Below are 137,775 nucleotides of genomic sequence, written 5' to 3' on the forward strand. Positions count from 1 at the left end.
CACTTTGGTCCAAACTGAAATATCAATTTATTATATTAATATAATTTTTTATGAACTATTTGATGGATTGACATCATGGTCCCCAGAGGAGGAATGACCTGTGGCCATTTCCTCTAGCGCCACCAGCTGGTCAAAGTTGGTCACTTATCTTCCCCTCATCAGCTAACATGCAAAGATGGAGAACATTGTTAACGTTATACCCAACATGGTTGATCTCTCCCTCTCTCTCTCTGTGTCTGTCTCTCTGTGTCTGTCTCTCTCTCCGTCTGTCTCTCTGTCTCTCCCCGTCTCCCTCTCCCCGTCTCTCCCTCTCTCTGTCTGTCTGTCTGTCTCTCAGTACTCGGCCTACATCATGGACGAGCGTTTCCCCTGCATGCCCATGCTCAAGTGGGATCACATGATGCAGTCCCCACCCATGTTTTGTCATGTTGTTTGTGACTCCGCCTCCTCTGGCTCAGCAGTGGGCGGGGCTAGGACCACTAAGGTCCTGCTGGGCTCCCAAAAGTCTCAGGAAATCACTTTGCTGCAGTACTCAGGTCAGTCGATTAGACAAGTTAGTGTTAAATGGATGTTTCAGTGTGCTGGTCCCTTTGTAACCTCAAGAGTGGTGTGTGTGTGTGTGTGTGTGTGTGTGTGTGTGTGTGTGTGTGTGTGTGTGTGTGTGTGTGTGTGTGTGTGTGTGTGTGTGTGTGTGTGTGTGTGTGTGTGTGTGTGTGTGTGTGTGTGTGTGTGTGTGTGTGTGTTCAGGAGGCAGAGCGGAGGCCACTTCCAGTCGAGGTCCTCCTCAGGCGCTGCTTAGACCCAGAGACAGTCTGAAACATCTTCCTGTCCAGATCCCTCACCGCCTGGACCTCGCTACCAGGAGGTTGTCCTCACCTGCTGCAGGTACGGATAGACGACAGGGCAAGACGTGTGTATGAAGTTTTTGTTGTGTGTGAGGCTACATCCACACTACCACGTTTCCATTTTAAAACTACTCCGGAGTTACGCCGTTTCAGTTTGAGAACTCTGGGTTGAGTCGTAGTGAGGAAGGGCAGAAACGGGGACCTTTGAAAACGATGTCGCATTTGCTACTTGAGTCTTGACGTGTCCTTCTCTGATTCGTCACGCCGCCAGAAGAAAACAAACAACAGCAGCCTTGATTACCGATCCTGCAGCCTTGTAACTAAGTTTAAAAATAGCTTGGGTTATCTTTTCCCCACTAAATTAGTCTGTTTGAGTGCGTGTGTAGGAAATATAGAGGAAGATCTTCATTTCAAAAACCTACATTTTGAGAAGGATCCTTAAAGGAATACTTCACACACAAAAATGACCATTTGTACATCAACTACTCACCCCGTTTATGGTTATCCATTTACAAACTCAAACTTGTAATCCAAGTCTGATTTATCCAGTCGTATGCTCACTACTTCCCCAAACACATGCCTTTCTGCTAAAGCCTTGCTATTTCTAACACTATTGCATAGTCAGTCTCACGCTAATAATATTCTTAACTTTTTGTATATCATATATGTTGTGGCTGAACTTTGTTTGTGTCATCAGGTCTGACTTGTATCCAGAAGAGAGGAGGAACAGAGTCCGGTGGCGAGGAGTGCATCTGTATCCTACAGCTGACGGAGGCGGGGGACATTTTCTACCAGACCCTCGAGCCAGAGCTGCCGGACGCCTCTAGACCTCCGGCAGCTGAGGACGAGCCGCCGCCACAACCGCCTCTAAAAGAAGCCACAGGTTCAGGGGGGCAAACGGCCCAACGGCTCCGACCGCCAGATCCTCGGCTGGTCATATCGGACACGTCGAGCGACGAGGGCGTTATCGGACCGACCCAGGGCCCGGCTGTGCCGAGATTTGTGGCTGAAACACCAGAGAGGGAGCAGCGAGCGCCGGACGTGCACTCTGACTCTTCCTCTGAGGATTCAGAGCCCCGAGGGCGAGGTCGTCGCCTGAAGCATTTGGGGCTGCAGGTCGTCGTCAACGACGATCCAGAGCTGGATCGAGTGAGCGGATTGGACGCGGGTGAGAAAGACGGAGAGGAACCCGGCAGCGTGGAGGAAACCGGAGGCTCCAGCAGCTCGGGTCGCGCTGAGCGGCCAACGCCAGTCGAGCTCAGCGACGGCGCTCTTGTCACGTGGAAACGTTGGCTCCAGAAGTTGGTGCAGAAGAGTCGCAAGAAGACGCCCCATCCACGCTGCCCGCAGCACCTCACAGTCAAAACCGAAGACCTGCTCCTACCGGGCGGCGAGGCGAGAGATCCGGCAGACGAGGAGCGAGCGCAGAGCCTGAGGCGCGACCTGAGAGCGTGCATGTCCGAGCGCTCGCTGCTGGTCCACGACGCCGTGTCCGCCCCCTTCCGGGCCCCAGGCGCGGTAGCGGTGCCGGACGCGGTGGACACAGAAGCCTGGAAGGACGAGATCAGCCACCGCCTGACCCTCTCCTGGCAGGGCGAGGGGGCATGGCGGCTGTGGTGGGAGGAGCGGCTGGGGCTGAACAAGGAGGAGAAGGTGAACGCTCTGAGGAGGAAGAGGAGGGCGGCGAAGGAGGCGAAGAGAGCCGCGGGCCGAAGCCTGGACCTGTCCGGGAGCTTCACCTCGTCCGTCGGCTACCAGTCGAGGCTGAGCGACTTCTCCGACTCGACGGGCTGGTCCTCCGCAGTGAGCCAGAGGGCGTGGTCAGACACCAATGTCCATCTGTACCAGCCGAAGGGCTTTTTGGAGGGCAGGGCGGCGAGAGCCACGTCGCCCACCACACTGTCCGCCACGCAGACTCGCACTCCAGTCGCCATGCCGCCCACCACACCATCCGCCACGCGGACTCTCACTCCAGTCGCCACACCGCCCACCACACCATCCGCCACGCAGACTCGCACTCCAGTCGCCACACCGCCCACCACACCATCCGCCACGCAGACTCGCACTCTAGTCACCACGCCTCACAGCGTTCGGTACAAACAAGGTGACCAGCAGACTCCCAGCAGCACCCCCGCCCCATCCCAGACACCAAAACGGGAATCCACGCCGGCCAATCAGAGGAGACCCAAACGTCCAGCAAACGACTACCTCAGCTCTCTGTCTGCACCACAGGTAAGAAGACGGTGTTCAGTGTCATGTCGGTCTGCCGCTAACGATTCCAACGGCAAATCTGTCCGGTGGACGCAGAGCAGGAACAAGACATATTGTGTTAATTCCACCTGTACAGCTGTGTTGATCCAATCTGTGCTGGTTACCTACACGTTGTTGTGAGTTAAATCAATATATATTAACCCTCCCCCCCGGTCTGTTTCTAGGATGAGCCCTCGCAACGTGACAGTTATTTCCTGGATGGGGAGAGCACCATGGACCCTCCAGCTCCAGCTCCACCTCCACCCGTGGCCCCGTCCTCCTCCCAGAGGCACCTCCGGACGGATCTGTCGCAGACCGCCACCCTCTGGTCGGGTCTCTCTCCGTCTCTGCCGTTCTCCCAGAGCTCACAGGGTCGACCGGGGCCGTCGCAGCTCAAGAAGAAGAAGTCTCGGATGGGATTCTGATCTTCACACGGAGGGGGGGGACTGTGTTCTTAAACAAGAGGCTGGACTGATCAGACTCTAACAGAAAGGAATGCTTTTTTTCTCTTCAGCTGCCTCAGGATTTGTGAAGTGGATTTACATTCATGTTAATCCAGTGGGATTGTACGCACAACAAAACAAACTGGATCTAATGGGGGAAGATAAATGGACTCCATGGTGGAGTGATCCCCAAGGATGTCTGCACACTGGCTCAAGAAGACTGACTGCAGACCAGTTTGGTAGGACTGAATGAAACTTATTTTCGTGTGTGTGCGTGCGTGCGATGTAATGAGGCGTTCACACTGCATGTGATGTTTCACTGTGTCACTGGTTCATGTCTTGACTCTGTCATAGAGAGTTAACATGGTGGGTTGATTGATGAATAACTGACTGGAGGCTGCTGCTCTCTGGACAGTTGGAACTTTTGTAACTTTACAGTCTGAGATAAAATGTGAAGTTTAAAGTAGCGACATTAAACAATGAGAATGGTTAGAACAAAAGGAAACTGCTCTTATTTGGTGGAAATTAAATTAATCATGTTGTTTAGACCTTTTTAGGAATATTAAACATCCTGGGACTTGCTGATTGTGTGTTTTGTTAAAAGTGAAATCTTATTTTTTACAGAGTCTGGGTTTCTCACTCAGCTGTATTGTTACTTCAGTAAATGAGAGTAGATAAATGTCTGCTTCTCTAAACCCACCGTGTCTCTGAACAACAGGACATTATAAAGCTCTACAGCTGGTATTTATCAACAATAAACTTTTGTGGATTTTTCCCCACATTGTGACTTTAATTTTTGAAGTCTGTTTGCTAAAATACAAAATATTATCGGGGCCATTTCACTTCGTTTCATGTGAGAATTTTGTGACAAGAATATTGGTTAAATAGATCTATATATCAAATGATCTTGTCATGCATTGATGGGTATTTAAATTCACTGACACAGACCGGTCATCTGTCAACCATTTATTGTGGACACAGTGAATAAATTGATTAATTTATAGACTTTTTTATTTTTTTTTCTTTAACAACAAAACGTAGTTTTCATATATCAACAATTTTCTTAGTTTAATTTCGAGATCTTATATTTTTTCCCTAAATATCTGCTGGAGGATCTAAAGTAAATCAGTGATGTTCACTTATCTGCATCATCGAGCTCAGTGTGAAGAACATGGAACAAAGCAGCTTGTTGTTGTTGGAATTAAAAAGACAGACAACAGATTCAAAAATAAGATTTTTTTTATAAGATTTTAGACTTTTTCAGTACAGGTGACAAAAAGGGAATAAATAACTTAATATCTACAAAGAACTATTAACATTTTTTTTTGTACATCATTTACAGTTTTACATGTTTTTGTATTAACATTTTTTTTCTTTTTTTACACAGACACCATTCCTTAGTTCCATACAGCATTCTCAGTTTCAAAACAGCAAATGTCTTTAAGCTACATCCTAAAGGGATCTACTTTAAACTGGAACCAGGGTCATACGTGCACGCACACACACACACACACACACTCCTTACACGTTCATCCGGAACAGCCTGTGGTGTCGGCGAGGTCCGAATCTGAACCTCCGCTCCCTTTGAGCAAGGCACGAGTTCTGAACACTCGGTGAACAGTTTGACACAAACTCAGGCCTCCGGTCAATACTTCACATGAGATAAAAGAAAAGTGTGAAAATGAAAGTGAACTACAGAAGAGGAGAGCAGACGTGCTCACTAACTGTTTTTACTTTCTGTTATCCAGAAGATGTGGAGGGTTCATAACTTCAACGTTTATACCCCCATCACTGACCACAGCCGCGCTCAGCTTCTGAACAGCAGTAAAAGCCCTCATTAAAAGCATTCTTACATGAATAACAGTCAAAAAGAATCCACCTTTCTTCTATTAAATAAATACAACATTTTGGCAAATTATCTTGACAACGTGAACTGTTTCTGGTCTGAGGTTGAGCAGTTTCTAAATGGGACCCCAGCGGAGGTCCGCCCGACTTTAAAATGTTTGCGTCCTGGAATGTGACATCTCTACAAACTAAAATTCTACCAGGAGGAGATCGGACTGCTCCCCCCTCAGCACCAGAGCTTATTAAACAATAAATTAAAGACTTCGGGGTAAAGCAGTTAGAGGGAAAGGGGGAGACTGGGAGGCGGAGGCATGTCGGTGGGAGGCGTCAGGCGTGGAGGTGTTGGCGGTGTTTTTGGCGGCGGAGGTGCAGAGGGAAGAAGGGCCCTTCAGCGTCGCTGCCCAGAGAGCTGCTAAGAGACTCCTCACCCGAACTCATCACGTCCTCACAGGAGTCCTCACTGCAGAGACACACAGGGGGGGTACTGTTGGTTAATGTGATCACATGACGAGGTTCACACACACACATACACGAGAAGGTCAAGTCAGAGGTTTCCTGATGTTTCACATGCAAACAGAAAACTGTTTTGATAATCTAATCATTTTAGTCATCAGTCGAGTCAAAGTTGTTCTTGTTCAAGTCAATAAAAGCACATGGCATTTTCTTGTTATAGATTTTTGTTTTGTCAAGTAACCACAAGTTAAAGTAAATACAATTTTAAAAAGTGTTTTTCTCAGACAGAAAAAAAGAAACTATGAATAAAGAAATACAAACTGACTGAGGAACAGATGAACTAGTGAAAACAAGCATCACTTTGCCCCTGAATGACTAATGATTCCAGAGCGTGTTAACATTTATGTATGCGTGACAAACTAGTGCAGCAGACTGCTGCAATCTGTCATCAGCTGATCTCATGTTGGGACTCGGCAGTTTAAAGAGCTGAAAGTTCAGATGTGAATCAAACGTCATAAAAAAAGATTCAAACAAACATTTGACAGTCAGCAGCTTTCGGTTTGAGCTGTTAATGATCAGTGTCTTCAGGAGTCAGCTGGGGAAAATCTCCCCGTTTCACTTCCTCCTGTGTTTGTTTTTTTCCACACACACACAAAAAGTTCCATGTTACATAAAGGCGAGCCCTTTGGTGACGTCATGGAAACGTCTGTCAGTGGGACACGACCAGAGACTCGTACACATCCCATCATGCAGTGCCAGGAGATATGAGAGGCTCTGACTAGCTGTGTGTGTGTGTGTGTGTGAGAGAGACGTGTTCTTACAACACATCAGAAACTTGTGTGTTGCCCCAGGAGTGTTACGACACACACAGCACACTGTAAAGAATGCTCCATTTAATCTGTGACTCTCAGCAGAGAGAGTCCTTGTTTTAAATAAAAAGTTTAACATTTCTCTTCCAGCTGATCCAAATCGAAACTGAACATAAATAACAAGTTGACATGATCCACCACGACACTTTTACTAATGTGTGCAGTTGGAAAATGAAGTGCCTTCAGTTTTTTTTTTTTTCATTTCTGGTTTAACTTGAGACTACAGACTACTGGATGGACTTCTTACAGTGTGCTTATCAGCATGCTCTGCTGTACAAACAAACATTTGGTGTGTGTGTGACACACAAGGTGCGTCTGGCATCTTTTAAATTGGAACGCCTCTGTTATTGTCTTCAGGATTGTTTGGTATTTAACGTCACATATCAGGCCGACACCTGCGTCACAAAGAAACGCAGTTTACTTTGAAGCACTGTGCTGAATACGTGGTCAGATTCTCAGTCCTTCCAACTGACTCCTATTTACATCACATATTGTTCTGATTGTTGTTCTTGGCTCTCAGTGTTGGTGTGTTGTTCAGGTGTGTGTGAGGCTCTCACAGTGTTGGTGTGTTGTTCAGGTGTGTGTGAGGCTCTCACAGTGTTGGTGTGTTGTTCAGGTGTGTGTGAGGCTCTCACAGTGTTGGTGTGTTGTTCAGGTGTGTGTGGGACTCTGACCTCTCGCTCTCATCCCAGCAGCCCTCTGGGATGGTGGGCAGCTCTGGGACGGTTCGGTAGCTGTGCAGGTTCTGGGCGGTCCGCCGCGACACGATCCACTGCAGCTTCCTGTGGTTGGGCTTGCTGCATTCAGGCGAGGCGTAGTCCGACAGACACGGAGCCACTCGCTCACTCCACAGCAGCAGCTCGCCGTCCGTAATCTGAAACCAAACCACGCAGCTCAGTTTAGGTGCTCGGCCCTCTGCCCTGTTCACTCACGGAAATCGGTGCATTTGAAATAATCTTGTTACTTAACGGTATGTTCCTAAACGGTAACCTGGTTTCTTTTTTCAGGTCAGGAGGGTAAGAGAAACCAGCTTAAAACAGCGACTGACCAGCTGAAACCTGATCAGCTGGTCGTGCAACACTTTAAAGCGATTGGATGTGGGATCACAGTATCACTGTGTCAGCAACATAGCAGGACCTAAGATAACCCCTAGACACAATTTACGATGAAATGCTGTAACATAACATTTAAAGTTAGGCAACAATTTACAATATAATCTGAAGATTTTACATCTTCCTTCAGGTAATCAGGTAGAGCGTGTCTACAAGCCTTAAAAAGCCTCATTGCCTTCGACGTGTTGAGTCGAGCCGTCACAACACAAGACACCAGGTTACATAACCACAGCCGGCGAGAAAAAAAATGATGTGGACCAGAGCCAAGCCAAGAATAAATACCCCCCCGCTTCTGTAGAATATGATTACACACAATTCTACGTTGTGTTCACTTCCCTTTAAATAAAACCAGAAATGTCCCCACCACGTAATAAGCCTGCAGGCTGCGCTGCTGGTAAACACGGTTTGCTGTCATGTTCATGTTAGTGGAGTTACAATAAGGTTTCCTGTTTGTAACTGATCCAAGAAATGTTGAGCAGTGGAAAAAGAAATAGAAACCCTTTAAACTCTCATTTGCTCTCAAATGAATGAGCTGCGAGCTGCTGTTGTGGAAAAGAACGTTCCGTTACTGGAGCTTTCCACAGGTGTTGCTCTCCCTCCCTGCAGCTGTTGTGTAATAACGTGGTGTTTACCTTTAGGTGTCTCTGGATGTGATGAGCTATCTCCAACATGTCCTCCGACTGGGCGGCTTTGATCTCCTGCCTCAGGAGGGACAAGGCGAGGACGGACGGCTGGAGGGACAAACAAAAGAGACAGGAAGCATTTGAGTTTCAGTGTCGTCAAACTAACGGCGACGTTTAAAAAAAAACTAATTTCTCAGCTAGACTGCTGAGCTGCTGTGATCCTGTGTTCCTACCTTTGCTTTAGAGAAGGAGATCCGGCACAGACAGGCTTTGAGTTGAGCTTCCAGCTTCTCCAGGCTCAGAGTCTCCTTCCTGTTCAGACAAACACACACACACAGTCAGGTTTAGGGTGTGTTTTCAGGTCAGCGATGTTAACGATCCATAAACAGAATGAACTTTCATTAACTCTGAATCATCGCATCATGAGATTTGTAAGCCCTTTACAGACTGCCCAAACTGAAAACGTAAAAAACAAACTTGATTTGAGTTTATGTTGAGTTTTGAACCACAGCATATTGTAAACACCAGGTCAGGGTTATGCACGGGTGAGGTGTCGGTGCCAGACAGCGAATCTTATCAGTGCACTTCAGACAATGATAGTTGACTGCTGCCCTACATCAGCTGGAATAGCTGTTACAAACAAGCAGCGGTGTGGAGAAGCTCAGCCAATCAAATCATGGGAAAAATCTTTGCATTCGCACGCCGATCTGAACATTTTAGGTCGACATCCAGAGAAGTGAAGTAAATCCTGAATGCGCCCCCAAACATGATTGTGTTTTCATAGAAATTAAACTAAATGTGAAAGCGGTGGTCTCACCTGTCGGCGGAGTGCGATAGTGCGATCTGGTGGTACAAGTGCAGAAAGGTTAAGGCGGTGACGGCGTTGGACTTGAAGCCGAGCTTCTCACGGACGATCTTCTCCATGCGGCAGAGGTCTGACGCGGTGAAGCGGCACTGTCCGATGCGGATGAGCTCGTCGGCGGGCACCAGGTCGCACTCCTCCTCCGTCACTTTGGCCGCCATGTGGAGGCAGCTGACGCTGACGCAGGACAGGTGCTTGGGCTGGACCTGGGGGGGGGACAGACGTGGTTAAGAGACTGGTTGAAAAAACGGCTGGTTGAGTACAAGATTTACATCATTGAGCTGGACCTGGTTACTTCAAACCAACTATTTATGTATTTATTTATTACGATCAAGGAAACAATTAGACTCGCTGAATTTGATTCATTATTTAGGGTCAGTAACAAACTGATTAAGCAAGTAGGAGGTAATTGACGTAATAAAGACAATTTACAAACGAGATATTGTTTTTTATAGATCCTGTACTCCGGCTTTTAAAAACTGCATAAACTGCCAAAATGTGTCACCAGGTCCCGTTAAAAACAAGAGCTAAAGTGTCCCATGTCCGGTCCTATCGGGTGTCAGCTGCTCGTACCCGGATCATGGCCAGGAATCTGTCCAGCAGGTTAACGGCCAGGACGAAGGTCTGCGTGCTGTAACCGAAGAAGCTGGTCAGACTCCACAGGTCCTCCACTTTGGCGTTTCTGCACTTGGCCGAGATCCGGCTGTCATCCTGGAAAACAAAGACGTGTTGTTGATTAACCTGCTTGTTCTGCCACACGCTCTGATGCTTCCCCATGTTTTGGCAGAACAGTCTTGAAGAGGATTAGTCGCACTAAAAAGCAGATCAGGCTTGTTTTTGTTGGGTTCTTTTTTTATAGTTTTACAAATAGATAAACAGGGTCGATCGAAAACTTTCAAATGTGTTTAATGTTCAGAAGAGGATTTCCCATGTACGGACTACTGTGGATTAATGATCAATTCCCCCCAAATGTGCTCACCTCTTCAGTGGACTCGATGAGCCTCAGCCCCGTCTCTTTGGGACGATAATAAGCCTCCTGCTCATAATTCACCCGCAGCTCCTTCATCAGCTTGTAGGCGTCCATGTCTGGGCTTGCACTGGAGGAAGTGATCTCTTGTTTTTTTTACCACAGTATCTTCACTGCAAGAAAAGGAAAAACACCAGGGTTCACCAAGTATTCATGTCAAGTTCTCTGACCAGTCCAAAATACAATCCACACAACTGTAATCCAGAATAGTGAATCAGAAGAAAGGCCTGCACTACCACAACTAACCACAAACAAATGGGTTTTTCTCGGAAAAAAACATGTTCTGGGTAATATATCTTTGTTGCTTTACTACTGTGCTGTTTATTGTTGGCCTACGTGCTCTCCGCTCTAAGGGGGTCACAGCTCAGAGCCCCGCCCACAGCCCTCAGCTGAGCTCCGGTGTCAGATTTCCTCCAGTAGACGCCTTCTCGGTCCTCTGACCGAAGAAAACAACAACAGCAGCTTTTCCCCGAGGTTCTGTCTGTTACTTAATAACAACCTAAAACACACAATAGACACCAGTCTCTCGGCCGGAGACCCTCTTTTTATCGTTTTAGTTGATGATCATAACCGAGGAGGCTAACGGTCACCGCAGCTAGCTAACGTCTTTATTAAATCCTCTCTGAAGGGAGCGGGGGGAGGGGCTGTGTGTTTTAGTATTCCTGATTCCGTAAATCTGTATCAAACTGCACTGTTCGACACCATTATTAATAAAAGAAAAGAATGTGTTCTGCTCAGAGTATGCTTGTGGTGGTTTGTATGTGAGAATATAGAGTTAATAGCGTTGAAAAGCTGTGCTGTGTACAGCGGACGGATCGGAGGACACCAACCAGCAGAACAACATATAGCTGCAGGAAGCAAATCCTCGGTGTAAACATAGTTCTTTTTAATCTTAAAGCGTTTAAACGCGCTTGAAATAAACTTAATCAGTCACTATAAATGATACAATTTCTTTACAGATATTGCAAAAGGAAAATACCCATTTCAAACGTTCTGGTCGAGTTCTGTCCAAATTGTGCATTGGGTGATATATTTATTTGCAGAAGAAGAAAAAAGACACGTTTATTCATTTTGAACGATGATTAGCTTTTGTTAGTTTATAATATAGCTAAACGGAGGTCGCATTATCGACCGTTGCATTTCGTCCGCTTTCTTCCTTCTCTCTTTCGAGTTAACGTCAGGGAGAAGAGACACATGTAACGCTAGTTCGCGTTTTCTGTTTACTGAGTATAATTTCAACAAAGAGTGTTTTAGAGGTTTATTCTACCTGTTATTGTAGGTTAAATCCACATATCTGTTGTCTTCCGCTGTGCCGTACAGTCCTTCTCGTCTCCTCTCTTCTTTCTCCTTTCTCTTGTTCTCTCTTTTGTTGATGTTCATAACGCTCACGCCCACTTACCGGCGTCACACGGCACCCACCAATCAAAAGGCTTCTGCTCAATAATAGTAACCAGCTCCTTTCGGACTTAACGGCATAAATAAAGCATAAACATAATGTTTTGGGATCGTTTTGACTTGATTTATTTAATTTCCATCCTGCGGCTTGCACTTGAGATCGACAGACAATCTTTTATTCGCCGATAAACGCCACTGGAATCGAAACACAACCTATCTGTTACACGATCCGATCTCCTGCTTCCGATTGATGTTTCCCATAGCCAATCAGCGTGCAGTACTTTAGTACGTTCAAATTGTCCGCCCAAAATAGGATACTGTGATTGGCTCATGCCTGCACGGACCCTGATGCAATCACAGCAATACGTAGTTAGTTAGTTGACAGTGTTTTTACAATTGTCTTCAACCAACTATATGATAATTGTCAGACATAACGTCTTTGAATGTTGAAAATGGAGATCTGTCACAACTGTGTCCACTTTCATAAGGATAACTGAAGACTAATATACATTTCCTAATGAACTCTTTGGAGTTTAAAAGTGATGTCACCGAAAATATTTTGAGGTAAAGTAGGCTCACTATAAACTCACAATTGAGCACCATTGAAAGTATTATAGATACTTAATAATAGTGGAAATATTCCACAGAGGTAGCTTCGTTTTGGCCCCCCGGTCTGCCCGTATGTGGGCGGAGCCTGGCTGAGTCCTCTTCCCCCGAGGCCCCTCCCCCTGAGTCCCCTCCTCGGAAGTAGACGCATCAGTCTATTCCGTTCTTTTATTTTTATATATTTTTTACATCAACCCCTTTTCCCTAACACGAACCACCATGGACAACAGGATGGATGATTAAACTGAAGAACGGGTCCCCGATTTCACCCCCATATTTATCCTCGGACTGAGTGGACCGGATGAAATCCAACTGTGGTGTTCTCCGCTTCGCAGGGGAGGTAAGGCTTTGGGCTCTGTCTACTTGCTGGGTTGGAGTCAGCCATTTAAATGCCCCTATTGTATAGTTACGCGGTCGTCGCCCTAACTCATTTTAAATGCTACCATCCGAGGGCAACGTTACTGACGAACGTTCTTCAACATTTATTTTTTAGTCACGAACGAATTTGTGCGCGACGTCCCACCAGCTAGCGACGCTAGCCTTTCAACTTAGCTCCGCTCCGGGGAGTAGTCGTATTCAGGGTAATACTGGAATACTGGAAGGGTATGCTCGGTAATGCACCTGCTTCAGGAGGCCCGGTGGTTCCCAAAGAAGTGGGAACTCCCGGAGGAGATTCAAGGTAGTTCCCGAGTGAGAGATGGGAAGTTGCCCAATTCACTCTGTCACTCTTTAGACGGTTACTGATTTGATTGACGTTCCAGTCAAATCTTACAGTCAATCTAGAATCAAAGCCATCCATATAGTTATAGGTTTGCCAGTTGGCTTTAATGTAACGTTGACTTTATGCTAACACAAAGTGTGTACTTGTGGGTGACGTTAACGTTACTACGGTTTGATACTCGGTGCCCTAAATATAACAACATGACCTCAACCTTTCCTCTGAGGGTCCTCACTCACCTTTGTTCCTATAACGTCCTGACGTCATCATGAAGCTGAAAAAACAACTGATTCGTCACAAAATTATAGATGTTTCATACTTTGCAGTTGGCATTTGAGATGTTGACACATTTCCTATATCCTAGTATACCATATGTAACTTTGTATCCCAGTATCAATATATATCTTGACAAATTAAACATCTGACTTATCTCAGACCTTCATCACACTGGCGCAAAAATCATAGTTACTCTCTGGTTAGCTGGGCAACACTTGTTAGCATAATATGCAACTGTGACGAGGGGACGCAGATAGATATTGCCTAATTTTTAAGGGTCTGGAGCCCCAGATGTATGTAGTGTGTGTGTGTGATGATGTGCTGTGTCCCTGTGCAGGTAGCTGTGTCCAGTGGGGAGGTAGGCTCAACCAGGGGGAAGAATGAAGTTCTTGGAACCCTGGGGACGCCAGAGGCTGTCTTTTCTTCTGGAAAAGGCCGCCTCTAGGGAAGCCCAGATGTGGAAGATCTACGTGCCGAAGAAGCCCTCCCCACAGGTGAGGATGTACCTCTGGATCCACTAACACAATACATTCTCAACACTGACCAAAAAATGATTCTGCCTTTGAAAAGGTGCATCTATGCTGTTTGACTCAAGCAGCACTGTCATAGAAAGTTTTTCCAAGATACTTTAAAACTCCATAACTGATTGGTGTTATTAGTTTTGTGCATGTTTCTGTCTATGAAGCGATGTCACAGCCAGATGTTTCCAGCAGCTCAAATAGAGTATGACATCAGAAACGGGTTCAGTGATCAAACACAACAGACTTCAACATTTTATGGAACACCAGCGTGAACCCGATGAAGACTCCTGTTTCCTTGTGATCTTAATTATATGTTTTTTGAAATTCTGGTGCAAAATGTATTTATCAGAATTCTGATGGTCATACTGAAACAGAAACTATGAGTTTACAACAGTTTCATAACCAATAAATATCATAAAGTAACCTTTACTCAGGTCACACCTCTCTTTCTGGGTTAAGGTTGAAGAGTTAGAATACAGCACCATTAACAATGGAAGGGTGGGGACCTGGAAGGGTTAATCAACTCGTCATTTGAGTGGTGAATTCTTTTAATTCTTTGCAGTAAGTAGTCTGATCCCAGCCCCGGTGCGTCACAGCCACAACAGTAAGGTTGTTACCATGAAGCAGCAGTGAGTCACCAGACTCAGCTGGTCTCACCCAGCATCCTCGTGTGATCTCACAAGCGTCTCGTGTCATCACACCCTCAGCGGCTCTCCACCTGGCTCACCGGCCCCGCCCTCACAGGGTTTCACATACCTGTTCATTTCCTATTCTTCATTCCACTAATCCAAATTGGTTTCACCCTCGGTATTATTTACAGCTATCAGTTTATTTAGAGTTATGGTGGACATCCAGGTGAAGATGGTGGCCAACTTTACGACAGCTTATTAACATGAACGATAGCCCAATAACAACTAACGCTGCATCCTGACCAATCAGGAGCATGCAACGTGTGGTTCCACAGATCCTTAAATGAGACTTTGTGTTTAAGAAGTCTTTAGCATTATCGTTGGACATTACTCCATAGTTCCTACTTTCAAACGTTTTTTTTGTTTAGAAAAGGTCAACAAATGTGTTTTGTCATAATTTTGTTGACAAACACATTTAAAACACTGATGACCTTATCGGTACATTCTTCAGAAGTCATTTCACCGCCATCTTGCTTTAGTCGCATCTGCAGTCGTACTCGATGAGGAACTGGTCCTCCATTGTGTGGCCTCTACTCTGCATTAGTACTGAAGTCTTTTCCTGGAACTCGTTACAGCCGCTCTCCCAACGTCACATGAAGTCACGATTGTAGCCTCATCTCATCAAGCTAATCATGCTAACTGAGCTAATGGGATCCACTTTGGGGTCACTAATCTGTGCATGAGCAACCTAACCAGTCACACCAATGGAACTACAGTACAGCACAGAATATAATATATATATATTTTGGAGTTTTTTTTGCTGAACCCTTTGGCCTTTCATTTACTATCTTTGCTCTTGTTGTTCTAACTCCTCAGACATCTGCGTGTGTTTTATTATGAGCTTTTTGTTTTTCCCTGTTCTGTTTCTGGGCGTGACGCTATTGTTGCCACCTGCACTTTTGTTTCCATGCTCCCAGCTGATCTCAAGGTGTAGCTATTCAAGTAAAACAGAATTAGCAGATAATCTGTGGCTCTTAATCCAGGTCTGCTGCTGAGTCACTGCAGCACCTTCAGTTTAATCTGGCCAACGCAACACAATCCACCCCCTGTCGTCTGCTGTTAGATCCCAGAGTGCAGCCGGGGTGGCTGAGAAAGGAAACCTCTGTTCTCCACCAAAGTTTTACCTTCTGTTGTTTTTCTAGTTCGTCAATTCACTGATAACCTCAACAAAGTCCAAGGTGATCTCATACCAACCTAATATTCACACTGATATGACATCAAACTGAGCATTTGGTGTGTTGATTTTGTGTTGGTGAGAAATGCCTGGTTGTTTACTAGATTAGCAAGAACCTCTGAGTACAAGACGCGAGCTCAATGGACACACTCAACCGGCCCAAAATGCATTGCGTCTCAGCGAACGGTTCTGGTGCCAGCCAGCAACAGAGAGCGTTTTAAAAGAGAAAATAGTGACAAATGTGAAGAGGCCGGTAAAAGGCAGTAGAGGACGTCACTCACACAGTTCTATGGTGGAGAAACACACACGCTCAGGCTCGTTGGTATTTCTTTCAACCAATCACAATCGTCTTGGGCGGCGCTAACCACAGGATGCTGCAATGGTGTGCTTTTGTGGAGGCAGCTGAACAACCTGCTCACTCCAGCTGTGAAGGAGGCCGGTGCCAACCACAGCTCAGGGACCGCACTGATGAGGCAACGGCTTTCTTTGATGCCTTACTTTTAGGAAGTGTTTTTCTACAAAATGCCACAAACAAAGTCCTCAAATATTAAACGCTACACGTCCCCTCCGGCCTGTGAGTGCCTGAGGTTCACCCCCAAAACGAGCTGAAGGAAGGGGCTGTGTGGCCTGCGGGGCCGGGGGAGGCGGTACAAATAGATGTGTGCCAGTTTGACAGATCCAGTCCTTTTGGTCCAGCAGTGGGAACGGGCTGGAAGGAGGCCCGTTGTTTTAGGTTTGGACAGCTGAGAGGCTGAACAGTGTCAAGCTGCACATGAGATGGCTAACAGGTTGCCTTCTGACCTTTGACCCCCTGCTGCCAGTACAGACATTCCACTCAATGAACCAGTCATTCCATCTCTGAGACTAATCAGGTATACGTTAATAAAGGATTGCTTTGAATGTTGTATTTCTGGCATCTTTTTTTAAGAAATATCCAATATGATCTCATTTATGGGGCTTTAAAATGACCACTGGTTTCCAAAGATCAGGTTTTAGATGATATCATTTGTACATGTTTACAAAAGCAAAGCATGTAAAACCTTTCGTCTTGGTTCAACATGGTCCTGCTGGGGATGACATGCTCGACTCCTGAAGCTCCGCCCCCCCCTGCAGCACAGCGCACTATCGCTTGTTTATTCAAAGCTTATTGATATTGCACCAATATCAACACTGCGCGCTATTAGATCGCCTAGAATACACCAGCTAGGTGGGAAGTAGATCTGATGAAAGGTTCTCAGATATACAGACGGACAAAGGTGAATAGATTAGAGCTGAGGTGGCGAGTCGATCGACAGTAAAACAATCTGCAACTATTTTCATAATTGTTTGAATGTTCAAGTTATTTTCTGAGCAAAAATAGTGGGAAAAAAAATAATAATCAAATAATAGTATTTGCTGCTTTTCTTTCTCATATATCATAGTCGGCTGAATATCGTTTGATTTTGTGCTTTTGGTCAAACAAAACCTTTAATCTGGATGTTTCGTAGAAAAAAGTGTAACTTCCCTCTTGATGGAATTGCTGATGGAATGAGATGATTTAGTCTCATCATCATAAACTTACTTTGTTGTCTTGAGAAAACCAAACATTTAGTTTCATTATTTGCATGTCCTCAGTAAACGAATACATATATTATACATTTTACGCTAGTACGCTACTTCACTGTTTTCTTTTGAATTGCTGCCTTTTAATAAGATAAAAACGAATAGAATAGAGCAGAGCAGAGGTTGGTTTGGTGGCGGTAGCTAAAAGCTCTTCAGGCTCAACATCCAAAGAGAAACTAATAACTACTCTCCAGTCCAAACTGTTTTCTTGTCAAAGCGGAATATAAACCCATGTCCACAGGAAAACAAAGCTTAACATGTTGATCTCAGCTAGACTGTGATCATCAAACGCAGCTCATCTCTAACTGACACCTTTCACACATGCAAGCATTCACACACACATTCAGCGTGTAGGAAATGTGCTCCGGTGTAGTTCCAGTGGAAACGGGGGCGATGTCAGAGGCTTCTCTCTTCCTCATTCTTTACGTGCGGGGAGGATGAATGAGCACGGTGACATATTTCGTGGTCCTCACAAGGACACGTGGACAGGAGCGAGTGTGTCAGTGGCCTAGCTTGTTGTTCAGCTGTCTGTTTGTGTGTGTTGTAGGATACAGACGTCTCCCCCGCCCAGCGGGACGAGGCGGTGCGCTGGCTGACGGAGCTCCACAGCAGACTGCAGCTGTACCCAGAGACGCTGGTGTTAGCTGTTAGCATGCTGGACCGCTTCCTCGCTTCCATCAAGGTAAAGAAGCGCCTCCTGAGATACTGATGCTGCTGTGAGCGTTACGCCTGGTGAACCTGGTGAATAAGATTAGAAGAAGCTAGACCTTTAATTGAATGAGTGGAGTTGATTGGTTGTAGATAAAAGTTCTTCAAGCTTAACATCTGAAGAGAAACAAAAGGAGAACAGAACCCCTCAGACTAGACCTGATGATGTCCTAGGATCAGGATCAGTGGTTCTTGGTAGATTTGGCTTCCATTCAAGGTTTTCGGTCACAGCTGACAGTCTGCGTGTGAATGTCGGGTCAGGACAAATGTCCCACACCAAGGACAGGAATAAAATGTTCCAGGATTATCAGAAGCTGGACTCGATAAGATGTGTGTGTGTGTGTGTGTGTGTGTGTGTTACCTCCTCTCCTTTTGGTGAGCTCAGCTACCTCATCGGTACATACCGCTCTGCTACTGTTGAGCAGACTGCTGCCTCATGGTTTCTGCCCTCAGTCTAACACAAAAATGCTGATTCGTGTTTTTAAAAAGTTGCATTGTTGGCATTATTATTAAACAGTGGTGTTGGTGTTGATATCGTGTCAGCGCTGCTGGCTTTAGTTGAGCCATCTTGTGAAATCTTGATGTACTGTACTGAAGGTTCTTGTTCTGTGAGCGATGAGCCCGTTGTGATTTGGGATTGTTTGTCTTCAGGCCCGTCCAAAGTACCTGCGCTGCATCGCCATCACCTGCTTCTTCCTGGCTGCTAAGACCTGTGAGGAGGATGAGGTGAACACGCACACACACACACACGATACACTTATAGAAACACACACACGATACACGGGCAATACACACTGAGATCCTTATACATGTGTTAGAATCCAATAAACAATGTGTTCACTGCATCAGGACAGTTCCGGTAACTCTGTGTGTGTGTGTGTGTGTGTGTGTGTGTGTGTGTGTGTGTGTGTGTGTGTGTGTGTGTGTGTGTGTGTGTGTGTGTGTGTGTGTGTGTGTGTGTGTGTGTGTGTGTGTGTGTGTGTGTGTGTGTGTGTGTGTGTGTGTGTGTGTGTGTGTGTGCATGGGCGTGGCTCAGCGTGTGCCCTCTCTGAAAGACATGGCTGCCTCCAGCAGCTGTGGCTGTTCCCCATCAGAGATCCTGAGGATGGAGAGGATCATCCTGGACAAGCTGAACTGGGATCTGCACACCGCCACCGCGCTGGACTTCCTGCACATCGTACGTCTGTCGCACCCTCACTGTGTCTGACATGATCAGAGCTTAGGGATGATTCTGATGATTATTGATGTGTGGTTGTATGAGGTGCTTCTCCATAGTCGGTGTGTTACTACAGTAGATGTAGTTTAGAGAAGCAGCACGGGAGCAAAGCGACATACTGCTGTAAATGTATTAGACGCCTAATAGAATCTATATCAGTTTATGTGAACGCTATATTTAGAATATTTCCACCTCTTCACCTTGCCTTCACACAGTCCTTTCTGACAGGGAAGTGAAGCCTTTATCTGTGCTCTCTTTAAAGACACAGGACTCCTTTGATCTGTCCAGCCCAGTAGCCTGTTTGTATTGTTATGAATGTTAGTGACACCGGGTGGCAAAAACACGGTACAGTCTGCCTGCTGGGTAATGTTTGTTTTCTGTGCTTCACGTCCTTTAGTTTATTATACTTTAATAAGTTCCTCCATATGATAATGTTTCAATACATTCATTCACATCAGTTGTGTTCTTACAATCTTTAGATCTTACAGATCTTACAGCTCTATTCAATTGAATATATAGAGAGAGAGAGGAAACTCCAAAGTGAGTCTCATGCGGGCGGCAATTGTCCACCTTGTACTTGATGTTTTCCATATAATCATTGACTGAACCCCACGTAGAGCAACCTTAATAGAGTGTATTCAATATCTCGCCCACACCTACGGGGATGTGTACTGACGTAAAGTTTCTAATCTGGGTTGAAATTGTATAACTAATGGGACAAAACTTGTATTGCTTTTAAAATGTACTTGATTTTCATAACCTTACATTCTTTACCAGCCAACAGAGGTAATGCTGGTTATTTCCTCCTCTCCCATAGTTCCATGCGATGGTGTTGTCGTGCCGTTCGGGGTTTTTGGACTCCATGTTGGGACTGAACCGCTCTCAGCACCTCACCCTGCTCACACGGCGACTCTACCACTGTCTGGCCGACCACACGCTCACACAGGTTCACACACACGTACTCTTTATATTTAACACCATTGATTATCTCTGGTCTGGCATGTTCTGTCTTTGAACATAACACAGAGGACAGGTTTTCGTACATCTGGACCTGTTACCTGCCCGAACACTGAACAAGTTTGTCCCTCATGTGTTCCTGTAGCTCAGAGGATCCATGCTGGCCTTGGCCCTCGTCACCCTGGAGCTGGAGACCTGCTGTCCTGACTGGCTGGCTCTTACCATAGACCTGCTGAGGAAGGCACAGGTACCAGACTGACTCTCTTTCATCATTACGGTCAACATGAGGTCAATCAGAAGGATCATGTGACCAAAACAAATAAGCAGCCGGAAGCTTGAGCTTCTGTGAAAGAGGAGAAAGCTCCTGTAAGTTTAATTTAGTTACTTACGGATCAACATGAGTAGATACTTTGTCTACTGTTTCCTGGTTAAGATCCCCCCCCCCCTCTCTGTTTACCCTCACAGCAGGCAGTACGTTGTGCTGACATGTTTTGTCTGAAGCGGTCTTTTATATAAGGCAGTGAGCGTGTTTCCCCTCAGGGTGGCGCTGCTGTGAAGCAGATCTTGTGTTTTAACCACAAAAGTTTAATATGCAGTTATCAGTATCACAGACTGCATGTAAACATGTCATATAAAACAGTTTAATAGTATTAAACACAAAGAGTTTTGTTCCTGTAATGAGCACTACATCCTCTAGAGGAGGACACGTCTTTCTTACCCCTCTCCTCCTCTTCCCCCTCTCTCCTCCTCCTCCTCTTCCCCCTCTCTCCTCCTCCTCCTCTTCCTCTTCCCCCTCTCTCCTCCTCCTCCTCTTCCCCCTCTCTCTCCTCCTCCCCCTCTCTCTCCTCTTCCCCCTCTCCTCCTCCTCTTCCCCCCTCTCTCCTCTTCCCCCTCTCTCCTCCTCCTCCTCTTCCCCCTCTCTCCTCCTCCTCCTCTTCCTCTTCCCCCTCTCTCCTCCTCCTCCTCTTCCCCCTCTCTCTCCTCTTCCCCCTCTCTCTCCTCCTCCCCCTCTCTCTCCTCTTCCCCCTCTCTCTCCTCTTCCCCCTCTCCTCCTCCTCTTCCCCCTCTCTCTCCTCCTCCTCCTCTTCCCCCTCTCCTCCTCCTCTTCCCCCTCTCTCTCCTCCTCCTCCTCTTCCCCCTCTTCCTCCTCTTCCCCCTCTCTCTCCTCCTCCTCCTCTTCCCCCTCTCTCCTCCTCCTCCCCCTCTCTCTCCTCCTCTTCCCCGTCTCTCTCTCTCCTCTTTCTCTCTCTCCCTCCCTCTTCCTCTCTTCTTTCTTTCTCTCTCTCTTTCCTCCTCTTCCCTCTCTCTTAGATCGACAGCTCCGAGTTGATTCGGAGTCGAGAGCTGGTGGCTCGTAGTCTGTCCACACTGAGGGCTTCCCTGCCTCCAAACACTGTCTACATCTACCAACCCTTTCAGAGCCGGACCACCCTGCAGCCTCCGGCTCAGGACCCCGCTCTCCCCTGCTGCACACTGGGTAAGTTTTACCCATCTTACAGGTGTTGCGGAGTCCATCTGCATATGTGGGGGAAAAACAAGTTGTATAAACCCTTTAGTGTCTCCAGAGGGAGCTGTGTGAAGTCTGATAAATGTCCTCACATTAGCCACAACTAGTTGCATGGTGGGTAATGTAGGCACCGGGTTTTGAGAAGGAAAAATGTCGACATCTCTGGTTCTGCTGCATCATTTGTTTATTTGAATCAAACGGCACAAAAAGTATTTCTGCATATTTTTTCCTTCCAGGGATCATCACCTCCACCACTGAGTCTTCCAGGGACCATGCCCTCGCCACCGCCACCCCTGCCCAGCTAAAGAGCACTGCTGGTGGGGAGGAGAGGAGCCTGCAGCCCTGGATCTCCATCTCCTCCTCCACCAACAAGAGCAGCATCCCAATTCTAGTCCCTCCACCCAAACACCTCTGCCCCCTTAAGGTCACACTGCGCTGCAAGGCGTCCGCCAAGCGCAAGGTACGATAACCAAACCTTGAGAAAAACTTTGTCGACTGTTAACGTTCGTCATTATCGTGATTTGGGAGGAAAAAAACGTAACGTGATGAAACATGCAGCCCCCCCGTGTTCTGGTTCAGTTCACGCGGTCACTCATGAGTGGAGCTGGGTCTGGATAAAGGTGGAGGTCTAAACAGACCTGAAGGGAGAGCAGTACAGCTGGTTTTACTGCCTTTCTTGTTTTTATTCCTTTTATTTTATCTGTGTTCCATGACTAAAACTTTTGAAAATTAGATCTCGTTCCATTTTCCTTGTTTACGTTCATTATGATGGGGTTAGATCGTGCTGTTCGCTACTTTCACTGAGAAGAGTTAACAACACTTGGCTGGGTCATTTTTTAAATCCAGCGTATTCTAACTAGTTTCTCAAGATTCTTTGGTTTTTCTAAGTAAAACAGACGAAGCCTCACCGATTCCTGCTTCTCAAATGTAAATGTTTGCTGGTCGTCTTATCGTTTGGGTAAACTACTGTCACCATTAACTGATTAGTCATGAGTTCAGGAGAGTGACTGCTAATGAAAAGCTGTAGAGCCGAGTCATAACGTAGGTCTCTCTGTGTGTTCAGGTGGAGGAGATGGAGGTGGACGACTTCTACGATTGCATCAAACGGCTCTACAACGAAGATATCACCACCGCCGCCGTCCACGAGGGGGCAACACTTTCGAAGGGAGCGATAGGAGGAGGAGGAGGAGGTCTGGGTGTCTGCAGTGTCCTGTTGACCCGACAGGAAGGCAGCTCTACCCCCTGCCCGCCTCTGCAGCCAGTCAGTGCCTCCTAGAGTCCAAACAGAAGCCTGTTAACCAAAACCACCTTCACACTGACATCCTCCGTCACTTTCAGAGGAAACTCCTCAATCAGAGACGGGCAACTCTCTCAGCAATGGGCAACGTTGATTAAGAGAGATTTTAATGTTTCTATTTGCATTAATTTAAAAAAGCAGTTCAACGGCAGCTCCTGAGGAGACGTTGGCGGGTAAAATGAACCTTTACGTCGCTGCTGTTGAACTGCAGTAGAACTCGTTGATCTTATAATAAACATAAAGCAGCGATAACGGATGATTTCAGAGGATAAGGTGGTTTTGGTTTCAGTGCAAATGACCCCAGCGTGACCCCGAGCTGTTCAGCTGTCCTGAGGTCAGTTCCCATCAGCCCCTGCAGCAGGAAAACAGAGCCCAAAAAAAGTTAAACATTCAAAAAATAAAAAAGTGCTGCTACTATCGTATTAATTCTATTTGTTCAAATACACTATAACAAAAGGTAAAAAAAAAATACATAAATAGAAAAGTTACCTTAAAAAAAAAAAAAGAACTAGAATGGATTCCCCCCCCCCCTCGTGTCTCTCTGTCCTGTTTCCAAAGGTCATCGTTCGTCAACTTATTTTTGTTGTTCACATCTTAAACTTTCATGTCATATATTTTTGTTTTTCATTCTATGTCCCTCCCTGTCCTTCATCCCTCTGCATGCGTTCATAGAGTCTGATCTAAATGTGTTCTCTGTATCACGCAGCCGGATAGAAAAAAACTTTTTTTGTTGTTTTTCTTTTAGTGAAGTGCAATTTGATTGTCAATAAGATGCTAATATCGATATCCCTCCTATGAATCTGTTCCCCTGCCTCAGCTTGTTGTGACGGCTTGACTGAATGAACGTTTCTCAGGTTGTTTTATTGCCCCGCAAACTAAACGTGTCTTTGAAGCTGCCGCTTGAATCTGGCTTCAGTGCTTGTGCAGCGACACCGAGAGATGTTGATCATTTCCTAATAACGCACAGCTAAAAACCCCAAAAGTCGTTTTCTAACGAAAACATCCAGATATTCTGAACTTTGTTGTCCTCGTACCAACAACAGGTCCCTGGTAACAATCTGACTGCACGTGGTCTCTATTGAAGCACCAAGAGGGAATTATTGTTCATATATTCATATGTAATAAAGCAACCGTGTGTTATTTAAAGCATTTGATATTAAGCTAAGAGAAACATGTGGTTGTTGAGTTGGTGTCTGAGCTTCAGGAGGATAAAGTGGACACCTTGATGTTTCAAAAAGAAAAGAAAAAAAACACGCTAAAACAAGACGCTCTGTTGTTATTGAAGTTCTGTTTAATATATTTGTATTCCTGCAAAAAGCTCCGTTTCCTGCTGTGGGAGCTGCTGGTGGCTGCTCTGGGTCCCTGAATGCACCACGGCACCAATAAATGAAGAGATAACAGTACAGAAAACTGAGTGAGCTCTTTGTCTTCATTTTATCACACAAATACATTGAAGTTCTACAACTGAACACCAACACACTACCGGGGGTGATGATGTGATGATGTTGCACTGTGTCTGCTGCATGTGGAAGTCCCAGCTGTTGGCTAACATGTTACAACTTTAGAAGTTCTGTTATTCTTATGCCTTAAGTTTAAACTTTAAAGGGTCGGTCTATTTCAAATAACAAGAACAATATTTTAGCCGTCTATCGCTGGAGATAGTTTTGGTTTCATTTTTGCAGGCTTTGAGATTTGACAGCATAAAAATTACATAAGAAATCTCTTTACAGAGAAATATCAGTTGACCCAGACCTCGCAACTTATTAATAAATCACTGTTTCCATCAATATAGAAATCTCTGCCTAATAGAACCATTTAGTAACTATTAACTCGCTGCTCTGTGAGGCGGTGCTGCTGTTAAACATACGTGCCGTGTCAGCATGCTAGTTTAGTGTGTCAGCATGCTAACATTTGCTAAGTAGCACCGAACACAACTGAGGCTCATGGGAATCTTATTTGTTTTGCAGGCATTGAGTCGCTAACCAAATAGTGGACAAAATAAAATTGTGACCTGATAATGGTGCTGAATGAAATCATTATTATTAAAATTTATCCTGAGGGACACACACGTAAAGACAATAAGTCCAATAGACTTAAAACCACAAATGTGAACCTGCTGGTGAATCATCCTCTGGGAACACTGAATGTCTGCACATGATGTAGTGCCAATCCATTCGGTGGATGTTGAGCTGTTTCACAGAATAAAGGAAAACTTTGACTTCCTGGTGGCCTAAGAAGAGAGGGTCAGGGTCACCAAAGTCAGTAGGGTTCATCCTCTGGGGACCACACATTTCTGGACACAATTTCCTTGCAATCCATCTAATAATTGTTCAAATATTTCAGTCCGACCCAAAGTGGTGGCCAAAAGAATCCTGCTGATTGCTTTGTCAACAGAATGACGGATGAATGGCCATCGATGGAACAGACTCTCACTGCAGCAGAGCGAGTCATCTGTTCAGCTGAAGGTCTTCTACCAGCAGACACACTCAACAGAACACAGAGAAGCACTACTCATCGCTTCACTGAAGGTTTCAGCTCCCAAATACATTTCTGGCCAGTTTCAACGTTGAAACTTCATTCAAACGTCAAAATGTTCAGCTCCCCGAGGACATGATCATATATTTTAGTGTTTGTATCTTTCATACTTTCCCAAATCTCTTAACGTTTTCTGTGTTCCAGAGTTAGAGTGGTTCAGTATTCTGTCGAACAATGAACATTGTAATGGAAGAACAATGTAATAGAACGCCACAACAGAACAATGTAACGGAACAACGAAAAAATGTAATGAAACAACGGAACAAATACGACTACTACGTTATATGAAGCGACAATTGCGAAATTTTCTAGTTTCTCATGTCGTTCTCCAAAACGAGAAAAGTGGTCAGAGAGACCAGATCATTTAAGAACAGACTCTTATATGTTAATTCTTCCGAAATGAAGTCACAGATAATAAACAATCTAAGAGCCCAATATGATCAGAATCATAACACTGCCCAACAATGATGTGAACAGAGGAATAGAGCTGAAACAAGAGGTTTAATAACCACAGACAAGTCCCTGCACACATTTTTCTCTTTTTAGAAGATGAAAAAAATACATCAGTTTTTTTGGGTGACATCACTTCACACCTGAAAAAAAGTGAAATACATTTTTCTTAAAAACATTTTTAAAAAGCTTTGTCGTGTATTTATTTATTTTTAATCCAGTCCTTATTTTACTTGAAATGATCGAAGAAACTATATTTATTATTAGAGTATTCATTTTTATAATTCATCCAGTTCACTTTGAAATCTGACAATAAATATTGTTGAGATATTATTCTATTGAACTTTCTATATATGAAATGACAGTCAGTTGTTGACCACATACAGACGTTAATACAACGGTTGGCTACTTCAATATACATGGGACTAAATCAGAGCACAAGTGAGACATTAGTGTGATGTTCTGGACCTTTGCAGGAGGAAATTCTCTCTAAACGGACCTTGTTGAATTTTAATTGAATACCCCTGATCTAGCATAACGAAAAATACCATAGTATTTGTCGGAAATAGCCGTTGTATAGTATGTTGTAAAAAGTCATAGTATGGTATCTCAAAAAAAACAAAAAACGTCACAGTATAGTATGTCAAGACAAGTCATAGTATACAGTAGTATGTCGAAAAGTCATAAAAACGTCATACTGTACTATGTAGAAATGCGATTCCATAGTATGTAATATTGATAAACATCATTGTATAGTATGTCAAAAATACAAAATATTCTAAAAAAGGTCATAGCATAGCATGATGGAGCAAGAGTGATAGTATAGTGAAGACTGTCTCTGTGGATTCTTCCTGAGATATTCACAAAGCCTTTACAGATCAACAGCTCTGAATGACAGAGTACTAGTGTGACTAAATAATGTTAATTCAAGGTCCACTTACATCCCAAAAGTCTTCATCAGACTTCCCTGGTGTACCGAGAGATGTTTCTCAGTCCAAATATTCAGTAACATGAATAGAACACTGTAGAAAAATAGAAAATCTTTGCATTTGAGAAGCAGACACCAGAGAATATTTGGCTTTTTGGCTTGAAAGGTTACTGAAGCGATCACTGAAGCTGCACTCATTTCCCACAGATCAACTAATAAACCCAAGAGACCAGTCCAACGAAGAAAACCTCGGTACTGACAGACGATTCAGCTGCACAGCTAGAGAGACCAAGTCATTACATCAGTAAATAATACCGTTTGTTAAACAATGAATAAATGAAATGCATAACTTTATATTTTCTCTGTAATCTCCAATCCGTTCATAGAAAAGATGAAAAATGAAGAGAAGCTCCAGAATGATGTGAAAACCTAAAAAAACAAAAACAAAACAACCACTGCATTTAAAGATGTCAAAAATAAATAAACACCTCCAACTGTGTAACATATTTAATACTGTACAAAGAACACCCAATTACAGTAAACTTCAGACCACAATCATTTACAAAGCAAAACACAGCAGGTTTATCCCGGAGGCCAGTGGTAAAGGACAATACTCGTGTTTTCACATGTTTTAAAAACACATCCTGATCGTGATGGGCTCACACAGTTAAGCATCACTGCAGCGTATTACTACTCGCCTTCCATTCTTGTAGCTCACTTTGTGGTTACACACAGCGCTGCATGCTGGTCTGGTGACTGTTCGTCTCACCTGGAGGTTTGTTTACAGCCCGTCTGATCGTCTCTCTCCTCTCTGTCCTCCACCTGTCACACCTCTCAGTGATGTCAAGGCATTCCCAAATCTCAGCTGGTGAGTACAGCAGTGTTACTGACGGACAAAACTACCAAAGTAACACCCACCTTATCATAAGCCAGAATTACCTTTTTTTTGTAATAAAAATAATAATAAATCACCCTACCTATTTAAAACCCATGTGATTGAGAGCCAGCAAGATAGTGAAGCTTCACAAAAAGTAGTGCCGTACTGCAGAGCGATTTCATTGTACAGGTGTTCATGGATCTTTGTGTGCCCTGTATCCACTAAAGGCTGCATGGAAGTGGATGGATGATTTGAAAACAGTTTAAAGAATACACAGTAACAAAGATCAGACGTGGGCAACGAGTGTTGAAAAGCTGCTTTCTTTGACTCTCGTGAGTGAATCACAGCTTCAGACTGAAACTGGAGCTCACGCTGCCCCGTGGCTCAGAAACATCAACCTTCCGCTGTGTGTTTTTTCTTTGTCCTTTCACAACGACATCAGACGATCGCGCCGAAAACCGATCCGCTGGCCGATCAGCAAGTATTTGGCGAATCACCTCAAACAATGTTTTGTTTGGCACTCGTATCCGGTGAAACCGAATGCAGAAACCAGTGCTCCCTGTTGTTGCAGGTATTTGGACTGAGCTCAAGGCTTTTGGGCTGAAAGGGGTGGATCCCTTTTCTTTTTTTTACATAAATCTTTGGACAATGTGTAGGCTCAGTTAATCCACCACAAGAACAAGCATAGACCCAAACCGAGGCTGACAAAGTACCAAGAACAAAAGGTTCCTATGACAAATGTGCTAAAACGTTCGGAGAAACTCGATCTTTTTAAACTCGGGACTGTGGGTTAGAGTTCAGGAAACGTGCTGAAACAGATCAGAGAGGAGAAACTTGAAAATCCACAGCGAAGTAAACACAGCTTTAAAGATCATGAGCAAATCCTGCTGATCTGGTTCCAGGTGTTCACTTTCATTGACATTGAGGTTGCAAAGTGGTAAATGGTTATGTCAATATTTAAGTAGCCTGCTGATTCTTAATGGAATGTGTTACTGTTGATCTACTGCCATATGGCACCGGTAAACTGCATGTCAATCCCGTTCCACTGTCAGATGGGACGTTTTTAAACTGAGGAGTCAGACTGGTGTCCATGGAACCGCTGCAGCGTTTTGTGTTTGAGGAACGCGGCGATCGATGTCGACCTCTTGACCCTCGTCGTGCCCGTCATGGTCGGCGGCCTCTGTCCCGGGGAAGCGAAGGAGAGGTGATGGCGCCGCCGCCGGCGGGGCTGCTGCCGCTGCTCAAGGACAGGGACCTCTCCCCCGCCTCCCCCCTCCCCTCCGCTGGCAGGCCGCGACGGAGCTCCCAGCATTTGAAAGACATCCGGCGGCACGGTGCGGCTCAGGTACTGCCAGGGCTTCTTTCCCGCCGTGTCCCTCAGCTTCACGTCCGCGCTGAACTTGTTCACCAGCAACCGCAGTACGTTGCTGTGGCCGTGGATGGCGGCGATATGGAGAGGCGTGTGGCCGCACGTTGACTTGGCGTTCATGTCGAACATCAAACCAGCCTTTTGAACTCCGTACCTGAAACCCGAGCCAGAGAAAGCAGTGAGCAGTGGCTGGTCACACAGAGTACATTCACTTACTTTACTAGAAATGTAATAGATATTCTTCAAGTGCATTTTGGTGTTCGTCAGCTTTTTACGGAACAATTAAAATACTTAGCAATAAAAACTAGAATACAAAGAACTTTTGACAGCAATTCAAGTGGTCTTGGTTCTGTTTTTAGCTAAGTGTTGTTCTGTTAATGAAATATCTGACCAGCCACTGGCTGGATTGACATGACATTAGGCACAGACAGTCGTAGTCGTGGTCCCCAGAGGATGAATCTGGGAGTCTTTACCTCTAGCACAACAGCAGGACAACGCAGGCGAGTCCAAAGCAGAGCCGGGATCACACTTTGAGAGCTGTACCAGTAGTGGAGCTAAACCCGTTTGTCCTAAAGCTGCCATTAACATCTACACGGTTCATCCTCTGGGGGTCTTGAATGTGATCAGGTTTAGGATAACCCCCATTTGATTTAAGATATTTCTTGAGTACAAGTGGAAATCTTGGATCTAATAGTGACGCTAGAGGAAATGGAGGTCAGAAACATCTTTAGGGATCATGCTCTGGGGGCCATGATTATCCATGCAATATGTCGTGAAATTTTGTACAAATGTGCAGAAAAACATCAGAGAACCATCAGAAGCATAACAATCCATGTGACTAGTTCAGATATCACTAATAACGGCCCTCAAAGCTCTGTAATGTTCAAGTGTCGGATCTCTAAGTGAACCAGACCTTCCTGTTTTACAGAATGTGAATCGAACAGAGCTAACCGCTAGCTGCGTACCATAAGGTGTTGAGGACTCTGTGGTCGCCGTGTTTTGCAATCCAGTGCAGCACGGTGAAGCCGGAGATGAAGTCTCGCCTGTTGAGCAGAGACGAGTCCTCTCTGAACAGCGTGTAGATGTCGGGCCAGGCCCCCGCGGCCCCCTTCACCAGCCAGGCGTGCTCCCTGGGCTCCAGAGGAACCAGGGACTGATGACAGGGGGGGCAAACATCAACTTCATCAATGTGAGAGTCATCGTATAGTATCCGGTAGACGATGTGAGGGAAAGACGCCACCCCCTTGTTAAACTGCCCCCCCCCCACCACCAATTAAGATGAATTCATGTAGGCGGTTATTGATGTAAAGAGGAGAGTCAAGAGTCACATGCACATTTAAAGAGGTTAAATCCCCAAACAGAAGAGGATGGAAATCATGCCTACATGTGTAACACTCACTGACTCACAGTTGGTTCCATCATTTCAAAGGGACGTTTAAAGAGAAACAGTGTGCTGTCTAGAAGTGTCACCTGCCGACTGGAGCCTTCATGTTGAGCGATGGGGGAGGAGGCTGCGGCGGGAGAGCTCCTCCTCGCCGCCCTCCCTTCCATCCCCTCGCCCAGGTCGGCGAGGCTGTGGCAGCGCCGCGGCGTGGAGCAGGACGACAGCGAGGACGACGACAGGTCGTAGCGCAGGCTGAGCGACGAGGAGATCAGGTGGAGGCGGTTCAGCCGGGCCGCCTCGCTTCCTCCCCCCGCCCTCGCCTCCTCCTGGAGGATCTGGTCGAGGTCGGCCCCCAGGCTGCGGCACATCCGGCTCCTCAACTGGCTGCTGAGCCGCCTGGCGGCGGACGGGCGCGGCCGCAGCAGCGTCGGCGAAGAAGTGGAGCCCTCGCTCGACTCCGCCTCCTCTCGGTCGTCGTAGAGATCACCTGCCGGGGGTTTGGAGTTCAGGGTGCTTTAAATAAGCTGGGTGCTGCGACACTACATCAGAAAAGATCATTAAAAACCCAAAAATGTGTTCTGACCTGTGGAGAGGTGCCACTGCATCACGCGGTCGTCATGGAGATGGTCCAAGGAGCGGTGGAATGGTGACAAGTGAGCTGTGGCCTCCTGGTCTCCATGGAGATGGCCTGTGGAGTGATGCCATGGCGCCGTTGTTTTACTGGTGAGATGCGGCACGGACTCCAACTTCTTCCCTTGGGCTCGGTGGATCGCTTCCAGGATTTGAGACCCACCCACAGTCACACCTGTTGACAGTTAAAGAGACAGATTTATTATTCTAATGTCTGTTTTCTGCTCTCAGCAGGGATCTGCCTTAGAGCCTTTCCATCTTCAGGCTGTTTACTTATTCTTTGATCAGATAGTTTGTGGAGAAAAAAATGTGAATTTAGTATCGTTTAGTTTAGTTCTTGTATGGTTGCTTGTGTTTACACAACATTTAGTATTTGAGATGTTTTGGCTTCTAAACACACTTCCATGGACACTGTAGAATTATAGCAAACATGACTCAAACTGGTGGAAATAGAAAGAGACTATTTTGTGCAGCGGATTAATCCACATTTGGTGCTCTGCTGAGTATTTGTGGCAGCGGGTTGGCGTATGTGGGTTTGAGTCAAAATAAACTACAGTGTGTGTGTGTGTGTGCTCCAGGTAATGAAGGAACATGTCACCAAGTGACCCAGTGTGGTTTACTGATGTGGTTTTGGACAACGATGGAGCTCTATGGAACAGATATATCATGATACTGGTTAGTAAAATAATTTCGCAATCGGTTTCAGTCTTTTTAAAGAGATTTGCTGATAATGTAGAACATCACCAGACTCATCCTTTAAGGTTAACGTACAGAGTGCTGCCGTACCTGCTCTGGCCTGTGGGTCTTCATAGCTGCTGTTCCACCCCGGTCCTCTGGGGGAGCCAGACTGCGGCCGCTCGCTGCTGGACAGACCTGCGTCCGATGAGGGGTAGAAGGTGCTGCTGTGGCTAGATGAGAGCCACTCCTCCCCCTGGCTGTGATTCGGCCCCTGCCTGGGCTCCAGCTGGACACCTCCGGGATGAGAGTACCGGCGGTCTGCGTGGACGTCGCCGTGAGGCACCGCCGACTGAATGTGGCGCTCTGCCTCTAAAGGCAGGCTGCGTCTGGTGGACTCCCATGGAACTGACCCGGGTTCCAGTCCTCTCTGCTCCACCCCTGACTGCAAGCTCCAGCCTGGCCCACCAGGGGGCATCGTTTCCGAATCCTGGACGAAAATCTTCGGGATCTGCCTTTCTGATGAAGAGGAGGAGACGACAGAGGGAGGAGCATGCGGATCTACGATGCACTGAGAGGAGGCGGAGATGGCCGACCCCATGTCTCCGAGAGGATTGCTCGGGGGCCACGCTCCTCCTGCTGAACCCCGCCTCAGCTGGACCTCCTCCTTATCCTCCTCGTCTTCATCGTCATCATAAGAGACGGCAGATTTGTAGCTCGGCCTGTGCCTGAAGCGACGTGGGGCATCCTGCGGCTGAAGACCGACGTGATGAAGAGGAGGCCCCTGATGAAGTCCTCCCTCAGGCTGCGGACAGGCCTCCCTCCCTCTGAGGGCTCCGGGGACCGGGACCTGCTGTCTGGTTTCTTCATGACTTCTGACTGCTGCGACTACAGGTGTGATCCCAGGAGGCGGGCCAAAACCCACCCTGAGCTGTCCCACTTGAGTGCACTGATCTGGTGCAGGGGGCTCAGACGGACTGGGGGTCTCAGGTTTCTCTAAGATCTCACTGACCACCTGAGCCGATGCTGCTGGTCTACCAGGAAGTCCAGATGTACTGATTACCTGTCGCTGCTTCAGGTTCAAATTTGTTGCCACATTGTTGTTGTTGTTGTTGAGTAGGATCCCAGCCGAGGGTAGGATTGTTTTCCCGGCTGTTACTCCCAGCGGGGCGGGTGTCGTCACCTCCCTCACCCGCGGTTTCTGCAGAGGTTCCGCTGCGCTCCCGGCGGGGCTCGGTACGGCGTTCTCCGGGGAGGGCTCGGCGTTCTTCCCGGCGGGAAGTCGACTCGGACGCGGCTCGGAAGATCCCCGTTCGCCGCCGCCGCCGCCGCCGGGGACGTGTCCTTTGAACTTCTTCCTGAGAAAGACGTAAGAGACGCCGTCGACCTGTCTGACGACGGCGACGGAGTTGACGAACCTTTTGAAGAGCTCCCGGTTGCGGTTCCGGTCCGCATGGTCCCTGATGAAGTTTCTGAAGTGCAGAATCAGATCAGAGTTCTTCACCGAGCCTCCTTGGCTCTGGAGGAAGTGCAGCAGCGTGTCCTGAGTGAAATCTGTGGCCATTCTGGCGTTTACGTGACTTCACGCGCCTACCGTCTCTCTCTTCCGCTCTGCTGGTCTCAAAGGTCGGCCAGTGGTTTCTGTCAGGGGGAGCGAAGCTCCGCCCTCCTCAGGTATTTATCCCCACACTACCTGCGGCATTCCTGCAGGTTACCTGGATGTTTAAATGGCGCTATCTGTAGAACGTACAATTGTGTCGCTCCTGTGATATTGTGAGACAGGAACTAAATGTACCTGCAACACCTGTCCAATAATGGCATATGCAGGCTATGATCAATGTGAATACAATATTTTTACAATTATAATAATAATAATAAAGTATTGAATCGCTTCACAGACACCTGCAAAAGTTGTTGTGAGTGTAAAACATGTATAAGTATATAAGTATTAAAAGACACAAACATTCATAAACAGTACTTTATATTTCAGCTGGCAGATCAAATCAAAGTAGCTGATTCAAATATTTGATTTAGTTATTTAAAAAAATATTTCAACATTTCAACCTCAGACCACCGAGAGCCACATGACCCCATCATCTCTATTCATTTATAGGTTAACTGTAAATGTTCACCCTCAAAGATAAAAATCACCCTAAACATCACATCTCAGGTCCATGTATTTTTTCATATTCTGGAAGAGAATTGGTCCAACATATTGTCAATGCAGCTACAATGTGTTTTGTTCAGTGTGCAAACACTCTATTGTGTGTGTGTGTGTGTGTGTGTGTGTGTGTGTGTGTGTGTGTACACTGACCTGCATTCAAACTCTTACTTTAGTAAAAGTATTAGCATCAAAATAGATTTATGCTTGCATAATAAGAAGTACTTATTATGCAAGCAGAATGGCCCATTTTACAATCATATACATATTATTATGGCTGGATTATAATGAATAAGTATAAGTACTTATATACTCAAGTACAGTCAAAGTACCTCAAAGATATGACGGTTTCTTTCTAGAGTCTCTATTTTACACAGAACAATCCTCCGGCCACGCGGTCCGACTCTCCTGAGGAGAAATGTTTCAGTTTTTCACTCGTGGTCAAAACCAACCTCACGAGAATATTACACATGATTTGTTTTTAACAATCCCTGCAGCTACATTAAGATTAATTTAAGTAATATTTTCTATGAGCAATAAAAAATAAATAAATGTAATCCATCTTCTTCCGTGTTTCGTGTTTCATCTGAATGCCGAGTTTGGAAATCTTTTACAATATGATACAAATAATTGATTTAGAGTGTTTTGTTATCTGACAATGCTTTTTTTTGCTATAATTGTCACTTCACACTGCACAGAGGGAGCAGATGAAACCAGCTGTAAACACAACACTGGTGTATTAGCACCATTTCATTTGATATGTTGACCGTGATGAATCAGAGTCCAACATGTCCGTCATCTTCTCCTCGTCTCTGTCTGCCGTTTACTGATGAGCAGGTGGTGTGCAGTTGGTCATTTGAGCTTTTTCCACTGAAAACAGAATGCAGCCAGAAACATGGCTATGAGAGCAGTGAGAGTGAAGCAGAACAGTGAAGGTGCAGGTCCAGAAAATCCAAACCGTGAGCAGAAAGACACTTTAAACTCACCACGAGCGACCGCTTTCACATGACAGAATGCCATTTGAGACATTATCAATATTAGAATATTGATTATAGCTTCTTTGCTATAGTTCAGACTGCACAATATTCAACACTTGCATGTTTAATCCCATGAATGGAGTCATAGTAGACATATTAATCAAATTCTGTGTGTGTGTGTGTGCAACACAACTTGAAGGAGACACGAAGTTAATTTACAAAATACATTTATTTTTGCAAAAAACCATGGAGCTGTTTCCTATTTAAATGTCCCTCTTTCATAAAGCGAACATTGAATTTCATTCAACGATAAAATGTCTTGAGATATTGTGTTGTGCCTCTGAGTGACAAGAACGAACCATAATGGACTGCATGACGTGGGTTATGGATGAGGACATGAAGCGCACTGTGTGCTGTCGTGTTCAGAGAGTATGGCACACGGAGAATATTCAAAAGGTGCTCTAGAGACTAAAACAGTGAAAAGAAACGTGTACTGTCGGTGTAGAATGAAACGGGTCAGTACTTAAACCCTCTGTGTATTTTAGATTCCACACACTGATGCTGCTGTTAAACAATAAATATTGATGCTCCCCGGATTAACTGAACAGAAGGGAAGCCAAATGGCACCTGCTACATAGCATAAACTGGCTCCAGTGTGTACCTGATCATCACTGGCAGACGGAGGAGTGGGACAATGTGTTCTGAGAAAAACTACGGGAGCCCAGAGAGGACAGTGTTCTCACAATTGAAGGTAAACAATGCAAAGCAATCTGACTTCAAAACAACTTGAACATAATTATTGTGATGAGCGATAGAACATTATCCTTTGCATACATACATCACCTGGTCTCAGTACAAATTTGCAACATTTATGATTTTGGGTTCACCAGCAAAACTATTTCTTAGTTATTTCTAACTTTTCAGGACCACAGTAAAAAATATGTTCTGATTCCAGCAATTAATAATCCACTAAGTGGAAAGTTTAATAAGATTAAAGGGGCAATCAACTAATTTTACACCTAAAGATTATCTTACTCGTCATGAGCCTGTGGAAACCGGTGCATAATATCTACTGTGGAGACGGAGCTCTGGAGGAGAAGTCTGGGAATATAACCATGTCAATGATGTCATCAGGGTCATCACTGATTGGCTTTGAAATGTAGAACAGAAAGCCTGTGTCATGAAACTTTCCACCTCCGCTGCTTCGATTTGAATCATTGTTATTCTAAAGCCCCCCCCCCCCCCAGCTTTATGGAAGTGCAGTACAATGACTTCCTCAGAAGACTAAAGAACCAACCACTGTTTTATCTGACAGAGGAGGACGAATGAAATCAAATTAAAATGTGATCAGAAAAAGGTGTGAGACAGCTTGTTACTGGGAAGCTGTATGTTTATTGGAACCTGGAAAACTTGATCTGAATCCCAAACTGTGCGGGGCGTTTAACCATAATGACATAACTAGTCAGTTTAATGAACCCAGACAGCACATTCATCAGCAACGTCAACGATTGCTTAGTTGTCTTCATTTTCTTTCTGTGTTTCATGTCATAATAAATTAAATATCTGTTGGTACAGTATATCGGGGTGTTTGCTATTCACTTTTTTGGAGGTAATATCTGCCTGCTAACCCAAAACTAACTGAGGGATTATTCGTAGGTGAAGGTAATGGTTGCAGTTGTAAAATAAACTTGAAATAAAGGGAAGAAAGAATAATTGATTTTTGGAACAAACAAAACCTCAAATTCAAAATCAAAACCAAGTTGATGTCTGCAAACGATTCATCCTGTGAAAAAAATCTTTGGAATCTAAACTTCTCCATTGTTTTTTTGACATCCCATCACATGTTGATCCTTCAGTGTAAATTCTGCAGCAAACAGAAGTCAAGCTGCTACAGTAAAAACAAAAGTGCTACAAGCTGCAGACAGACAGTAGTGACAGTAGTAGTGTTACAGTATCATGTGACTTATTCAGGATCTATCGCTCACGTTCTGAGAGTTTTGATTATTTTTGTAGTCGTAAATTAGAAACGGCGTCCCTGCAATTTTGGTGCTGATTTATTACGTTTTTAACATGGTCTAGTGAAAATCTCTAAAGAGTTTGACAAGATAATATCTTATTCTAAAGAGGACGTAGTGTTTTGTCTTTGGGAGGTTTAATACACCTGCTCCCTTCGTCTTGTCATGAGAAATAAAGAGTTTCTGGAAGAACGTCTGAATGTTAGAGGTTCCTGAAGGCACCGTCGGGGTTGCTAAAGGACAACTCCAGAGTGATCGGGAAAAGAAAAGTCTATCCTTTGACTTTTAATTGGAGCTGCTGTCTAACCTGTCTGCACCAGGATTGTGCTCAGTATTATTAAACTCCTCCGGAGCTGAGAACATCGAGGTCCTCTGGCTTTCCCATCTATTTGGAAAATGGAGCACAAATTAAAGCTGAAATTTACATTTACAGCTTTAAATCGCCGCTTTTGTCTTTACTGAGAGGGATATTTAAATATTGAGAGCAAACAAAAATTAAGTATAAGGTGGAAAACTGCAGAAAAGTATCCATAACACTGGAATTGTCTTTTTGTAGTATTCGACGATGAACTTACGACCTGAAAACCACCGATGGCCCTTAAAAATCACCATTCAGAGCAGAAGGTCATTAGAAATGTTGGCAGCAGTCGGTTTAGTCCACTCAGCGCAGGTTCAAATGAGGTGTAACGTACAGTACACGTGTGAATAGAATGAGGCACATTGTGTGAAGTCTGCATAGTTGTTTCAGTGTGAACGGAGCCGGTTTCAGGCTCCTCCACGTAAAGCTCCTTCAGTTTAGAGCATCACTCGAGCTTTTAGGGAGCCAATTGTCTTGTCTTTCCCGTCCTTCGCTGCCACTCGAAATCGCAACCTGTCCGTGACATCACATTGACGTCACAGTGGTGGACTTGACAAAGTGGGCGGGGCCTGGAATCACAGAGGGCGGAAGAAGCGAAGGGCACTGGGCGGGGCTCGATGAGGAGAACGGACAGCCTCTCGACCAACCGCGGGCCTCCGCCAGCTCCTGTGGCAGGCTCTCGGCCAGACGCGCTAGCTGCTCCTCCGCCTGCCGTATGAAGTCGTCGACGCGCCGCTGGCGGATCAACAGGGAGGGTTTGGTGCTAACGAAGCGCCGGTAGTCCAGGAGCTGCGGCTCGGCGAGGTAGCCGGACAGGATGGTGTGGACCACGCGCTGTCGCCGGTCCAGGTTCTCCTTCAGCTCCCGGGCGTCTTCGGTTTGTCCGAGGAGCAGAGAACGTTTGTGAAGGAGGGACTCCTGAGCGGGAGGAGAAGACAAAATGCGTGTCAGCTTCAAAACAATCTTGTTTATCACTTCACTGATTTAAGCTGTGCATGTCAACATCTAAATGGAGCACAAACGGAAAATTCAAACATCGCAGTGTGGATCTAAATTTCTGAATGGAAGTCACCTTGGTCCACTTACTGGATGGATTTGCACTAAACAGGCGTTTACTGTGGACATTTTGACATGCACAGTTGGAAAAGTAGTGAACATAGTCGATGTGACATCATTGGTTTTGTTTGGTTTTTTTGGCCATCGCCATCTTGGATATTTGCAATCAGTGAATGGAAGTGACCATATTTGGACTGTAGAGGAGTGACATAGAGACTCATATACCGTCAATCACAAGGTAGCCCCGCCCTAAAGCATACCCTGTTTTTGACTTTAAATGGACCATCATTTACTAATTGTGTGACAATCATAGACTGTATATAAGAAGAGGACGTAGTCGTCAGGACGTCACCCATTGATTTGTGATCTGCTGTTTTTGAAGCCTCGAGTTCGGCATTTTGACCGTCGCCATCTTCTTTTTTTGCAACCAGTGAATGGAAATGACCATATTTGGACTGCGGAGGAATGACATATATGTCTCTGGTAGCTGTAGCGACTTGTCAATCAGAAGTTAGACACGGCCTAAAGCATACTCTTTATGGTCTGTTTGACTCTAAATGGACCATCATTTACTAAATGAACATCATGCTGTATTGAAGAAGACTTGAAACTAGAGATTGAGACCATAAACTCATGTTTACAATGTTTACTGAGGTAATAAATCAAGAGAGAAGTAGAGTCATTTTCTCATAGACTTCTATACAATAAGACTTCTATTTGCAACCAGAGGAGTCGCCCCCTGCTGGTCAGTAGAGAGAATTCAAGTTTGAGGCACTTCCGCATTGGCTTCATTTTTCAGAATGTGAGGTTGCCACCTGGCACAGGTAAATGAATGATGGTTAAATTCCAATTAGCTGCTTCAGTTTCAGGGTCCTGATGCTGTGCATGTTGGCTCAATATGTGCTGGGAAAAATGCACAGACATGTTCCTCAGAGGATGAACCCCAATGACGAAATTCCTGAGCTGAATGCCGACAGCAGGATAACATGTCAACAAACTTAATCTTAACATATTACACTAAGATGACTAATGTTAGTATGTAACCACATACACATGGAAAGATGCTAAAAGGAACATGTTGATTGTTAGCATGTTGACATAGAAAGAATGAATTGATCATGTCAGTTTGAGAGTGACACATAAATAAAGAGTTAACATTACAGAGACAGTAAGACTCATCTCATCTTGTCATTGATTTAACATTGTTCTATCTGTGTCGTCCTCCATGTTACAGGAGTATCTAGCTAAACCTCTAAAATGCTCTCGGAGCTCCAAATCATAACATGGGAGTCATATACGTGACTAAACCAAGACCTCTATATTTAGTGAACCCTTATTGGGACTTTGTGGTGAGTATTTATAATACCTAGAATATTTTATATTTTACAGACATGGCAGATTTGCATGGGGTCACAGGGGACCTTAAACCCAGCTACAGCTGGATGGGCAGGTAAACAGGCCCATGGGTAACAGGGAAACCTGTCTCACCCTCTCGCCTGCTGTGTCCTCCTGCATCAGCTCCCCTCTCTCCAGAGCCAGCAGGGATCTGTCGATCCTCGACAGCCGGCTGCAGAGCGACAGCAGCAGGTTCACGATCCTCTCCAGGTCTCCTGCAAACACAAGCAGGTCAACGTCTCAGTTTCTGTCTATGCTGCAGCAACATCATCCAAAGCCCCATGGGAGCCATGGCCTCTGAGTACGAATGAACGTCGTACCGATGAACACGCTGTACTTGTCCCTCTCGCTGGTCTTCAGGCGTTCCTGCACCAGTGTTTCGATGCTGGCCCCCAGCGCCTGGTGACATCGCTGCTCCTCGCACAGCGCCTCCTTCTCCTGCCGCAGAGCCGCCACGCTGCGCCTCAGAGCCTCACACAGCTCCACCTGGCAAACAGGGTGAGAAGGGGGATTTTTTAAGGTTTACGTTACAACTAAGTTATTATTATTATGAATAATATAATAATAATGATAGAAAGACTTTAATAAGGAATCCCTTTTTTACCTTCCTGGTGCTGAGGTCTTTCTCTTCCTCATGCAGATCCGTCGCTGTGCTCTGACCAGGATCACAGACGCCATCTTGGATCCTTGGAAGGGAACAACATGATTTAAAACCCTACAGATTTCTGATGGCATTTCCTCACGATCTGTCATTCTTGTGTTTCAGAAGAAGGGTGAGATAACTGGCACAATGAAAACAGAAAAAAGTAAATTACAGTGAGAAACACAAACAAATTCACAGAAAAGGAGCAACAGAATCCAAGCAAAAGGGAGAAAAAGAAATGCTCAAAATGTAATGAAATGACTACGATAGAAATAAGGTATGTTGCTATTTTTTCCTGTCATTTTATGTGTGACACATTGACAGTGTTTTACGCGATTTACTGTTAAATATTGTTTAGAGTTTGACTACTTTCATACAATGAGTTCACAGGTTCAGTACATCCTGTTATACCAACTCTGGTAGCTAGATGTCAGCATTGTTTAGCTGTTTAGCCTGCAGGAAGCCATATCTCCACCTGTCACACTGATATGTATCGGGTCAGTGTGGAATTGAGAGAAAGAACAAACAGTCATACGCTATTGTAAGACATCTGTCCTCTGTACAGAGACGTCAGCCTTTTTTAATCACGTAGACGTTTAAAGCCTTTAACCAGTGGGCCTTACATTACATTACAGTCAGTCATTTTAGCAGACGCTTTTTTTTATCACCACTAAGACCAGTGCTGTTTTTTTATGAATCCACAGTTCTACTCTGATTCATTCGTCACTGTGGTTGGACAATCTCTCCCCACTCTTCTGTTGAGAAACATCGATCAGGTTTGTCTGGTCTCTCCTGTCCTGGCCGACAACGCCAACACAGTCTAACCTCAACACTCAGTCAACAGGAAATCATATTTTGACATGATCACTCTAGACTGGTTCCAGACTGCCAGCACTTCAAACACATCAGGTGGTCTGTTCATTGACGACTGTTCCCTTGGTTGGTTAAGAATGGGGACATCGCCTTCCTTCAGCCAACGTTAAACTTAACGTATCACCTCATGTGATTTGTGGCTAAATATATTTTGCTTTGTCATCTCCATGTCTGATTATATTTTCTGAACCAAAAGCATAATGTGATTGATTTTAGTTTCTGGAAATACACTGAGCGTGACACTCGTCTTCAGACAACAGTAACAAAAGAAAAAATTTGTTCCAACTGCATCCAACTCGCACACGGAGGCAACAATACAAAAAGCCGTACTGCAGAATGTGTTTAACCAAGGTCAAGGGTCAAAGCAAAAACAACCGACTGGACGGCACCATATATAACAGAGAAATGATGCCACTAAATTGATGATCGCACGCCTTTGTGACATTCCTTCTCTGAACATCATGTTCACCAACACACCAAAACACATTCAAGATGTTGCTGACTTCAAAGGCCACAATGTGCAGGGACAGCAGAGGTTTGTGATGTTTCTTCTCTGTGTCAGCAGCAGATAGGAGAAGGAGACTGTCAGCAAACACAACAAGAATGACAAATGTTGGTTTACAGGAAGTCTTTTTCCCCAACCATTTATCTTATCCTTCGGTCACTTTCTGCAATTTTGGTCTTGGGGATAAACACACTCAACATGAAGGTCTTTATCCTTGTGTTACATAAAACACTTCAGGAAATCCAGTGTGATCCTCCTACAGCGTTCAGTCTGTGATGTGCATTCTCTTGTTGTAATTCATCATCTGTAAATCCACTATCCTGCATTCCCCTGTTGTTTTTACTAATTAGGGGAAGGGAATGACTGCAGTAGTAATCTTCAGAGATTTTGAGTGAAGTTGGGAAATTCGTCTTTACGTCCACATCACAAACAAACCAGCACTGTTAAACCAGGAGCGCAAAGAGTATTTCATTGAAAATAACTCCTTATTTGACGTCAAATAAATTAGAATATATATATACAAAAGAGGAGTGTTTTGTTTATTCTAAATCTCAGTATCTTAGCATATTTAAAATATTACTGAAAATGTTTAAGAATATTCAGAGATGAAACATGACAGAATTACCTGTAATCAAATCGGCTACTGCCCCTACGTTGCCATGGTGGTTGTCCAACCAATCTGCTGTTTGGAAAGATCTCCTCCATAAGCTCGACAGTGGATTTACTCCCCCAGGTTTCCAGTAGGGGCACCAGAGAACTGTCCTGCAACAGCTGGATACAATGAAAAAGGAAGAATCAAAGTATGTTTGACAACAAAGTAGGAGTCAGATCTGGTTACAACAAAGGTATAGTTGAAATTGGGTTAAACGACAAAGGTAGAGTCAGAACCAGGTACAACGACAAAGGTAGTGTTAAGACTAGCTACAATGACAAAGTCAGAGTCAATACTAGGTACAGTAACAAAGCTGGGAGTCAGGACTATGTACAACGACAAAGGTACTGTTAAGACTATGTACAACGACAAAGGTAGAGTCAAGACTAGGTTCAGTGACAAATGTAGAATCAGAACTAGGTACAAGAAAATTAAAGTTAGAACAAAGTGTGATGAAAGAGTCAGAATTAGAACAAAAAAGTCAGAACTTGGAACAACAACTAAGACATAGTGTAAACTCTGTACAAAGACAAAAATAGTCTCAGAAGAAAGTACCAAGGCAAAGGAAGCGTAATAACTAAGTACACTGATCAAGGTAGAGTCAGAACTAGGCACAACGACAAATGTATAATTAGAACTAGGTACAGCAACCTTTTTTCAAATCAACGACTGACACAAGGTACCCACCAGCTGCCGAGCCAGTGCCTCCACTCGTAACTCTTCAGATGTCTTTTCCCTCTTGGGTAGGGGCTGGTACTCAAGGCCTAGGGTGTCATCGGTTGTGGTAGATGTGGTGATGGAGGCTATGGTGGAGAGCTGTGACTTCATGGAAGGAAGGAGGACGGGCACAGGCGAAGGATAGACATAGGAGGAAGGAGACATTGGAGGGGAGTGGAGGGATGACGTCCTGTTGGGAATGGTGGAGGTGTTTGACACCTCCATGCTAGGACTGAATACAGCAAAGAGAACAGAGAAATGGAAAAAGAGAAAGAGCCAGTAGAAAAATCAGAAAAGGTCCAAAATGTTAATATTCCAATTTTAAAAATGAAAAAGGTGTAAAACAAACCTTCCCACAGCAGCTTCCTGCTCCATTTCAAGGGGAGGAGGAGAAGGAGGAGGAGGGAAGTCCTCCAATATGTTTGTCTCTTTGATTGGCGGAGGAGTTGACGGAGGATTATGGAGGAAGACCTCGTCATAGTCCTCCTGCGATATTCCTATGGAGGATTCTAGCGGGTGCTGCTGGTCAATGAAACTCGACTCGGAGATCCGAAGAGACGCCAGGTGCTGGGGAATGGACGGATGGGAGGATGGGAGAGGAGACGACGCGATGCACCTGCTGTCCTTCCTGTTTGGTGGGGATGCACGCTGAAAATGTGCTGGCGTCGCTGGCAAAACCTGTTTGCCGTTTTCCGCAGAATACCCTCCTATCATCTCTAAACTGAAGGCTCTCCCTTGATACGTGTCCTTTGCGGTGTCTTCTAATATGCTGCCGTCACTCAAACTGTGTCTTGTCTGTCTATCCGCCACCAGAGTTTCATTGTGGCCAGTAATGTTAGTGTTATCACCATCACCTGTGCCGGGTTGCGGGGTGCCTGGGAAGGTGATGGCATCCAGGTTGGCCTGGCTCAGCCTCTCGGTAGCATGCCACCCAGCGCTGCCTCTGTCCTGGGTCCCAGGTGGGGAGAGGGGGCAGGGCAGGCCAACGGAGGCCGCCAAGGTGGAAGTGCTGTGGGTCCGCGGGCGCTCGCTGTTCCTCTGTCGCTCCCTACGAGTGACAGGTGTGTGGGAGGGGCCTGGGTCTAGGATCAGAACACAAGGAAGGGTCAGAGAGGAGTTAAAGAACCAAAGTAGGATTCCATGGGTCCCAGAAAATGTAAACTAGGCCAAGTGACCTGAGACCAATCCCAGATAATGACAGTGTGATGCCACACTAAACATCAAACTGTATTTCCTTTGTGTATGGCCTAATGCGATTATTAAACAATTGTGTTGTAAATCTACTCCGTTTTTCACTTTGGAACTGTTAAATAATACCAAACATTGACGATAGATCAAATGAAAAAGCCAGATAAGGAAAACAATCTTGGCTGAAGTGAACTAGTCTGCACATGCTTTCCTTTCAACGAAGAGGAGACTACAATTTTTAAATTTTGCTCACCTTGTGAAGGTCCTGCAGGCTGGACAGTGTTCCGACTGTTTTGGGAGTATTGAGGACAGAAGAGGCCACCTGATAGCTCGACTTCTGCAGGTCTGAGAGACAGACAGATGAAGAAAGGATTAAAGAAAGGAAGGAACACGTCAGACAGACATAAATTATGGCTGTGTCAGAGAGAAGTACATTTAATTGAATTAGTACTACTTAAATTACGACAAGTTTAGACAAAAACAGCAACATCTAACAATATTATGAAATCCAAAACAATAATGCCACAGAAAAAGATATTTGAGGAAAACTAATAATGCCAATAGTATTGCTTTTAATCTTTGTGGATTATGGAGGAGGAGGCAATTCTGGGAAAAGATGATCCTTTAGATTTTGACACAAGCAAGACTTTACACTGCCTGCATAGAAGGGGGAAAAAATTAAAAACTGATGGATGATTTGGACAATTAACAACAAAAATATAAAGTACATGTAATTTGTAGTTAAAACACTGTTTAATGGGCCTTCCTATATGTTCTGTTTTAGATTGTACATATACTTGTTTTACAGTCTCAGATCATTCAGAGATCAAATGATTGTTACAGGTCAGTGCTCAGGAACCAGTAGTGGTGCATTCATGTTCCTGGTTATAATTTCAGACACCAGAGAGATCTGTGTAAACATGCACACAGAATTCCTGAAGCGACATCTGACCTTCACATTTTGAGAGCAAACAGTTTTGAGAGTTTTAAGTGAATAAATCCAGTGCCAGTGACTTCTCTCTGCTTCCTGAAATTCCTCAGTTCCTCCCTTCTTTGACTCCTCAACCTCACTCCTGCCTTTCTCTCCTCCTCCCACTGAACTCTTTCACTCCTCTGAATGCCTTCTCTCCTTCTTTCTTTAATAACATCTGAACCCCTGACTCCTTTGCCTCCTTTCTTACCTTCCTCCCTCCTCTCCTCTTCCTATCTTCTTCTCCTTTCATACCAAAAGATCCCTCCTTCCTCCTTCTGTTGCAAAGCTGCCTGGAATTCAATTTCAGACTTTCTCTCTCTTCACCCAATCCTTACGTTCCCTCTGTGATCCCATATTTTCGTTCCCTCTCCCATGTATTTCTCCTTCTTTAACTTCCTGCCTCATTTCCTTTCCTCTTCTCCTCCCTTCCTCTCCCTACACTCCCTCTTCTCACCTCCTCCCCTTCCATTTTTTTACCCCTTCAGTCCGTCTTCTTCCCTACTCCACCTCCCGTCATCTATCCTTCCCTAAATTCCATCCTTCCCCTTCTCTTTTACCTCCTCCTGTTCATCCCCTTCTTTCCATCTCATTCCTTGTTCTCTTTCCTTACTTACTTACTCTCTCTCTCTCTGAGGTGCCAGCAGCAGGGCACATGGACTCATAAGGCCACATTTGGTTTAAAAATGGCAAAGAGCCTAAAGCGCACACACACACTGGCTGACTATTAGCAGCCTATTATGGAAGAAAGCTATAAAAGATATCGGCATGTGAATTCCCATGATCCCTCAGTTCTTCAGCGGGAAACAAACATTTTGCTCTAATTATTTGCATTTCATTTTATAAAACGAAACGACACAAACGAATCATCAGACTGACATCTGTGAGAAACGATGATGCCCCTCTACTGAAGAGGCGTTTAGTCTTGGTGTCTTTTGTTCTAACATCTACCTACATTTTCCACTTGTCATATATATGCAAATTTAAGTTTTCTGACCTGAACTGAGAAACATGATAAATGAGACGACTGATGGGACAGATGAATGACTGTGAGAACCCACGGGGAAAAAAACCTGCTCTGGGATTTGAACCGACAGCCGTTTTCGACACACGATCACGTGAGTCTGAACGGAGATGTGACGTACCTGTCCTCGGCCAGAGAGCGGCGACCAGGGTCAGAGACAAAGGCCCCAAACATCCCGACGTCACCTGGAGGGAAGTCCTGCAACACACGCACAGACAAAGTTTAGTCTTTTAGGAAGAGAGCTCCACTGCTGCTGTTTATCCTCATGCTGTATCAGTTTGAGCTAATCTTATTTCATCGTGACCAGGCGGAAACCTCCGGTTCGGGAACATGAAGCCAATGTGGAAGTGCCTTAAACTTGCATTCTCTCTAATTGCCAGCAGGGGGCGAGTCCTCCCGTTGCAAAAAGAAGTCTGGTTGTATAGAAGTCTATGAGAAAATGACTCTACTTCTCTCTTGATTTATTACCTCAGTAAACATTGTAAACATGAGTTTATGGTCTCAATCTCTAGTTTCAAGTCTTCTTCAATACAGCATGATGTTCATTTAGTAAATGATGGTCCATTTAGAGTCAAATAGACCATAAAGAAGAGTATGCTTTAGGCCGTGTCTAACTTCTGATTGACAAGTCGCTACAGCTACCAGAGACATATATGTCATTCCTCCGCAGTCCAAATATGGTCATTTCCATTCACTGGTTGCAAAAAAACAAGATGGCGACGGTCAAAATGCCGAACTCGAGGCTTCAAAAACAGCAGATCACAAATCAATGGGTGACGTCCTGACGACTACGTCCTCTTCTTATATACAGTCTATGATTGTCACACAATCCTACAAGTTCAGTCTGACCTACATCTGTCCCGGTGTACTGAGATGTACAGTGTGCTTTTTAAAGCATTTTACACAACTATTTGTCTCAATGAGATGAAGATGAATTTGACTTTTTATCACGTCAATTTGAATACTTCAACAACTTTAACGGCATTGATATTGAGATAACAATGTGATAGTTATCATGAAAGTAATTTAGTGCACCTGAGACACACAAATCAACAATATCATCTGTCCTTATTTACTCCCCTGTAAGCTATAATAATATGGGTATCATGGTAATGCTTTATTAATGGGAGGGATCATTTCTAAATAATGACAACAAATATGCTTTGGAGTTACGGGCTGGAACTACTAGTTGGCCGGGCGCGGTAACTTCCTGGAGTCTATGCTAGAAAGTCAGCTCAATTGGCTTCAACCAAAACGCATGTAGAGTGGTATCAAGAATGTCAAAGTTGTATAAAGTTGTGAGCAGTTGACTTCCAGGGGAATTTCCTTTGCGGAATTGCTTGAATCTTACCAACAGGTAAAGCTAAGAGACATCCATGTAAACATGGGATATTCTTTGGAGAATTTTGTCATTATTTGAAAGTAACAGTAGAGATACAGACAGGAAATGCAGTGAGAAGTAGGGGGATAACATGGACTGAAGGTCCCTGGCTGGAGTCGAACAGGGGATGTTGCAGTCATATGGGATGAGTCTTAAGCATCAGGGAACCAGATGCCCCAATATTCATTTATTGTTGGAAACTTTACTATCTATAATTTGTAGAATTGCACAGTAACCAGTTTACATTGTTATTAACATTATCTCCGTGGGGAGATCATGTGTTCAACCGATTGTGTGTTTGTGTGTATGTGTGCATGTATCTGTCTGTCCGCAGCTAATCTCGCATACTACTAGAACAATCAGCCTGACATGTTTTGTGCTCATTGATGACTGTATGCTCATGGACCTCTCGTGGTTGCAGTAGATCTAGACCGCGGCATCATCACAAGTCTGTCCAGAGACCTTATCACAAGTCTGCTGCTTCACCACTGAAGTGAGTTAGAGCTGTTTCAGCTCTCCACCACAAACTTGAACATGTCTGTGTAATGAAATATAGTTCAACATTTCCTATTAAAAAGGAACTCAACTTCACACTGCCCCTCTCCATCACAGAATACACACAGTATTACATCAACCAAGTGTGCTAAAATACAGCAAAAGAGCTTTTTTTAATTTAACGCAGTTCAAATTCTCTTCCAGCTGCTCAACTTAAAAATATCAGTGCTGTGAAAGCAGGACTGTAGGACCCTGTGGTGAAATCTACTGTTTAAAGTAAAATGACAGACTGTCTGTTTGTCTGACTGAAGTGTAATGATGTTTATGTGACACCGCCTGCTCTGATCACTGACGGAGATAAAAGGCAAATTCATCCTTTACCGCACTCCTTTAAGGACTGTGTAGATGTATGTATGTGTGTGTTATCTTTGCTATCGTGCGCATCGGACGGCGCCCAGCAGCCGTCCCCGGCTCCCTGGCTCCTCACAGGAAACTTTGAGGACTCTGGGTATTTCCTGTGTGACTCAGGGCCAAATGTCCCTCAACGGCAAAATGCCATCAAACTAAATGGTAATCAGAGAGAACCGTGAATGTCTGTTTAAAATGTTATGTCTAATATAATTTCTTACATTGGCGTTATGAGAAGTAAAGAGGATTTTTTTTTGTCTTTGATTGTCTATCTTTTAAAATAATATACATATATACACATATATACAATATATATATCCTGCAGGTTAAAGTCACCATCTTGGGTTATTACATGTTTTTATCCAGGTTCTAGGTTACTGTCTGCACAAACTACCAGGTACCACCTAAAACAGGAACTATCACCAACCACTCACATTAACCAACTCATTTCAAATTCTGATCATTTAATTTCTTGATTATATAATCTATTTTGTTCCTCCTCACTTGCAACAACAACAATAACACTAAATAAAGCAAACTGTGTCATAAAATCCAAAGTAAATTCAGTCATTTTGGGCTACAACAATATCAATTAAAATGTGAGCTCCTTGCAGGAGTGCAGTGTTACCTGTCTCAGTCTCTCTACTGTGGGGGAGGAGCGGGAGCGGTGGTGTTGAGGAGTCATTTGTCTCTCCTTGGATCTCTCCAGGAGATCCTCAGTGGAAGCCGACATCCGAGCTGACCCGGCCCTCTGCAGAGCCCCGTTGAGCTGCATGGACAGTCCCAGGTTGAGTTGAGGCCCCGAGGCCAGCTGTAGGGGGTCCAGGCCCAGGTCTCTGCTGGAGGACTGACTCTCTCTGCTGAGCCCTGCTTCACGGTTGATATCCTGGAGGATCTGGGCCTTGGGCTCAGGAGATGGAGCACTGGAAGTAGAAACAAGGAAAGAGTTATTGAATTGTAATAATGTAATAATTCAACTTCATATTCAAATATAAATGTAAGGTATTAAAATTCATCTTGAGGGGAGCGTGAATTTCTGTGCCAAATTTCATGACAATCCATCGAATAGTCACTAAATGTTGAGTTTTGTCACTGGATAACTGCAAACTTTACTGCTGGTGACCAAAGTCACCATTAGGTTTCATCCTCTGGGGACAATGAATGCTTGTACAAATTTGAATGGCAAACCGTATATTTATATATATATATATATATTGGTCTGGACAAAAGTGCTGGAGCGACCGACTGACAGACCAAAATTGCCATCCCTAAAGCCACACAAAAATCTGTGTTAGATGCAGCTGTAGTCTGGTTTTGGTTACCCAGGAGGCTGGTGAGCCGGAGCCCTTGGAATGGTCACCGTGCCCGGGTAGAAGAGGTTGGACTGGAGGCTCCGCTGGTCAGCTCCAGGAGGGATGGTGGAGCAGAGACGCCTCTCGCCGAAGGAGAAGATTCGATCTGCACCGGAGTCCTGGAGGGAGAGCAGGCTGGAGCTGGAGGATAGGCTGAGTGTGTCTGAGTGACAGGAGGAGACTGGAGAGAAGAGAAGGAAAGAGAGAAGGAAGGAGAGGAGGGGAAAGAGAAAGAGAGAGACGAAGGGGATAAACAGAAAAAGGAAGAGAGAAGAAAAAAGGAAGGACGTGATTAATCTATTTATTTCACTTTGTTTATCACTTAAATATTCTATTTACCTATATACCCATTTATCCAACATCCACCCATCAAATGGTCACCCCTCATCCCTTTTCTTCCCTTCTTCCACCCACCTGTATAGTTGCTGTCTTCTGGCTGTAGATATGCACTACGGGGCCTCAGTCCACTCCTCTGCCCTCCCTTGTCTCTTTTCACGCTTCTCTTCCTCTCCATGTATTCAGCCAGAGCATCGTGCTGAAGCTGACGCAAGTCGGGCCTTGACGTAGAGCTTTGCAGAGCCCCGCCCCCGAAACGACTTGCCACAAGCTCAAACATCTTCCGCCGGTCTGCCACGCTGGTCTCTGATAGACAGGGAGATCAGGGTCAAAGCCCTTGGTCAGCCACACACAGACTCTAGATGTTTGTGATGTGCCATAACAGATACCCAACGGTCACAATATTGTCATTCCACAACGTGGAAGAGGAAAAAGCTTCCAGTCAAATATATTAAAAAAGCATTGGTTCTCCTTAAGGCTGGGATGTCTTTGCAACAGTTCCAATACCGTTGCCAGAAGTAAACCCCAGATTCAAAGTATGGGGAGATTAAAGAAAATATTTCTTAGAATGTGATGCTAGCTTTGCTACTTAACATTTTTTAATACTTCAGCCTTATTCTCCCAAAACTTAGCTGTAGTGAGCATAAAGCTACCGCTACAGCTAGCATGCTGCTGATATCAACTCTGGAGCAAAGTCAGCCTTTCAAAGTAATTTCTGTAAACAAATTAAATGATTCACTGTCATCCAGTAATTACTTCTTAACCAGCAAAGTTTGCTCCGCTTGTATTTTGCTAAATTCATTCTATAAGGCATATTCTGCTCAACATTAGCAGCAAGCTAGCTGGAGTCCTTTTCAGGCTAAAAACCTGTCAAACTCGTTAAGATGTTTTTTTGGGACTAGCTGCCCCTTTTCACTTTCATTTAGATAAACTGAATTGAAATGGGGTAATGCCATTAAACTAAGATGTGAAACAAGACAACAGCTAGCTAAGTGGCTAACAGAACAACAGATGTATCTCTATGCCTGTCTACACATTTATCCCACATAATTAATGAGCTGGGTTTTAGGTTAGTTAGCCATTTTCCACAAAATAATTCAGTTATTATTACATGTCAAGACTAATTAGATTGTTTTATTTAGTTGTGTCTTCGAAATGTGCCATACGACCCAAGTACTTTTGATTCGTGCTTCATTGTGACATTTGCAATATTGACTTGCAAGGTGAGGTGTCTCGGGCTACAGGTGTATTTAGAACGGCATTGTCTAAAGTGTATTTACCTCCTCCACGCCTGAAGAGGGCAGCAGTCTCTGCATCTGTAACTCCGACCTCGTTCATGTTCTCTGGCTCTGAGTATGATCGCTTCTTCTGGTCGCCTGTCAGACGCTTGCGGCCACAGATCCGCATCAGAGCAGCAGGTCCAACTGGTGGGACAGTAGGGAGGGCTGGTGGGCTCGGGCCTCGAGTCTCCGGGCTGACCACGTGACGCTCCTTCGGGGTGTGTTGGGAAGTGACCGGTGGCGGCGACTGTGGCGTGATAACAATGCCCTGTGGTTTGGGCATGGTTTTTGGGCCTTTTTTCTCCAAGGACTGGTGCTTGGCCGTGACAGGTGGAGTATGGGGGCTGCTGGAGGAGGAGAAGGGAGAAGGAGCTGCAGGAGGCGAAGGGCTGATTGAGGAGCTGAGATCTCTCCTTCTGAAGGAGGTGGACCGCAGGACCTTGGACTGGGCGTCTTTCAAAGAGTCCCTGTAAGATCTGGTAAGAGACAAGTTTCCATTGTCAAGGTGGCTCAGAGAAACTCAAGACACTGAGGCCATGTCCACATTATTATGTTTCCATTTTAAAACGCATATCTTTTTCTACGTTTACACTGAGCATTCACACTAGGCCGGAGTTTTAGAGCACCGAAAACGGATACGTTTACAAATGCTCCCGAAGACGGATAAGTTTGAAAACTCCAGGTTTACCACTTAGTGTGGACAGCATAACCACATAAGCTTTAAAACGATGACGTAGACACCCGCGTTCGCTACTTGATTGGGTCTTAGCAGTCACGTCCTTTCCTGATTCGTCATGCCCCTATCACGTGACCCATTTCTGAAGAAAAAAAAAAACAGCTGTGAATAACGATCGACTACCAGTGGTTAATTCAACATTCTTATTAATGCTTATTTTGTTCTGCACAACTATTGTGAAGTCTACACAGAAATTGTAAACAAACAAAAGCATAAATGCTCTCCAGTATGACAGGGACTTCAGCCACCAGCAGAGTTACGAGTGTGACAGACAACAACGAAACCGAGGAAACGAGTGAGAGACGTGTGTCCACCAAATTTATTGACCCATAATCTAGTAAACTTTGATTTGAAAGTGTTCAATTTTAAGCTAATTTGATGTGTGTGTGAGAGAAAGATCTGCAGCGCTGTAACTAAGTTTAAAAAATAAAACTTCTGAAACTTTCCACGAAATTTGTCTTAATAGAAGAAGATTATAGAGGAAGATCTTAAGTATCAAGCACTACCTTCCATTATTAAAGACTACGATAATACTCTGTCGTATTTTCTGTAACGAAGCAACCAATCTACTTCCTGTTTACACCGGCACCCGCATGCCCAGTGTACGTGAATAGTCATGTGAGATTCGTTTTCAGGCTTGCTAGTATAGACGGAAATCATTTTGGAAACAATGCTGAAACGCCTGTGTGGACGGAGATCGTTTTTGTTTTAAAACCCCGGTTTTAAACGGAAACGTATTAGCGTGGATGTAGCCTAACCTGTTGAAAGACTCTGATCTGTTGGAGGACGCTGATCTGTCGAAGGACTCTGACCTGTTGAACGACTCTGACTTGTTGGAGGAATCTGACCTGTTAGAAGACTCTGACCTGCTAAATAACTTCTACCTGCTGAAGAACTGTGACCTCGTACTTTGACCTGTGGAAGGAATGTGACCTGGAGGACTCTGACTTGTTTGAAGACTATGACCTGTGAAAGGGCCCTGAGCTAGGGGAGTCTGGGCTGTTTAAACACTCCGACCTGTGGAAGTACTCTGGCCTGCTGAAGAACTCTGACCTGCTTAAGAACTGTGACTTGTTGGACCTGGAGGACTCTGACCGGTTTGAAGACTCTGACCTGTGGAGGGACTCTAACCTGTTGGAGGACTCTGACCTGTTGGAGGACTCTGACATGCTGAAGTACTCTGACCTGGAGTAATGGGACCTGTTTGGAGACCTATGCAAGGATTCCGACCTGTTGGTGGACTGTGAACTGCAGAACTCGGACCTATTTGATGACTCGGACCGGTTAAAAGAATCTGACCTGTTGATGACTCTGACCTGTGGAAGGGCCCAGACCTGTTGCAGGACACTGACCTGTTTGAGGATGCTGACTTGCAGAAGGACTCTGATCTATGGGAAGACTGACCTGTTGAGGGACGTGTCCTGCATGGAGCCCAACATCTCTTGGATGTCCTGTATCTGGGGAAAGTCATTCCTGCTTTCACCCTCCCTGGATTCGTCCAGATTGAAGGTGCTACGGCTCCTCTGGAGAGCAGAACTGGGATCTGCTGGGGTCCTAAACACCACACAGAAATTTAACTGCCTTTTGACAAGGAGTTTAGTCCAGTTAACGTGACCCAATCTGACTATAGCTAATCTGAAAGGACTTCAGACACAAAATGTTGCAAAACACAAGATAAATATTTAATGCATGTTTTTGCTGCTGTAAAACAATTTGGAACACAAAAAAGGTGGATACAAATAAAATGTGGCCATATAGGCTGGAATTGTGATAAATACAGTTTGTATCATACCAACATTTCTGGAGAAATTAAAGTTTTATCAATTACCCACAACCCTTCTACCTGTATTTCATGTGTTCCCGGCTGCCTCCTCTGTAGCTCATGGTCCTGTGGGCTTTGGTCCTGCTATTGCTTCTCTCCAGCATGTTTCTGAGGTCATCTGCTCCACAGGGGGAGCTGTGGCCTTTCTCAGTCATCTGATTCAAAATCAGAAAAAATAAAGCAGTGAAGTGGGATCACAGCCAACAAGGTTCAAGACTTTCAAATTTAGGAGGCAAATTTGGGATGAGGCAAATCTTGTGTAGTGAGTCAAAAAATCCATACAAACTCATTTTCCTTTTGAGTGGTGCTTATTACGCACAATACAAATTGCTGACAGTTTATTATTTGCTTCTCAGTTGAATCATCAAAAAAACATGGTGACCCCAAACAAAGTTTGGTTTCAGTTACCCTCACTTTGTCTGGTGCCTTGATAGTGGTGTGACTGCGCTGCTTTCCGGTGCGCTCCCGACGCTCGAAACAACTGACCTTCTCCAGGACAGAGAGGGTGCGGACAGGTCCCTGGCTGCCATCGCCAAAGCTGCTGTTGCCATGGCTACTGGTAGAGATGACACTGTTGGGGCTCGCGCATCGCTGAACCTCAGCAAGGGCGATCTCCAGACGGGTCAGTGGGTGTTCTCTGTCTTTGTCCCGCTCTCTGTGGTCCCAGTGCTGGTACTGCAGAGCTGCTGAGTCACTGAGGTGACGGGGATGAGGCTGGGAGGCGGAGGAATACAGAGCCTGAGGCTGAGGGTGAACGGGTAACTGGGTAGGAGGTACTTGTCCCTGGGGGAGCCTGGAAGACGCCATTGGTTCTGAATGAATGCTGGTCTGGTCCATTGATCTGAATGGAGGGGGAGAAAATGGAGGACATTTAGTAAGTAAAGGAGGGAAAATCATCAATGCCATCAACAGACTTCTCCTGATACATACAATACATCCAACCATTGTATGAACTAACCAATCATTCACTGTCAGGAAGCTGCTATTACATATGGAAATTTGTTTTCTGCCCAAATAGAGTTTGTGTTGTTGTGGATGTGTCTGTTTGCTGGGCCCAGCAGCGTGATGCTAATGTCAAACCAACCTCCTCTACAGTTGTTTCAAATTAATTGGCTATCATCTAATAGCAAAAGGTTGACCAGTCTCAGCATTTTCTGGTGAAAGGCGTTGGGTTCGGCACTGTGTTTGTCTGGAGCAGCAGCAGATGAGGCTTCTGGAATTCTACGGGAGTGTCTCTTGTTTTCTGCAAAGCTAGTGTCATAAAACAACCGAGTCTGTGTTGTCTTGGACACGGGCCAGTAGCATTACGTAAAGGCAAAAAAAAAAAAATGTGCTCGATTGGCTGTCACAATTGTTGTTTTCTGCACAAAAAATGTAAATCTGGAAGCCTCTCTTGGATCACCTTGAACCACTCTGACCAGTTGGAGGGTTCTGTCCTGCTAAAGGACTTTAACCGGCGGATGACTGAGCTATGAAGGACTCTGACATGGCAAGGGACTGCAAGGTCAGCAGTTGCTTTACTATGCCATGAAGTGAAGTTAAGTTTATTTGTGTTGCCCAATATCACAAGAAATGTCTCGATGGTCATTTCAGCCTCACAACAGCACAAGTTCTCGGAAGAGGAACGCCACAGAGCAGACAGGGACTCTACTGCTGGAAGCCTCACAAAGCCTACTGAGCAGGACGCAAATTACAATTCATGAGATATTTTTGTGGAGTTGCTAAATGCATCCTAACGGAGGTTCACAAAGTGCAAGGACTATATCAAACCGCCGTGAATTCATAATCAGAAATGATTTCAACATGTCACACAACAGTCATCCCTGTGTACCTGCTCCTGTCTCCCCTGGATTGGACAGGTGTGCAGGGCTCCCTCCGCTCTTGTGAGGATGGAGGCCTGAATTCAGCAGTCGATTGGATGTGGGCAATATGGAAATCCTGGTTCTGTTCCTGTAACACTTGGCTGTGGGTTCTCTGGCTTGTCTGAACATGAGACCCTTGGAAGCTTTGACTGTGAGGTCCCTCGTGGTTTGGAGGCCTTTGGGCCCCTGTCTGGTCCTCCGATTCCTCTCCAGCAGTTTTCATGTGGTGTGTGTCGAGTTCAGAGTTACACTTTTCCTGTTGAGGCCTGATAAAAGCAAAAGACTGAGTTAGCGCTAAGGGCCAATGTCAACTATTTTTTACAGCTCCGTGACAAGTTAATGCTAGAACCAGAGACTTTGAACTTTGAACTTTGTATGATTATCAGCTGTCATGGTGTAGGACACAGACTGAGACGCCCCACAACATCTAGACACCTCAAAGTTGTTAATTTAGCCATATTTTGTCAAAAATATAACTTTTAAGAACATACTTTAACTAACTTCGGCTCCGATTATTTTTTAAAGCCACTGGTCGAGAGTGATGACACTGCAAATGCAGCTGTTGGTTGAAATATCAGCATAAAAGTCACCTGTCTGCCTCGTGTGCTTGAGGCCTGAGCTGTGTCGAGGCAGATGCTGAAGAAGAGGAATCGGGGTATAGTGAAGAAGGAATGTTGTTTTGGTATCCGTTTTCTGTAGCTGACATCCTTCCATCTCTCCGCCTCTCTGTCGCCCCTTCCTCTCTCCCTCCGTCGCCCTGCAGCAGCTGCTGCTGTCGGCCGCTCTCCTTGGCCAGGGCTGGGTAGACTCCCGAGGAGTCCGGCCCATGGCTGGCGCTGGGCATCTGTGCATAGTGGGGCTCAAGCTGGGGGACGGGGTACACGCCCGTGGGCAGAATGAGCCGGCCAGACTGAGGGATGGGGCCGGCAAGTCTGGAGGAGGGCCCAGTAGGGGAAGGGGGCTGGGGAAAGCCTCCACCCTGGCGGGGCTTTGTGGTGGGGCTGCTCTCTGGACTCTTCTCTATCACTGTGTGGAGCTGGCCCTCGGTGCCGTACGAGCCTTTAGCTGAAAGCACAGTCATGATGCAATGATGGCAGTGCTTGTAAGTAATGCAGAGGATGATGATAGCATATATAATATTATAGACATATTGCCTGTTGTATATTGAGGCATTGTTTTCTATAAATGTACTGGTGCTCTATCGGTAAACTTTGGGCTCTTTAGGAACCTACAGTTACAACTTTAATTGGTAGAGCAGAATAAAATGGTATATTTGGATCCTTAAAATGTAAATTTAATGTACCTGCACTTGAGGCCACAGGGCCACTGGAGTGATGCCAGGAACCTTTCTGCAGAGACCTGAGAAAAAAGAACATTAGATTAAATAACTTGTGATTAGTGTAAATTTCATTTTGCACAAATACATCATATTTTACAACAACAATTCAAACTTCATTGTTTTAATCCAAACAGTTTTGAATCTCATGGTATCGTACTATACCGTACGGTTTCATATCATATTGTGTTGTATTGTCGTGGATGATTTTGTAATATAGCACATTGTATTGTATCATTTAGAATTGAATCGTATTTATTTTCATCACAGCATTTAGTAGCACATTGTATCTATCATATCATGTCATAGCACAGTGCACTGTAGCATAGCATATCTTATTGTTGCGTAACGTATCGTATCGTAGAGTATATTGTATTGCATCAAGGCATATTGTGCCATATCGTATCATATCATCTTGTATTGTTACTGTATTGTAACATAACATAAAACATTCCTTCGTAGCGTAGTATATTGTGTTGTGTTATATTTTATCATAGCATACTATACCGCAGGGATTCCCAGCGCGAGCTGCCTCCAGGGGGTGCGCGAGAGGAAAAATGTAATGGTGGTCTAATGGTGTAATAATTGATATTAAATATAATTTTAAAAAAATTAAGTGGGATTTTTCACAAAAACATGAATTATAAAAATTCCCTTTGTAACATTTAAATTTAAAAACTTACAATTTAATAAATAAATGCACTTCTGCTCCTGCCGCCAGACTGTCTTTTACGTACACACACGTACACGTAGCCTAGCTTGTGCAGCTAACGTCAGCTAACAGCTAACTTCATTCATTCAGCAACGTTCATGCAAATATGCTAAATTGGCTGAAATCTGGGAAACTGTCAGGTGGGACATCTGAAGCTATCAGTCATAAAAGAGGAGAGGGACAGAGAGAGAGGGGAATCGGAGGCGAGAGGAACGGAGAGGTGCGTTGGGGTGAGACCGGGAGAAGAAATCGAGCAGGAGTCAGAGAAAGATGAGATGGAGGAGACCGAAAAGGAGGAAGGGATAGCACAGACAAATGGGGAGCACATAGGCCCATCGCGGAGTCAAGGTGAAAAAAGAGGAAACGAGAGTGAGCATCAGACTGGGAAAAAAAAGAGGAAATATGATGAAAGGTATCTGGGTCTGGGCTTCACTTGGATTGTAATGCAGATTGCCCAAAGCCACAGTGCGTGGTGTGCAGTGAGGTTCTGGCTAACAGCTGTCTGAAGCCCTCTTATTTACGTCGCCACCTGAACACCAAGCATGCCAGTGCAAGTCAAAAGCCCCTTACATTTTTTATATCGAAATCGGAGGAGTTACAAAACAGCCAAAAACAACTGCAGTCTCATTCATGTGTTGGGTCTACAAACGCACTGCGGGCCTCATATCTGGTCAGTTACAGAATAGCAAGAAAGGGGCTACCTCACACAAACACCGACGACGTGTGCTCGCCAGCTGCCAAAGAGATGGTGGAATGTATGATTGGAGAGAGTAACTTTATTGTAATTCGATTCAGATTAATGTAACCGCTATGTGTGGTTAATTGTAAATTAAATGTGATGCAATCTGCCTCTGAGCCTGTGCGTGTGACCTCGCCATCCTTATTGCTCTTTAAAAGTGACGCATTGTGTAACTGAAATGTATTGAAACTTTGTTGCAGTGTTTCAGGGCGTTTTCACACCCGTAGTTCGTTTGCTTTGTTCCGATTCAGGGATTAATATGATACAATGTTGCAGTTGCCCCTTTGTTCGGTTTGTGTTGACACTGCAACATTTAACAGCGGACTAAATCTTGTAAACAAACGCCACGCGCGAGCAAACTGTTCTCTCATTGGTCCGATTGTTATGCGGCTATAAATAGGCTCTGTTGATTTTTTTTTTTTAAGGTGTGGGGGATTGGGGGTGCGTGAACCCGGTTGGGATGTAGAAGGGGGTGCGTGGCATAAAAAGTTTGGGAACCGCTGCTATACCGCATTGTATGATATTGTATTGCATTGCAGTGTGGTCCATCCTCTGCTCCACCGTGTATTTTGTATTTTATAACATATAACAGAGGTTGTTATTATTAGTCTTTTACATACAATATGTTTCTATCACTGTCCTTGCTAAAACTTGACCAACTGGCCACTTTAACAAATTCTAATTCTTAGCTTTTAAGAATAACACCTGCCATACACCTCGTTCATAAACAAGAGAACAAAATAATAAATAATGAGGTGTTCGATTTTTCTGGTAAGTTAAGTAGTTCATACCGAGAACCCCATTTTCATGTTGGCTTGTCTTCAAGTTTAAAATAAGGTGAAACACACTTTGGAACACAAGCTCGACTGAAAGCGGACTTTGTGCTCTTGATGGTAACAAATCCTCATCACTATTCTCATTGTCCAATCAGGGTCTATTCTTGGATGAGAATCAAGATTCACCCTGATTTGACAGACCCTACTCACCGTAGTGAGCGGGCATGCTCCAGACTGGACCAGGAGTTGGGTCTCTCGTGGTTCCTGATGGCTGCGTAGCTGTCGCTGCGCCTCGGTGGAGCCGGCACCCCCTTCAGGCTCTCGTAGGAGCTGCGGCTGGCTGATGGGCCCCACATTGGACCCACACTGTGTCTGTTTGTGCCGCCGCTGCTGCTGCCGCTACTGCTGCTGCTGCCACTGCAGCTGCCACGGTAACAGACCCCACCCACTGAACCTGGAGCCAATAGTACAAAAGAAAAACAATGACGTCATCACATTATAGTTACATTACCCGAAAGCCATTCCTAAAGCAGAACCGTCACCTTGCAGATCGCGGTTTAGCCCCGGCCTCGCCCCTCCTCCACCTCTGGAATCGCTGTTGCGTAGCGAAGCGGTGGAGGCGGAGCTCAGCTCGTGCTCTTGAGATAGGCCCTGCTGGGCTTCGTAAACCGTCCGGACGTAACATACGTCAGCCTGCTGCATCTCACCACTTTCTCCTTCTCTCTGAGGGACGGTCTCCAGCGAGTAGGAGCGCTCTGAGCTAAAGGAGGGGTTGGAGGCAAGGTACTCTGGGATACTGGAGCTAGTGGAGAACGAGGAGTAGGCAGAGTCTCGTTTGCTGTGGAGGTGGTCGATGCTGTTGGAGGACCTGGAACATGACAAGAGATTTCATATATCATGACATTGATACTTTTAAAGCTGTGAAGGACACACCCTGGTAAATGGCTAGTCAAACTAACTATGGTGCGTTCAAAAGGACAACACATATGTCGCATTTCCACTGCATGGTTCGCTGGCTCGACTCAACTGAAAATCCCAGTTTTGTGGGCTGCAATTTTTAAAAATATGGGTCAACTGATTTAAAAAAATTGCGGTCTCAATTGACGGTAGCTTGGCTATTCAAAAATGGTGGGTTTGTGCAGTTCTCTTTAAACATGGATTCCCTTATCGCGCTAATGACAATTCTGTCTGACCAATCAGTGGTCTGCAGTGTTTTAACTCCACCTTCTAGTATTGTCTGAGCTCGCTTGGAACCTTGACCGAGTGAGGAGAAGTTGTGGATAGTGCCAATTACTATCCACAACTTTCACTAATGGAAAACCCCAAAAGAGCATGTTGAGTTGATTAGAGCCTTAAATGAGCATTTCTCACCTTAAATCATCATGCATGGTACTAAATAAAGCTCTTATGCTCCTCTCTAGTTTCTGGCGGGTTGGTGAAAATGCGGTAGAACAGTACATCTCGGCCAGAGCTAGAACCGCCCCCTTACCATGAGGACTTGTCTTTTGAAACGGCGTGTGCACTCAACAAATAGCTTCAACACTAACTGCTGCTAAAACCACAATGTATCCTTTTTACATTTCTATTTCTACAGATGATCAATAAGCAAGATACAACACCATAAATCAGGCGTCTTTTGAGTTGTTTCTCTTATGATGAAGCTAGGCTAGCAGGTTTGTGCTAAGTTAGACGAGACACAACAGATGTTGCTGAGGTGTTTGTTTGTATGGACCTGGCAGAGGACAGCTGGTGGCAGGAGGAGTAGGCCGGGTGGGGTCCGCTGTGGGTGTGGTGGCCCAGTGGGTGGTGGTGCTGAGCTCCGGAGTGAAGCTGGGAGGACTGAGGGGGGTCCAGGCTCTCCATGCTGCCCCTAGAGCTGTACTGGTCCGGACTCTTCCTCAGGTAGCTGCCGCCCGAGTCAAACCCGCCGGACAGGTCGGTGGTAGAGGCACTGAGAGACAGAGACAGAGAAGGAAATCTTTATCAGGGAGACTCAGACATGCTTTGGCGATCTAAATGTGGCTAAATCACCACACAGACTTGAGATAACTTCGACACAGCGGCGCTTTGAGCTAAAAGCTAACATCAGCATGCTAACATGCTCAGAATGGCAATGCTAACATGCTGATGCTTAGCAGGTAATACTTATTAAATTAACCATATCAGTTTAGCGTGTTAGCATGCTAACATTTCATAATTAGCACCAAACACATAGACCGCAGCTGAGGCTGATGGGAATGTAGGTTTGCAGGTATTTTTTTGTAATTAATAACCACAGTAAGCATAAGGGATACTTGCTCCTCCTCTCACAGTGAATCCAGACAATTAAGACATTTGAGACAATGGAAAAAGGCATTTTTGGAAAGTAGTTTTTGAAAGAGGGGAACATTTTGGAAAATTAAGAACATTTTGGGAGAGGGGACATTTTTGGAAAGTGAGGAACTTTTTTGAATAGGGGACCATTTTGGAATTTTTGACAGTTTTCTCATCAGTTTCATCGCTTTATTACAACATTTGTCTGCCTGTTTTATAACGTCTGACAGTGCACAAGCACGGACTGACAACACATTGAGTTGGGACTCTCATTTAATTCCTATATATCTGACATGCTGTATGTAAAGTGTGTTGTTAGATATTCATATCATAATCCATGCTGATGGCAATGAATGAAAAATTCTGGTCTGATAATCGTTGTGGTTTTTATTTTATTTCTCTTCTAAACATACGTTTTATATATGATCAGACATAAGAAGAACTTAAAACTGGCTCGCTCACAGTGTTTTCTGGTTTATTAGGCTAGTTTTACTTTCTTTGGGCATAAATTGAGTGATCAATTTAATTCAGTGTTTTTAAAAAGTAGAACAAGATGTCCAGTAAATATCTTTAATGTGTTAATAGTCTATTCAAAGTTGAAGTGTTCCAGAAATGTTACAGGTCCGACCTCGTCAGATTGGCAGTTGTGACTTTTACATAAAATGACTCGGCTGTATTCAGACATGAGACCAACGCGTTAAATTGCCAGAACGGTTACGTAACCAGGTGCATGTCTGAAAGGTTTTTTTATCTGTTTTTTATCTGTTTTTTATCTGGCTGTTGGTTGTAAAGTTGGGGCTTTGCTGCTGAATCTGCTGTTACCTCACTCTAGATAACTGACTGGAATGTTAAATGCGTGTGTGTGTGTGTGTGCGTGCAAGTGTGTCTACGTCACAGTTTGACCCACCAACTCCTCCAACCGAACACAATGCAATTACCGCTCTGGAAACGGGGACACTCTCTGTCTGTCTCTGTCTGCTTTTCTCTTTTTTTCTGTGTCAGTAACTTCTCGGAGTCTAACTTTTGTATCGTCGTCAGTCTCTTTTCTGTCAGCTGTACTGTCCGTCCCCGGTGGATTTTCCGTCTCCTGTTTCTTAATTCCTGTTTAATTTAAAGGCAGAGCTGCAGAAACTTTTTATTCTGATCCCAACTTTACTAGGGGAGGAGGGGGGGAGGGGGTTGCCATGGGAGACCCAGAGATGAGGGGGGAAGGGCATCAGGAATGCCCCTTTCTACAGGCATCGACGTCAATGCCCCGTCCACCCAACGCACACACACACACAGCCACGCCAGAGGCTTTTATTCGCCCTTCACTGCTGTTTAAAAGAAACAGTGATGTAACTTCCTCTGATGACATGAACCTGCTGATCAACAGCACCGCTTCGCAAAATACACAACAAGCACAACAATTAAACAGTTATGTGTTTAACAGGGACGACTCAATATATCACTGCAGACACTTTAACTGGGAACACACGTGATTGTGTGATATGTAAACTTGTATTATCATCATATCTGCAGACGAATCCAGCAGAAGCTCTGATTGGCCTAAAACTACTGATTCTGGAAGACGACATGGACAAAACTCTCCATAATGTCAACACACACACACACACACACACACACACACACACACACACACACACACACACACACACACACACACACACACACACACACACACACACACACACACACACCATAACCGAAACTAACAGCCCTAGAAAAATGAAGAAAAAAAAGTTTGCTCTCCCAAAATAATTCCTCACTTCCTAAAAATGCCCTAATTTTCCAAAAAGTTCCTCATTGTCTCAAATGTCTTAAATTTCAAAAATGTGCCCATATTCCAAAATGCCTTTAGTCTTAGGTCAGAGTTGGTACATTTTGACACTTCAGAATCAAAACACACCAAGCAGACAGTCAAAGGTCACATCACAGAACAGACAGATAGCACCTCACAGCTCCTCACGTTGATCCGTATCTGGACCTCCGTCAACTAATCAAATTCCTGCCCCAGTGACACGAATCATTGTTAGAGTGTTACGCAAACACTGTGAATGTCCAGTGAAGGTTTTAAATAAGCCGGTTTGTGTAACAGTAACCCTGATTGGCTGCGACACGGGCAAAGTCTTGTAGTCTACACTGTGTTTGTGTTGTGTTGTTATGTCATTATGTTAAACCACGACTGTCCATTAATTCCTCAGGAAAGAGATGTTGAAGCGGGACCCGTTTCACATCAGGAGTGAAGACTGGTTTCTGGTAGTCAGAGATCATATACGAGACGTTGTATGACTCTCTGAAAACATGAACTTTGACCCTCTGAGTGACTGATAGCGGCACACAATAAACCCAAAATCCAATATTCAAAATGTCTTTGTCTTCAGACAAACACTAGTTCCCAGCATCCTGAGTAGTATAATAAAAGAGATGGTTGATTTTCTTATCTTGTGTTATTACGTTTGTGACCACCGTGCTATTGTCTCCTTATCTACAAGTACAAGTTTCCACTGAAGTGTTAAGTGTACACACGGAAGAAGTCAGGCTATAAATAACTAGTTATTAATGTCCTTGGCTGGTAGATTGCTGACATTGTGAGCAGAAAATCTGCTAAAACTATCGCAATTCTTTCATATCTGTACACACAGGAGGTACAGCGCAAAGCCTTTGGAGCTACACAAGACATCGATATATATGATGTTAAACATGTGCAGGTAACAAATACATACATATATATATATATATATATATATATATATATATATATAATCGCTCCACTTCCTGTTCTAAACTGTCTACCAGCTCAGTGTTGTTGGTACCCAGGTCTGCGGAGATTCACACTGCTGCACACAAATGTGTGTTTTCTGACACTTGGATTGGTGAAAAATTAGTGCACAATGTTCACATTTCTCCTGTAACAGTTTTCCAAGATCGCAAGATCAAAACTATATTTAGAAATAGGACAAGTTTGTTCACACTGGATCTTCCTGATAGATTTTTTTCTTTAAATTCACATTATTTCCCTCTGCTAGCAACATATTGGCTACATAGCTGCTGACCGGCTAAAAAACAAGTGATTCAAGGAAGCCACAAGTTTGGCATTTTGTGCCATCACTATCTGATTTGTTTTTGCAACCAGTGAACGGAAGTGACCATATTTGGACTGTGGAGGAGTGACGCCGTGGTAGAGACACCGTATACGGCTCTGATAGCGACCCTAAAGCATCCCCTGCTTTATGGTCTGTTTGACTCTAAATGGACCATAATTTACTAAATGAACATCATGCTGTATTGAAGAAGACTTGAAACTAGAGATTGGGACCATAAACTCATGTTTACAATGTTTACTGAGGTAATAAATCAAGAGAGAAGTAGAGTCATTTTCTCATAGACTTTGGCCATGAGAGAAAATGCAGTTTAAGTCACTTCTACATTGGCTTCACTTTTCGGAACCAGAGGTTACCGCCTGTCCTCGAGTCCGAATAGACTTTTGTGCCAAATTTGACAAAAAAAACCTCCAGGCTTTCCTGAGACATTGCGTTCACACTAATGGGGCGGACCAACAACCCGAAAATGCCTCCGGCCTCAGCCAGCGCCAAGGCATAAAAATGGTGGGGTAGCGCAAAACGAAGGGCCCGGGGAAATAATGGAGTTTTATCAGAGCTGTTTTTGATCACTGACCTGGCGTGGTAGCTGTGGTGCCAGGCGCTGCTCATCGTGTCCATCCCTCCCTTATCCGATGGTTGTTGACCTTCACCGAGCTTCGTTGAATGCCAAGAGTGAGGACGGGACGCCGGCTCGCTGCGTCTGCGGGGTTGAAATACACAGACGGAGTTAGCGTGTGTGCAGTGTTTGACTCGTTGACTCGCGTTTTCAATGCGACAACGCATTCTGCTTCAAACTCAAGGGTATAACAAGATGCATTATCTGTGGAGGAAGTCAAACTTGACACTTGATTGACCCTGACAGATTGATACCACTCTCATATCTGTACATATGTAGCTGAACCACCAGTTGGTTATCTTGGCTTAGCATAAAGACTTGAATCAGGGGGAAACAGCTAGCTTGGCTCTGTCCAAAGGTTACAAAATGAACTTTCCAGTTCCAGCTGAGTCTAGGCAACCAGATTCCATTAAGGTACTGGTCCACCACGAAAAATGGTCGGGCACTTGTCATTTTTACACTTCAGTTTTCTTTGAAAATTATAGAAATAAAGTGTTATTTGGTGAGCTTTCGATGTGCTTGGCAACATTTTTTAAAGCACTGGGTACCCCTCTAGCGCCAGTACTCAATGTGCAAGGTAGTCCGATAGCCTTCAACATGTGGGTAATGTTGTGAAATTAAACAAAATCACTTCATTAGTTTAGTAAAAGATCATGGTTTGGGTTAAAATAAGTAGGTTTGTTATGTTCGCAAGGCAAGTATGTTACATAAGTTAACTTGCCAGTTACAACGAGACGTTTTTGGTTTCACACAGGACACAAACAGCGGTCTCCTGGGTGAAAGTCCTATGTTCATTCATCCACCCCGTCGTCTTCCCTATGCAGACTTTATCTCTTGTTTTACTGTGTCACCATACTTCCTACTTAACTCCCGTCTTAGTTAATATTGCCACTAGAGGAAGCCTTGCACATGCAAAACTGACGCTTGATGGTATGTGGAGTGCCTCCGTTTAACTCGTAGGACCTCTGACCAAGCTGCAGTATTTAACGAGTTGGGAGTGAGAGCGGGTCGTATGCGCACATGCTTATCAATTTTGAAAATGCTGCCAGATGTAGAACATTTGTAGAAGCATGTGTACTGTAGAACTCAGAAAACTCGTTTGAGAGGGATGTACTTTCAATTTTGAACAACAGTCTCAACAACAGAACTGGAACTAGAAAACGGATCATTTCCACATTAAATATTATCCTGCTGTGTCCTCCCACGGTAACACATCACACACACACACACACACACACACACACACACACACACACACACACACACACACACACACACACACACACACACACACACACACACACACACACACACACACACAGCAGCATGGTCTCCGCAGAGCTCTAACTCAACCTCTTCCCATCTCTGCCTCTCCCTTCTATTCCAATTGAGGGAAATGCTCAAATACTTTCAAGCTCCGCACTGTAGAAAAAAAGTAAATTCTCACCACTGTTGTTCTCAGTTAGAATTTGAACACACATGCTGTTTTCCTTCAGTAAATATTTCCAGTCACCTCCACTTTGCTGTTTTTTCCATTAATGTTACGCTGCCGTCAATGAAACTCAACACTTCCTTTGCTGGTTGGCTTTTAATTCCCCGGATGTGTTGAGTTTCATGGACGATAACTGAACAGCAATGATGAAAAAATGAATGAAAAAAAGAAACAGCAATGTCAGAGTGTGTGTTTTGTTCTTTTTCAAACAATGAACTGCACTTTTTTTGAACTGATAACATTTCAGGCACTAAATGAGTGATGTGTTTTTGTTTGCAGTGATAATCTTTATGACATCACCGTCATCATTTTTGAATGTGTTATCTAACCAGTTGTGATAAGAGATGTCGGATAGCTTGGCGGTTGCAAACATCTTCCCCCATCCTCGTTATATTTGACATGTTCAGCTGCTCCGTATTCATCCACACAGATAAACAGGAAACGATTGTATCTGAGTAAGTAGGAGACAGAGACATGAAAGCCCGCGTGTCTGTGAACCCCGGGAATCCTGGGTAATGACGGGACGTGACTGGAATTCCTCAGCGCGTTATCACCGCTGTTACACGTGTCCAGATAGCCTTCACCCTCGGCCATCAGCTCCCGGGGGACGGGCTCCAGGACAGAATGGTATGATTTGGTCTGAGCTTCAGTCTATTTCTGAAACATGGACCGCACTAATGCACATCCATGCAATCACACCACACCAAGGTTGTGTCAAAGTCTTCAATGTCACATCTGAGTCGTAAATGTCATGTCAAAGTTGTACATTCCACAAATTCCAAATATGTATTGTCTCTAGATCCTACAAAGGCCTTATGACAAAGAATCCTCACACTGCAGTTAAGGAAAAAAGGGAAAGAGAAGGGAACCTCTCAATATCAAATGAGGCCTGGTTAGATGTGTGTAAATTTCAATGGAAATGCACCAATTCTCATGTGTGGCGGGAATTTGTACGGAAGTGTATTATTCGTTTCTTTATTACACTGAAGCAGAAGGCACGCTTTGCTGGAGGGGATGCTACATGTTGGAGACGGTGTGGGGCTCGGGAAGCAAATCACTGGCATGTATTTTGGGAGTGTCCAGTGATAAAACCTTTCTGGGCAGAGTTCCATAAAACATTAAAAATCATACTTAGCACTGACTTGCCCCTGCAATTTTCTACATTCTTCCTAGGAAAATTAGATTTTCAAGCAGGGCGTCCAGATGAATACATGTTTGGCATTTTAATAACAGCTTGTAAAAAAGCACTGGTTGCTTCCTGAGCCCCCCATGATACAGGAGTGCATAGATATCGTAGGTGTGTATGAAGAATACTTACAGTATATGGTCGACAATGTAGAACAACAACACTCCCGCAGCTGTCCACTTCACTTGCATTCAAAGATATTTATCAATAAATATCTATGAATGCAAGTCAAGACAACAGTTTGCGGGAGTTTTGTTGATCTATATTAAAAGAAATGTCTTAGGTCTATTTTAGGTCCATTTTTTTAGGGTTAAATTCACAAAAACATTGCGCCCCTTTTGCGCTTTTTTTTTCTATGCATATTAGCCTCATTGCAAAAACAGTCCAATTCACAAAGACCAGTGCTGAAAGCCACATGCAGTTACAGTGTTATTATTACCGTCCTTAGAGAGTTTGTGGTATCTGAAGTGAATTTATAAAGCATGGCGACTCAAACTGTTATTTTACGATGCAGTGACAGGAAGCAATGACAGGCTTGTCATGAAAGACAAATGATGAAAGATCCCCTACATGTTATTTTTGAACATGCAGGAGAATGATTTCTTTTTTTTTTTTAAATCAAAAAAAAAAAAAAATATATATATATATATATAAATAATGAATTAGTTACGCGGCTGTGACTCGTGCATAAATGTGCACATTCCTTATTAATGATGGAAACATTTTACCCATAAATGGATGGAAATTAAGTGAGCTTGAGTCCGACCTGATCCAGGTCTATATGGCCCAAGCCCCGTTCCCCTTATGTGGGCCCTTTGGGTCCCGACTGGCTTATGGCTCAGTCTGTAGTCTCAATCCACACCACCGATGCATTGGCCTCATGCACATTTCTACTTTGCCACATGGATAATTGCAATCAGACGCAACAAAGGGGCAAATTGCAAATGATGCGCAACTCATGGTTTTGAATTGCGTGAAAACGTGACTACGGTGAGACTCCATTACTCCAGCAACGATTAGCACATTCACTTCAATCAACACTGACAATTTTTGCGTTACAGGAAACACCTAAAACTGTTTGCCTAGAAGAAATACTCAAATATTTTGTACCAGTCGATCACCTCAAATATTCCAGTCTTACGCAGTCGTCTTCTGATCTCACGTTCTGGTCATTCTTATTTCTTGACCCGAATCAACCACCAACACCTCCCGTGTTTCTCACTCATAAACTTAATATGTGACCTGTTTTACCTGGAGGTGAACCTGAGGACTCTGGAGATGAGGCCAGTCGCCAGCCCGTTGACGCTGGCCTCTGATGGCGACCGACACAGCGCCCCGTCCGACCGGCCCAGCTCGGCCTTCTTCTGCTTCTTCCAGAGCTTCCTGCGGTAGAAAGCCTCCAGCAGCTCCATGGCTCAGATTCAAAGTCCACTATACTCTAGTCTCTACTCTACTGCCTCCGTCTTAGCTGTACTCTTCTTAACTAATTGTTTCTTCTTCTCTTAGAAAATCACACAATGGTCCATTTCAACACCTTTTACTTCGGGCTGTTTGTTTGGCGTCTCCTTCTAGAAAGCTCCAAATTTGGTCATTTCAACTGAACTCTACTCAACTGTTACCTTACATGCTCTCCTGTGTACAAGAGTACTTCCAAAAGCACTTGTCCTCTAACAAAATCTACTCTGACCACCGATTGCACCTTCGGCCGTCTTCGGTTTCCGTGTCTTTTCGTAACTTTTGCTGTTTCTTATTTGACCTCTAACCTTAGAAACCTGCTTTGCTCTACTGTCTACATCTAATCTACTGCTACTCAAACGTAACTCAAATCAAAACCCTCTTTCTTTATCAAATGCGTCTCCAATGTTGCAGTCCACTGTCGGCCGTGTCTCCTTTGAAGAAGTTCTTATCCAGACCAACGCAAACCACCCTATTCCTCTCTTCGTTCAGCTGCTCCTCTTCCCCATCAACACTCCATCGAAAAGACTCGCCACTACCGATCCTCAACCACCCTCTGATATGTCCCTTTTGCAGTTCCAGTGTGGGGCTGGCAGGTTGGATCGAGTTGCATTGCGTTGGTCCCTGTCCCAGAGCTCATTAGGCAAACAAAGCAATTAAACGTCATTAGGCCATATGATAAAAGCATGGAGTAAACATCCTTAGCCCGGCTTGGTCTGGATGGTAGCTGTTGATGTGGTGTGTGGGCGAGAGACACTGAGAGTCTGAAGAGAAAGAGAGCGAGAGAGGAGGGACGAAAGAAAAGAGGGAGGTAGGGTACAAGATAGCAAGGAGGAATGAGTAGCAAGAAAGGGAGGGAGATAAAGACTGATGGAGAGATGGTAGAAAGAGAGGAAATGGTGGGAGAGATAAAAGGAAGGGGAGGATGAAAAAGGCAGAGGGGTGAGGGATTTGGAACTCCACAAGATTTTCTTTCCTGTCTAACAGACAGTGAAAATGAAAATGAGAACTTGAGGAGGTAAAGAGAACACAGTAAAGGTTGAGAGTGGAATGAGGAGGAGGAGGGAGGACACATAAACTAGGAGAGAGAGAGAGAGAGTTGCTGAAAACTGGGTGATTGAGACGATTTTGTAGCTGCAGGGAGAAAGACGTCCCATGATGCAGCGTGTGCTTCCACAGTGAACAGGGAACAGACTACTATTGATTTTTAGATTATCACTGATAGACGGCCTGGAGTCCAAAAACAAGGGCAGACATATCAACAAAAGTTTGGAATCTCTGATTGGTGTTGAGAAATTTACTTGACAGATAATGCTTTCTTAGAAAATAAATAATGGTAAACTTTGGTCGTCCCCTGGTTTTTTATCTAGGGCCACCATTGTTGGTAACATCTTGACTTTTGGATGGATTGCTGGGAAATTTGCCACAAATATTTGTGGTACCTAAATAATAAATACTCAGTGGTGGGCCGTCACCACTCACAGAGTTATAGCTATTTTATAATTTAATAATTTTTCACAAATACACTAGATGTATTCTAATTATTTTTCCCATTATCTTATTTTCTCATTGCACAGCTCCTGTCTTCCTCAGTTGCTCTGCTTCCAGTGCAGCTTGTTTTAAGTAGAGCTTTTATCCAATCAGATTTCACCTCTGTGTCTCTAGGTAAGAAGAGAGGCAGAGGCCTGCAGACTCACAAGTGAATCCCTTTGCAGTTTAAGTGAATGAGGACGATATTGTTGATTGTCATATTCTTCAAACAATCAGATCTTTAGTTTGATATGTTGGGCGTATTCTTTGACGTGTCAGAGCCTGCTAGCTGGCCTACAAGTACGTGATTGGTCAGTGGGCTAGTGTGACATGTTGGGCGGTTACAATCCCAATATCTGCTGCCTCTGTCGAGCGGACATTTTCAGCCTCAAACGCATTAAAACATATTCAAGAAATACAACTGGGGAGGCTCGACTGTCTTCACTGGCATCCATGAATCGAGAAGGACTTCTTACTGGAACTAAAACGCACGGATGTACTGAACAACCGTGGGATTAAACTCTTTGTTAACAAAGAAAGGAGGATGGACTTTGTCTTTAAATAGTGAACAGTAGCTCTGGTAAGTTAAATGCATTTGTTTTTACATCTGCAGTAGCTTTAATATGCTTGTTTATATATTATTATTTGTACAACTTGTTTTTATGAAGATTTTTGTTTGGTTTAATATGTGATAGGAACCATTGTTACGTCCAATGTTGCTCTGCGGACACATATAGCCGGTGCCAGTGTTGGCACTTGGCGACTTTTTCGCTAAATCTGGCGACTTTCCAAAACCCTCATGGCGACTTTTTTTGTCAAAAGCTACTCGTGACAAATCGAGCGACTTGTTTTGGTGTTGTTGGAGTCTTTTCTGACGTTAAAGCACAAACGTTCTGCACTGTCGTGAACGAGCAGCGGGTGCTCCTCCACCGCCCCAAAGCACTCACAGGCGGTAACTCGTGCAGCAGTCCCAGCTGCAGTCAGAGCAGAGAGGAGACGCACTCCTGGCGTATTCTCTGCAGATAGGTGTTGAGCTTCATTTTTACACGAAACAAATAATAACCGTAGCTGTGTTTCAGCTGCAGGACAGCAGTGAAGGCCCAGGTATAAAATGCACGGCCCGCCACTGGTAAAACAATATCCTCCACCAACAGCAGAAATATTGCTTCTTCAGAAGTTGATTTAGCTGCTTGAGCTTTGCAGCGTTGTCTTTGCCAGGATATATGCGGTCAAACTACATCTCTTAGCTTAGATTGGTGCTTCTCAGAATCAAGGGCCAAAATGACGGACTATTTTTCAAGCCTTTTTTTATAATATAATCCCTAAAAATCTGTACATCATTTGGGAAAAACATGATCCTGTACAGTCTACATCCTACTTCCTAATTCTGAAACCATAACACAACAAATGTAGAGGATGATTCATTTTCACTCCAGCCACCTAAAAACAGAAACACATTTTTTAAGTTACATAATATACATTCCTAGGATTCCTCAAAGACGACTGTTTTCTCTAATACAACTCCATAAAGACATCTGGTAGCTTCTTAAGGACCCCTGCATTCCTCCTGGCACCACTAGAACCTCCTTAATTTCAGCCCTCTGATTACTTCTCGGGGTACCAGTACTCACTCAAGAATATTACATGTTCTTGTTTTTAATAAGTCAACACTCAGCATTGTCAATGTGTAGCTGATCCAAACTCATATCAGTTAATGTCACTTTTTGGTTTATTTCTAAAAACACACAGCTCTGTGATCCACCTCTGGCCCCAGACACAAAAGAGGAAGCGGCTTCAGGTTAAATCCACGGGTGTTCAGTGAAGATGTAGCTCCTCAAAGTGCTACTACAGGTACCCATGATTCACGGCGCTCCAACTCTCGGATTCCTGGGAATCATGTGTCACGGGAATGTCATCAGATGTATCACAGAGAGAAATGGATGATGGAACGGCGAGGATATCCTCTCCCTTTGTGTAGCGTTTGAATCAGGTGTCAAGGCCAGACCGACCCCCAGCGCTTTGTAATGAAAGGCTGCAGAGCTGTGCAGCCCCAGTTTCATCAGAGCGCACATACACACACAGATGTACTTGTATGTGTGTTCTGTTCAGGTTGATGAAATGTGAACACACCCTCAATAATTAGGGATAATAACCAGCCTTCCTCCTCCTGCTGCCCTGCTACCCAGGACATACTCTGTGTATGTATGTGTCTCTCCTGGACAACTTCAAAGACCAGTGGAACCTCCTCAGGGACCTCTGGGAGCCATTCAATAGTCCATCCATGTCTCTGTGTGAGTTAAGCAGGCTATCATTTTTTGTTTTCTAAATTTCTTCATTGCTAAACTGTCACTTAGCCAGTGGTGGAAAACATATTCAGATGCTAAGCTAAGCTAACGGGACCTAAAAGCTAAACTCTAACCAAACTGGATCCTTGGACACTCGGCTTGAAACCAGGACAATTGGAACGATACCTTACCTAGAAGCCAACCGAACCAAAGCAAATTCTAAGCTAATGGGAACTAGAAATCGAAATAAAGGGGAACCAAAAAGCTAACCCTTAGCTAACAGGAATAACCAGCGAACTCTAAGCTTTGAGACAAAACCCAGTGGTTCTCAAACCTTTTCTGTCACGCCCCACTTTGGAGGAAGAAAAATGTTCATGCCCCACCGCCCCAACAAAATTGTAACAAAATGGTCCATGTTGAACTTTTATTGAAATAACAACATTTTGTGACTCCTCGATCTGTGCTTTTTCAAATAATAGAATAAAGAAAATTGCAATCACTTTCAAGTAAACCAGATTCCTCCATCAGACAAAAACAAATACAATGTGCAATCATTTTGTTAGAACAATGCAAATAAAGTTCTATCTGTGCAAAAAAGAACTAATATTTGGCAAAAAATAGCTTATTGTGGCTGCAATTCACCTGTTTTGCACTGAATATCTTTTCAAGATAATAATAATAAAGTGCAACCTGTGAAAAACTAAACAAAACAAGTTCAAATATTTGGCAATAAAGAGTTTTACTGAGTTTTACACTGCATATCTTTTCAAAACAACAATAACGTGCAACCTGTGCAAAACAAAACAAAATGAGTGTGTGAACCATCACATTGTATCAGTATTAGTGGCTGCAATGAGCCTGCTTTTCACGACAGATCTTTTTAAAACAGGGTTACAGGCTTGATACGTCCACTCTCAATTCATGCTCAATGTTGAGCTTAGGTCTGTATTTTGTTTTGAGAGAGACAACAGCAGAAAAGCCGATCTCACAGAGGTAGGATGTGGCGAAGGGAAGCACACTGAGCTACACATGTGAGTCGCCGTCGCGCATGCGCAAGCGTAACCTGTTAACGGCGTAATGTAAACATTTACACGAAAGTACAGGTATTTCACCATGTATTTATTAATGACTTTGTTTTATGTCAAAACTTTGTACTTTTGTAATTTGTGAAGTTCTCAATAAAGTTCTTGAAATAAAAAAATTCTGCATTTCCCACTGCGCCCCACCTGTAATACCAATGCGGCCCACTAGAGGGGCGCGCCTCACAGTTTGAGAAATACTCCTCTAAACTAATGTTAACAAATGATACCGAGCTAACTTGAAGCTAAAGATGAATGGCTTAATCTCAAACTGTATTGCTACAAACAAACCACTGTGTGCTTGCAGAAGGCAAAAAGGAACTTTGCGTCCAACTGTGTAAGTGTTTAGCCTAGCTTAGCACAAACACTGGAAGCAGAGGGAAAACCGGCAAAGAGAAAGAAAAAAACACGAACAACTCCAAAGCTGTCTGATTTCCACAAATCTAATTCATTGAACTGGAGAAGAAACAGAGATGTGAGACATTGTGGTTGTATCAGCAGTAAGAATTAGAGCTATTTGTTGAACAACCACAGCTGGGAGCAGTGACTGCATGTAGCATCTCAAAAGGTCCTGTCCTCATAGTGGAGTCAGCAGGGTGGATGGTTTGGAAACTAACTTTTTAATGTACCCGGCTGGTCTCATCCAGTATTCATAGCTATACCTACGAATATAATGCACCATAATTCGTAGACTTCCCTCAAAATAATTTCGTATGTAATCCACGTAATTATGAAAGAGGAAGTGTAAAGACTGCGAAAATGTACACAGGGTGAGTGGATGGGGGTGGATGGGTCAACATTGATCTGTTTGTCATGTAGCTTGCGTACTTCAGAAACCTCCACAGTTATTTCATTTAAATAACGTTTACTTTCAAAAGTTTGTATGTATGCATGAACGAGTTTCTGGCTTTCGTAGGAAAACACATGAAAAATAAGGAGTAACTTTTCGTGAGATATCATACAAACCGTTGAATGAGAAAAAATAGATAGTATTAAGAGACATTGCACTCATACCTCATATGTGTTACTTTCATAACAATACATATTTGGAAAATGTTTTACAAGAGTCATTTTCATTGTTTACGTGAACCAAAACACTGAAAACTGTGAAATGAAAACAGAACCTGGAGGAGGTATAAGCCATGTGGAAAATATCTGAGCTGAAACTGTCTTTACTTCCCTGTGGGCGTGTGTGTGTGTGTGTGTGTGTTCAGGGTGTGTCTCTCTGAACAGAGACCTTATCTATTGCCGTGGGAAACTGTTCCTCCAGCCCAGAATAATAATCTCTTTGATCTGCTCGGAAACCAAAATTGGAGAGCGAGGGAGAGAGGTGGGCCAAAGTGGATGCTGGGGACACACTTGACCTGTGTGTGTCAGAACATGTTTGTGAATATATGTTAATAGCTTTTCTGCATGTTTGGGGTGTGTCAAAATTTGTCATTGGATAGTATTGGTACCATTTCTGCCACTAGTCCTGGTCTCTGATTGGCTGGCAGTGTTACTCATACCAGAGGGGTCGCTAGTTAGTGGCTATTGATAAGACTAGTGGAACAAGATATTCAGTGAGGTTGGTCTGACAGTTGAGCGGGTCACGGCAATCAGATGAAGTGGGCCAATCAAGCCAGTGGGGTCAGCCGCTGAAGTTTAACCTGAGCAGACACAATGCAGATACAAGGCCTGGTCAAGCTGCCAAGTATCTGTCCGTTGCTCAGGTGAGTATAAGATTCAAAGGCGGATAAAGGTACGTTAGGCGAGGGCTCAGAATGAGGTCAGCCATCACGGGGCCCAGGTAGATTCATGACAGCACAGCTTGATACTAAGGGCTTAGTGACAGGTCAAAAGGTAATTTAACAGGAATCCTGGGCTGCCAGGGGAATGCTAACCCAACATGTGGCACATTTTACTGTGCGCTGATAACTACGGACCTCCTCAAGGACCTCCTGATCAATAATCACTGGGAACTTTTAAAGCTCTTATGGAACCTCCACTGTAGGGCCAATGGAACCTCTTCCAGGACTCCTGGAACTTTCTCTAGGATCCCCTGAGACCAAGGACACCCAAAAATATACAGACACTCACTAGACCACATCAACCACGGCCACAGACAGCAGTACCTCAAATATCAATCGAGTCAACAGTTTAACCATAGATCTAAATCAGATGCGTGTGAACTGCAGGTAACTATTACCATTATTACCAACTATTCTATTTTATTGTATATACTGTGCATTTTTTATTTTCTTTAAATTTTATTATATTCTGCTCTGTTATCTTATTGTATTGTATATATTGAGCATCTTTCATATTTTTATGTTTACTCTGTAACTTCGTTTGCTGCTGCTACAAATTTCCCCCTGGGGATGAATAAAGTATCTATCTATCTATCTATCTATCTATCTATCTATCTATCTATCTATCTATCTATCTATCTATCCATCCATCCATCCATCCATCCATCCATCGCAACAGTGCAGCAGGCTCTGTCAGCAACCATGAGTTAGACTGATATTACAGTAAACATAGTGCAGTCCCGCCCATCACCAAAACACAGGATTGGACACTGCAGTTGGTGACAGGTCTGTTAATACAGGGACTAACACTAGACTGCACTGTTTCTCTTGAAACTGTGTGTGTGTGTGTGTGTGTGTGTGTGTGTGTGTGTGTGTGTGTGTGTGTGTGTGTGTGTGTGTGTGTGTGTGTGTGTGTGTGTGTGTGTGTGTGTGTGTGTGTGTGTGTGTGTGTGTGTGTGTGTGTGTAAGGGAGTTTGTTTGCGTTGCACGCGCGTGTGTTTTTTTGCCATTACGTGATGATGTCGTTCCAGAAAAATGTGGTGATCCAACTAAAGAAACATCCGAAGAAGGAAAGAGGAGAGGAGAAGGAAAACAGGGGGAAGAGGAACGAAGGAGACAAGTGGAGAAGGGAAGAGAAGGTAAAAAAGGAGGGAGAGGAAAGGAAAGGAATACAAGGGAGGAAAAGAAGGAGAAGTGAGGAGATGAAACAGGGAGGAAAGGAGGAGAAAGAGGAGCAAGGTAGGAGAGGAAAGAAGGGGAGGAGAGGAAAGGAAATAGGACAAAAGTGAGAAATAGGAAAGGAAAGAAGGAGTCTAGAGAGACACAGTGTGATTATAAATCAGTCAGTCTGTCCTCTCCATAATAACATCCAGCCTCATGGGGCTCTGATGGCCCGCTTCCTGTTTTTGGACCAATGAGAGACAAGCATTGCCCTCCCTCCTTTTCCCCCTCCTCTCTCCTCAGTGGTATCTGATAACCAGCCAGCCCAGGGGATTGTGGGAGAATAGAGTCATTCTGGCTGCTTATCTGACTCTATGAGACCAACGGTAGAGTATACTCTAATGACTCCTTCATGTTGTTTCAATCACCTGGGCCTACGTGTTGCTGCTCGAAGGCACTTCAGCAGGACAGCGGAGAACTAATCCTAAACCTGCTGGGGTTCAACAGATCTGCTCGGTCACCCTACCAAAATAAAAGCATTGTGTAGTGGCATGGAGCTTTGAGTTTTCCCAGCGTAAAATGTTTTTTTAAGGAATGATGAGTTTTGGAACTATTGTGAGTAAAGAGTCTTTGCACAGGACGCAAGACAAATCAACCAGAGCAAATGTCTGTAGTCGCACTAGCACCCCCCTGAGGCCGTGATGTTCATTACACACACACACACACACACACAAACGCAAAGCATACTTCTAGGACCTGACCTCCATATTAGGATGAAACCAGCTGTAGCAGAGTGTCAGTATTTATAGACTGTTTGTCTGTATGAGAGAGAGAGAAAGAGAGAGAAAGAGAGAGAGAGAGAGAGAGAGAGAGATGACAGTAGAGGGTTGAACCAGGAAGCTACTACAGATGAGTTGTACAGGCCTCATACGTTCACACACACACATAACAACACAGAATGTAAGTCACACTTATTCACCGTTCTACACTGTCATTAATAAGATGCATGAATTGAACATCAGTGTGATGTCAAAGAGTTTTCAAATCTAACGAACAGCTGGGCTGCGCCTCATGACGGCACGGGGGAGGGTTACTGTAGCAACCTGAGCAGGCTCTGTTTACACTGTTTGTTTCCCTGCTGATCTGAGTTCGAGCCCTGAGTCACAAACACACTAATACGTCCTCTGACCGTAACACATGCGTTCACACACAAAGGAAGCACAAACAGGACATCCCTAACGCCAGGGGGTGATGAGGTCTTCAGCTGACCGCAGGAAACCTGACAATTATTTGACCTCACTTCCTGTTTGAAGCCGCAAGGCCGTCCAACAGGGACAGACAAATGAAAACAATTCATTGACACTGGAAGGAACTCTTATCAAACGGGAAGTCCCAGTCAGTGACACTATGGCACATTTCTTTGGTCTCTCACATGCTCGCCGCCCTCCGTGCACTGTTCTCTCTCGCAGATTTTATCCAGGCGGCAACCTCCGGTTCTGACGAGTGAAGCCAAAGCAGAAGTGTCTTAAAACTTGCATTCTCTCTACTGACCATCAGGGGGTGACTCATCCGGTTGCAAAAAAAAAGTGTGATTGTATAGAAGTCTATGAGAAAATGACTCTACTTCTCACTTGATTTATTACCTCAGTAAACATTGTAAACATGAGTTTATGGTCTCAATCTCTAGTTTCAAGTCTTCTTCAATACAGCATGATGTTCATTTAGTAAATTATGGTCCATTTAGAATAAAATAGACCATAAAGCAGGGTATGCCTTAGGGCGGGGCTACTGTGATTGACAGGTTGCTACCAGAGCAGTATACGCCGTCTCTACGATACTCTGCCGTCCAAATATGGTAACTTCCATTCATTAGTTGCGAAAAGCAAGAAGACGACGGCCAAATCGCTGAATTTGAGGCTTGAAAACCCTAGTCCACAAACCAATGATGTCACGATGACTACATCCTCTTCTTAGATACAGTCTATGGCTGTAGCTGGCTAGATAATTAAGCTAATATGAGATTCATGGGTTGGCTTAAAATGCTGTCTTTTTAAAGGTATATGCAGCGTTTTCCTAAGAAAACATGTATAGACTGAAAAATAATCCCTCTCAACCTTAACTGATGACCCACTAGAAATGTGTGCTCTCTGTCTGTATTTTCTCTTTTCATCCTATTTTGCAGGCTGCACGGTGTAGTGGCTAGCACTGTCACCTCACAGCAAGAGGGGCCCGGGTTCGATCCCCGATGGTGGTCCTTCTGTGTGGAGTTTGCACGTTCGGCCCCGCGGGCCGGAATCTCCGGCTTCCTCCCACAGTCCAAAGACTTCAACTTAGGTTAGGTTATTTGGAGTCTCAAAATTGCCCGTAGGTGTGAATGTTTGTCTGTCTCTACATGTGCCCTGCGATAAACTGGCAGGGTACACCCTGCCTTCGCCCAATGTCAGCTGGGATCGGAATAGATCCCAAATGGGATCGGAATAAATCCTAAATAGGATAATGGAATCTTATTTTGCTGTTGATGTAAACTTTCCCAAGTCTAACAGGACGGGACAGAGTTGCTAACTTAACTCTTAACTCTGTTTGTAGAATTGAGGACAGTACACAGTAGAGACATCTTACACAGTGGAAGTCCTAATCGTGACTGGAGAACAGAAACAAAAAAACCTGCAGCAAAATAATGTAGTATGAAATGCTCTTTGGTCATGTGTTACTCGGAAGTAAGCTAACTAGCCAAACATGCTAACGGTTATGTTGGAGCAGACAAACACACTGTTTGATCCTTTCCTTACACTTTTGAGAGTAAAAGAAAAGAAACCATCATTCAAAGTCTTCATATCCAGACTATCTCTCCCATTACAGCCCACCGCTTCAGCTTGACAGCTTGACAGGCCTGACGTGCCTAGTTACAGTTGCAAGAAATGATTGGACAACCGCTCATTGAGGGAGGGGTTTAGCAAACGGTTAAGGACGTTGGAGGCCCTCTCCTACCTGTTCTTGATGCGTAGTTGGACTCCTCCGGCTGAACCTGGTCTGCTGTGGTGGGATGACTGCGGTGTTTGTCGTCGTTGCTGTGGTGGTGGTGGAGTTAGAGATGGAAGAGGAGGAGGAGGAGGAGGAGGAAGAGGAGGAGGCGAAGCAGGAGGAGAAGGAAGAGGAGGAGGAGGAAGAGCAGGGAGGGAGGGACGTGAAGAACCAAACTCCTTGACGTATCCTGGATCAAACTCCCTGAGGAGAGAGTGAGAAAATGATGGTGAGAAATCCCTCCCCAACCTGCACAATGTTTGTGTTTTATACACCTATAGTCAATGATTGTTTGTAATGAATGTAGTGAATTACTTTCATATGCTAATAATGTACATTCTCAAATAAAAGCTGATATCCAACAATGGCTGAATCTCAAATAGTAGCCGTGGGCAGCATGAAGACATTAAGGCTGACCTGAGGCTGATGAAGATCGGGTAAACCCACTGAGAGTGTCGATACTGTTCCTTCTCTAACTTTCTTTCAGATTTCCTGGCCGGTTGGCAGGGAGAACCAAAGATCTTACCTTTGACTTTTAAGGGTTCAATCGAAAGCTCATTATGATCTATTTTCGATTTTAAATCGAAACCGCGACACCCCTAATGCTAACGCCCATTGAAAGCATCGCCCAGATGGAGCCGATCAATGAGATGATAAATGTTTGAATGTTAAAATACAGCCATGGTGGAATCAATTAAAACTTAGTGCACAAGTTCTATTTTTCATTATTCAATTTATTTGATATTTGCAATTTCATGGCATAAGATATGCTTCTCAGTTTTATAGCATGTTGTGACCTGTTGCCTTTTGGGGAAGTGTTCGTTCATTGTTCGTACAGTGTAATACAGAAGTTTGAATTGTTCCTTATTTTATAATGAAAATATTTTACGTTGCAAAATGCTGTCCCAGGATTTTGTCTCTCTATTTGAACCGTCTGTTAAATGAAAAAAAAGAAACAGACCCTGCCTTTGTTTACATTTCCCCCCCGCACTGACGTTCACGTACCGTTACACCGCTATAATTATAACTCCGATACCACAGCGGCCTGCAGAGCGTGATAAATGAGCTGCAGCTCAAAGGTCGCAGTATCGACAACAGTGGGGAGGTCAACGTTTAAAGGCCAGAGGATCCTGGAAGCAGTGATCTGTTCCCAACACTTTCTAAATATGATACAACTCTGATTCTGACACTGGAATACTTCCTAACATGAATTCTGGGAGGATATACTGCAGGATGGACTGCATTAGCATTAACTAGGGGTACCTAATAAACTGGCATCTGAGTGTGAGTGAGTGAAGCGAATTCTGCTAGGTAGTTCAGGCTCGATATCCGTCTGCCTGTGAGAGTCACAGCTGCCTCCTCCCTCCCTTTTGAATCTACAATCCTTTTAAAGAGAGAGATGAAAGCAGAGGACAATACACCGCTGGCAAACAGAAACACCCAGACTAATATCATTAACTGAGGACATTCCACTGATGAGTATTCACAACACAATTCTGTACAACACACACACACACACAGGTGCACAGATAAAAGGCCCATTTGAGTGAAACCTGTCGAGCTGGTTAGAGGAATGTGTGGCAGCCGCGACACACTCAAGTCACCTGAACAGGAGGGACACATTCCATTTTCCATCTCATTACACACACACACACACACACACACACACACACACACACACACACACACACACACACACACACACACACACACACACACACACACACACACACACACACACACACACACACACACAAACAAACGCACACAGCTCTCTCAAGCACTCTCACCAAGTTCTGACCTACATCTAGAGGCCCGAGGTGAGCGGAGGAGCACTTTATCCTCTCATTAAAGCAGTACATTCTTACTCAGAAGCTTCCCCCCCACTTATGTTTATTCCAACAAAATCGTGCCATGATGAGTCTGCGAGTGCTCTTTTGCACGTTTTGGGGCACGCAAATGCACCTCAACATCACGTTTGTGCGTCCCAACTCTGGCTTGACTCGTCTTCATGACACGATGACTCGAGAAGGACGTTTCTCTGTTGTCGGCTGAGATGGACGGCGTAGCGCAAACATTGTGTCTTTCAATTAATGAAAGGCATTCATTTGCTCTACTTTTCTCCTGAAAGAAAGACAGGAGCCAGCTGGTCCACATGCTTCTCACCTGATCTTAACAACAGGAAGTCAGTCAATAAGAGACTTACAGCATTTTTACCGACCAACGACAGAGTGGTTTATTAGGGTTAACAACATGCAAAAAACATAAAAACTACATCACAGATCTTTGATATGCCTTTACGGGACCTATCAGTCCTGACTACCGAAGGATTCACACCTGTTCTTCAGTTTAGTTGGTAGGAAGAAGATGATACATTGTTGCGTTTTAGTCATAACAAGAATGTAGTCATTGTGTAGTCACCCATTGGTTTGTGGACTGCTGTTTTAAATCCTTGAGTCTGCATTTTGGCCACTGCCATCTTGGCTTTTTTGCAACCAGTGAAGGGAAGAGACCATATTTCGAGGGCAGAGTAGTGACGCAGAGACGCCGCATACGGCTTTGGTAGCAACCTGTCAATCACAATGTAGCCCTGCCCTAAAGTATACCCTGCTTTATGGTCTATTTGACTCTAAATGGACCATCATTTACTAAATGAACATCATGCTGTATTGAAGAAGACTTGAAACTAGAGATTGAGACCATAAACTCATGTTTACAATGTTTACTGAGGTAATAAATCAAGAGAGAACTAGAGTCATTTTCTCATAGACTTCTATACAACCAGAGGAGTCGCCCCCTGATGGTCAGTAGAGAGAATGCAAGTTTTAAGACACTTCAGCATTGGTTTCACTTTTCAGAACCAGAGGTTACCACCTGGTTTTAGTTCTAGTGTGGTGACACTAAAGGCTGACTTATAGCTGTACGTAGGCTCTGTGTAGCCAATGCACGGGGCCTACGCCGTTGTGAGCATTTATACTTGTGCGCTAGTTTGCAGTGGGGTTTCTTTGCCACTGTTTTGAGTTTCTTTGTGTACTTCAAACAACTGAAACTTAGCGGATCATATTGGAGTTGGAGCTAATAAATGTTGAACAGTTCAACTTAAACTGAATATGCGTTGGAGGACATGCGTTGCTACCAAGTGGACCAGTCCCTATTGTTGCGGTCTGCGTGGTCACATTTCTAAGGTGCACGTCAGACTTAGGTGTAGAAGCGTACTTTAGGTTCAACGCAGAGGTATAAACCGGCCCTAAACCTTACTCTTTGGAAACAAACCAAGAGCTTGAAGCATAAAGTTATATAGACAGGTGACTCATTCATTGGACACTTCTGATAATCGTCAATGCTACATTGACTGACAGCAAGTCATGCTGTACTTTACTGGACCGTTTGTGTTTATTTATCTTCTCTGGTGTCATGTAGTCAAGACTGCAACAGGAGCTCATATGTTACAAATAATGGACAACAGGTAGAAACAGAATGAAATGTGTCAATGTAGAACAGCGGTTCCCAAACTTTTTAGGCCACGCACCCCCTTCTACATCCCGACCGGGTTCACGCACCCCCAATCCCCCACACCTTAAAAAAAAAAAGCAACAGAGCCTATTTATAGCCGCATAAAAATCAGACCAATGAGAGAACAGTTTGCTCGCGCGTGGCATTTGTTTACAAGATAAAAAACACAAAAAAGACAAAAAAACTTCCTGCACCGTGCCTTCGAAAAGGTAACGGACGTACACCAGAAGATTGGCCACATTGGCCACATCTGTAGACTCGTCTACTTGCAGAGAGTAAAACTCACTCTTCTTCACGCGACCGACTAATGTAGCCAGGATGTCTTCCGACAAAGCATCGATGCGGCGTGACACAGTGTTGTTGGACACCGGGATCATGTCCAACTTGTTTGCTTCTCTCTCTCCAATCATACATTCCACCATCTCTTTGGCAGCTGGCAAGCACACGTCTTCGGCGATTGTGTGAGGTAGCCCCTTTCTTGCTATTCTGTGACCAGATATGAAGCCCGCAGTGCGTTTGTAGACCCAACACATTAATGAGACTGCAGTTGTTTTGGGCTGTTTTGTAACTCCTCCAATTTCGATATAAAAAATGTAAGGGGCTTTTGACTTGCACTGGCATGCTTGGTGTTCAGGTGGCGACGTAAATAAGAGGGCTTCAGACAGCTGTTAGCCAGAACCTCACTGCACTAGGCAATGCGACTGCGAAACCCTGTCTCCTAACGTAATCAGGGAGAAAATACGTTTATGGTCAAACATAATTGAGAATGCATTTTAGTTTTGTGGGAACGTAATTTTTAGGAGACAGGACTGCACCATTAGACCACCATTACATTTTTCCTGTCGCGCACCCCCTAGAGGCAGCTCGCGCACCGACAGGGGTGCGCGCACCACACTTTGGGAATCCCTGATGTAGAGGATAGTTACAAAGACCAACCTTTACAAGTCCCCACAATGTTGCGACACACACACACACACACACACACACACACACACACACACACACACACACACACACACACACACACACACACACACACACACACGTAGCCACGCACGGAGAGCAGCAGTTGCCATGGGACACGGTGTTCAGCCCTTAATGACTTCTTCCTCTTCTTTTTTCAGCAGAGAAACTCAAACATTCATTAAGCTCGATTACGTCAACCAGTGACAAAAGGAGCACAAAGACAGAGAGTCACTGGAGATGAATGGAGGAAGACAAAGAGTGAGAAAGAGAGAGAGAGAGAGAGAGAGATACGGAGGGGAACACCTACAGACAACTACACAACTGGGGTTTAAAACTTGATACAAGACGGTGTTCAAATTCTAAATTATCATCTAAGAATTTAGACAAAATCCGGCATAAGTGTTGTCTTTTCCTGGTTTTAAAGGCTGCATTAAAGTTAAGTGATGTCATTTTATTTACCCACCCAATCATTATATCCACAATACTGATGATTATTTATCAAAAATCTCATTGTGGAAGTATTTTGTGGAAGCAGTCAAACTTGAAATATCGGCGCAATATTGAGAAACCTGTCTGTAAAAAAGATAAAAGACACAAACCCAACTAAAGTTGATCATTAATGCCACCATTAAGGTTACTAGATCTCTCAGACGGATGCTGGGGAGTATTCATACTAACACGACTGATGGATCATCAACATCACAGCCAAATGCAGGGAGGTCAAAGGTCGTAGCACCTCGGCAACAGCTGGAACAAATATCTGTGCCTCCACAGAGATCCCTGTTATTGTAACCGCCGACCAGCCCGTCACACACACGGTGACACACTGCTGATAACTGTGCTGCTATGCTGCATGACCTCCCAACACTCCTCGCAGCATTTTGACATCGTGACTCATCTCCTGCTCTCATCTCTGCTCAGCTCTGCAACTCAGTCTGACTCCCGGTTTTGGGAATGACACGTTCAACTATCACAGAAGACTGAAATGATCAGGTGACAACGAACCTTTGGCTGTGCAGACAATATTAAAGCCACTATACATTTTGTTTTGTGATTGTATCACTATTTTGTGTCCTGAAACTCACAAGATAGAAAAAATCTGACTATAAAGCAACAAATTTGTGTGTCCTTCGCATATCTCGAGAACCGCTCATCAGATCTACTTCACACTTGGCCGGTGTATTGCTGGGGACCGGAGTTCGTGCAGTGTCGAAATTTGGGCGATTTGGACACTGGTTCAATATCGATAAAGTTTGAATAAACAATAGTTAGTGCTCTGTGCAGCGGGCTACAGAGCCCGATCATGTCGTCAGCAGCGGGCCTTTACAGGCAGGACTGCAGTTCACTTTTGCTGCTGGATGCTGGACATACTAACGTTACAACCAAACTCTTCTTCACTTCCCCTGGCATCCACAAGCAATGAGAGGATCTCAACTACACTGCAAGTAGCACTTGCAGGGGCCAAACAATTGGCCAACTTCGAATGGCCATGCGCTCCAAATGGGCACGCCCCCAGAAAACGCTGAGAGCAGCAGAACCAGAAGCCAGGCAGTCGGCTCAATCTGAACCGGAACGCCCCCCGGAAAACTCTGCCACAAAACGAGCACTGCACTAGAATTCTTAATTAAAGGATCATGCTGTACATGTTAGAAAACAAGATTTTACTCTCCTGTAGAGTGATTCATCTCTTTGGTTTTAGCCAGATCTTTGCCAGAATGCAAGGATTGAATGAGGGTTGTCAGCTTTGCATTCTGTCTGAGTCACACAAACAAAACAAAACAAAGCACATGCAAATAGAGACAATAAGACAGCCGCCTAACCTGCTCAACGAAATACTAACTGACTGACTGCAGAGTCTGGTCACAGAGGACACTGACAGGACAAACACTACCAGCCCGAAATACACACACTTCTACATTATGGTGGATTCATTAATATGGAGGAGACAACTCTCACCAGATGCTGCCTGTCAGTTGGCTCTTAGATCTATGAAAACAGTTCCCAGAGCTCCACCAGTACCCATCAACCCAAGCTGCTGGATGCTGGTATTGTGGAGCAGATGCTACAGGTGCTGCATTAGCAATATCGGTCAATTGATCGGTTGGTCCACCACTTAGGCCCTGGCGGAAATATCTCAACAAGTATCGGATGGACCAACATCAGGTCCAAATTTTTATTTGTCCAAAATACCAGCAAAAACAATGACATTCGCATAATCAGCTATAATTTGTGTTCATTGCTAATGAGCCAATGTTAGCATGCTAACACGCCAAACTAAGATGGAGAACATGCTAAGCTTCGTACCTGTTAAACCTCATTGCAGAGCCGCTATCCTGGTTGTTGATTATTCGTCTTGTTTGAGCCTTTGAGCTTTTTGGTGGGAAAGATTTGCCACCTTTAATGTGTATGTCCAATCAGTGTTGATGCTAAATGTAGACAGCTGAAGCAATAAATTCCTCAGTGCATGCTATGTTAACACAGAGTTTTCCTGCCCATGGAGCTGTGCCTACATGTACCAGGATGCATTGGGCACGTGCTTCTGACAGCCAGGGTCCTTGCCATCCATAACCTCTTACACTACTCCGTAGGAATCCGTAATGGACAAAGTCACCATAACGTCACCCATTGGTTTGTGGATCTCGAGTCCGGCTTTCGCCATCTTGTTTTTTTGTGAAAGTAAAATCAAACCCTGAATAAGACATTTTTAGTCGACGAAAATGTTACAATGAACTGAAAACACACTGTGACAGGGTTAAAGGTCTTAGTCGAAAAAACACAATACAACTCTCAGACCGGCAATATGGTCTATTTGACTCTAAATGGACCATCATTTACTAAATGAACATCATGTTGTATTGAAGAAGACTTGAAACTAGAGATTGAGACCATAAACTCATGTTTACAATGTTTACTGAGGTAATAAATCAAGAGAGAAGTAGAGTCATTTTCTCATAGACTTCTATACAACCAGATGGTCAGTAGAGAGAATACAAGTTTTCTGCTTCTGCTTTGGAAGTTGCCGCTTGTGTTGAACGTAGCTAGTTTGCAATACAAGCAAAGAGAGCAATGGAAATCATGTTATGCTCCTTGGGGGGAGGCGGAGACTAGAAGTCCAAGCTGAATTAGCCTGTAGTTCTTCCTTGCATCCAACTACGTCACTGTCACGTGAAATTACCACGGTGGATGCAGGAAGAACAATAGTTGCAGCTGCGACCTCAGCTTTCTGGGTCAATACAGCACGCACTGAGGAATTTATTGATTCAATCGACTGCATTTACCATCAACACTGATTGGACGTCCACATGAAAGGTGGCAAATCTTCCCTTTAAGACCTTCTGCTCTGACGCACAATACCGCCACTATGACCTGCACTAAAAAGAATGCTTGCATTTTGAGCAGCAGGTGCGTGCTGTCTGTAGTTTTCTTCTTGTGCCTCCGGGAAAACAAAACCTCTTCATGTGTAATGTAACACCAGTGAAGCGCACACTGCTGCTTACTGGGGATTAAAGAACAAAACGGTGGAAAAAAACAGCTGCAAGGTGCATGGCAAGGAGTGATGTAGGCAACAAACACAGCCAGAGCACAGGTGAGCGGTGATACGGCAGTGTCAGGTATCAATTAAAAGATGGCTTCAAAGCTGCTCTCGGTGTGATCAGTTTGTGACACTGCCAAACTCCATCTGAGAGCACGACGAACACATTTGTCAACAAGATTTTAAAGAACGAGCTCAATATTTTGGGACGTACACTTTCCTTTGGTAGTGTGAGATGAAATCAATATCAATCTCATGTCTGCGTGTTAAGTACAGACCTAGAGTCGGCATGTATTTAGCCTAGCTTAGCGTAAAGACTGGAAGCAGGGGGAAACAGCTAGCCTGGCTCTGGCCAAAGTTTAAACACACACTTACAAACACTTACAAATCAAACTAATTGATCGATTGATTGTATCTATCTTTCCTGTGCGTCACTCCAATATCTTGCCTGGCTTCATCATGGAGACGACAAAAATTTGTTTCACTATTGGGACTTATAGAGTGCTGCAGGAATGCGTCCTAAATCCAGAAATGAGTCAGCATTTTTGCACTTCCGGTTCTCTTGTCTCGAGGTCAATGGGTTTTTGGTTGGGAGCCTGAAATAAGGTCTGTGGTTAAGAGACTTTCAAGTTTTGTTCCACTACATAAAAAAACATCCCACAAGTGAATTTTGAGGGTCTTAACCCTCTGAACCCCAAGCTGATGAAATATCACAATTATTTAGTTACTTTTCCTGACGGAAGCGTTTGGCACACATGATGTGTTCAAGGAACTGCAGATAGTTGAAAATCCAACAATAATGGCTGTTTTTACAGCCTCAGGCCACGATAAATATGCTTTTCAAACCTTCTTGCAGGTTTTGGGGTTCAGAAAGGAGGTTTCTCACAAGTGGCTGCATGAGAACACTATTCATCATCTAGAACACTAGTCCTCCTTTAGCTTAGTGCTGGTGACGTGAAGTCGTGCAAGCGTAGTGTTTGTTTGTACTCTAACGTTAGCTTTTTACTTCTAACGATTACGTTCACGCTTCAACAAGTTTGTGAAGATGATCTTTCTGAACAAAACGTGTGAGTATCATCAACATTTCTTTGCCACGACCTAAAATTTAATGGAAAAAATCATATTCACTTTTTTTTTTAATTCACAATGCTAAAATATCAAAATACATCATCCCTGGGGTTGTTGGAATTCTAGTGGTATTGCAAAGTATTTCTAGTGCCGGCCCACACAGATACTGCACCAATCAAATTTAAGTACCATCATAGTGAGTTCAAATCAAAAATGCACCCCTCACAGAGTCCAATATGGGGGGAGCTATCACTGCAGACACAATACTCCAAACAAGTCAACAAGTCCAAACAAACACCAAGGCTAGAGGCCCTGCAAACAGCTGCTGTTCTACAGAGGTCAAAGGTCAGTATTTTGCCGTATATGTCAATAATAAACTTGCTACGAAACCCCTGTTCCCAGTAACAAACTGCATTCCTACAGGCTGATTCCTTCAGACGTTTTAAACCAGCCAAGCCTGAAGCCCGACACTGTTGTTGTTGTTGTGACAACCGATCAGGAGCTCACTCTCAAAATAGTGAGGTTTTAAGACTGATTGCTGGATAGCCGTATTATCCAGCTATAGACATTTTTTTGTAGTGTTATCTATAATTTCTGTCAGCTGTAACAACGTATTTGCTAAACTGTACCAAGCCAAGTGTTTAGCCATGACAACTTCACTAAAAAGAAGTCTGACAGGTCAGGAAGCAGGTCAGTCAGTCAACCACACAATAATAATACAACAAAAATGAAATTACGATGTAATTTTATATCGTCACATGTATTGTGATAAAGTAAACACACACACACACATACACACACACACTTACAGCTCTTGCCGGCAGCTCCTCAGCCTGTTGTGAGTACACTAATGGCTGCCTCTGAATGTCTCTGTGTGTAAGTGTGTCTCTCTCTCTCTGTCTGACTCTGTTCTTAGCCAATCAGGGCTCACCTGAATCAGAGGGAGGGCAGCAGGTATGGAGGAGAGAAAGAGAGACAGAGACAGAGAGGGAGAGACAGAGAGAGACACAGAGACAGAGAGGGAGAGACAGAGAGAGAGACAGAGACAGAGGCGGCGTCTGACAGCTTTCGTCTAACCGACACCGAGGATGGAGGAGCTACTACCTGCTTCACACACGCACACGCACACACACACACACACACACACACACACACACACACACACACACACACACACACACACACACACACACACATACTTAGAGGAGAGGAGGTCTGATGTGTGTGAAGAAGAAGTGATGAAAGAGAAGAGTGAGTCGGAGAAAACGTGGCTCACAAAATAATTCAAACATATTCAAGGCGAACAGCTTCGCAGCTCAAAAAGGGAAAGATCCCACCTTCCACAGACGCCTGATTCACACGCTGTGTCTCGTTTCTAGAGTCACGAAGTTGAAAGAGTTATTTGGAGAGAGGTAAGTCGAGTTCATATTCTCACAGACAATGTGAGGCGACTGACTGGATGGATATTAAACTCTCCTGCTTACATAAACCATCAGAACAGAAGATGAGCAATTGAAGGAGAATAAAAACATCCAATCAAAGGGCTTATGATGACGTGTGCTCTTTGTTGTTATTGTAGAAACCTGACTAAACACTATTTACTTTAAACCGGTCCACTTTCAGATTCTGGATCAGTTTGGGATGAATTTAGCAACTTTTGTGATATGTTTTGTTCCAAACAGCAACAACAAAGTGTCCCAAATGTACTACCGCCCTGACTCACCCCTTCTTCTCTGTAGCTACGGCAGCCGAGGCCAAACTGACAGAGAAAACGTCCCAGAAAAAAATGAGTCAAACTGATGGTTGTATCATCCTCATATGGTAAATTCATTCAGGAGACATCTGCGTTTCTATGTTGAGGAACATTTTGGAGATCATCGACAGAAAACGTGTGGCTACTTCTGTCCGCATGACACGTCTGTGTGAGCTACAGCCGTCAGTTCATCCACTTATTGTCTGTGAAATCAGCTTGTCCCCTTGGATTTGTAAATTCAGCAGGACACTTAAGTCCAAAGGTGAATGCGGCTCAGATATGCAACTGCAGAGCTTGACCTGCTGCACAGTCCGCTGCACACGGCCACGCAAATCGAGGCCCACTGTATAAAGCCCAGTAGAACAGAGCAGAATTATCATGAAACAGACCTGACAGCAGTCGCCTGTCTCGTGGTTCCCCATCAGACTCCTGCAGGAAGCCAATCAGACCAAAACACGCAGCGCTGCTCTCCGCCCGTCTGGAGGACAAGTTCTCACGCCTTCACCTCCTCGCCACACCTTCTTCATAATGCCATGTGTGCATCTACACCTGTGTGTCTGTGTGTGTGTCTGAAGTCTAAAGTCCTGCATTGTGTCGTACCTCTCACGCGTCTTCCAGTGAATAAAAGCCGCAGTAGCAACAGCAGCCTTGCAGGCAGTCACACCCCAAACCCAAATACATACCTGGCTTTGTACCATGCCAGGTGTCAACCGGAGAATGTAAATAGATGCTACGTTCATAGGTGCCTCAGAAGTTGAGCAAATGCATCCCCGGTGTTCAATTAGGGAGAGAAAAAGTCAAAATATTGCTACCCCACTATTTGTCTTTTTCAAAATAAACGTATCATCATACAGTCCTGCCAATCAGGTGGTTATATTTAGGCAGCCTATATCGATGATCATTTGACTATCTACAGTAACTGATCAAATCAATAAAAAAAACACACATTTTGACCCCTTCTGACTCTTCTGGTTGCAAAAAGAAGTCAGATGGTATAGACGTCTATGAGAAAATGACTCTACTTCTCTCTTGATTTATTCCCTCAGTAAACATTGTAAACATGAGTTTATGGTCTCAATCTCTAGTTTCAAGTCTTCTTCAATACAGCATGATGCTCATTTAGTAAGTTATGGTCCATTTAGAGTCAAACAGACCATAAAGCAGGGTATGCTTTGGGGCGGGCTTACTGTGATTGACAGGTCGCTGCAGCTACCAGAGTCACTCCTCAGCATTCCAGACATGGTAACTTCTGTTCATTGGTTGCGAAAAAAACCAACACGGTGACGGCCGTAATCCAAGATGGCGTCGGCGAGATTGCAGAACTCAAGGCTTCAAAACAGCAGTCCACATTCGAATGTGTGACGTCACCATGACTACGTCTGCTTCTTATATACTGCCTATGGATAATTCACACTGAAGTCTGAATGTTTACAAAGGTAAGACACTATTTAGCTTTAACCGTCATCGAAGACTGATAAGAGAGCGTAGGAAAAGATGAAGAAGAAAATAAGGTGAATGAACCTGCTTGACGTTTCGCGAAAGAGACGGATCCAAGAGCAACGTGGCTATTAATAATAATATTAATATTCTGCCCTGTTGATCTTATTATTTGGGATGTAGTGGAGGGCTAATCCAAGAGGTTAGGTGGTGTGGAAATGCACGATTTTTTTAAATTACAAAATGTTTCCTGCATCTATTCAATGCGTTACATTGCATTGTGGGATTGATAGCAGAAACTAGTGTACATGCCATGGACACAGACTAACTTCAGGGTCAGCTGTTCATTCACAAGTAAGTCTCTCTTTGGTGACGCACAACTGACGTCAGGTTGATGTCAGCAACAAATACCAACAAACACTTTCAAATAATTCGTTATCCAGCAACTGGATCCGACGACTTAACATTAGAATAACACGCTGTATGACTTTATCTACCGACCACCAGAACCAACTGTGCCGGACTGGAACAGACTCGGTCCAACTTAGTTCTAGGAAATAAATCTACCTTATCAGTTAATTTTGACAAAGAACGTTACTGGATTGTGTGTGTGTGTGCTGATTCCAGACAACCAAATCTGATTTGGACTATGAACCAGGATGTACCGCAGAATCCTGACCAGTTACAGATTAGACTGGCTAACTAGAAGGAAGGGAGGAAGCAAGGAAGGAAAGAACAAAGGAAAGAGGGAACGTTTTAAGCTGTCATCGATTTCAGTGATTCATATTTTCTCTTTGTGCAAAGATAAAAACCAATCTGTTAGAAAACAGTGGAGACCAGAAAACCTATTTCATTACAGTTCTAATTCAACTTTAGCATAAAGGAGCTTGATGCCTAACAATGGATAATTGTGACTCTAATGTTATGGTATTCCTACTCGATAGATACATATAATGATTCAAATTTTGATATTAATTTCAGGGACTTTTAGAGCATGAATGTCATATGCTGGTTTAGAAATTCAGCCGTAAGAATACGGAAAAAAATTGCAAGAAAAAAACATTGATTTCCAGGAATTTACGGGTAGCTCAAATCAAGGACTCTGATTGGTTCATAGCCGTGATATAATACCCATATACCAAAGCAATGATGCAAATTATTTTGCTCTTTCACTAGCTGCTAGTGTACCTTCCGAAGCAACCGCCGTTCCATAGTAACCGCCTCGGAGGCCCAGCCCAGGACAGCCTGTTTTAGTGTGACCGTTATTCTTTATCAATAAAAAAAATACTGAAATTGGAATGTGTCTATAACTTTCATGTTGTCTACTTGATAATGCCCCTTAGCTGTGATATAATCACAACATACAAAGGCCTGTCGTGAGCTGTTTCTAAATTATAGACTTACTGATTAATAAGTTCAATTTGAAGGAATATCAATTAGTGAAAAGCATGAAAATATTGTTTGTTCCAGTGTATTTTACCACCCCTATGGGAAGCTTAACGTGTGTATGTGGAATGATATCATCATTAGTCTCATAGTAATCATTTACTAAAATCTGAAACAGGTGTTTTTTCCTTGTTTCTGAATTTCCTCCTCGTCATTACCCATCAACCAGAGAGATTTTCCTGTCAATCTCTCTCTCTCACACACACACACACACACACTCACTCTGCTACCCAATCTCTACCCGATGGGGTTAGAAATAGCCAAACTAACACACATACACAGAGTCTGTACCTGCGGACGGTGAGCTGCAGAGTCTTGTACGATCCTTTGACCAGAGCGATGGCCTCCTGTCTGTATCCGGTCAGCTCCACGTCGTTGATGATGATGATCTTATCCCCCGCCAGCAGAGGCTGCTCCAAACTGTCCGCCTTGCCGCCCTCCTCTACCTGCACAGACACAAACACACAAACACCTGTAAGTCCAGATTCACTGGGAAAGTGGCGTAGTGCAAATGTGCACAGCAAGACGTCAATGATTTGGCAGCTATTTGCTGCAGATTTAGCTAAATGATTTACTAAAGCGCAGACTCATTATGCATTCAGTCTGCTAGTGAGAGAGAACTCAGCAGGACAAGACCAGGCGGCAACCTCTGGTTCTGCCAAGCAAAGCCAATGCAGAAGTGTCTTAAAACTTGCATTCTCTCTACTGACCAGCAGGCGGCGGCTCCTCAGGTTGCAAAAATAAGTCCGATTGTCCGAAGTCTATGAGAAAATGACTCTACTTCTCTATTGATTTATTCCCTCAGTAAACATTGTAAACATGAGTTTATGGTCTCAATACAGCATGATGTTCATTTAGTAAATTATGGTCCATTTAGAGTCAAATAGACCATAAAGCAGAGTATGCTTTAGGGTGGGCTTACTGTGATTGACAGGTCGCTACCAGAGCTGATACCTCGTCTCTACGTCACTTCTCCGCATTCCAAATAACTTCCGTTTATTGGTTGCGAAAAACACAACATGGCGACGGCCGTAATCCAAGATGGCGACAGCGTAATTGCCGAACTCAAAGCTTCATAACGGCAGTCCATTAACCAATGGATGACGTTGCGATGACTACGTCCACTTCTTATACACAGGAGAAGACCACCAAGCTCAGAAAACAAATAATGAAATGACCTAAGAGGTCTACTGGGTTCATGCTGCAGTCCTTCCCTGCCTGCAGTCTCTGTGCTAAGCTAGGTGGCTTTTTTCATTCTCACATCCTGTCTGTCTCTATTTTTCTTTACGGGTTGTATTTTAAGTAAAACTTCACTGCATCTACACCTGTCTTTTCTAATTAAATTGACTGTTCACTTAAACCCTTTAAACTATTCACTTAGCAATCATAACTACTCCATACAAGGAAGACGGTGGACGTTGGACAACGTTTTGTCATAAACCTAGCTTATTACCTACAGTGACATAGTGTTAACTTCCAATGCCTTGGGTTAGCATATCATTTTAATTACATGTTACTTTAGATAACGCCTGTTTATGACTGGTGCATCAGCTGTGTTGGAGCCAAGATGCTATAAGGATGTTGGTCGAGTGCCCAAAAACAATAACCGGCTGCACGGGTTAACGGAAGTTGTAGTGTTTCCGAGCACCAGAGTCCCTTTAGAAAACTTCTTAGAGAACCTTTACTACAGAGGGCACTGCTACGATCAATCCTGGTTCTGGTTCTCCTTTCCCTCTCTTCCCTCCTGTGGGCCCAGCAGTACGGCCTGGGTCTCCAGCAGCGTGGTGTCAGCAGCGTGGTGCCGGTGGAGCAGCGAGGCAAAGCTCTGCTCCTCGCCGGAGGAGGAGACACTTCAGCCGAGCTCTAAGCGGGTTTGTCTCAGCTGGAGAACCCGCCGGAGTCTGAGCTGAATGAGTTTCTGGTGAACCTGCATGATTTCGTCCGATTTCGGCCGATGACAAGTATTAAGAATAACTATATAGAAACAGCCAATCTCCTCGCTGATGGTCTCGTTAACTTATGTTGGTCATATAGAGGCATCTGTATTACATTGAGACTATTTCATGAACAGTTAAATGTTCCTCACAGTAACTTTAAGTTTCTCATCACTCTTACATTGTTGTTGTCTACATGATGTTGCAATTGAAACTCATGGACTGGTACACCCACAGACACCTACAGACATAGTCAGCATGACCCAACTGCATTATCAGCGGTGCCAATGATGCCTCTCAGCAGCGTGTGCGACAGTATCAGGACCTACGTCCTACTGAGTGTTTATCGCTGTGTCCGTCCTCTGTGAGGTCACATTGTCTTGCGCTCTCGTTTTCTATAAGATAAGCTCTCAATGAAATCCTGAGACGGTCGTCAAAATATCTCTGCACAAACGTCGCCGGCTCAGACTGGAACCCCGGATGCTTGCTGGTTGGGTCGGGTGAGAATAAAAAAACTAGGTGGGCCTCGATACACAGGAGAGACTTGACCACAGAGGCAGTAGCGAGGTAAGCAACCGATCAGCACAAGATGTCCATCCTGGTTTGTGTTCTTGTGCAATTAAATCTGGCCCACACTTTATAATGTGGTTCGCTTTTTCAGTTCAGTGGCCTCACAGAAATGAGGAGTCAGCGTTTTTTTGACACAGTCTGAACATGGACTTCATCATCATGAATACTGAGGCCTTTAGCCCTGAACGTATGACGTGACAGCAACATCCAGGCTCCCATTCCCTCCTGGTATTACCATGTGATCTTATCTGGACAAGGAAAAAACTCATGTAAATGCAGGCGTAAATGAACAAAGTACACACAGTTATCAGCGTGCGATGGGGATCATCGTGATCACACCTGGACAAGTTTTCAAGCGACCTGTGCAAAGGAAAAGCCAGCAGGGCCCATGCTTCGGGAGACTTACTACGACGTGCAAGACAAAGGTCCTGTGACCGATGGAGGTAGCTGAGCTAGCGCTAGTGAGCTTCTCCACCACACACATTAGGATATTGGCATCACAATGCGGGCAGAATCCAGACAACAAGAAGGATTTCCCTCCTGTTTATTATGTGTGTGTTAGTTACACTGTTATAGTCAAACTAAAACAAAAAGATAATATTATGCGAATCTTCCGCCGATCTTTGGCATCCATGGGGCTATAGAGCAAGCGCACAAGCGTTTCCTTTAACCCCGCCTCCAAGCTATCGGCCTCGGGCTCATTCACATAAACTGAGGAATGACAATAACTCTGTATTCGGCTATTAGTTCATTTTACAACTTTTAGGACCTAATGATTTAAATAAGGGTTATTCTAGTTTTCCTACTAGATGATTTCCTAGATGATTTACCAAAAAGATTTGCTGATTCAAAGACGTCTCTTTTCCAATGTACTTCAAGTCTATGGGGAAAAGTCTTTCTGGGTGAATCCGTCGGCACAGGCTACCGATGTAGGCTTCTGTTTTAATTTGGCATAATGGTTCAGCTGTTTCCTATACGTATAAGCGCGTAGACATGACCGGACGGGACCGACAAAACTGGAAATCGACCCAACACTGACGTGGACTCCAGCATGTAAGAGCAATAAGATGCACTTCCTGTCATGGCCAGTGGATATACTGCTCCAAGAAAACTCTGACTGTATTGAAATGAATGGGGGAAAACCTACAACTTCTCAAATGCAAAGTCCAGGCATTGTGGGTGTCACTTGACTGTCCCACCAATGTCCACACTGTCTTTGCCCAAATTAAGATTTCCTGACAACTAACTGACAAAGTCAAACTACACAGATCAAAGGTCGGGTTCACCATGGGGACTAGGAATACATTAACTAACACCACACAGTGACTGTATTTGATAGTTGATTTCACATACTTTCCTGTGATTGACAAAGGGTATCTAGCACTGTTCTGAAACAACAAACCCCGCCCATCTGGGAATATTTGAATTTTAAAACAACTGCCAAGAATTTCACTCAGGGTGTGTCTGACCCTCTTCTGAATTACAACATGTGTTACTTTTCAACAAAGGCATTCTGTGTTTAGATCCACACAGCCCCGACATTCGAAATGCTCCTCAAACGCAGCGCTCCCCAAACGTTCTGTAGGTCCCGAGTGACTTTAAGCACCTATGTACGGTGGCCCCGAGTTGCCAAAACACAACAACATTACAGAAAACACAATGACATTTTGCAAAACCCGTCAACAGATGGAGGTTTGGTGTGAGGAGCAGGCCCCCGACAAACAAAGATGGGTTGACTGACTGAGTAACACAAATGTGGGATGAGTCTGATGAGCTGTGCTGATACAAAGGAAATGAAGCATCCTCTCAGAGCTGTGAAAGAATAACAGCGTGCTGAAATGTAAACCGCTGCTCGGCTCTGTAGAGCGGTGCACATCAGGAATAAGGAATAAATATACCCATATAAGGCTCACAGAATCACCCAGTAACGCCGTGTAACAGTGTGTGTGTGTGTGTGTGTGTCACTGACTTTGGTATTCCAGCTGAAATTCATTATCCTGCAGACGGAGATATCCAAACAGAGCGGCTCAGCCTGTTCATACTGTGACTGAAACAACATACCTCCTCTAATCAATAAAGACTGTGAGATTTAGGAAAATATCCTCAGACAGCAGTGTGTGTGGGGGGGGGGAGGAGGACTGAATTGATTTTGAATAGTTGTGTCTTTGCTGGGTTGTGAAAAATTAAAATGAAGCAATTGTCAAACCCCTATCAATGTCTCTGTCTACTCAAGGTAAAAGAAAAAGAAAGTGAAAGATTGAAGACATCCTAACGCACACCAGGGACTTGATCAATATTGGTATTGTGATTAAAATGCTTTAGGGTGGGGCTACCTTGTGATTGACAGGTCGATATTGCTACCAGAGCCATATACCCCAGTCCAAATACGGTCACTTTCGTTCACTGGTTGCAAAGAAACAAGATGGTGACGGTCAAAATGACGAACGCAAAGCAGTCCACAAACCAATGGGTGACATCACGACAATTACTGCCACTTCTTAAATACAGTCTATGTTTGTCACGGGGGCAGCCATGTTGGCACCTGAGCTGTTCACCAAGCAGTTCCTGTCAGTTGTACTAGCGGCGCTTTTCGATAGAGAGCATGGTTACGAATTGTAACCCCAGATTTTATGAGTACAGCTTTTGTTCTTTAAGAGCTGTTGCTATACAAAGCTGAATTGAGATTTTTATGATCAATCTGCAACAGAAAAAACATCAACCAATGCTGAGGTGAAACATCCAATGGAGGTTTTTAAGAGGACCCGTCAGAGGCTTTTTCAGCGGTTTCAGCAGTGGCGGCTGGCCAATAGAGGGCCATGGGGCGTGGCCCCACCTTGAGCGCCCCTCCTTGAGCCACAAAGTTTTTTTTTTTACAAATTGTCAATATTTGGGTTTTTGAAATATGGAATGTACCCAGTAATATTTGTAAATTATGATATCTGCGCGAAATATATGCTTTTCCTGCACGTCCTCGCCGCCTGCCTGCACGTCCTCAGCGCTGGGGCCGTGCAAGAGGCGGGTCTATGAAGCAGTTTAGCCAATTGCTGATTAAAGACATAAATGAGTGACATACAATTTAGCCAATCAGCGTCCTCAAATAGATTCAGCTCGGGGCCAAAGTCGTTTGGCCCCAAGCTGCGCGTTCTCGCCAGCGCAAGCACTACTCCTCCAAGAACCGTTTGAGAGGAGAACTTTGGCGGAGATTCTGCAGGCCAAAGAGCTGATCCCAGATCAGCCTGACCTCACAATCAGACAGCAGACTAGCGGGAAAGGGAAGCAGTACATGCGAAGCTTCTCTACTAGCTGTACACCAGACAGATTTGGCTAGCTGGATGCAGTCATGCTAATAACAACGGGGACATATCTATTATGTATGTGTGTGTTTTATATTATACTGAATATTATTATATGATATATATATATACTATATATACTGTATATGTATATTATACTGAATTGCCTGTGAGGGTGACAAAAATATGATGTCCTGACGTGTTTATCAAAGTGATATTTACTGCTTTTTTTCGTGTTGGAATAAATGTTAAATATTTAACTGCAAAGTAGTAATGCGTGTTTGATACCTTATATTTTTGCATTAAATCATACTGGGATGTTTGCTGAAATTGATTGGATGGCCCTACCTAGAAAATTTTCCACCAGCCGTCACTGGGCTTCAGTACTGGGAGAGATAATGGGCCAGGAGTTTTGTACCGCATAACTGTCTGTTGAGGCTCCAGTCCAGTTGCTGTTGGTCTATATGGGTTAATATTTTTTTTTTTGTTGAATCTCAACAGACATGTCCCCTGTTAAGGTTGTCATGGATCCTTTACATGTTGGGTACAAGTTTTCAGAACTGTGATGGAGCTACAACTACAGAGTAGAGCAGAGTAGATCACCGCTGAACCAACAGAGGCAGCAGATATTCCCGGTTACAGCTTAACCGTTGTCCATTATTTTGAAGGTGTAACCCTGGCAGTGTAATTGCACACGTCCAGTTCGATGCCGGTCATGAGACCTTCAGATTAAGACCCATTAAGACTGTTTAACCTGAGCCGAACCACCTGGATTAACAGAAACCTTCACTGTGACCTCTGACCCCAGCTAAGAACCGCGAGAAATGTGCTGCATTGTCGATAAACAACCGACAAAAAATCTCTTTTGTACTTCTCTTACCAAGGAAGGAGAAGAGATTCAGTGTGGACGGAGAGCGTCACAAAAATGACCCGATGTGGACGTACATCCTTTTCACTGTGTGGTCGGACAAACACCGGGAGACATTAGTTGGACATTTAGTGACAAACAGACAGACGAAAGAGGGAGAGTGAAAGGGAGAGGAAGTACAGAAAAAGACAGAAAAAGACAGAAAAAGGCTGAGAGACACACCGTCAAACCGACAGAGACTGAGACATCAGGCAGATGTCGGGTCAAACATGGAGAACGGTGCTAACACTGATCTAATTACATAAAATAAAAGCATGAGTGTGTTCGAAAGCACTCAGGACAACACATAATTCACATTCTTGTCCTATTTTACAGCATGCAGTTTGGCCTCCGTCCCAGAATGACCTCGGCACACACACACACACACACACACACACACACACACACACACACACACACACACACACACACACTAGCTCATTTGCATTTTAATAAAATGAGGCCACATTGCTGCGAGGACAGAAAGGGTATCATTAATGACCACTGTCCTTATTACAGTAGCCAGGGCTGAGCGATTAATCATTTCTAAATCCAAATCGCACTTTGAAAGTGCCATATTTGAATAACTCGCATTATGCCTTAACAACCTAAAAGAGGAGAAATAATTATTCATAACAATAGTGTTTTGTCAGCTGCAGTTAGTTCTGTGAGTTGGTCAACTATAGAATCAAACTCTCTGCATGCGTCAAAATCGTTTTTTTTCTGTTGAACGGTGTTTCCCTATGTGCTTCGCATTGCACTGCCCAACACATAGCAGTCTGCACTGTAGAGCCTTGTTTGTTTGTTGAGGAAGAACATCACTCTTTGCATCATTTTGAGGTTTGAGAAGGAAGGAAGTGTCTTTGTGGTGTTTGAGAGGCTTCCGAGATAAACAATCTAGCGTTAGCTGGTAACACGGTGTTCTTTTCAGTTGTGGTTGAGGGTGAATGACAAATGACAAATAGTCAACGGTAGTCTGAATCTTTTAGTTCAACATTCAAGCATTATATCATTGTTTTAAGCAAAAAGCGCAGAATCTGGGATTCAGGGTTGTCTATGGAGCTATTGCTAGTTTAGCAGCTAAAGTGAGATGATATCATTAGGGTTATTTCTGCTTGAATGGAGACTTCATTTTTAATAATTCGGCATAACAAACGTGGACAGTTTGAAAAAAGTGTGAATTAACCAGGTAGGGAAGGTCAAATAGGATTATGCTAGTGGTTGCATCATGGGAAATGTAGGTTTTGGCTTTTTTGGAGCTTACTCATAACTAAAAATCAGGTTATCTCTGCCTCTGGTGCTTTGAATGTGATCATTCTTTGTTACAACTCCTGTGAGGCAACCAATTTTAAGAAAGTGAAATACTGAAATACCCTTAAATTGCTTTCTCAATATTGGTCAGAAGGAGAATGTTAAAATTACTTCTGATATTTAAAGGGAAAATTTGCAACCTTTTATGTGGGTTTCCAATCAGCGCTGATGTAGTCAGGTAAATGTAGTCCACTGAAGAAATAATATCTCCAGTGCACAACACACTTCATGTCTCCCATTGCACTTAAAGCTGGACAGAATCAAAATAAAACTCCACTGTTCCAACAATCAACAACTCTGGTTTGGTTCAAATAAATCCTTGGGCCTGTAATTCACAGAGCGAGATATGAAAATATGTCGGCCCTACACGCTGGTTTTCCCCGCTGTATGTCTCTGCCGTCCGGCTGCCCGCTGAACAGTTGACTCAAAATAAGAAAGAAAAACACTGCTCGCTCTCCTTGGGTTGTCGTTGGCGACAGCATCCAACAAACACTGCCCACGCTGGCATTCATTCCAGCAGAATGATTCCCTTTCTGTGGGCATGGGAGGGCAATCTGAACAAAGGCACCTCCAGTTGGCGTTTGGTCCCGGCAGCTCAGGTTCTGGACGGTCCCCGTCGGCCATTTCCTGGTGCTGCAGCCTCGAACGGCCTGAATACAGCTGAATATCCCAGTCAGCCAGAACACTGTAAAATGTACATCCTTCACAACATCCTCTGCACTCATATTTTGTTTTTGTTTTTTTCTCATAGTGGGAAAAGTAACTAGCTTGGAGAACAAGGACGTTTTTGAATGGCATTGCCCAGCTACCAATGCTAAAGTAGCACTCTAGTTTCCTTGCCACCAATGACATCACTTTTGATGTCACTGGATGCAGGAAATACAATAGATTATGCAGCTGCACCCGGCTGCTAAAATAGGAATCCTGCTTTAAGGCGAATGCATGAGTAGGAATATCAGGGTAAACCAATCAGAGGCAGAGTAGTGGGTCATGCCTTTGCCATAGTGGGATTCTAATATCACTGTGCCATAGAAACAGAACATCTGAGGGCATTGTACCCACTGTATGCTTAACTCAGATAGATAAAGATAATATCATACTATATAATAAAATACATACGAAAAATATTATTTAAAAAAAGCTAATTTTATATAATAATAAATATGATAAAATATTATTTTAAAAAAGCTAGTTTGACTATAAGGACACTTATTATCAAGCTATATATATATATATATATATATATATACAGACCCTGTGTCAGAGGTGACCATGACATGTGTAACACACATTATGACATAACGAGGAACAGTCTCGTACCTTGGAGATGATGAGCGGCTCTCCATGCTCCAGGCCGCCCTGCAGGGTGAAGCCCCACGGCGCTCCTCCCTGTAGCCGGGCCTCCACAAGCACCCAGCCGCCGCCACCGCCTCCTTCTCCTCCGCCCGCCGGCTGCCGGAGACCCACCCGGACGCCGTTCTCCATGCCCGGCTCTCCTCTGTCCTCAGCCCAGCAGACTGAAGAGTCGGGGACCGGACTGCAGAAAACGATCCCTCCTTCACGAGCGCATTTCCTTCATTCATTTATAACTCCCCGATAAGGAAAAAGTGAAAGAAGGAGGTGTCCGGAGCAGCGAGCTGCGTTTCCTGCAAAGTGCATTCCTGAAGCGCAAAAAGCGGCGGATTGTCCGGCAAAATAGACTCCAACAACACCCCGAAACTACCCGCTGGAGTCTGGAGGGAGCGGAGGTTAAAAAGTTTACTGACAGGAGAAAGTGTTACAAACTTCAAGATGAACGAAGGTCAGATCAGATCAGATCTGCTCAAACAGAAATCCAAACCTCCTCTCTGTCTCTCTCTCGCTGTGTGTGTGTGTGTGTGTGTGTGTCTCTCTCTCTCTCTCTCTCTCTCTCTCTCTATCTGTCTTCTGAAAATCAGTTTAGCATCACAATAGGATTTACTGCGACTCACTGAGCGAAAAGAAAAGAGAGAGAGAGAGACAGAGAGGTGGAGTGAGGTAGAGGGAGACAGAGAGGGGGAGAGAGAGGGGGGTCAAGAGAGGAGGAGAGGTAGGCAAGGAAGGATAAAGGAAAGAAGTGAGAAATAAATGAAGAAAAAAGGAGGTAGGAGAGAGGTAGTAAAGAAGAGATGAATGAAGAAAGGAGGGAAGGGAGGGTATAAGGAAGAAAGGAAGAAAACATGGGAGAAACATATAGAAAGGGGAGAATAAAAAATAAAAAAGAGAAGAACTGTGAAAAAGGACTGAAAGTGTTTCCTGTGTGTGTGTGTGCTGATTAGTTGTAATCCAATCCTTCACAGCAGATCTGAACTCTTCAGCAGCAGGTCTGACACCGTGACCATTCATACTGGAACCAGATTACTGTGGAGAGCCACATTGAACCGTCCGCTGAATCAAATCACTTTAACACGGTCGCACAATTAACCGACGACCAGAGTCGGCAGCATGAACACGAGGCCCCCCGTACGCTCCGAACGGTCCGGTTCGTACGAAGTGTCGTCCAGCCAAAGTCTTAGCTGTTCTGAATGCTAGCGATGCCATAGCATGTTCAGACAATGCTAACGTGTTTACGCCAAGCAGGTGTAAAGTCTGCCATGATCGCGACCTTAGTTGGCATGATAAGAGTTGTATGAGGCTGAAGGGGAATGTCATCACCAGGCATTTGGTCACAAACCAAGTTTGACCCAATGAAAAAGTCAGAGGATCACCAAAATGAATGCAGTTCAGGCTAAGGGAAGGCAGGAACATGAGCACAAACATTTCAGGGCAATCCATCCAACAGTTGTTGAGATGTTTCACTTCAACCCACAAACGTCCGCCTCGCGGCGGTGCTTGAAGGGAAAAGTCAGAAGATCGCCGAACTCATTGTGATTCATCATCTGGGAACCATGAACGTACAAAATGCCGTCGTTGAGATATTTCAGTCTGGAATGAATGACTTCCCAATGTTGGAATGGTTGTTTGAAATGTTTTTTAGAAGATCCGTCAAGTGCTTTGAAGCGTGTTGGGGCCTTTAGTGTCAGGGCAATACAGTAGAGGTGGCTGTTACAAATCCCTTTACTGATTTGAATCATACCGCTCACCTCGGTTCAAAGATCCGTAGTCACTGACTGCGTAGCTACTGTAGTTCGTTCATTTTTTTCTCCAAACCTAAGTGATCGCATCACCACCGCGACATGACGGTACATCCGGTCGGTCGCTACTCTGAACTGTTGCGTTCAGTTCGGTACAAAACTAGACCTATGCAAGCACTGTGTTTCAGGATAACAGCTCAGCAGATAAGGATTTGATGAAGAATTATCACTTCACTATAATTAATTTGTCTTTTCGTGGTCTCTCAATAATCTTTTGACAGGTAGTTTCAGTTGTGATGTGACATCTGAAAACGGAACTCAAGAAGTTTTAATATTCTGACGCGGTGACGTTTGAACCACTGTGGTCAAGCTTCCTACAAAACTGCAAACGTGGGGGTCTGGTTTGACCTGGGAAAGAGAACGGGCTGCGGGACCTGCTTATTGGCTGGGGGCCCCCAGATGGGGACAAAGGCTTTATGCTGGCATCCAGACTTGTCCCGAACATCGCAAAATTAAAAGAAAAGAGAAAGGAAGGGCACGGTCTCTGCAGGTAAAGACACCGCCACAAACCTCCTGTGGGTTATAAGTGATGATTGAGAGGGATCAGTTTTGTAGTAGTCTTAGTCATTTTGTGTTTCTTTGTGATCTTTGAAGTTGCTATGTGTCTATTTGTTGATGTTTCGGCCACTTTGTAGTTATTTTGTGTTTCTTTGTGGTCGTTATCAGTCTCTTTAAAGTTGTTTTGTGTCTCTTTGCCATTACTTTGCCCTTTTCCTTGTCATTGTGAATCTCTGTGTCTCTTTGCAGCTGTTTTGTTCTCTTTGTAGTCCTTTTTTTGACTCTTTGTAGTCTTCTCATGTTTCTTTGTGGTCATTTTTGAGTATCTTCTACCCTAACCTGTAACCAAACAGTATGTAGTTGTTATCCGAGATCGCCGTCTAGAGGTGAGCATGAGAAGTACGTTCCACTTTTCATTGCACTACAGAGGGCACACTATATTAAATCAAAAGGCTAGGTGGGGACATATGACCAACGCTCTCACTCTCCTTTTACTTCCATGATATTCCACAACAGTTTTACACTTTATTTACACTTTCCAACTGTAGTTTTCAGCTGCACTTTACTTACTTTTTAAATATTGATTTGAAAAATAATACTTTCATGACCCTTTAATATTGGTGAGAGTAGTGGAGAATTTTGAAGATCTCATTTAAACAAATATGATTATCAATACATGTTTTCAAGGAAAAAAACAACACACACCATCAGCTGATCCGTATATATTACACATTTAATAATGACATACGTATAAAGTCCAAAGTTGAGGGGACACATTTCTGCACATGCATACATACATGTACTGTTATTCCGATAAGGCACTGAGTCAGATTTAGGCAAACATGTGCAACCAAACAAAGGAAATCATTCTTATATGAATGTGCAAAAAAACAGGGTTAAACAAACACTCAATCACAGCTAAAAAAAGAACTATTATTGCTTCAAAGATTTTGATTTAACCAACACCTAATCATTCAACAAGAACATATTTTTTAAACATTTAAAAGTCTTTACATGCATAGATTGTTTTTAAAGACAACTACTTGAAGGCCTAAACTCTTTAAATATTTCTTACAGCTGTACAAGCAGCTGATAGTGGGATAATAGTAATAAACCTCGACAAGTTACCGATCAAAGAAAAATAAAACAGTTTCACATCTTCCCCCATAACTGATAAATAAATAAAACAGCTCAGATGTCGGTTCGACCTTATTTTGTGTATTTTACCACTACAGAAAACACATTAATTTATGACTGAATTCTTGACATTTTAATGTCAATGCAGCCCTAAATATGAAAACATCTGTCCTCCAGAAATAAAAACATAACAAAATAAACTTTGAGTACAGGTAATGAAGCTGAAATTTTCCTTTATCTTTACGGGTCTTGTGCAATTTCTTTGTCTCTGGAGGAAGATTTGTGACAGTTATTCACAACACATTTTTAAATACTGTAGTGCTTTAAAAATATATGTCCATCTATTATCTTTTTTTCCTCACCTGTGTAGTTTCCTTGCCTCCCTCCCACCGGGGATGCATAGAGAGACGCAAGGAAACGACGCAGGTGAGGTGCAGCCATGCCTTTGGTGATCCCGAACTTTCTTCTAGTTCCACCAACAGATAAAATGTCCACTAGTCAAACGCTTTTGTTCATGACAGGTTGCTCTATCATGATGGAGATGCTAAGTTACGCATGTTAACAGGCTTTTATTTGCTTCAAGGTGTTACCTTGGGCAAGCTAGTGTATAATGTAGCATGCTAACTCGTCAAAATGTTAGCATTTTGTCATTCTAGACGTACATAATGTCAGTCTAATGATAATTGTTCATGTCTGTAATTTAGATTGCTTGGTGAAGTCTGAGCATTAAATTAGGGAAAAAATGTGTAGAGGGAATTTTACAAATGTTTGGATGAGTGATGTTAGCGTGCCAGCAGTTGCATTAGCGTATTCTGTTAGCATGTTCCAGCTAGCTTAACTAACATGCTAGCTTGCTAAATGTTTGCTTTGTTACAATCAGCTAAATGTCTGAATGTGGCTACTGGTGTGACGTATTTTCAGTAATTGGCACAGTGCCCCAAGCGCCCCTTAAAAGGTCCCCTGTGGAGATTTTTTGACCTCTAGTTTTTCAATGAGTGGGTCTCTGATTTGTTTCACATGGGTGACGCGATACACATTGCTGCCATTGGTTTGACGCTATTCTACTGAACTGCAGAGGCTGGCAATACACCAACGCTACAATACACTTTGTGCCTAGTCTGCCGGCAATTAGCTAAATGAAGAAGAAGAAATCGAAAGTATACAGACCGGGTCTATTCCTTGCTGTGTTCCGACAAACCCAAATTGCCCAAGATGTTTGACGCACTATGACATTTTAATTTGAAATATATTAACATTTTCAGACATTGTGGACGAAGCCAAGTTGATGAGATGAGGAAAAAGGTATTTTCTGTTACGTCGGGGACGGATCAGAATACATTAGCACTTACACTTCAAAACATACGTATGGGGTCAGATAACCTCGACAAGTAGTTACACTTGTATTTAGAGCCGTCCACTTGTAATCCGATTGGCCCAAACACATTTTAAAACCAAGTGTAAACAGGGTCAATGAGCTAGAAAACTCCATACGACCCCTTTAAGACCACAAGTGTGTGGAGGTTTATCAGAGCTCATTGATACACTAATACATTAGTAAGGCCATATCATCACTCACCCAATCCAGCTCAGATGATTTGCTGGAACAAATAAGTTTTAGGATCAAGCGATACAATTAATGAAGACATTAAATGCAGTTGTCTAAAGGCACATGGGTCCACTGAGACATAAAGGATATCAATGTGATGCCCTCCGTCTGATAAAAGTTTTAAGGATGGAGAATATCTTTCTAAATCTATGATCAAGGGATAAAGTATTTAATGTTCATCTTGAGTATCAGATGTGCAATATTATTCTCATCAGTCTCGTCTAGAAGAACAGATTGTTACGTGAAACCGTATGTTCAGCCATAACTTTGGACAATAACATTTAGGCTGAACCCATCATGTCGTAAACTAAAACTTCGTCATGTGCGTTGACGATTGTCACTCCAAAAAAGTTAAAGGTTTTGGAAACTTTTCTGCGCCAGGAGTCGCACCGCTCGTCAATGTCACACTTGGCCTGGGCAGCTAATCAAATCAAGCAAGAGACAAATTTGACTATTTTACCACTGACTTCCTGTTTTAATGCCGGTAGATGTGGAAGGCTAGCTAGCTGGTTAGCTGTTGTGCTGTGAGAGAGCTACGGGGTGAGAAGGAAGGGGGAGTTCATATCTTGTGTTGTGATAGTTTCATGTAGGCTACAGCTAGTGAGCTCATTATCCATTTTCTTTTCATGAAATATTAAGGTACAGGGAGCGGGGCCATGTGCACAACAGATCATTATGCACACGGCATTGCTCCCCGACCTGTGTCTTTGTGTGATTGGCCCCTTAAGGTGGTGTTCTACAGCACGGGGAACTTGCTTTTCGTCAAGCACGAAATGAAGGTCAAAAGCTGAAACCGAGCGAACTTTAGAGTGTAGTTGTGAGAAGTAAAATCCAAGGCTAGCGCTGATGAAAGGTTCGGTAGGTGTGGTGTCTTTGCTCTCTCTACAGGTAAACTACAGCTCACGCCGGCTCAAGTGTAGAGGGGCTTTCTCACAACATTCTCTTCAGGAAGCTTTAGGAGTACGAAAAAATACCACAAACACCCAGTGAGATAGACATGAGACAGACGTGAGACAAACGTGAAACACTAAACCTCCTCCGACACGCTGTGGATCGTCTCAATGATCTTCTTCTTCAGCTTCTTCACTTTGTCCGGCGGTGTCTCGTTCAGACACTCCTCCACGTACTTCAGGAAGCCTGCGTGCGGTGCCGCCGCCTGGCTTTGACAGAACGTCCTCATGATGTCCAGCACCTCGCCGGAGGGCGGCGGGAGGAGGCGGCCCACCCGCTTGCGTCCTCCCGACACTCTGCTATCGGTGCGGGAGGACTGTGTGGAGGGGGAGGACGAGGGGGAGGAGTGTTGGGAGTCCGGGGGAGTGGGCGAGGGAGGGGTTTCCAGGCCCCGCGACGATGCCACGTTCAGTTGGGCGGCGGTTTGGTTGGTGCCGTGGTAGCGGCCGTCGAGGGCATGGCCGTCCAGGTGGAGGAGGCGGGGCTCCTGCGCTGCGTGGAAGTGGAGGTCTTCGGGCCGCTCGTCCTCGTCGCAAGAGTCGCAGAGGAACATCAGCTCGCGGTAGTGTTTCCACTTCGGAAGGTAAAAGTCCTCCGAACCGCAGGTTTTGTTCGAGCTCATCGCCTTGTGCTCACGCTGGAAGATGGTTCGCAGGTTCCTGAACTTTGTCTTTATGTCTTCCACTGAAGAACGAAGAATTACAGAAACTGTCAGCCAAATGGTGTGAGGAATCACTTTCGTAACAACAATTTGATTCACTTCGTCAAACCTGAAACCAACCAAATCAAATGTGGCTCCCACTCTTGTTTTTCATTTGCTCTGGTACCGTTTCATCACATTTGTAAAATATGTATCTTGGTGTTTAAGTCAAAGTTATCCCTTTTGGCAAAACTATCACACAAAGAACCATCGCTGTTACCTGTGAATGGGGCCGACTCATTGTCAGAGAGGACGCCGCTCAGCGTCTCCAACAGGCTCTGTCTCAACAGCCTGTTCCTGTAGCTCTCGGACTTATGGTTCCACAGACAGCTGTGCTCTAGAAAAAGCACATCATGTTGAGTTAAACCAAAAAACCCACCTGGAAGAAAACATGAATACTTTTAGTCCTATATAGAACACGAGGTAGTGGTGCAACACAGCCTCTTGTGGCCGCAATAAGTATTACAACAACAAACAAATGACACCGACTAAATTTTTTTTTTCTAAACTACCTTCAAAAATAGTTTTTTACACTTGTAAAAAAAGTTACTTAGGAAAACGATGCTGTTAAAATTTCATTTATTCAGCAGTTGGCTTCTATAGCTGTTCCTTCTTAACAGGTTAAACAGATCTAACAGGATCAACAATGAATGACGGCACCAACCAGAGTAAAACGATATGAGCTGCTGAACTTTGGCCTCGTTCCAGTGGCAGCGGGAGTCGGCGCTCAGTCTGCTGTCTGCCTGAACCGAACCGGAGAAATTTAGATGTGAGGGGTTTGTACAAGGTTTGGTGTCCGGCGGCGGCGAGGACGGAGAGGCGGCGAACGTGGCCGCAGCTGTTTGGCTCTCTAGTTTGAGGTCATTCGTAGACGCTGGGAGGAAGACTTGGTACGCGGCAGCGGCGTTGGCTTTGGCGTCGCCGGAGGGAGCGGAGGGGTTGCTGAACTTGATTTGGGCGGAGCCGGAGGAGAAGCCACTCAGGGCGGAGTAGGGCGTTTGGTTTCCGCGTTCCAGGTCCAGGTCTTCCCGGGGCGTCACTATCTGCACGTCGTCCGGGCTGTCGTCTTCGTCGCAGGACTCGCAGAGGAAGAGCAGGTGCTGGTAGTGTTTCCATTTGGACACGTGGAGTTTGTCAGACACCCTGCTGGCCTGCACCGCCTTGTATTCGCGGTTGAAAACTGTTCGGAGGTTCTTGAACTTGCACTTCATGTCTTCAACTGCAAAACAGCAACAAAGGATTCACATCTCCCACTACTACTGGTTTCTCAAATGTATAATGCTGGTTATTCCTTCTACGAGATTCAACTAAATTAAGCTAAGCTAGCTAAGTATATTTCCTATATCAACACTGAACAAACTCTGCTTTTCAGCCTCTTTTAGCTCATAGTTTTGGTTTTACAGCACATTCACTGAAGCGGAGCATTTAGCAGCTAAAGAGACGGATATTTTTTCTCAGGACTTGGTGGAGACCAAACCAGAGCTAAAGAAGGAGAGTGTGTTGGACTTAGGTTCATTAGGTGGACAGAAAGAAAACTCCAATGGACTGATAACGTTGCTCTGTGTCTGCTAGAGGTGGAAGTAGGCAGCAGTTTGCTAACATGTTAAGCATTATACCTAATGGTATGTCGACGCAGTGTTAAAGGGATAGTTTGGATTTTTGGAAGTGGTTGTATGAGGTGCTTCTCCATAGTCAGTGCAGTGCCTACAGTAGATAGAGCACAGCAATGTACTGCTTTGGACGGGGGCAGCAGCAAAACCTATTTTAGAAAACCTTTAAAAATCTATATCGATTCAAGTGTACACTATATTTATAATATTCTCACAGCTTTACTTTGCAGTCAGACGGGGAACCGAAGCCCTTATATCCATCTTTACTCTCCGTCAAAGACACAGGACTCCATTGACAAAAAAAGTAATTTAACATTGCAGAACACAGTAGTTGCTGGTCTACTGCTGCCTCGATTGGTTAGTCTTTGGTGAATAATCCCAAATTGTTCCTTTATCCCACTGGATCTTACTTTGGGGGACTGGGCCCTGATTGTGGGTCAAGGGATGGTTTGAGGGATGATAATAAAATGTGAAACATGGTCCAACATAAGATACAACCCGATCTGCCTAGAATTGCTCAATGTGCTGGTGTTGTACTTTGGACATGATATGTCGGGCTGTAGCCATGAAAACAAGCAGGACCTTGTGAGACGTACCTGAGAAAGACACCGAGCGGTCGGACAGCTGGCTCCTCAGAGCCTCCAGCAGCCTCAGTCTGAGCTGACGGTTGTTGTGGTTTTCGGACTTCTTCTTCCAGAGGCAGCTATGCTCTGTGACACAACAACACAACGACAACCCGTCAACCACGAATCTCTGCCATTGCAGGAATCCAAACCCTCATTAGAGCTTGTATCTCAATCCCTTTAGCAGTAACAACTGATCGCTCTGAATCTGGATCCAGGTTTTTTTGTTTTGTTTACCGGAGTAGAAAGCTATCAGTGCACGCTCCCTCTCTTCAGTCCAGTAACATTTCACCGGCGTGTTGGAGGGGACGCAGGAGGACGGGGAGGAGCTGGACAGGACGGGGAGGAGGGGGACGATCAGCCCCGGGGAGGAGATGACGGGCTGGCTCTCCTCCCGTGGAGCGGGCGGCGGCGAGGGTGAGGGCGGCTGGTCGTCGGGGCCGCCGTCCCGGTCCCAGCAGCCGCGCAGGAACATCAGCTGCTCGTAGTGCTTCCACTGCGGCACGAACACGTCGTCCGACCGGCACACCTCGCTCGCCTTCACCATTTTGTACTGGCGCTGAAAGGTGGTGCGGAGGTTCTTGAACTTGTTCTTGATGTCTTCCACTGGAGAGAAAAAACGGAGGAGCGGATGCTTGTTTTCTAGCTCCTAGACAAAGTGCAGCTTGGTGAAATGAATGAATCTGACAACAGGCCTACCTGTGAGAGGAACGGGAGGAGGGTGAGCTGACAGAAGGAACCTCAGGCGTTCCAGGGTTTTCCACCGCAGCTGTCGGTTCTTGTAGCTCTCGGACTTGTGGTTCCACAGGCAGCCATGCACTGGGAAAATGAAAAAAAAAACAAGATACTCGAACGCTACATTATTGTATATATATATATATATATATATATATATATATATATATATATATATATATATACATACAGTATATACATTTTGTTTTGGTTTATCGTAGAAACTAGGAAAAGCACCGATACTGGAGCGGATATTGGGCTGATTCAGACTCAAATAGATGGATCGGGTATCGGTGACAATGGTTTAAAAAGTTTATATACATTATAACGTTGAATTGTTATTTGTTTAAATTTGGACAAATTTGTTCCTGCACTAAAAGGGTCTTGTAATTAATTATTTTTACCAAGTCGCTGGTGAGCCTTATATTATTTTGATAATAAAATAACAATTCAGTAAATTTACATCTGTGTATTTATTTGTGACATTTGTTTAACAAAGTTTAAAAAAGCAATGTTTAATTAAGTCAAGCCTGATGTTGCCGTAACACATAAAATAATGATCTCAGCAACTTCCACACAGTGAGGCGTACATCTCATCAATCAAACAATGGTATCGGATCAGGACTTGGTATCGGGACTGATAATCAATATCGGTAGAAGAAACTCCTTCACGTTGTTGTGCCGCTGCAGCGATTTCTAACAATTCAAAGTTCTGACTGAAGGTCTCCACTTTCGGACCAGAAGTTCTGTCCCACTTTTTCTTTTCTAAGTTACTTAAAACATGAAATGCAATTTAAAAAATGTCTAAAAGAAACTGACACTCACATCACAATGTTTTCAGGTGGCAGATTGTTGCAGTGTGACTGATACTACGTGTGTATGAAGTGTTTATATATATATATATATACACATACAAATACAGTGCATTGTATTCTGTCTGGTAGCCACAGCAGGCTTTAGTCAGATGTATGAATGTTTTTATTAGTTTTTATTATCTTCCTAAATGGAAAATCTGTGGGAGCATCAGAAGTCATAACAAGGCAACAGAAAAACTATTGTATACGACATTAAAATGTATCCACTAACATAAGCAGTGTAATTTCAAAATATTAGTTGTCATACTTACATCTCACTTTAGGATCAGAGCACAGTTAATATTTAAAAAAATAATGACCCCCCCCCCCCCCCCCCCCTTCCGCTCCATTTAACATTAAATATAATTACAATCACAACATATTTTGCCATGTCATCTTTTCATATTCAGAGCTACAAAGCAAAACTTTAAATACGGAATCTAAACTCCGTTTTCTTCGTCTTCCTGTAGGAGAAAACCCGCAAACTACACTTCAGTTGCTCGTCGCCATTGCTGTTATCTGTCTGCGTCGCTCGTTTCCGTCGGTCTCGTCGAGCAACGGTTGCCCCCAATTGTTGCAGTTTACGACAACCCACCGATAAAAACGGCAACTTTTATGGAACGACAAGTTTCTATTTGAGAGTGTTTGACTTACTGGAGAAGAACGCTATGAGCGCCCTCTCTTTCTCCTCCGTCCAGTACCGCTCCGGTGTGAAGCTGAACGGAGACACCTCCATATTTGTTGTTGCCGTTCAATCCTCCTTCTATGCCGCCGGTACCAGGTCACATGACCCACACTCCAGGCTCTGATTGGACAGACGTCGCTGAGCACTAACCGTAGGCAATAACCTTCATTGCCCAGTAGAGGTCGCTGTCGAGTAGTGTTCGAACTCTCAGCTGCATGTCAACATACAGAAGGATTTAATTTAATTCAATTTAATTTGTAAATTAAAATTTTGAAAATATTTAGTAGCTGTTCTTGAGCTTTTGATAGTTTCAAGAATAAACTTAATATGTTGTGATTTTCAAGACTCAATCTTGAACGTAAATTAATTTGTAATAACAAACTTTTTTTTCTGGATGCGGGGAACAACAACAACCCGCTAGATTTTTTAAATAAAAACTCGTCAAGCAGATGTCAAGTGTTGTTCTCTTTTAATTTCCAACAACCAACACCTGGCTGGTACACTTCCAGACAAGACAACGGACATTGTATTTACAGTGAATCTCATGTACATTTCATGTCTTCACATGTACAAACATTTAATCCATGTACAATATTTACACTGTTGAGTCAGTCTCACTGCGGCTGGAATAACCGAGCGGGGTGGAGTCATCAGTTAAATAACTGCGAGTGTTCACATGCACACTGACACATTAGTACAATACTTGTTGGAGTATTTGCTCGTACAAACATCGTACCTACAGAAAACTCAACCCGGTTTACAAAGAAATAAACACTGGTCAAAGAAACAGTTGTACTGGTGAGAGAGCATTGGTGTAGACTTTGTCTTTATGGTCATTATGGACATCTTTAATTAATGATAGAGGTAATCAGATTAGATTAGAGAAACAATTAAAAAGCAGATGTGCTTACATTTTCAAAAAATACAAAAAACAAACAGTTTCTCTTTGTTTCTTCATCCTCATGTTTTAAATACGACCAAAGATAAAATAAGCCTCACATACTAGTGTGCATGTAAACATACTCCGGTATGAAAAACACAAGAAAGGAACTTATTAGTTTGCCCCGGGGAATTGAACCCCCAACCCCTACTGCCTCAGCGCCACTGAGCTCCGCAGGACCCTCACATCAACCACAACAAAACAAGCCGACCCAACATCTCACTTCTATACAAACCGTGTAATATCATTCGCGTGTGCGTTTACATTTCAAGGTAATAAAGTAAAGAACTGTGCGCGCTCTGTGTCGGTTATATTCTGCTCAACTCTTCGGCGTTTCTCCCTGAATCCTCTCTAAAGCTCTCCTACAAATCTCCGTCTGATGCTTCAAGTATAAGTTCATCCGCAGGAACGTCACTGCTGTCGGGGGGGGGGGAAAACCTCACGTGTGCAACAAAAGACCTGATTACATCCTCAGCACACAGATGACCAGCTGACCCGGAAGTGTACCGGGGTCAGACGCTGTCATGGTGTCCTGCTGCCATCTTGGCATCTCTAATCCTACATTCTGGAGAGCCACTAGATGGAAGCAGGACACCATGAAAAGCTGAGTGATGTGTGACACAACCAGTAGGTTATGGGATCACAATACTGGAGGATGCACACATTGTGCAAACTACACATGGTGACATTTAAAGTGCATTTAGAGAGCAACTTTGTGTCATAGTACCTCCAAATGTGGTGTGTACCATACAAAGCGCTCTCGTGCCCCACTCGGTACCGACGTTTGGTCAGCACCCCTAGGTGTCATGTTTAGGTTTAGGCAACAAAACTACTTGGTTAGGTTTACCAAAAGGCTAGAACTACGTTTGTTAGGTAGTAGCGTACGTTTCATACTTTATCAGGGCTGCAGCTAACAATTACTTTCACTGTCGATTCATTTCTTCATTTATATTCTTTTTTTTTTGGGGGGGGGGGTCTATAATATGTCAGGAAATTGTGAAAATGTTGATCAGTGTTTCCAAAAGCCCAAGAGTCCGTCCTCAACTGTCTTGTTTTGTGCAAAACTCAAAATTATCCAGTTAACTGTCATAGAGGAAACGTTTCCCCCCCCAAAAAATGACTCCAAATAATGAATCCATTGTCCGAATAGTTGGCGATTAATAGGTGACAGCTGATAGATGCACTGGGAATGAGACCGGGCTGAAAATACAGGATTTTCATACATTTGGTGTCACAATGAAAATATTAAATATTGTCATTAAATATTGAAAAATGTACGACAGTGCCACTTAACATTACAGAAGTTATTGTTGGACTAAATCTGAGAATCTAGTTTCTTTCTAGTATCTAATTTGTAAATTTCAGATTATATTTTGAATTAAGAAATGATGAATAAAAACAAACTGTAGCCGTAAATCATGAGGCTCCAACACCTTGATGCTCAGACGACTGAAGATAAAGTTGCAGCTGTGAGGTTCCTCCCACTGCCAGCAGCCAGCAGCATTCATAAAGTGACTGTGATATCAAAAATAAAACGTGATACATGGTGAGTAGATGCAGGTTGAGTGAGATCAAAAATAAATAAATGACACGCTGATCTGAGGTAGAGTGACAAAAAGGTGTGAAAGTGAAATCTACCCAGGGAGGTGTTCTGTTAGTCAAAGAAACATAAAGAGGAAACGTGAACATTGATACTGTGACGCTGTTACTGTTGGGTTTCATCAGCTCGTCACATTCACACCTTGTTAGCGATCGCTAGCTTAGCTTATTCTTTTTAAGTGTACACTTAAAAATAATAAAAATACCTTCACCCCGCCAAATAAAGAAAAGAAAACTGTAACAAAAACTTCTTTAAAAAAGATGTAATAAATAAAAAAAAGTATAAATCAACACTGATGTTTTTGGCTGCTGTAAATATGTTGCAGACATGTTTGATTTTTTACAATAACCGATAAGAAATAAACCACGGCATTAAAATACGGCTTCAAAATGATACAGCTGAAGGTAAAATTGTTTATCATTAAAAAAACTAAAAAAACAATCAACGGCTTACAGATGAACAATAACCCTTCCGTTAAAACCTCAAAAAATATTTCTCTGTCTCATCTTATGTGGGCGTATCCCAAACCTGGACACACCCGTGATTGGTCCCTCCTCTTGTCAATCAAACGATGGTTTCCCCTTAAACCACGCTGTCCCCTGGCGGCCCCCGTCCTCTTTCTGGCAGTCAAATCCTCTTCTGTCAAATTGTAGGACGACATCTTATTAGCGGCTCTTTGCTCCCGCCCCCTTGTGAAAGAAACATCCCCATTGGTCGCTCACAAGATGTTACATCCTCTGCTCCTGGTGGCTGAAGTAGCACCGGCTACGAAAGCAAACGGCCATTGGAGCTTTCTTGCTGCCAATCGCCATCTTCTGACAAAAAAAAAGTACACCTAGTTCTGCCCTGCAGCAAAGAAAACGTGTCACTGGTTCAGCACGGAATGCCGATCGGTCGAGCCGCGATGGGAGGCCCCGCCCTCCATCAAACGACGCTGTCCTGCAGCAGCGGCTCGAAGTCCTCGTCGCTGGCGGAAGGCGGGGCCTCCTCGTCGCTGCCCGGGAGGGGCGTGTTAATGTGGACGCCGGCCAGCGAGGACATGGACTCTTTGCTGTCCAGCTGGGGCTTGTCGCCGAGGGACAGGTGGGAGGCGGAGGAGGAGAAGCGGGAGGGTTTCTCGGGGATGAAGAGGGCGACGATGAAGGCGAAGACCACGCTGCACGCCCCCAACACGAAGGGAGGGCCGGGGATGAGGCCTCGCTGAGAGAGAGAGAAACAAAGACCTGTTTTATTTCCCCTTTCATTTTCTCCAATCTGATCTGGAGCACAGCTGACTAAAGCAGATCAGAGTTTGCTCTTATTTTCTCCATTAAACATGCAAACTGAAGGTTTGTCGCTCATTCAGCAGACGAAGCTGCAGGACAAGGTGCAGACAATTAAAACATCTTCATGAATGAGAGGAAGACTAAGGGTCTGTGTCCACAAAGCACCTGTTTCTGAGCAGGAAGTCGTTCTGGCCGTGTCTGTCTATCCTGAGCTCTACATTTAGGACATACGCTCTCACAACACAGACCAAGAAAGCCAATGTCGGAGCAGATCGGCCGGGCGGACATTGAATGTTGCTGGTAAGTGTTGTGCTGTTACCATCGTACGCCTCGTGTCGCTTTGCTCTGACGTTACAGCTGTCAGAATGAGCGGTGACAAGCTCATCCATACGAGGTATGAAGCACGTCCTCCGTTTGATGCTCACGGGGACAAAACTATAAACATACAGGTGCAATGTGGACACAGGGCCAAAGCAGGAAAGCTAATGTGAGTCAAATGAAACCATGAAACCAAAAAATATGAGATACACAGCACAGTAGGGAGGACAGAAGGACAACATCTAGAGATCTCAGAGTCGACAGACCTCCAGAACTATAGTCGGGCAGTTCACACACATTTACTGTTAATGTGTAAAACACCACTGCCTGTATACTTACATTGTTTCTGCTACATCCAGCACAATATGACTATTAGATCGACATTATAAAACTAGAACATTATTTACCACTTCGGCGTTACATCAGGAGACTCATTGATTTCCTTCCTGCACCATTCATTGGCTGCAGTGAGCTAACGCTAAAGCTACCATTGATAGACACGTCGGTCTTTAGGTTCATTTACGGTGTGTATATTCATTTAACGTGGGCGTTCAGAGTATTCATTGTAAACGTTTCAATTCAGTTGAGGCGTCATCTCATCTGCTCCTGCGATCGGCCTCTATAGAGACCACTCTCAAACTATTTAGAGCGAATATCAGCAAGAAAGGTTGTGAACCTCTGGTGCAGAGGGTTGGTGTGTACATCAGCGTGTACTATACCTCAGCGGGACTTTGCACTGGAAGGGGGTCCACGTTGAATTCTCCCTGGATGGGGTCCAGGGTGTTGAGCTCCACATTGAAGAGGAAGAAGATGAATCCGTACAAAGCCGGACCCAGACCGTTACACAGACCTCTGATCCCTGTGATCATGCCCTGGACCACACCTGCAGGGGGAGGACGGGGGTCGTCTTATTGGAGACATGCTGCTGCTGACATATCTCATATCATATATCTCATCATGTATTTAGCTGCCAGGAGATATATTTCACTGCCTGGTTTAGTAATACAAAGTTCCATCAGAGAAATCCATAATAACACACTGATCTATTGATCTGATGGGGGGAGGGGAGAGGAGAGGAGAGGAGGGGAGGAGAGGAGATGAGACAGAGGACAGGTTAGGAGACAGAGGAGAGGAGATGAGACAGAGGACAGGGTAGGAGACAGAGGAGAGGAGATGAGACAGAGGACAGGGTAGGAGACAGATGAGAGGAGAGCAGATATTTTCTTGTCACCTTGTTTATCAGGATCAGCAGACTGTGACACCAGAGCAGAGACAGCTGGGAAGGTGATGGAGGACATCGCTGCTACAGCACCAGCTGCCCAGATCATCCTGTTGACACACACACACACACACACACACACACACACACACACACACACACACACACACACACACACACACACACACACACACACAGTTAAAAGTGTATATGTCTGATCTTTTTGTGATTTCGTCCATCTGACATCGGTTTGATATTTCGTATATACATTTGTTTTAGATAAATTGTGATTAATCTTTCGACAAAATATATTTTATGGCAATGTTGAATCGATTGACTGCTAAACCCCTCCCCCGAATGGAGATCGTCCAATCAGAGCTAACATTACTGTAGCCTGTCAAGAGTTCTCTCCATGCTGAATCCGTGCACATGGATCTACAGTTAGCTCCCGTACTGCAGTAGTAACTGTAACTAAGAGTTAGTACATCATCAACTAACTGAATGCTAGTGTAGGCTAGCGTTAGCTGCTAGCATTAGCAGCTCTGTTCTGCTCTGTGCTGGATAACATCACCAAGACAGCGTAACCTTTCATCCACAACGGTAAGTCCTGATCCTAAAAGGCATGCAACGTTCTGTTTGAAAATATACAAACTATGTAAGATAAGCAGCCGGACTGGGTTGTGTTAGAATGAAATAACATAGCTTCAGCCTCACTCTGTTAGCATGATATCAGCACTACGCAACCATTAAGCATACATTTAAGACTCAGTTTACAGAGTTCTTGTTTTAATACAAAAACTGTCCTAAACTGATTTATTACCTCAGTAAACATTGTAAACATGAGCTTATGGTCTCAATCTCTAGTTTCAAGTCTTCTTCAATACATCATGATGTTCATTTAGTAAACGATGGTCCATTTAGAGTCAAACAGACCATAAAGCAGAGTGTGCTTTAGGGCGGGCTTACTGTGATTGACAGGTTGCTGCTGCTACCAGAGACGTATACGGCGTCTCTACGTCACTCCTCCACAGACAAACATGTCAATCAACAAAAACATCAGTCTGATTATCCGGTCAGGGCCAATAAACAATGTTTAGGATATTAGGTATCTGTACTGATCACGTCAGATTCCTAACCATGTCCTCTATTTTAATATACAACTCTACTCGCTCTATTTGGCTTCTTGATGACATTAGAGTAGGGGGTTAGCATCCGATCTCACCATGGCTCTGATCCGAAGCCGTACCAGGCCAGCTGGAGGATCTGGAAGCCCAACCCCAACAGAACGGTGTTTTTATTACCCAGAGTCCTCATCAGCAGTGTGAGGAGGAGAGTCTGAGGAGGGAGAGGCAGAGGAGCGGATTCTTACAAATAGTTTGTACAAGCCTTGTACTTATGTAAGAAACATGTCTAATTCATTACAAGGTAGTAAAAGCTGCTAGTATGAGCACATGTGATGACACTTTTCATATAAGCGGTTTGTCACATATTATATATTCATCTAAAACATTCGGATCACACGTCCTTCATGTGTTTGTGTGAAATCAACAACTAGCTAAACAGTCTTTCTGTTATCTAAACTGCTAACGTGCAGAGTTATTCTTCTTTTGCATGTATTGCAGGAAACTGAAGACAGATGCTAGTAGAATTGTAATGAGACGAATGAAGACGCATACTTTATATCGCTACATGTAAGTAAAGTTGTATAAAATGACATCTAAATTAAGTCCAGATTTGTGACACTAGAAATGCCGAGCGTGAATTGGGTTTATCCTCTTCATGCTCTGCAGTGTGTGTGTGTGTGTGTGTGTTACCTGTGCTACGATGGACAGAATGCCCACCACTCCAATAAACACAGCGATGGTGGTGGAGGAGAAGTTTATGACCTGGAGGGACAGACAGACAGACATTTGTTTATTTGCTACTTTCTAAAAAGCCCATTGTTAACCTTACTTCATGCACACAAAGACACAACGTTAAACTCTTTCTGCCATACATACGGACATTTCAGCATATGTGTAAAGGACGTTCATAAAAGGCTTGGCCGGCATGCACCAGTGCAATATGGATTTCGAACGACATGCAACTTGCAGGTCTGAGCTTTACCAGGAAGATGATTTCAACCAGAATTATCAAAACTAATGGAAAGCTTATTTAACAAAATGTTACGGTTGTCCACCACAGCAGAGCTGTTTTCCACATTGAGGGAGTTTTGCTGTTGAAAAGTTGTATTAAAGTGTGTACACTGAGATAAAAAGTTGTCCTTACCAGGCAACTTTCTTATGTTTAAGTTTAATAACGTATTAAATCGAGTAAGTATTTGACATACCTTAGTTTAGTTCAAATTAAAACTATTGTTGATGTTATGTCCCAATAATTGGTGCAAACAAATAGCGCAAGTGCCACAAAAATCTTTTAATTTCACACTTATTGACTTTAAAAAGCAGTTGTACTAACAACGGCATTAATATGGTTAGTACTTGCAGTAATGAAACCCTTTTTTTTTTTTTATTGTCATAGACATATACACATTTGACAAAATTTGACTTCTGCATTTGACTCATCCCTGTATATAGGGAGCAGTGGGCTGCCAATGACAGGCGCCCGGGGAGCCGGGGGTTCAGTGTCTTGCTCAGGGACACTGCGACACGTGGCACGTCCCAGTCGAGGATCGAACCGTTGACCCTGCGGTTACCAGACAACCCTCTTAAGCCAGTGAGCCACGGTCGCAGTCATGGTCGCCCCCCCCCCCCGTTTGCCCCGGTCGCCCCCCTAATGCTAGTGTTCTTAAGGAAACACTGCATTAGGCAGCAGAGTGTCTCACCTGTCTCAGGTAGAGGAAGAAGCTGGAGTACTGTCCGGCCTCCGGCAGGTAAGACAGGAACACAGTGATGCAGATCAGTAAGACTGTCGGGTCCTGACCCACCTTCCTCAGAGACTGAAGGAGAGAGAGACAGGAAATACAACACAGCTACTGTTAGTTAATACTGAAAGAGTCAAGGTTACAGTCTATGGAATGAAATCTGGCTCACATCCACTATATACTTTTAAAACACAACAAATCAACCAATCAGATACTGTATTGTAAGTTGTTGGTTACTGACGGTGAAGGGATCAGCCTGCTCCCAGGATATGGGCGCCCCCCAGGTGTTGAGCCTCATCTTGTCCGGCAGAGACTCGGGCACGGCCAGCAGGATGAAGCAGATGTCGGCCAGGGCGACCAGCGTGGCCACCAGGACCACCAGGTTGTCCCCGTACCAGGCCGACAGGTACGCCCCGATAGCCGGACTCGTTACCAGGCTGGCCGCGAATGTAGCTGACACCTAGGGGTCGAGGGGGGGGGGGACGGGGGACGGAGGGGGACGGAGACAGAGAGAGACGATGGATGTTAAATGCCGGAAAAACACAGTAAAGGCTGCACTTCATTTGTTGAAGCCAAATTTTAGCGTTTTTTTCTGTGACGTAGACAGAGCTCCATATCATTACAGTCATTACAATAACGACAGAGGCTAATGAAACCTGTCTAATGTGATCCAGTTCGTAAACACATTGTCTAACCTTGTCAATCAAAAAAGAGTTTAAATAGCCAAGATAGCAGCTATAAGGCAGTGCTTTGAGCTAAATGCTAATGTCAGAATGCTAATACGCTTGTATGTCAACGGGGGTTAGGACTTATGTTCCCTCGAGGAAATGTTCAAATGTTCTGATGTTTAGCAGGTATAATGTTTAGCATGTTAAGTTTAGCGTGCTACAGTAGCATGCTAACATTTGCTAATCGGCAACGAACACAAAGGCGAACACAAACACACTACTGACGAAGAAGGTATGCAGTGTACAGTACACCGCCTCCTGCGTTGGTCTGCAGTGAAAACGAAAAATGAAACTGTTAAATCTGTTTTTTTGCAGCGTGCAGGCTTTAGCCTTTAAACAGGCTTTTAAAGCACTGGACAAAAACAGGCTCATCTTTTAAGATGTATACATCTAATTTGACAACACACCACACAGGAGCCCTTACCAGGCCGTAGGCTGTGCTCCTCTCTCTTTCATCCGTCACATCGGCAACGTAGGCGAAGATGACGGAGAAGGTGACAGAGAAGGCTCCGGACATGGAGATCATGGCGAAGTACCACCTACAGAGAGGGTCAGAGAGAAACGCTTAACAGTGCAAAAGAGAACTTGTACTTCTGAACCAACTTTTATACCTCAGCCAGAAAAGAAAGGGTTCCCCCAGTGTGGAGGAACTTCACTGGCCTGCACAGAATAACTTGACCTCTACCTCATCCAACCCCTTTGGGATGAACTGTGAGCCAGACGTTGAGCATCCAACATCCATGTTGGGCCATGCTAGCGCTGTACCCAATGTCTTTCTTTTGGTTTACATTCATATATCACCACCTTAAAATGTTTTTTTAATCCTTAAACAAAATCCTTAATTTGAATAAAGTGATTCATCTGATTAAATTATCTTTAGTCATTTTAAATTAAAGGAGCCGCGTGTAGGATTCAGGTGTTTACACACTAAAACTAAAACATAGCTATCAATAATATATTCCTTTTAAATTCTACACTCAGTTGCTTTAAATCAACTTGAATAAATTAATCTAACTCTGCCGTCGCCATCTTGGTTTTTTGCAACCGGAACTGAAACGAGAGGGCGGAGCTAAGTACAACCGAATGCTGAATAAGATATTTTTCAGACGACAAAAATGTCCTGAACTGAAAACACACTGTGAAAGGGTTAAAGTCCGAAGATGAAAACGCTGTGGCAGCGACCTGTCAATCACAGTAGCCCCGCCCTAAAGCATACTCCGCTTTATGGTCTGTTTGACTCTAAATGGACCATAATTTACTAAATGAACATCATGCTGTATTGAAGAAGACTTGAAACTAGAGATTGAGACCATAAACTCATGTTTACAATGTTTACTGAGGTAATAAATCAAGAGAGAAGTAGAGTCATTTTCTCATAGACTTCTATACAACCAGAGGAGTCGCCCCCTGATGGCCATTAGAAAGAACGCAAGTTAAAGTCACTTCCTCATTAGAACTCTGATGTCCAAGTTCATAACACACCTCTATGGCTCTCCATGTGTCTCCCTTTGACTTCACAGCTCTACTGTACCTCTATCTCACTCTGACATTGATCATGATTGTGGGTCCTACCAGGGGCTGAGCCTCATCAGAGGGATCGGAGCGCAGGTGAAGAAGACGGTGACCAAGAGGAAGGTCCGCCTGCCCCACACGTCCGACAACGCGCCGATCAGAGGAGCAGACATGAAGGACAGCAGACCCTTGACGTGGAGAGGCGGAGTCAGTGGCAAAGTAAACAATCATCGCCAGCTGAAGTGTCTCTAAAGTTCTCTTTTAAAATGTATCGGTATCTATAGTATGAGTAAGTGTTGAAGTTCTTACCTTCACGCCCTGAATGAGGCCGTTCATCAGGAACGTGTGCTGGGGAAACGTTTCGTGTAAAACCTACGAAGAGAAGCCACAACAACGATGATCACTAAAACTAGCAGATTTCACAGTTAAAGCAAAAAAAACAAAAAAAACTGCTATCCTCCTGTGGGTTCAGTGCAGTGACACCCCCAACTCCAGACTAAAGTTACCTCTGTACCTGTGGCTGCATGCACTATGGATGACTATCAGAGACAGTCTGTTATACCTGGACGAATCAGTTACTATAATAAAGGCACTGTACTCAAAAAGCACCATAAACAAAGTCCTGGTTAAATCAGGAAATATCTGGATCACCAAAACTAAAATCTCACCAAACATCATTCATATCCAGATCTACTTTTAAGCTCAATGCAGACCCCCCCCCCCCTTCACCACACAGTGGTACTCACAGTGAGCATGGGCGTGGTGAGCAATCCCCAGGCGAAGAACTCCAGGAAGATCACCACCACGGCGTGATACACACTGGGCCTGCCGATGCCCTGCTGGAGCTGAAACACACACAGACACATTTCAACTAAAGGGCCACTCCACCTATTTTACACACGACGATCAGTTTATCATCATGGTTTCAGTCGTTCGTCTGGATGTACTACTTTATTTTTTTTGCAAAAAAATAAAAAATCCTCCTGATGACATCACAATGACATCCTAACGGTTCCCTCGGCTTGGACCTGGAAACTACAAAGTGACAACAGAAAGCCTGCTGAGTGGGAGGACTTTAAAAGATGCGGTTGTTTCCATGCAGCCTAAAGAAAGGTGGTATCAGACTGAATTATGGGTATTGTAGGATGTGCATGAATTATTTTATTAATCCTTGTTATAGATCAAAAAAAACAACACACAATGTCAGTCGCTGAAACTCCCCGTCCTCTTGTTGTCTCAAAACTTTCAATTCTTTTGTCAAAAAGCATAAAAAGCGAAATATCGTCATCGTCGCTAGGGCTTGGGCCATTGCTGACCAGTGAGAATATGACTCAGACTTAATGTGCATTGTAGCTGGGCGGAATATTAATGAGCACAACATTTTTACTAGGAATTATATATCGGACCCAGCGTTGTATGGCTTTAACGGGCAGTGTCATCCAGAAATCAAACCCAGATAACTAACAAGCAAACTTCGATATTGTGAAAGGGTTAGACTCAACATTCATTCATTTTCAAGCAAAAGATCATTGTTTAAACAAGAGTCTAATAAACACACAGAAGAACATATAAAAACATGCAGATTTTAACCTTTGCATAATGCCACTATATTAAGGTTTACAGGCAATTGTTAGCAGGTTAGGAAATAAACACATTTTCTAACAGTTAAACATTTTGGCTGATTGAAATAGTATAAAAGTGGAGCGCCACACAGGAAATGATTGTCAGCGTACCGACATGGATACACAGGATTCAGGTGGTCATGTGGATATTTACTATCTTTAGCCTGAATAATTACAGCTTCCACTAACACAGATTCAGATTGTGTGATATTTTAGATAATGAGTTATTCTTTGCCGCTCTCCTGTTGAGAGGAAGTTCATTAGTGGGATGAAGATCTCCGTTATATCTTGAGTTTCTGGTTGCCTTTTATACCTCAACACAGCTGATACCTTTTATTTATTTAAATTTAAAAAACATTACAATACAATGACTTGTCTAAATAATCCTGATATAACGAAAATGGTGAATGATGGATCTCCTTCTGTGAACAAAATAACAGCAAGTGATGCATTTGTTATTGTCCACTGTTGTGATGATCAGGGTAAATGAAAAATTCATGGACAGAATATCAGTCACCTATGATTTTAATAATTGCTGAATCTCTTGTCATTTGTAAAGGAATACTAATAAAAATAGTAACTTTCCAGCTTCTCCAATGTGAGGATTTGCTTTATTTCTGCAGCTATTGGATAGATTGCCATGAAATGTTATGCATTTATTTATTGTTCCAAGAGGATGAACCCTACTGACTTCGGTGATCCCATGATTTACATACCTGAAGTTACCCTGGAGGCTATGACGTAGCTGAAGTTACCCTGTACGCTGTGACGTAGCTGAGGTTATGTTGGAGGCTATGACGTAGCTGACGTTACGTTGGAGGCTATGACGTAGCTGACGTTACCCTGGAGGCTATGACGTAGCTGAGGTTATGTTGGAGGCTATGACGTAGCTGATGTTACCCTGTAAGCTATGACGTAGCTGATGTTACCCTGTAGGCTATGATGTAGCTGAGGTTATGTTGGAGGCTATGACGTAGCTGATGTTACGTTGGAGGCTATGACGTAGCTGACGTTACCCTGGAGGCTATGACGTAGCTGATGTTACGTTGGAGGCTATGACGTAGCTGATGTTATGTTGGAGGCTATGACGTAGCTGACGTTACCCTGAAGGCTATGACGTAGCTGATGTTACGTTGGAGGCTATGACGTAGCTGACGTTACCCTGGAGGCTATGACGTAGCTAAAGTTACCCTGGAGGCTATGACGTAGCTGAGGTTATGTTGGAGGCTATGACATAGCTGATGTTACCCTGTAAGCTATGACGTAGCTGATGTTACCCTGTAGGCTATGATGTAGCTGAGGTTATGTTGGAGGCTATGACGTAGCTGATGTTACGTTGGAGGCTATGACGTAGCTGACGTTACCCTGGAGGCTATGACGTAGCTGAAGTTACCCTGAAGGCTATGACGTAGCTGATGTTACGTTGGAGGCTATGACGTAGCTGACGTTACCCTGAAGGCTATGACGTAGCTGATGTTACGTTGGAGGCTATGACGTAGCTGACGTTACCCTGGAGGCTATGACGTAGCTGATGTTATGTTGGAGGCTATGACGTAGTTACCCTGGAGGCTATGACGTAGCTGACGTTACCCTGGAGGCTATGACGTAGCTGAGGTTATGTTGGAGGCTATGACGTAGCTGACGTTACGTTGGAGGCTATGACGTAGCTGACGTTACCCTGGAGGCTATGACGTAGCTGATGTTACCCTGTAGGCTATGACGTAGCTGACGTTACCCTGGAGGCTATGACGTAGCTGAGGTTACCCTGTAGCCTATGACGTAGCTGACATTACCCTGTAGGCTTTGACGTAGCTGACGTTACCCTGTAGGCTATGACGTAGCTGACGTTACCCTGTAGGCTATGACGTAGCTGATGTTACCCTGTAAGCTATGACGTAGCTGATGTTACCCTGTAGGCTATGATGTAGCTGAGGTTATGTTAGAGGCTATGACGTAGCTGATGTTACGTTGGAGGCTATGACGTAGCTGACGTTACCCTGGAGGCTATGACGTAGCTGAAGTTACCCTGGAGGCTATGACGTAGCTGATGTTACGTTGGAGGCTATGACGTAGCTGACGTTACCCTGGAGGCTATGACGTAGCTGATGTTACCCTGTAAGCTATGACGTAGCTGATGTTACCCTGTAGGCTATGATCTAGCTGAGGTTATGTTGGAGGCTATGACGTAGCTGATGTTACCCTGTAGGCTATGATCTAGCTGAGGTTATGTTGGAGGCTATGACGTAGCTGATGTTACCCTGTAGGCTATGACGTAGCTGACGTTACCCTGGAGGCTATGACGTAGCTGAGGATATGTTGGAGGCTATGCCGTAGCTGACTTTACCCTGGAGGCTATGACATAGCTGATGTTACCCTGTAGGCTATGACGTAGCTGAGGTTACCCTGTAGGCTATGACGTAGCTGAGGTTATGTTAGAGGCTATGACGTAGCTGACTTTACCCTGTAAGCTATGACGGAGCTGACGTTACCCTGTAGGCTCTGACGTAGCGGAGGTTACCCTGTAGGCTATGACGTAGCTGACGTTACCCTGTAGGCTCTGACGTAGCTGATGTTACCCTGTAGGCTATGACGTAGCTGACGTTACCCTGTAGGCTCTGACGTAGCAGAGGTTACCCTGTAGGCTGACGTAGCTGACGTTACCCTGGAGGCTATGACGTAGCTGATGTTATGTTGGAGGCTATGACGTAGTTACCCTGGAGGCTATGACGTAGCTGACGTTACCCTGGAGGCTATGACGTAGCTGAGGTTATGTTGGAGGCTATGACGTAGCTGACGTTACGTTGGAGGCTATGATGTAGCTGACGTTACCCTGGAGGCTATGACGTAGCTGATGTTACCCTGTAGGCTATGACGTAGCTGACGTTACCCTGGAGGCTATGACGTAGCTGAGGTTACCCTGTAGCCTATGACGTAGCTGACATTACCCTGTAGGCTTTGACGTAGCTGATGTTACCCTGTAGCCTATGACGTAGCTGACGTTACCCTGTAGGCTCTGACGTAGCAGAGGTTACCCTGTAGGCTATGACGTAGCTGACGTTACCCTGTAGGCTCTGACGTAGCTGATGTTACCCTGGAGGCTATGACGTAGCTGACATTACCCTGTAGGCTCTGACGTAGCAGAGGTTACCCTATAGGCTATGACGTAGCTGATGTTATGTTGTAGGCTCTGACATAGCTAATGTTACCCTGTAGGCTCTGACGTAGCTGATGTTACCCTGTAGGCTATGACGTAGCTGACGTTACCCTGTAGGCTCTGACGTAGCAGAGGTTACCCTGTAGGCTATGACGTAGCTGACGTTACCCTGTAGGCTCTGACGTAGCTGATGTTACCCTGGAGGCTATGACGTAGGTGACGTTACCCTGTAGGCTCTGACGTAGCTGAGGTTACCCTGTAGGCTGACGTAGCTGATGTTATGTTGTAGGCTATGACGTAGCTGATGTTACCCTGTAGGCTATGACGTAGCTAATGTTACCCTGTAGGCTATGACGTAGCTGATGTTACCCTGTAGGCTATGACGTAGCTGAGGTTACCCTGTAGGCTATGACGTAGCTGAGGTTATGTTGGAGGCTATGACGTAGCTGACGTTACCCTCTAAGCTATGACGTAGCTGACTTTACCCTGTAAGCTATGATGTAGCTGATGTTACCCTGGAGGCTATGACGTAGCTGATGTTACCCCCCCCCCCCCCACAATTTAATTAAAAACTATTCATATATTTCTATTACAATATAAAAATAAATCTGTAAATCTTTGCTTTTCAGAAGTGCAGGGAATTTTAATGCAAAAAATATTTCAATGATTATCAATGATCAATGATTCAATTTGATCTGATCTGATTTCAAAATATATACAATAAATAAACAATCACTACTATATGTTTCAGCTCTACCTGGTGTATATTTAGAGTATAGTCCATTTTGAATTCAGGGTAGTATAATATTAGGCCTCTTTATGTTTTATAATCTTATTTCTTGCCTTGCTGCAACTAACAAATATTTTCATTCATTCATTTTTCCAATGGATCCATTATTGTTCAATCAATGCAAAGCCTGGAAATGTAAAAGAAAAAAAAGAGAGAAAAAAAGCCAATCAGGATGTCTCCTGTTATATAAAAAATTATATCAAAAAGCAGCAAGAACCACACACTGTTTTTGCCAGATGTGGTAACAACACAACATGCCATATTTGAGACACAATGCCATTTTAATACTAAGTCTCTGTTTAAGTTAAATGCAAACTACGTTTTTCTTAATTTATTGTTTTATGGGTGGTGTTAAAATAATGAAATTGTTGTCATGGACGCTGACGGAGCCGTGGAGGCTGGGGAGGGTTTGGATGAGGCCTCGCTGTATCTCAGGCTGTTACGTAACAGATAACGGATCCATCATCCTCACACTAAGCTGAGCTGTCTGTGGACCACATTAAACCCGCGCGCACACACACACACACACACACACACACACACACACACACACACACACACACACACACACACACACACACACACACACACACACACACACACACACACACACTTATCTCCATCCGACAAAACACAGCCATTTTGGACCCGAGCTGCTCGGTTCGGCTCATATTCTCTGTAGTGTCCATTCATTTGATCATCTCCAACATTGTGTCTAGTAACCGTCAATATAGATTATCTTTGGGGCTGTTTCGAGCATCTTAATGTGAAGTGATGCTATTTATGGTTATTTGTGTTGTCTGCTTTTTAAATGACCACTGAATTTATAAAGGAGCCATACGTCATATGTTTTAATATCCTGTTATGTCATACGCACACTGACCGTTTTTGTTGCTGTTTTTTTAGCAGAAATTACAGCCTATTCTAAATGTATGGACATAATAACAGGCTACAGAATTATAATATATATATATATATATATATAACATCTCCTGGATTAATGTAGGATAAACTATCCGTACAGGTTGATGGGTAATTAATATAATATGAATAAAATGCCGGTTCATATCCACCCACCGCAGCTCCGTCCTTCATGATGATCTTCTTAACGAGCACCACCCGCCCGGTTCCCGCCGGCTGCTCCCCCGGCATCTCTTCACACCTGCCGCGGGTCACGAAGCATCCATGCCGCGTAGATATCCGCGGTTCTCCAGGTTCTTCCAGGGTTCGTCCTTATGTAGCCCCGAAGAGGCTAAACCGAGCTAACGGTAGATAAGAGTAATATTAACCGTGTTGAGATGGCGTTATTGTCCACAATGTCTCGCTTTAGATCCGCCGATAGGTCAGTCCGCAGTTCGCCTGTACGCGCTCACTCACACCATCAAGTTTGACACAAACATGACAGTGTTTCCGGTTTGTGTTCAGCGTCTTTTCAAATTAAAAGCGCCATTTGATTTATCTAACTTATTTTGACCAAATTCCATATTAATAAAATCCAAATTTGCAATCAAGAGGCCAACATTTTCCAAGCATTTCTAAAATTGAATATAGCCTACCTAATTTGCAGTTTCCCTCAATATGTCTCTGTGGCAACTGACTCTGTGGAAGAGCAATCGCCTAAAGTAACCTTAATAAATGATAAATCTACCCCTGAAACTTTATCAGAATCTAAATCAAGTTGCTTACTATCCTAAGTTAATGGATTGTAATGTATTAAGGGATTTTAAATATTTTTTATGAACGCATTAACGGGTTTGTAAAGACTAAAAGTACAAGTTACAGGTTACATCACAGGTAGAAATGTGTTGTGTATATATGTTGTGTATATGGTCCAAAATTCAGGGATTTATTTATATTCACTAACTAGAATCGTAAGTGTTACGCAACTAATCGACTACTACCTGATAACTAATGTAGTATTAACCTCATCCTTCGTTTCCCCCTCTTTTCTTAACATTAATATTTATTTTGAAAGTCAAATCGCTCTACTTCCTGTCTCACCGACTGCAAATGCGGTCCGATTGGATTATTCCGAGTTTTTTAAGACCTGAACTGGTTCTTGGCCTAGACGTCACAGAAAACATACACGTGCATGGTGCGTTTGATTTATAAACCCCGAGAACATGAACAGTATAGATAAGGTCAATTAACGGAATGACAACACGAAGGAGTCTGTAGGTAGCATCCTTTGGACCAGGAGCCCCGGGGATCGGCTCGTTATCTCAAAATGGGCAGACAGAACGAGTACCAGACCGGAAATAAGATATTGCCCTCACAATAAAAGTGCTACGTAAAAAAATATGCCTAAAGTACTCCCTTTCTTTTACTATAACAAATATTAACCCTATTAAAACACGCCATTCATTCATATCAAGTATATTACCATTTATCTAAAAATGTGTGTTTACGAAATTGTCAAACTATGTTTTTTACTTTGAAAAATGAACTGTATTCCGATTGGTTTGACAGTGGCACACGGACCTTAACAGACCGTGTATATCACGTGTCGGCGGCTGAGGTTGTTGGTTGCATGAGCGTGCGCGTGTATATGAATAAAACATGATAAAAAAAGAGTGGTGACGGTGGGGAACGTGACCAGTCGACTTACATCATCAATAGACGCTGAACGAGACGTTTTAGAGATCAGCGTTTGATTCTAGAAACATTTCAGTTTCCAGTTTCAGTTCATTGACAATAAGAATAATATTATAATGATGTCACCTTTTTTGTAAACCTCTGCTTAATCCCTATGAGGTCACAGGAGAGGCAAGCAAGCAGTGGAAATGAAAACAAGGTCATATATGTTTTTAAAGGTCTGGGTGGGAAATAAAGCCCCTGCTATTTACATTTACAGTGCCTCGTGCTACCCAGTGAGAACAATGGATACTAATACGCTAATAATAATGATAGTATTAATAATAATAGGTTTAACGTGCTGTGAATAGTGAGACAGCCATATGAGCAGTAATAAAAGCCTCAGAGGCAGGCAGTAATGAGCTGTGATCACATTTGAATAAACAAATCAGATGTGAGACAGTGTCAACAGAGATGAGAGCATCACGGTGTCCACAGTCCACATGAGATGGATAGGCTAAGTAGGGGAGAAGGGTCTTGCTTATCACATTCATTAGATCTGCTAAAAATGATTCCATCCATTATCTTTAACTGCTTATCCTGTTGGGGGGGGGGGGGCTGAAGCTGATCCCAGCTGACATTCACACCTATGGGCAATTTAGAGTCATCAATAAACCTATAGGCTGCATCTCTTTGGACTGAGGAAGGAAGCCAGAGAACCCCAGAGGGAACCCCACACTGACACAGGGAAGGCCCGTCTAGCCCGGGAATCGAACCCCGGCCCCACTTGCTGTGCAACCGTAACAGCCACTAGACCGCCATGGATTCAAAACTTTTAATCTATTATAAACTTCTGCTTTACAGCACAGCAGCTTTAAAATCCTGAACTATTATAAAACTGATTCTATCATTGTTAGTTTCTGCTACTAGCCCACTTATCATATATAGGCTACATTATATCATGCTACACGTGTAGGCCTAATGTGGTACTACGTGAAGCTGATAATGCATATGTACTTTTACTGTGAATACATTCTTTTTATTCTGTCAAAGCAACAACGACAGCAACCAAGATTGATTTTCCTCTTTTCTCAATGTTCTCACTCCGTCCTATTAAATGCTGACCTGCCCCAGTGGGCAGTGTGTTTCGGACGCGTTGCTGGGCAACAGGGCACCTGCAGAGGAGAGTGTATGTTGTTACCTGTAAGCTGACACTCAGAGACAGAAGAGACAGCTGTCGGACTGTGGTCTGACACTCATCTGTGGCTCAGAGCGGCTTCAATGAAACAAAGACAGCAACAAAACCAAGAAGTCAAACCAACAAGATGGCTTTAGCCAGCGGTCACTGGCTGGAGAAAGAGGTGAGGGGAGAAGCCCCAAGTCCCAGGTGGGTCTCATGATTTTTAAAGTGTATGGCAGTCTAATAATAGACTGATGATTCATCCACTCTGCTGGATGGTTTTGAGCCATGTGATGACATAAACTAATTTAAGGCTTTAAGTGGAGTGGTGTCGAGATGAAACTGAAAGATGTTTTTTGGGTGGTTTGCTCATTGTTAGATTGACACCTTTGTGTTGTCCAATGTGTGGTGACACAGACATGGCCACGCTTTAGCTGTGGCAGGAAACGTCGCCTTTCTGTCCGGAGGAGCCTCCAGCATCGACCAAGAGGTGACTGTTTCATTTTATGTTTTTAATTCAAGGAGATGTCACGAACAGCAGCCTGTTTTACATTTAAGAACAAAACATGGTCGAATCATGGAATGTGGATGGTGATGGTCTGCTACATTTCTTCTCATTTATTTAGGAGGACGTCACTATTTACTTCAGCGACTTCTACATGCTAACAGGTACAAATGAAGATGTAGGTAGACAGAACGGAACACAGAACATACACAGAACACGGAACAGAACACAGAACACAGAACACAGAACAGAACACGGAACACACATATAACACATATAACACACATAACACACACACATAACACAAACAGAACACAGAACAGAACACAGAACACACATATAACACACATAACACACACACAGAACACAAACAGAACACACATATAACACACATAACACACACACAGAACACAAACAGAACACACATATAACACACATAACACACACACAGAACACACATATAACACACATAACACAAAACACACACAGAATATATAACAAACACAGAACACAGAACACAGAAAAGAACACAGAACAGAACACGGAACAGAAGAGAGTAGCTATGCAATGAGATAATAAGCTACTGGGAACATATTTAGAATACATGTAGTGTATTTATGAAAAATAATTAAATGATAAAAGCTATAACTTTGTGATTCTGTCTCGGCCAGCAGAGAAGGTCTTGGTGGCCCTGACGCCACTACTGGTGTAACGTACTTGGCAATAAACGGTTCTGGTTCTGATTCTTGCCAGGAACACTGTTGTTGTTATGAAGCTGAGCTGCTGTGACTGAAAAGAAAAGAACTAATGACCAGAGATTTTGTTGTTGTTTGTAGTTTCTCCTGATGATGTGTCGTGGGAGGAGATTCCTCAGAGCGGAGAAGTTCCCTCAGCCAGAGCAGGACACACTCTTTGGTAAACTCCAGCACTGACTAGCTTGTAGTACTGAGCAGCAGTACTGTACAGCAGAGACTATTGTCATAGCTTCATCTTCTTTCCTCCTCAGTGTTGTGAAAGGAAAGCTGTACCTGTTTGGAGGAGCGTCCAGCCCCAACGCCACCGAGTGTCTCCCGGGAGTCTTCAGCTTTGATATAGGTGAGGACGTCACAGCATGTGGAGACAAAGAGGAAACACGTCCAGCTCGGTCTGTGCTCATGCTTTATGTTTGTTGTTGCTTCAGTGTTACATTCAAATAAAGCCTAACAGCAATGTGACGGTATTACCACTTTATAACAGTGTCTCTGACTTGGGATTGCTTATCAGTCGGGGGCGTGGCCCTCAGAACCCTCAGACACAGCGCTGCTGCCGTGGGAGACAACATCTACGTGTACGGAGGCATTCTGGGAGGGAATCCAACCGACGACCTCATGGTCTTCAACACAGGTCCATACATCATTATCCTTATCTTCATTAAGGGGCCGTACTTCTGTTTGTTAATGTTTTTTACCCATGGATGTATAAAGAGAACTGTGTGAGTGTGTTTTCTCTCTGCTCTGTTTCAGCGTCTCTCACCTGGACGCCGGTAAAAACTAGCGGATCGCTGCCTCCTGCCCTGTAAGACGCTTATTAATAGTTTCACTGAGGGAGGATTCATGACAGGAATGTTTTATTGGATAATATGAAAATGCTCTGGGGTTTTAACGTCGTATCAACGCTGACACACACTGACGATAACTTTAGCATTTGTGTGTTTCTTGTATGTGTGTAGGTGGGGTCAGAGTTTTGCTCTGGTGGGAGATCAGGTGTTCATGTCCGGAGGTTATGAAGCAGGTGGAGACTTCTGTAAAGACTTCCATGTTCTCAACACAGGTAATAAACTCTGATTCAGAAACATATAGAAACAAAAATCGGAGGGATTGTCGGGTGTTTTGTATTAGTTCAGGTCGCACTTCATCTGCCAGTTATAACTAGAGTGTATTCTAAACGTCTCAGGATTATACTTCCAAGTACAAATGCTTTTGACTTGAAATCAATATTGATAATAAAATCTATACAGTATATTTTAAAAGTAGAATTTAAATGGAATATAATATATATTGTAATGAATGATGTGATTTTACGTCAATGTAGTCAGTCCTGGACTTCCATACAGAGTGTATTTCTTTAAAGGTTGTACACACCCTGACATTAAACAGTCTGACTTGAGGTCTCCACAGATCATAGACTCACCTTTGAGTTCCACCCGTTTGTTTTTTAGAGAACTTACAGTGGCTGAAGTGGGAGGTGAAGGGAGAATCACCGGCAGCCTGCAGCGGACAAACACTGACTGCACACCATGATAAAGTACACACACACACACACACACACACACACACACACACACACACACACACACACACACACACACAGGTGCATTGTAGTTACAATACATTTTACTGGTAATACAGCAGTGCTTTCAGACAGCAAGATGAGGGAGGGCGGCTGCGACCGCATTCGCAGTTCATGTCAGTTAAACTTTCTTGAGCTTGTCGCCATGGTTAAACTACAGCGAGGGAAAGGGTTCAGGAGCTGATTGAACTTGTGTCTGAGCTTCCTGAATGGTTCACCTCTTCAGAGCGGTCAGATCAAGAAGTCAGAGAG

At 44.0% G+C, this 137,775-nt stretch overlaps 6 protein-coding genes across 9 annotated transcripts in view; 2 read left to right on the plus strand and 4 right to left on the minus strand.

Moving 5' to 3' along the window:
• taf1c (TATA-box binding protein associated factor, RNA polymerase I subunit C) overlaps window positions 1–4,543 on the plus strand; it is an 11,865-nt gene extending 7,322 nt beyond the window's left edge. For all 3 annotated transcript variants that reach the window (XM_076079686.1, XM_076079687.1, XM_076079688.1), the window contains 4 exons: window positions 338–536; window positions 748–885; window positions 1,543–3,077; window positions 3,281–4,543. In XM_076079686.1, coding sequence (XP_075935801.1) covers window positions 338–536; window positions 748–885; window positions 1,543–3,077; window positions 3,281–3,520 — 2,112 coding nt within the window. In that variant the 3' untranslated portion in view covers window positions 3,521–4,543. The remainder of the gene's footprint in view (window positions 1–337; window positions 537–747; window positions 886–1,542; window positions 3,078–3,280) is intronic.
• Window positions 4,544–4,759: 216 nt separating this feature from the next.
• Window positions 4,760–11,707, minus strand: ccng2 (cyclin G2). Its single transcript, XM_076079689.1, has 8 exons — window positions 11,597–11,707; window positions 10,282–10,442; window positions 9,876–10,013; window positions 9,258–9,508; window positions 8,674–8,752; window positions 8,450–8,548; window positions 7,380–7,579; window positions 4,760–5,843 (listed from the first exon to the last, which is right to left on the minus strand). The coding sequence occupies exons 2-8, from the start codon at window positions 10,384–10,386 to the stop codon at window positions 5,711–5,713; spliced, it is 1,005 nt and encodes a 334-aa protein (XP_075935804.1). The 5' UTR covers window positions 10,387–10,442; window positions 11,597–11,707; the 3' UTR covers window positions 4,760–5,710.
• A 738-nt stretch (window positions 11,708–12,445) lies between these two features.
• Window positions 12,446–24,405, plus strand: ccni (cyclin I). Its single transcript, XM_076079593.1, has 10 exons — window positions 12,446–12,670; window positions 13,662–13,818; window positions 17,858–17,992; window positions 18,670–18,744; window positions 19,055–19,195; window positions 20,052–20,180; window positions 20,337–20,438; window positions 21,503–21,668; window positions 21,935–22,158; window positions 22,762–24,405. Exons 2-10 carry the CDS (start codon window positions 13,705–13,707, stop codon window positions 22,972–22,974), a joined length of 1,299 nt encoding a protein of 432 aa, XP_075935708.1. The 5' UTR covers window positions 12,446–12,670; window positions 13,662–13,704; the 3' UTR covers window positions 22,975–24,405.
• Window positions 24,406–35,202: 10,797 nt separating this feature from the next.
• shroom3 (shroom family member 3) lies at window positions 35,203–104,056 on the minus strand. Its single transcript, XM_076079940.1, has 26 exons — window positions 103,695–104,056; window positions 94,651–94,805; window positions 80,612–80,848; window positions 65,604–65,729; window positions 61,345–61,563; window positions 60,155–60,480; window positions 59,823–60,066; window positions 57,353–57,408; window positions 56,640–57,114; window positions 56,019–56,315; window positions 54,602–55,028; window positions 54,209–54,342; window positions 53,770–53,919; window positions 51,630–52,105; window positions 50,428–50,655; window positions 49,984–50,194; window positions 49,290–49,584; window positions 46,499–46,575; window positions 44,637–44,728; window positions 43,545–44,277; window positions 43,166–43,427; window positions 42,452–42,597; window positions 40,410–40,491; window positions 40,126–40,291; window positions 39,899–40,020; window positions 35,203–38,272 (listed from the first exon to the last, which is right to left on the minus strand). Exons 1-26 carry the CDS (start codon window positions 103,857–103,859, stop codon window positions 37,880–37,882), a joined length of 6,294 nt encoding a protein of 2,097 aa, XP_075936055.1. The 5' UTR covers window positions 103,860–104,056; the 3' UTR covers window positions 35,203–37,879.
• A 2,680-nt stretch (window positions 104,057–106,736) lies between these two features.
• On the minus strand, window positions 106,737–115,044 carry LOC142935396 (uncharacterized). Its single transcript, XM_076079760.1, has 7 exons — window positions 114,895–115,044; window positions 113,351–113,470; window positions 112,889–113,257; window positions 112,625–112,738; window positions 111,083–111,637; window positions 110,639–110,755; window positions 106,737–110,402 (listed from the first exon to the last, which is right to left on the minus strand). The coding sequence occupies exons 1-7, from the start codon at window positions 114,974–114,976 to the stop codon at window positions 109,795–109,797; spliced, it is 1,965 nt and encodes a 654-aa protein (XP_075935875.1). The 5' UTR covers window positions 114,977–115,044; the 3' UTR covers window positions 106,737–109,794.
• A 333-nt stretch (window positions 115,045–115,377) lies between these two features.
• LOC142935376 (hippocampus abundant transcript 1 protein-like) lies at window positions 115,378–132,088 on the minus strand. Of its 2 annotated transcripts, none has more exons than XM_076079716.1 (12): window positions 132,017–132,088; window positions 126,117–126,215; window positions 125,680–125,742; window positions 125,431–125,558; window positions 124,283–124,397; window positions 123,372–123,590; window positions 123,092–123,205; window positions 122,082–122,153; window positions 121,490–121,602; window positions 120,280–120,377; window positions 119,786–119,931; window positions 115,378–118,665 (listed from the first exon to the last, which is right to left on the minus strand). In XM_076079716.1, exons 1-12 carry the CDS (start codon window positions 132,086–132,088, stop codon window positions 118,390–118,392), a joined length of 1,515 nt encoding a protein of 504 aa, XP_075935831.1. In that variant the 3' UTR covers window positions 115,378–118,389. The 2 variants fall into 2 exon arrangements, with proteins under 2 accessions (XP_075935831.1, XP_075935830.1); XM_076079715.1 differs by having other exon boundaries at window positions 115,378–118,661; window positions 119,779–119,931.
• Between the last annotated feature and the right edge of the window lie 5,687 nt (window positions 132,089–137,775).

The sequence above is a fragment of the Anarhichas minor genome, unplaced genomic scaffold (genome assembly GCF_050575085.1).
Source record: "Anarhichas minor isolate MPS153535 unplaced genomic scaffold, ASM5057508v1 ptg000073l, whole genome shotgun sequence".
Taxonomy (NCBI): domain Eukaryota; kingdom Metazoa; phylum Chordata; class Actinopteri; order Perciformes; family Anarhichadidae; genus Anarhichas; species Anarhichas minor.

Bases quoted from the DNA above. Each gene is read 5' to 3' on its own strand.
- LOC142935396 (XM_076079760.1), bottom strand. From the start codon at position 114,976: ATGGAGGTGTCTCCGTTCAGCTTCACACCGGAGCGGTACTGGACGGAG. The intron at 113,258-113,350 runs GTAGGCCTGTTG...TTTTCTCTCCAG, and splicing joins TCCTCCCGTTCCTCTCACAG to TGGAAGACATCAAGAACAAG. The intron at 111,638-112,624 runs GTACGTCTCACA...GCTGTTTTGCAG, and splicing joins CCGCTCGGTGTCTTTCTCAG to TTGAAGACATGAAGTGCAAG.
- ccni (XM_076079593.1), top strand. From the start codon at position 13,705: ATGAAGTTCTTGGAACCCTGGGGACGCCAGAGGCTGTCTTTTCTTCTG. The intron at 21,669-21,934 runs GTAAGTTTTACC...TTTTCCTTCCAG, and splicing joins TCTCCCCTGCTGCACACTGG to GGATCATCACCTCCACCACT. The intron at 22,159-22,761 runs GTACGATAACCA...CTGTGTGTTCAG, and splicing joins AGGCGTCCGCCAAGCGCAAG to GTGGAGGAGATGGAGGTGGA.
- shroom3 (XM_076079940.1), bottom strand. From the start codon at position 103,859: ATGGAGAACGGCGTCCGGGTGGGTCTCCGGCAGCCGGCGGGCGGAGGA. The intron at 57,115-57,352 runs GTACATTAAATT...CTGTGCTTTCAG, and splicing joins CCCTGTGGCCTCAAGTGCAG to CTAAAGGCTCGTACGGCACC. The intron at 42,598-43,165 runs GTGGGTACCTTG...CATTGTATCCAG, and splicing joins AGGCACTGGCTCGGCAGCTG to CTGTTGCAGGACAGTTCTCT.
- LOC142935376 (XM_076079715.1), bottom strand. From the start codon at position 132,088: ATGCCGGGGGAGCAGCCGGCGGGAACCGGGCGGGTGGTGCTCGTTAAG. The intron at 125,559-125,679 runs GTAAGAACTTCA...CTCCACGTCAAG, and splicing joins GCCTCATTCAGGGCGTGAAG to GGTCTGCTGTCCTTCATGTC. The intron at 123,206-123,371 runs GTCAGTAACCAA...TCTCTCCTTCAG, and splicing joins AGCAGGCTGATCCCTTCACC to TCTCTGAGGAAGGTGGGTCA.
- ccng2 (XM_076079689.1), bottom strand. From the start codon at position 10,386: ATGGACGCCTACAAGCTGATGAAGGAGCTGCGGGTGAATTATGAGCAG. The intron at 8,753-9,257 runs GTGAGACCACCG...TTGTCTGAACAG, and splicing joins CTATCGCACTCCGCCGACAG to GAAGGAGACTCTGAGCCTGG. The intron at 5,844-7,379 runs GTCAGAGTCCCA...GTGTCTCTGCAG, and splicing joins TGCTGGGATGAGAGCGAGAG to TGAGGACTCCTGTGAGGACG.